Consider the following 134,550-nt stretch of genomic DNA (forward strand, 5'->3'; position numbering starts at 1 on the left):
AAAAAGCTGAATATGTTATTAGTTGAATGGTCTCTGTAGCTGCTTTTAGCTACAGAAACCAAGTAAGTGTGTTGCTGAACTTAGCGGAGAAATACAGAAAAGTGAAATGATTTGAATCAAAATGGTTACAGCTCAAATGCATTGCAATGACTTTGTTGGAAACTTGAAAGTGAAATGTTAAACTGGAAGAGTAGGAAAAATAGTGAAGAAGCTTAATATTTAAAAGAAAAGGTTTAAAAAAGGTATAAACAACAACATGTATAGCCTCAATGTCCTGAAATAGCTGAATAATGTAATAGTTGAATGGTTTCTGTAGCTGAAAGTAGGCTGAAGGAGTTACATATCAGATGTAAGTAGTAGTGAATGAATGTGTATTAAGAAGAGAAAAGAAAGTAAAAAGGCTTGGGAAAGCAGCAGAATATTTTGACTGCAAACTTTTCAACTAAAACCATACGTCACCAATAATGTATAAAATATGTGGAACATGTTGAAGTCAGTATGAAGTCTCCATCAAGAGGCATTTTGTTTAATTTGTTTGCTTATTTTTATTTTATTTTTCAACGTAGGAGAGGTTTTCCTACGTTTGTCATGAAAAATGATGTCCAAGGAGTGTAGGGTTTGGGAGCTATGGCAGGTTTAAAACGTTTTTTTGGGCAAATTTCAAGCTGTCCTCCACTCTGTTTTGAGATCAAAGCACTCCAGACTTAACGAGCTGCTCAATACACACTAATGTTAAAATCTGAAGAAGGCCTCTTTACCAAGCTCCAAACTAAGCTAAATATCTCAAAAAGTGTAAAATATATCAAAAATCGGAATAAGATTCTAATAGCTGAAGGTCTTGTGATCATTTTAAAGTTGGAATGAAGTCTCTAGCTGAAAGCATGTGGAAGGAGAAGCATTTGGCGCACGGTGTAGGTAAAAGAGGATTTGAAGGTTCCTCCCATTGAGTTAAATGTAAAAAAAAGAGTTTAAAAAGCCAAATATTTCAAAAAGTATAAAATATTTTGAAAAAGTTGAAAGTTTCCCATCATGTGCTGAAAAGGCTGAATATTTTTGATATTTGAATGGTTTCTGTAGCTGAAAGTAGGCTGAAGTTATTCGACGGCAAACTTTTGGTTGAAATAAGAAGAAGATGATTAAAGATTTGATGAACTATAGTGGAATACTATTGCACAGCATTCACACTAATTAGTGCGAATGCTGTTTACAACATTCCACTATAGTTCTTCGATTCTTTATTAGTGCGAATGCTGTTTACACCTTATTATTTCAGCCAATACTTTGGCTCTCCATAACTTCAGCATACTTTAAGCTACAGAAACCATTCAAATATTAAACTATTCAGCCTTTTCAGGAATCGATGGGAAACCTTCAACTTTTAAAAATATTTTATACTTTTTGAAATATTCAGCTTTTTAAACTCTTTTTTCAGCTTTTTAAACTCTTTTTTTAACATGGAAGTCAATGGGACGACTCTTCAAATGATGGTGCCTAACGACAGCCAAAGTCTGTTTTAGATGATGAAACCCAAATGAAAAGCCACACTGTGATGATGTCATTGCACAGTGTTTTAACTGGTATATTCCTTAGTGAGAGAAGGTGTACCTCCTGCAGCAGGCTGTGGAGGTCGGCCTGTGTGCGTGTGACCGCGGTGACCTTTGCCCCGCAGCGTGCCAGAGCCAGAGCCGTGGCCCTGCCGATCCCTGAGACAAAACATCCAGAAACACAAAGAGTGATTACAGAGAGGAGCTGTGACACACACACACACACACACACACACACACACACACACACACACACACACACACACACACACACACACACACACACACACACACACACACACACACACACACACACACACACACACACACACACACCACACACACACACACACACACACACACACACACACACACACACACACACACACACACACACACACACACACACACACACACACACACACACACACACACACACACACACACACACACACACACACACACACACACACACACACACACACACACACACACACACACACACACACACACACACACATTCCTCAGGCTTTACCCCTCTGCGCTCCAAACAAAGCTTTGTTATATTCCATTTTCTCTCTCAGACAATGTGCAAATTCATCACACGCCTTCATCAGATCTGAGGATCTCATTATAGAGTTTTAAAGGTTTTTAGCATTTGAACAAAAAGGATGGAGGGCAAACTATCAGGGATTGAAAGTTGACATTGAGTGGCAAGTTCAATTTAGTATATAGCTTTAAATATGACTGCTTGGGGTTGGACACATTTCAAAACCTTTGGATTTTTCCAATTTTTTCACTTTTAAAACATTACAAACAAAGCCCATTAACAAAAGAAAGTGTGCAAAAGAAATACAAATAAAATAGTGCAAGAGAATGATACAGGCGACACAATGGTGCAAGCAACATGCAGAAATAAGTAAACCTGATTAAGCATAACGGCATTTGCCTCCATTCGTTGTACGAGTGGAGGCAGTAGAGTTCACTAGTAAGCTAGAGGGAGTGTCCTGATTTTACTAATTGACTAGTTTAACACACTTTCTAAAACATGTTAACTAGTTATGCAAAATGTAAACTACTTAACATGTTTAGCCCTTTTTACCTTACTAAAAACGAATGAGGCTAAAACATTTCTAGTAGTAATAGTTAATAAAGTAGAACAGAGTTTAACTAGTGAATGTGTCAGCACTTTCCTTGTTGTTCTGAGTTTGAATCCTCATGGTTTATTGCAATTATTGTAAGACGCTTTGGATATAAGCATCAGCCAAATGCAATGTAATGTAGAGTTGAACTAGTGACATTCGTACTCGTCACTAACCTCACACTACTTTTGGTGTCTTTTAACATTGCTGGTTAACTAGTGAAAGCCAAAATGCTCACTATTGTATTTACACTAGTTCAATTAAAAGCTAATGAGTAGGTGGGATGAAATTGAGATATAAGGCTTCCCATTGGCTCTCAAGTTCGAAATAAATATGATTTCCTCATGTCCCACACTGCTTCTAGTTCAGTCCAGAAGGCCACTAGTGTCAACAAGCTGACCAGTCTGGATTTTGGTGCTACTTGTAAGAAACTTAGTCGGAAAATAGTTCCACTGTTTGCTAAAAAACGAGTGACTAACTCGACATAATGCCAAACTAATGTGACCAGATGTCTAACTAGTGCTAACAAAGAGCTAACTAGTGTAGCAACCTGCTCTCATATGAAGGATATGGAGTAAATATGAAAACAGCATGCCATAAAGTGATGCTTAAAGCAGCCTGCTGGTGTCACTGCACGCACTGTAAACGTCTTCTGTGTCTTGTGTGTTGTTTATTCTGTAGCCTATCGTGTATTGTAGTGTTGCGTTCACCTTTTCCTGCTCCGGTCACTAAAGCTCGTTTGCCCGCAAATGAGATGTCCATGGTGGGTGAAGTCCTCCGAGATCAGCTGCAGTGATCAAACACAGGAAACACACATTACAGCCTGAAGAGTCACGTGACTTCATGTGTACTCAGGACGGATCGAACTTTTCTGCAACTTCCTTTATGTTACAACTAAATCAGCCACACGCATTCCCTGCTTCCTGACCTTTGATAACGTGTGTGTTGAGGTTAGAAACAGCGGAGGTGCTCACCGGCGCTGCGGCAGACGGGGCTCTGTGTCCGGCTGCAGGCTGCAGGAAGCTGCCGCTGCTCTGGAGGCTCAAACATTAACAGTAACACAGTTAATATGTTCCAGGTCAGGGCTGCACACTCACTGTGAGCAGGCACAAAACATAAAACATGCAGGCTTAAAACCCACCACAACAACAAATTAATCTAAAAAGAGCTCACAATGTTTTTTCAGTTTGGTTTATTGCACTTATTGTAAGTTATTTTTGATAAAGGCATCAGCTAAATGTAACACAGTATTTGATGTCTTTGATCTGTAAATAAGACAATTTATGAAATATTATCTTGAAAAATATGTATATATTTAATGTGTGTAACAATCCATGCAGGTAAAAGTACTAATACCACATTTTAAACATACTCCATTACAAGTACAAGTCCTGAGTTCAAAATGTTAAGAGAAGTAAATACTATGTGGCAGAATGGCTTTTTAAAAGGGTTGTATTATTAGAATAAAAATATTAGTACATATATGTCATATAAACATAATAGTCGTGGGGTTGAACCTTGTTTCATCTGATAAAGTTTGTTTTCTCTGCTGTTTCTTGTAGCTTGGGGCTACCTCTTCAAAATCCAAGAGGGTGCCCGGTGATATCCCTTGAGCATTTTCGGATATTAACCCCTTTATGCCCAAAATTCCCAAATCCCTGAAAAATATGGATTTATGGGATTTCATGCAAAATTCTCAAATGAAATGCACCAAATGTTGCTTTCTCCAATGTTTATTCGTAAAGGAGGTCATGTGTTCCAAATTAATGAATATTAACCCTTTTACTGTATGCCAAGCCAGCAAAACAGGTCGCTGGATGAACTTTCCTACACCCATTGAGCTTTTGAGATCCAGAACAATGGATTTCGTTATATTTTTTGTATATGCTTTTCATGTCACGTCTAACACATGTTGTAACCATTTCATCTAAAGTGTAATATACCCTGTGAATATGTAATTAAACCATAATTGCAATATTTTGTTGTCATACGTATTCTGCCTCCAGATTGTATTTGGCAAGATAGCCCCTCCAACTGCCAGTGTAGACAGTGCTGTAAAGATTGGAGAGGCAATGTTAGAACAATTTGAAAAGACCTGGCCAGAGGGATTTTACAACACCATCTCAAGCAAAGTGAAGACCACGGCAACAACAACAACCAAATCCATCAAAATTGGTGACTCCAAAATGTATGACCTAAATGTGATCTATTCGAGGACCATTGCACTGTTCTCTAGTGACCGCGATGACGTGAAGGATGTCCTCGCCTATGAGCTGGCACCAGTCCCAACTGCCATGTTCACAGAGGACGGAATGCGAATTTGTAAAGCCAAGTCCACACTGAAGAAGTCACTCCAGGTTGAAGTCTCCAGGAGGAATGCCGGTGATGCAGATGTCACTGTCATTGATGGATCAGCACTTCTTTGGACCATACACTGGCCAGCTGATGGTACTGTCGCTGATTTTATTGATAATGTTAAAACACGGCTGATTTCATACCTGTCAGAGAGTGACGTCTACCTCATCTTTGACAGATACTATGATTACAGTATCAAGTCTGTCACCAGAGATGTCAGGGAGACAGTGGTCAATAGGAAACATCATCTCCTCCTATCAACTAAGCTACCAGCCCAGAAGGTTTTCTTGTCATCCATTGAAAACAAGAAACAGCTCAACCTATTACTATTTAAGGAACTGACCGAAGACAGGCTTTTCCATCTACGGGGCACAACCAAACACAAGTTGGTGGTGACAGGGGAGGACTCATGCCCCATCGAGATCAGGATGGAAGAAAGAAGGAGCCGATATGAGCTAGAAAATCAGCAGGAAGAAGCTGACACCATCATTGTCCAACAAGTCCTGGCGTGTGCTGTAGAAGCCCATCAAATCTCTGTGGTTTCTGATGACACAGATGTGTGTGTGTGTGTGTGTGTGTGTGTGTGTGTGTGTGTGTGTGTGTGTGTGTGTGTGTGTGTGTGTGTGTGTGTGTGTGTGTGTGTATACCACCAATACCATCAGGCAGGACTGGATGTACCACTCATCATGGAATCCCCCCCGCAAGGAAAGAGCAATAGTGGACATCAAGGCGACACTGTCCAAGCATTCAGAAATTGTCGAGAACCTTTTACAGCTCCATATCGGGATGTGACACTGTAGCGTCTTACTATGGGTTGGGAAAAGGCTCTGTCATCAATGTCCTGAAAGCTTGGTACGAACTATCAGCCATTGGCAACATGGATGCACCATTCCAGCAAGTCCTCTACCAAGCCACTGCCTTCATCTCAGCCTGTTATGGCATAAAGGAGAACACAGACATGTCACACACAAGGCTACTTGTCTGGGGGGGAAATAATGGAAAAGGACATATGTCTGCTCCAAACCTTGCTGCTCTACCACCAACAAATGAAGCCTTCATTGAGAATGTTAAGAGGGCCCACTTTCAGGCCATGTTGTGGCGAAATCTCAATGTAAACCTGCTGCCAGCACTGAACCCAGAGGAATTTGGATGGAAAGATACGTGTAACAGGTCACTGATCCCAACCCATCTACCAGAAGATGCCAAACTTGTCCCAGATTACATTTTGGAGATGATCAGGTGTGGCTGCAAGAGTGAGACCCCTTGCAACTCCAAGAAGTGCAGTTGTAAAGTGCATGGTTTGCCATGCACAATGTTCTGTGCATGTTTCAGGGTGGGATGCTCAAGATCCTAAGACTAGATGATCATCAGCAATATTTGTAATGTGTCATTTCTATATGATAATGAGCAACAATCTGCTTGCCTTTCCTTTTGGTTGTTGGCAATAAACGCCATGCAGTTGCGTGAGCAAAAGAGATAAGTTGTTTGCATTGTCTTTGCATAATTCACTGCACTACAAAAGTATGTTTTGCTGGGTCAGCTTGAAAGGGTTAATATTAAATAATTTAGAATACAAGGCACTGTATGAATGTAAACATTGGGGAAGGCAAATGTGATGCATTTGATTTGAATACATTTCAATATTATTGCATGAAATCTCATAAATCCTTGTTTTTCTGGGATTTAGGCGTTTTGGCCATGAAGGGGTCAATATCCGAAAAATGCTCAAGGGATATCACCGATATCACCGGGCACCCTCCTGTATTTTGAAGAGGTACCTCCAAGCTACAAGAAACAGCAGGAAAAAAAACTTCATCAGACGAAACAAGGTTCATCCAAAAATCAGGCTTTGGCTCCCGGACTATAATGCATTACCAAAGTAACTACTGTAAATGTGTCAAATAAAAGTAGTGGAGATTTTATTTAAAATTGTAGTTGAGTAAATGTAGGCCTACTTAGTTTCATGCCACCACTGGTAACAATATATTTTTCAAAAAAGTACACTGTTGACTCGTAGAGGTAAGTCCCATGACTTTTGGACTTGAGTCCCCTTTATTTATTTCCTAAATCAGAAAATGTTCCCAGATCCACTTTGTTTGAACCAATCCAACAGATTTCATTAAGTTGTAGGAGACAATACTACTAATGTTACTGAGCTGCCATTGGAAAAAATTAACCAAAAGATTATTTTGTACAAAAACGATGTGGTGGTTAACAAAAACATAACCGCACACTTTGTTAAACTTACTCGTCAACATTTTTGAAGAGCACTTTATTGTGACTGGTTCAGGAGTCGAAACGCAAAGGGGACTTGAGTGCTAAGACTGAAGACAGAAACAAAGACCTGGGCCCTTTCTCATTTGTCTAATTCCCCTCCTCGACTCCTATCCTCGTGTCTTAGTCCCGCCCACAGGAGATGCGAGCGGAGGAGTCGAGGAGGGGAACCGAGGAGAGAGGAGGGGAAGCAGCAGGCGTTTAGAGAAATGAGAACTCCTCTCCTCTGAGCGGTCATCTCTGTTGCCGGAAATAAATCCGCCGAGGATCCGCGGACTGGCGTGGAGGACCCATCAGTGGGTGTTTCTCAATCGCGAGTAAAGCTGCTGCAGAGCCACTATTTCAAGCATACTACGTCATCGAGTGCCGCCGAAGTACTGTTCCAATCTCCAGCATACTTGGAAATCTACCGAGCCCGGCGCACTCCGTTTGGAGAAATGTCGAGGCTGCACAGGAGTAGACTCCGCGGTCTTAAAATCCCCACAATGCTTTGCGCACGGACCAATTTCCCCAAATCTGTGGCGGAAGATGTAAGGCGGGGCCTATCATATGATGCACACCTGCACACTTGCTAGCCTGTTCCACTCTTTGTTTTCCGAATGGCAGGAAGTATTCTTGCCTCGCTTCTGAAGCAAGATGCTCGGCAGACATGTGCTACCAAGCAAGCGTACTCGCGATTGAGAAACACCCAGTGTATCCTCGGTTATAGCTCCTCGATGCTCGGTCCTCGAAGTGCATTTAGAGAAATGAGATGTCCTTCAACATGGCGCGCTGAAATCCATTTCCGGGTCACTACCGGAGGACCGAGGGTTCGAAATTAGTGAAATGAGAAAGGGCCCTGGTCCCTCCTCTGGGAGCGAGCACACAGAAGATCATCACCAGTAAACACACACACCCTTAGTCTCGTCATCCATATCCACTCAGTTTGTGATATAGGAGTCCCTCAGCACTAAATCATCTTCATGAAATCAGACATGTACTCCAGTGTTTTCCACATTAACTCATCTGCTCTCTAACAGAGGTTTAGGGAGGAACGTCCCAGGAGGTTGTGGGTAATCAGCTCATATAAATCAGCCATTTTATTATTATGTCATTAACTAGAATACTGCCAATCGGTTTGTTCTGTTCAATTATCCAAACTAACCCGATGTATACATACACTCCACAATTCCACAATAACAATTTGACAATGCAGAAAGGTTTTTATTGTTATTGAAACAACACAATACATCAGCAGTAAAGGGTTTATAAAACACTCTCCACCGACCTGCAGTGGAACACATGCTCCGGATTTTGGATTCTAGTCGTGTGTGCAAAAAAGGTAGTCGAGTGTTTTAGAAAAACACTTTTTAAAAGCAGAAATATTGTCTCTGGAGTGGGTGGAGCCAAAGAGTAATTGCAGTTTGCCAAACATACAAACTTGTGAACAGGGCTTTGGGATTTGTTGAGGACTGGAATATCAAAGTTGGGATTCTGGACAATCAGTTTGTCAAAATACAAGTCAGCTAAGAGGAAAAACCTGAAGTCCGAAATGAGTAACAGTGGTCAAAGTCAGAGAGGTGATGTCTGCAAGGACGTATTGTGGAGTAAAGAATGGCTGCGGCTAATAAGGCACTTAACAACTTTTTCACGGGATTCAAAAGAAACATGTATTGTAATGTAAAATGACTATGCATCTACTCTGAGAGCCCGGCTCCACGGGGACGAAAACGGGTTGAATCCGCATATTTCTCATGCGTATAGCCCTCTAAGCTCGACGACGCCGTAAGGGAAACGTAGAAACAGACCCCGCAAACGACAACGGGTCCAAAGGTGGATAGATCTGGGAACGGAGCGCTCTGGGGGGTCCAACGGGGCCGTGGAGTCGCCTATACGGTCATTCGTTTTCATAGCCCCGCCTCTCCCCCGCAGGGTTGCTATCGTGCTCCAGTCGCTACTGACCATGCTACAGTTCTTTGTGCAACATCTACAGGAGCTCCTCCTTGAATTCAGATTATTTATCTTTATCTCGATATGGACATAAACGCGAGTGAAGTCTAATCTGACAGGACGGAGACACGCAGCTCCTGCCGCTGTGATGCAGCGGGAGCAAAACACACACTTCAAGTCAGATCATCACCCTTAGCTATTTTAATTACCTCTCAAACTACCTAAACTAGTTATAAATATGTTCATTTTTACTGTCGGGTCACTCATTACAGGATCAGCTGCTGCATGAGACAGACACTGACGCTGTCAGAAGAGAGGAAAAAGAGACAGCCTCCGTGTATTTGATGATTATATATCATTATATCGTCGTTATTCATTTGTTTTAAAGCTCAATAAATAACAATGAAGACCTTTGACCGGCACTTTTATAATTTTGTCCGGAAGATTTAAACTTTAACACACGCTGACCGGCGAAAAACTCTGCCCGGTTCTGTCGGCCCCCACCGCGGAGAATACACAGAAGTGCAGCCATGACAGCCATTCTTCTTCGCTGCTTTTGTGGAGGAAGTTACAGCGCCACGTACAGGTTCGGCATATGTACTGCAGCTTTTCCAGCGTTTGGATGTAAACTATGGGCTCAGAACAGTCTCATAATACACACATGCACACAGAAGGATTCACACTTGTATTTCATGATCCGCAAAAGGATTCACACTTGTATTTCCGGATCCACACTTGTGTTTGTCAATGCACACACAAATGTTTTCCGTTTCATATACATGTTAATAAAATCCAAATACAGAAAAAAGTTTTACATATGTATTTTTGATCCTCACATATTTGTTTTCCGTTTAAAACCGCTGCACCTACAAACACAAACCGCTTTCTGTGCATGGATCGCTGTGCATTCGTGTGTGGGTTTTTTGAGACTCCCCTGACGGTCACCCGATTCGTACTTGTAATTTTTTCTGTCTATAGCCAATCAGATGTCTCCTCAATTCTAAGCCAATCACATGAGCGCGCCCCCACGAGGGTAGATTTCTTGCGTTCATGACGTAGCGCTTCATGTACGCATTTTGCGCTGTCCGGAGCTGACAGGTCCATGGAGCCTGCCTGCAGGCGCTAATCTCAGGACACCTCCACTCTCAGTACATTGCCACTTTCCGAGCAGGAAATGCACACAAATACAAGCCTTTATATTATTAAGGTACAGTGCCACTTTCCGAACCATTAATGAATGCTTGTGTACACAAAAACGGCAGGCAAAACTGTTTTAAATGTGTGTTTCCTGTATGGCGAATACAGCTGCTTTATTTATGTCTGTATGAAGTTGTTGTGAGTGTGGAGGGAGCAGCTACAGGTTAGCTTAGCCTAATCGATCAGTGCACTACGAAGCCAGTGCTAGACAGTGAACTGTCAACGGGGAGAGCCCCGCCGGTCATTATCGGCCGATATTCACTCTTAATAGTTTGATCGGTGCTCTCTATAAAGGCCGATCAGGAGAGCTGGATCTGATCGATATGGACATAAACGCGAGTGAATTTTAGCGAGCTGCATGAGAAACTGACGGGCTGTCAGGAGAGAGGGAGGGAGAGAGGAAAAGAGATGATCCTTACTCCCGTGTTATTATCCGGTCATAGTCCGGTAATTACCTAACGGAAACGCTGCTACACAATTCTTATAATTATTATTATTGAAACATGACCGGTAAGTTTCAAATTTGTCCGGTAAAATTAAATTCTGTCCGCGGAAACCCTGCTCCGGACTACGCAAAATGCGTATATGAAGTGACATGAATGCAAGAAATCTACCCTCGTGGGGGCGCGCTCATGTGATTGGCTTAGAATTGAGGAGACATCTGATTGGCTATAGATAGAAACAATTACAAGTACGAATCGGGTCACCGTCAGGGGAGTCTCAAAAAACCCACACACGAATGCACAGCGATCCATGCACAGAAAGCGGTTTGTGTTTGTAGGTGCAGGGGATTTAAACGGAAAACAAATATGTGAGGATCAAAAATACATATGTAAAACTTTTTTCTGTATTTGGATTTTATTTACATGTATATGAAACGGAACACATTTGTGTGTGCATTGAAAAACACAAGTGTGGATCCGGAAATACAAGTGTGAATCCTTTTGCGGATCATGAAATACAAGTGTGAATCCTTCTGTGTGCATGTGTGTATTATGAGACTGTTCTGAGCCCATAGTAAACGGAGCCGTCTCGTGGAGCTTGACACAATCCGGTGTATATTGCGTGGGGACGGAAGGTTTTTTGCGGTTGCATTTGCGTTACTCCGATGCGTTTTGCCGTATTTGTCCTCGTGGAGCCGGTCCTTCAGGCTGCATTCAGGGACAACTTGGCTTGAGATGAAAGGCTAACATTCTCAAGTTTAGCAGGTATTTTTCAAATATTCAGACTAAGAGTAACAATTGAACTGTGTCCTTATCTTTGTTTTCACGTCATAATGGATTGTTAACTACATGAAATGATTAGCTGTTTTGTTTTATGTATGACTGTATGTGTGTGGACCCCAGTGACTCAGAAACTTTGACTTGCTGACACTGCACAACAAAAGGTCAGGGGTCAATTAAATCATTAGCAGCACCCACTTTGGACCATGAATGTCCAAACCAAATGTAACAGCTGTAGTAGAAATATCTTTGGCTCCACTAATTCCATCAAACTAATCATCTCTGCCTTAAAGAAGCGCATGCAGAGCTAAAACTACAACCTATGCAAAGACAGAATACATAATGATCATTCATATTTACACTGTAACTACAGACAGTAACAAACAGGAAGTGACAAGGTCAAAGTAGTGCAAAACCATAATGATGGAGCTATTTGGCTGAAAATATCAAGGCATCCAACTGTAACAGTTACAAAAAAAACGTGTGCCTGGCCATGTGGAATATGAAGCTTCTTCAGAGGGCTTCTGTCCTTTCTGTCATATGCAACATCAGTTCAGTTCATGTTTGAGACCAAACCATTATGATAATCTCAATACATCTCAATCAGACTCCTTTAAAAGTACCTCAACAATATTTAATTCTTAAGAAACTAGATTGATTTACATTGACTTTAGGTTCAAATGTCAACAGTATGTGTTAACTCACATTAAAGTCAGTGGTTTGTGGGTGAAGGCCTTTGGTTTCATTGAACACTCCACACCCTCAGATAAAGAGCAGGGGCTCTATATAATACTGCAGAATCCTTCATAGACTGTTACATGAGTTTCAGAACTGTCACATAGATCCAAACATGGCAGAGGGAGGCAGTGGGATACATGTGTAGCAGGAGTCTGTGCTGCAGGATGGAAACACAGAGGCTTTCAGGTTCTGGGGTGATGTTGGAGTTTTGGACACCAGTGAGTATCTGGATACAGAAGGCAGTGCACTGTCTTAAACCTGCAGGAAGAGAAGCAGGGAAAGATTCACTTTTCTCACAAGAGCAAACTTCCAATTAGCACAAAGGCCTTAGTAATATCAGTTTGGGTAAAGGCATTTCTGTGAAGGAAATGAGTATCATTAAGCAATTCACCAGAAATACAAAATATCAAACTGCATTGTGTCTTTTATTCAAATCAGATTTAACAGAAAATAAAAAAATGCATCCAGTAACTCATTAAAGGTGGGGTAGGTAAGTTTGAGAAACCGGCTCGAGATACACTTTTTGTTATATTCCATGGAATGCTCTTAACATCCCGATAGCAATGAATATCTTAAGTGCTTTGACAAAAAATCCATAAAAAAAATGTAATCTGTGGAAGCCGTAGTACTGTAAAAAGCACGACCAATCATTTTAGCCGGCCCGGCTAAAATAACTGGATGGCCTACCTGCCTGTCAGCCTTCCATCTGTGCACAAACTTATCTCGTGCCCTCATTGGTCATGTGCGCGTTCGTGTGTGTTGGAGGAGGGGCTCTGTAAGGAAGTGGCAGATTTTCTCCGGTTGTGTATTTTCAAATTCTAGCGATCTCGAGCCGGTTTCTCAAACTTACCTACCCTACCTTTAAATGAGCTTCCATCCCAATAATAAAATAGTAAGTCATACTAATGAGATAATAAGTCATAATTTTGAATTATGAAATTATTTACAGGATAAACATTTTAATTTTATGTGGCAGAAATGGGCTTCCATACATTAATTCTCCATCTTACACAGAGCGCTGACCTCAGCCTCGTCACACACTCAGACAGGAACTGAAGGCTGGCTGCCATCAGTGACCTCTCTATGCACTGTGGCTGAAATAGAGCAAATCCCCACTGCCAATCTGGTGAAAAGACTTGCCAGGAGAGCAGAGTCTGTTAGAGGAGCTCCTCATAACCACTGTCTCACATGTGACAGGAACATTCAGTCTACATGCTGCAGTTAGGGCTACAATAACCCAAACTAGACAGACTGGTTAGTCATAAACAGCTCTTACAAATATAACAACTGAAGACTGCCTCAGGACAATGCCAGGTCTAACAGTCTAATGAATTAGAACTCATTTTAGTGTATAATAGTATAGTATTGATTATTATTAGTATTTGACCACTACCACTCCCTCATCTCAAAATCAGTTTTTTATAACTTGTTTTTGGTTCGATGCCTGAAATAAGGTCTGTGTTTAACACAAGGTGGAGAGATTTTCATGTTTTGTTCTACGAGTCATAAAATACATCTGCAAAAATCCCACTGTCGATTTGCCCGAAGCTTTTACATTTGATAAAAAAAAGTGTTTGCTAACAAGTGTCTGAAAGGAGACCACTAAACATCATCACGCAGAACATTAGCCGCCTTTAGCTTAGCGGTGTTGATATGCAGCCATGTGACCGTCCTGTAGTTCATTTATAGAACTACTTTCAATATAGCTTTTTTCTTCTGGTGATAGCTTTCAGGCTTCAACAATTATTAAAGTGGTGTAAATATGTAGAGATTATCCTGCTGAACAAACCGTGTAAGTATCTTAAACGTGTGTTTGCCTCAAAGCTTATTTTCTGCAATATTCCAAAACCCAGTGAAAAATCCCATTGCTTTTTGTCGAGGGAGTCCTTGCAATGCTCACCTTCTTGGGTTTGCCTTTAAAAATAGCTAATCTCTGCACCAGTCTATAGAGGTTTAGTTTAAAATGTGCAGTGTGTGGAGGAGCAAAGGGCCATATCATTAATATCAGTCCTTGTTAAAATGCTTACCTTGTGGGGTCTTCCGACAGTGAAAAGCCCCCAACAATGCTGACCACATTCCTTCTGTTCTCAAAGCCTCCGAAGCTAAGAGTCACCTGTTTCAAAACAGAATAAATATACCGTCAACCTAAGTGAAGTGAGCAAACGATAAAAGCTCAGGAAAAACAAGTATTCAATCTTTATATGTCATTCAATAACAATATGTTACAATAAAACATTTTTATTTGATGAAAAGGATGACCGATATTCAGGTGAAGATGCTAGATTTGGCAGAGAAACTTCGATAGAGCGCAGTGTCCACTGACCTGCTCCAGCACGGTGTCGGTGGGCAGCTTCTGCAGGCTCTCCAGGTGTGAGTGGAAGAGGTGTGTGTGTGTCAGCATCACCTCCAGCAGGGCCTCGATGATGTAGCCGATGGTGCAGTCGTCTGGCAGCCGGATCTTCTCTGCTGTGCTGATGAAGTTCCCCAAACTGAAAACGGGACAGAGATCAGTCTGAAACAGTTCACATCACAAGCAGATCATAGAGCATACCTTTTGGCCTTTCATATCCCTGACATGTTTATTTGGGCCAGTGCCGATATGTTCAGAGGTGCTCAGATTATTTACTTAAAGGGGACCTATCTTGCAAAATACACTTTTGTACGTCTTTTATACATGAATATGTGTCCCCGGTGTTCCAGGGAACTCACCAAGTGTCAGAAAACACAACCCTCTCTATTTTCCTCCATACCCAAATCTCTAAAAAAGGGGCTGCAACGGATCTGATAAAAACTGATCCAGATTTGAACACTGTCCTGACGTCAGGACAGTGGCGCTACGGCTATTGGGCCAACTCCACCAATCAGGAGGAGACAGCCACGGCCATTGCCGTTCGAAAGCGCTGGAGACGCTGTAGTACATATGCCAGGCCTGTAGATGGTGCTGATCTCACTGAATCAGCCCTTGCAAAAACAGGGCTACAAAATGTCAAATTGAGCAAAATGAGGCATGGCTAAAATGCATGATCTGTTTGGTATTTTTGAAAAAAAAAAAAGTATAAATATGCCTTATATAGGTATGGTCCTACATTATATTATTCAAATATAGCATGATCGGTCCACTTTAAGGAAAAGTAGCAATACTACGGTGTAAAAAAATACTCAGTTACAAGTACAAGTCCTGCATTTAAAATGTTACTTAAGTATAAGTAAAAAAGTATTAGCAGTGTCGAAAATAAAAGTACTCCTTATGCAAAATGACAATTTTAAGCACAACATTTAAAATAAATATTGGTGCATTCATGTGTTCATCACTTTAATGTTGCACTTGGTATAAGCAGGGTTTATTTGAAATACTTGACGTACTACTGGGTAGCACAACTATAATAACATATAATAATGTGTGTTGATTTAAATATAAAGTAACTGCAAATACATCTGCAAAGTAACTAGTAACTAAATATGTAAAATTAATGTAGTTCAGTAAAAAGTACAACATTTGCTTACAAAATGTGTTAGAGTACAATTATAAAGTAGCAGAATGTGAAAATACTCAAGTAAAGTACCTCCTTTCTTTTGTTAAGTACAGTACTTGTGTAAATGTACTTAGTTACATTACACCACTGGATATGTTACTCTCAACATAACTGTCATTGTTTCTGTCTCCATCAACACCTTCTAGCTTACTGGAGCTCAGGCGAGTCCAGGCACATTCTCTGAGGGTTATCAGAAGAGATTCTTGTAAACATTTTCCTTCTTCAGCTACATGAGAGCTAACACACAGGGCTGTTCATAAACACTCGGTGACTCCATGACCTACCTGGCCCATGGGCTCATTTTCAGTGCCAGGCCTCTGCTGATACAGAAACCTGCTCCACCTGTTGCAAACCAGAACTTAACCGACACCTGAAATGAGACAGAGACAGTCAGCTGTTAGAGGTGGAAGAGGTGGAACAGTTTGAAAGGCAGCATCACACAGTTTTCTCCACATTTTGAAGACTTGATCTGTCTCTTGTGGATCTCCTGATGAAGTGTGAGCAGACTGACCGATCCATCACTCTTGACCCTCTCTGCTGCCTCGATTGGATGGTCCAGACTGGGCCGGCCCAGGTACACATCCTGGCTGTGGTGGTAGGTGGAGAGCAGCTGCAGCAGGCTGGGCAGGATCACGTAGTTATCATCATCCACGTGGCAGAACCACCTGACACACACACACACACACACACACACACACACACACACACACACACACACTTAGATTGGTTAAAATGAAGTGTTATGCTGATTGTCCATATAGGACAAAAGCAACAGTTTATTTTGCAAATCTCTTAACACTGGAAATGGCATTGTAGAACATGGAGAAATGCAAGATAGTGATGCTATCTATCGTACAACAGCAGTTTTTAAGATATTAGAAACAAAAAACCGCTTGTCTGTTCAAATCAGATCACTTTCACTCACTTTTTCTGAGACTCTATGAATTTATCGTACTCCACAGACATCTTGCAGCACAGAGCCTGGCGGGTGTGAGCGGCTGAGCAGTTAGTGTTGATGATGTTCACTCCTGGAGGGGGACAGCAGTTCAGTTACATGCTGCTGTTGACATACAACTGTATATTCCATGTTTGTTTTTTTAATAATTGCCTATGTGTATGTTTTTCATTATTTCAGTACAAGTTGTTGTACACAGTAGACAGACAAAGGTGTTACATGTTGCTCTTATTATTATTATACGAGAACTGTCCGGCTTCCCACCTGTTCTCATGCGGAGCTCCTTGTCTTCACCATCAGTGAAGATGTAGGTCTGAAACACACAAAGACACACCGTTAAACTGATCCATTGTCTTATACTGGGACAATATGAAGTGCTCCATAGTTTGCTTGTAGACACAATAGTGCAAGACACATTCAAAATAAAAGAGAACATTTAATATCACTGGAGTTGTGTCTTTCTGGCTATGGTATCCGTTTCAAAATGTAATACACCCTTCCACAGAGGTTTATGAAAATCGGGGCTGTAGTTTTTCCGTAATCCTGCTGATAAACAAACAAACAGACAATCTCAGCTGAACACATGTGGAAGTTTATTTGTATCTTTTTGTTTTTCTTAAGGTTCTGTTGTGCATAAAACCCAAGTTCAACTAGACAAACATATGACAGAAAGATGAACTGCTACATTGACAGTTTGGACCATTTCATCAATGAGCTTCAATAATGGCGCGTTTCCACTACAGCGCAGAGCCCCCCGGAGAGCTGTGACGTCAGCGGCCCGTCTTTGGTTGCGTTTCCACTTAGCGTAGTACCGGCTAGCGGGTCCTAATTCACAGTTTTTCTGGCCCCATAAAATCGTGGTTCTAGGGCCAGAGACAACGAGGCTGAGTCGGGCTGAGTATGCTAAACTAGAGAGAGCATCGCTGGCAAGGGGGCTACAACTACAACAAGATGGACATATTTGACCGTGATTTAATTGTAATACACGTTTCAAAATGATGCCGAAGTAACAACATACTGATACCGGTTAGTAAAAACCATGAATTAATGCTTTGACAAGTCTGCAGACAGACGGCAGGCGAAAAACCTTTTAAAATGCGTGTTTTCTAAATGGAGATCGGCTAAGCTAACGCAGTATATGCTCCGACCGTCCACACTCACAACAACGGCCTATACAGACATAAATAAACCAGCGACTGTATTCGCCATGACACAGACAGTCTGTGGTTTGTACTTGTTTAACTTTTGTCTAGTTTCTGAACATATATGAGGAGCTGTGAGCTCTGAGTGCTAACAGCTAACGGCTGTGTTGTTTTTCTGGGGTGCTCATTGAAGATGACGTCACGGCTCCGCCTACACTGCGTTACTATAGATCAGGGCTTCTCAAACTCCGGACTAAGGTCCGGATCCGGACCGAACTGCAAATCAATCCGGACCGAACCCTGTGTCCCATTATAAAAAAAAAAAAAAAATTCTGATTCTGATAAATTCATGTACATCATGTACGCGCGCAGGGGCGTCGCCTGGACCTGAAAACATTCGGGGCTTAGCCCACAGTGGCGGCGGCACTACAGTGGCATTTTTTTACTGCAACACTCCCCACACGCACACACACAGTACACCCGCGACTGTTACAATGAAGGCTCGATAATCAGCTCACGGCATATAGGCAGGGGTAAAGTGGTATTTTTTATGAGTGGGGGGCTCACCTCCTCAAGGGTGGTCTGGGGGGCTCACCTCCTCAAGGGTGGTCCGGGGGGATGCTCCCCCGGGAAGATTTTTTTTTAAATATTGAAGTTAAATGCATCAATCTGGCGCACTTTGAGAGCAAAATGAAGAGATCTATGGATACCTCTCTCAACACCCATATGAAGCAGAACTGTAAACAGATGTACTTTTTCTTTATGGATATTTTACTAATCACTCCCCTTTTAAACTCTATTCTTGTTTTACTGCCATATAGTATTTCATAACTGTTTTTCCTTTATTCTCTTATTTTTTTTATAACTATAATGATCATATGAAGGTGTGCCGCGGAAATAATCTTTTGAATAATTTGTGACCAAACCATTTGAGACCCACTGAGATAACTTAGACTAAAGTTAAGTATCTAAACACTCATAGAGTCCTTTAGCTCACCTGAGTCTCTCAGTCTGAGAGGAGAGGACTCTCCTCCAGCTTCTTGTGGAACAAACAGCTCCTTATGTCCGTTAGTGCAGCTAGCTAACCAGATGCTAACAACACGGTCCCTGCTGGCACCGGTCCCTCCCTCCCCCTCTCTCTCTCTCTATCACACTAAATGCGCTATTGCCACACACACACAGAGCCGAGCTTGAATGACACAAGCACACATTTATTTCCATGCAACTCTCTGATTGGTCTGGTGTCATGCCTCTGTTGCATTCACTGAACACGGGAAATTACAGTGCTGCCGTCCTCTCTTGTGTCATGATGAGGTTCACGTAAAGCACGGTTAATGTATTATATTATTGAGGGAGAATTGTCCGGGGCTACAGAAAAAACATTCGGGGCTAAAGCCCCGGAGGCCCAGGCCAGGCGACGCCACTGTACGCGCGTCTTGTGTCTGACGCGTTGTGAGAATGAACGTGCATATATATTTACTTGTGTGCGCGAGCGTGACACGCATAGCAGACAGCAAGTTAACCGCAAGTTTACCTTGACATACTGTATGTACAGTATGTATTGAATGTGTGCGTGTATACAGGGGCGCCGTTTACCGACAGGCAAGTGCTTGGACCAGAAGGGGGCCCCCAAAGAAGGTAGATTAAGAAGGTCCACAGCAACGACAACATGAAACACCCTTTAATTTACTGCAACGACATGTCGGGAAACCCCCTCAAGGGGGCCCCATGCATCGGGCGCCAAGAAACTGCTTCTTAATTTTTGTTTCGGTTCTCCGCTGGGGGGGGGGGGGGGGCGTTGATCCGGACCAGTGACCTTTTATAAAGTTCACAACTGGACCTTTAATAAAAAAGTTTGAGTACCCCTGCTATAGATACTACCCCAGTTTCTAAACTGTAATAGAAATGCGCCATAAAGTGAGCCAGTCCTAACGAGGCCTAACAAAACCGTACTAAGTCGAGCGAGGCCTGCGGTGGAAATGCGCCATAATACCACTCAATAGTGAAATGTAGTACACAGACCTCTGTATGGCTCTGCTCTGCATTGGCTTCCAATATTTGGAAGAAGCTTCCAGAACACCCGAGGTATGCCCCGACCTTTCTGTTTACTGCTGCATTATAATATAATGCTTCTGCACCTCTCCAAGAATCTACTGCTTTCCCAATGTTGACTCCCTTCATTCTGTTTTATGAATTGTATTGCTTAATTTGTTTACGTGTCTTACTCCCTATGTAAAGCCTTTGTGTCTGAAACGTGCTACACCCTTACAGAGTGAGCAGACAGAGAGAGGCCTCTCAGACCGTGCAGACTGGCTTTGACCCCCCCTCACCTTCTAATGACACACTCAAGAGGCTTGTTGAACTTGACCTTGGGCTTCTAATAAATAACCATCATCCATGTCTTTATGTGGTGACATCTTCTGGAAGAGCCACACTAACAGATTTACATTACAGCCGCTTTTAATTTTACAAGCAGCTATAATCACAGGGGGAAGACTTTACTGACCTGAGGGCAGTAAAATAAAAGGGCTACAGGCCCAGCAGTACATGTTAGTTACAGTTGACAGCTAACAGAGAGCAGACTCACAGTGGAGCTGTTCATACTGCAGCACACACTCTTCTCTCTGACATGTATGGGTGAAGTGAGGCAGAGTGCTGCTGAACCTCCTTCCCTCCACACTGAGGCTCTTTGTGCAGGGACTTACTAACTGATTTTAATAGCTCTCAATACAGAGCTGCTCACTGTGCTTTCTGTCATCTGTATGGACCATATAATAGAACCATCCTTTGGGCAGCTGAGCGGAAATGGTGGAAATCCAAACACCCTGATAACCTCCTAACCTATCAGGCTCTCCTCTCCTCTTTCTCTTCTTCGATCTCTCAGGCAAAAATCACTTTCTTTCAAGATAAGATCCATTCTTCCTATTCCAATCCCAAAAAACGATTCTCTATCTTCTCCACCCTCCTTGACCCCCCCCCCCCCATCCCTCCTCCCTCCTCCAAGCGACTTTGTTAACTACTTTGAAAAAAAGGTTGATGATATTCGTTCTTCATTTTCCGACTCACCATTACTCACCACTGGGTCACCTGACCCACCTTTCACCCACACACTAACCTCTTTTTCCCCTCTCTCTCCAAGTGAGGTTCTTACCCTCATTACCTCTGCCCGTCCTACCACCTGTCCTCTGGACCCTATCCCCTCAAACCTCCTTCAGACTATCGCTCCTGATATTCTACCGTTTCTCACCCATTTCATCAACACTTCTCTAACTTCTGGTCACTTTCCAAACAGTCTCAAGGAGGCCAGAGTAAACCTTCTCCTAAAGAAACCCACTCTCAACCCGTCTGATGTTATAAACTACAGGCCTGTCTCTCTCCTCCCGTTCCTGTCTAAAACACTTGAACGCTTACTTTAAACAACTCGCCTGTTATCTCCATCAGAACAACCTTCTGGATCCGCACCAGTCTGGTTTCAAGGCAGGTCACTCCACAGAAACTGCTCTCCTTGCTGTCTCTGAGGAACTACACACTGCTAAGCAGTCTCCCTCTCCTCTGTCATCATCCTTCTGGACCTGTCTGCTGCATTCGACACGGTGAATCATCAGATCCTCCTTCGCACTCTCCAAGAACTTGGAGTTTCAGGCACTGCACTTTCCCTCCTCACCTCATACCTCAAAGACCGCACCTACAGGGTAACTTGGAGAGGGTCAGAGTCCGACCCTTGTCAATTATCTACAGGGGTCCCTCAGGGCTCTGTTCTTGGTCCCCTCCTCTTCTCTCTGTACACAAACTCGCTCTGATCAGTCATTAGCCCGCATGGTTTTTCATACCACTGCTAAGCTGACGACACCCAATTAATTCTGTCCTTTCCCCGCTCAGAGACCCAGGTTGTCGCACGCATCTCTGCTTGTCTAGCTGACATCTCTCAGTGGATGTCTGCTCGCCACCCTCAAGCTCAACCTTGACAAGACTGAACTGCTTTTTTAAACCATACACCCCAGCACGTGCACTCCGCTCTGCATCAGCCAAACGGCCACACATCTTCCGGCGCAGTCTGAAAACTCATCTCTTTCGACTCCACTTCGAGCAATAACAAAAAAAACTCACTAAGCACTTACATACTAATAAAGGACTGGCTTATCTAAAGCCAGTTGAGTAGCACTTGAAATGGTTTGGCTCTATGAAACCTGATGTACTTATATGATTCTGTTTTCTTCAAGTTTGTATCTTCTTGGTCGAATGCACTTATTGTAAGTCGCTTTGGATAAAAGCGTCAGCTAAATGAAATGTAATGTAATGTATGGAGTACTTAGGACTACCAAAGCCAAAAAGTATTTATTCACATTCGACTTAGCGTTTGTTCAGAGACTTGAAGCATTAAAACTAGCCTGTCAATCGTCAGGTTTCCACACAAATATATCGCAAATTTGAATCAAAATTCGAGAAAATCTGCTAAAGAGAATGAATGCTTATCAAATTCCCAAACGTTATGTGGTTATTATGAGTTAGTTATGGACATATAAAGCAGAGGGTGTCAACTCTCCAGTCAGAGAACCAGCAATCCGTTGCAGAAGAAGAGGGCACAACAAGATGACTTCATTTAAACAGCGCCAGTCTACCCTCAAACAACTCAAACTCTATAACTGAGGAAACTGGAATTAAAAATGACATTTGTGTTAGTTTCATGTATTAAAGTGAGGAGTTACATCAGAACTGTGTGGAGTGATGAGGAGAGTATTATTTGTTAAGTCACATGCTTCATGAACGCATCCTTATTCATTTAGTCTGTTTTAATTTCACTGTTGCATTTTGCTTAAATACGATAATACTTGAGTGTCAGATCAAGTCTGAGATTGTTCTTGCATCACTGCAGCTTCATTAGCACATCGACCAGGAATTGCAGAACATTCTGTTGGCACAGCTACTTATAAACAACTTGGTTAAATAGATAGTGATTCTGACCCAAGGCAGATGAGGGTAGAGTAAAGATTTATGGTCTTATAAATGTCCTGTGGTTCCACTAAATATCAAACTAACGACATCACAGATGAATCTCTGAATGTGACAAGGCAACACCCTGAACACCAGCAGACCACAGACACAGGGTGTTCACAGGCCTCCGTCAGATCCATCAGCCCTGACAGCCTGTAAACTGCAGAGCTGCTGATGGTGGTGCTGGAGCCCTGCTGCTCCGTCACCACCATCCACTCTGTGCTGCAGGAATGTGCTTATTTATTCAAAGATGTGTTCAGAATTTGATGCAAGTACTTTAAGTTAAGTAATACGCCAGTGTGAAAATACAAAAGCAACATCTGGCCTCAGTGTTTTCAGGTTGTTTTTATAAAGCTCTCTGAACAGATACATTGATAATGAATCATTATTATTAGTTGCAGCTCTACAAACGTCACCACTTCCCATAAGATCCTATAGTTCTCATGCAAGCATTGTTTTACAGATTGTGAGCTGCATGAATATGTGTCCGAATGTTATGACCTGTTGTCAGTATGCAGCGGACATCTTTAATAAACTCATGAGTTATTGTACAGGGCCCACCCCCGGCAGCCATATTGGATGGTTCAGCTCTTGTGTAACAGGCATTATGGAGAGTGCTTGTATTGCTTAACTACCACAGCAGTTAGCAAATGGATTTGGGGTTTTGGACTCTGAGCTGCATATAAATGAGATTTATTTTGGGAAATGATGCCAAGTTGTATACTTGCAAAGCCCAGTATTCAGGGGGATACACTTCCGTGTCAATCTGTTACGTCATTTAGGCCCAAAGAAACGTTTTCCTATTGGCTTACATTGGGAAAGAGATGTCACTGCGAAAATGGAAGCACGCAAGACTTTGGTACTCATTTCTGAACCACTCTACGGATGTGAAAGACAATTCTGTGTTGATAAGTCGCAGACCAACGTTCATATGAATAAACGAGGCCCCGTCTGCAACGCTGTGTTCAGTTCACTTTATCCATCCATGACTCAGGGCTGCAACTACAGATAGAGGTGTGATTACATCATCACAATGTGTCTCTGTGCCATGTTCTCCAATCAAACACCTAAGTCATGCAATTTGCTTCATTTGAAAACCCTAAAAGAAAAGTCAATCTACTATTTCACAGCGCTGCCAGAAAACGTTATATGTAATAGAATATGCTGGAAGCACCTCAAATCTCAGCACTCATTAAAGAAGTTGACATGCTGATGAAAACAAATTATTAGTCTTTTGTGAAAGTCTGTTTCCACTCCAATAGTGTAACAGCGCTGCACTCCATTGTTGGAATTCAGTAGGGCTGGGAAATAATTCAATATGATCATCATCTTTCAATGGAATCATATTGTGATGAACTGATATATGGAGAAGAATAAAGAAGCCCTCCTCACCTGTTCTTTAGCTCGGGAAACCCAGGTCTGGATCAGCAGCTCCAGTCTGGACTTGTGGTACTTCCTGGTAGTCTTTACTGCAATAAAAATGTCCTTTAACTCCAACAGGTCCCGTGGTCTGGACCCTGAAACTCTACCACCCTTTCCCCCAGGGAGCGCTCCTTTTTTGGAGTCCGTCCCTCTTTTGGGACTGTGGATCTCATGTGTGATCCCTTTAGTCTGGATGGGTCTGCCCCACCCTGCCGAGTCAGTCTCCTCTGAGTGTTCAGACCCTCCTGGAGCCCGGAGGCGGTGGTCCTCCGGAGCGGGGCGGACTTGGGGCCGGGGCTGAGGCAGGTCCAGCTGGCGGGCCTGGGGCTGGAGGGCCGGGATGAGCAGGAGCAGGAGGCCGCAGAACGCCAGGGAGAACAGGAAGCAGAACTTGCTGACACCCACTGAGGCTATATGCATCCTGACTGGCCGATGGAGCGTCTTCATCAGCCTCCAGGGCTGCAGCCACTGCCGACACCACCCTGACCCATCCTCACACCGTCAGGAGGAAGCCTGCACAGGGACAAGGGGAAGATACAAGTATTAAAGAGGCATATTCACACTCTTAAGATTCAATGAGACAAGACTTCAGCAGACACAAGCTGCATTCAGCAGTGGACCGGGTACTCAGAACCTTTGCTGAAGTAAAAGTAGTAATACCACAGTGTAGAGATACAAAAAATGTAATAATTTGAAAATGGGTATAAACTCTGCTTTACAGAGCTATTTTAAACAGCTAGGGTTCAATCAATCAATTACATTACATTTCATTTAGCTGGCGCTTTTATCCAAAGCGACTTACAATTACCAATTACAGGGACATTCTCCCTGGAGTAACTAAGGGCTAAGTGCCTTACTCAAGTGCACACTAGTGGTGGTGTTCCTGGCGGGATTTGTACTCACAACCTTTCGATCTTCAGCCCACCTCACTATCCATTAGACCACCACTATCCCTACATCAATTTAAATACTAATCCAAAGACAGAAAATTGGTATAAAAATAATATACAGATTATTCAAAAAACAATAATATTTGTTAGTTAAAGTTCCACAAACCCCACCACTGTGCATATGATCATAAAAATAAAGCTTGCAGAAGCATTGTTTATGCAGAAATATATATATTTTTGAATTGTAATGTTTTGGTGAAAATGCATGTGTTAAGGGTTTTATTGAGCATATGACTGGATACATGAGATTTACTCGTGAAAATCCTGTTTACTTTAGAAATTCATAAAGAAATCTCAGTTTTGGAGATAATTGCCTAAATGATGAGGAAAAGGTTTTCAAAATGAACATGCATACTGTGGACAAGCTTCAACATTAGTACATTCTAACCAGGACACGTATGGATAGAAACAGCAGATTTAAAATAATCACAGTCAAAGTTTGCCTAAAGGGCAAATGTACCATTGACACCTCTTCATAAAGACTACAAGCTGAAAATGCACAAACAATTATTTCCACCACACCTAACAGGTTTTAAAGGGCACAGTGTAGCCTCCTGCTTCCACTGAGAGTCCAGCAGCAGCCATGCTTTACTCTGGTTAATGCCAACACTGGAGCTAGCTCTGGTAACCTGCGAGTCAAACAGGTTGAAACTATGGCAAAGTGGTTTGAAGAGTCAAAACGACACAAGGTTGAATTCGGCATAAGTATATTTCCCCAACTATTGCTCATGTTTATAACATGTAGCCTACGTTTACATGTGGTGATGCTTTACGTTACACTTGCATTGAAGTATGTTAATACAAAACCATTTTGTAAATACATTCGTTTTTAAATATATATGCCGATTGATGATTAACATATATAATGTCGAAGATTAGTATAGTTCTATTTATATACGGTCAAACCTCTTGTCCCACTGTTCCCAAAAGTCAGCATGTAACCACCGCTCCTTAATGGAAGGATTTTAAAGTGGAGTTCGGCTTGGAAGAAAAAAACAGCTTTAAAAGAAAAACATTCGCACCTCACAGCAGCACTTACCATGAAATATCAGAAGACACATTTGACGTATTTTTCCCTGAATGGCGAGGACGAAAGCATTGGCTTTACTGAAACACAACCAGCTAACTGGAAAAACGGTTGTGAAGATGTTGAATGATAACCTAAATGCAACCGGATCCACTGCTGGGCTCGCTGCTCCTTTTTGTTCCAAAGTGACTTTAAATAAAACTACACCAGTTTAGTAGGTCCTCTTCTGCCTTTTTTGGTGTCAGAAAGTTATAAAGAAGACCTTAGACCAGCACAAAGTTACTTTCTCTGCCAGCCCGTCTACTTCTAGTAAACCAAACATTCCTCAAACCACTAAACTCTTGTCGGAAAACTAAACCAACGATAATAACTATGCGTTTCCGGTTTTTCAAAAATAAAATAAGGCTAAAAAGCGGCGTTTGATTGATTGATTGAAAAGTTTATTAACAGCTTGTATATTGGGTACAGTACAGTACAGCTCAAAACATACAATTGTTAAGGGGATGCAGACCAGAGAAAGACTTTCGTCTTGTTTACATCAGGGTCCCCCATTTCCAATTCATCATACAATTGAGGGAAGGAAGAGGGGTGTTTTGATCAAATATCTGAGTCCGATTAAAACATTTCCATCGTTATTATCGTTGTAAAGGTGTAACTGCATAACAAAAACAATAAGACCGATTGAAATATCTTGTAATTTCAGTCGAAAGCAGTAGTATGCTTTTATTCTGACAATGTCCGGTATTGACTGAGCTAACTGTGGTGAGCTTGACGCAGCTTCCACTCCGCTCTGTGATTGCTGTTTGTTTCTCAGTTGCACTCAGCGCCCTCTGCCGGCCGTGATGACGCAGTGCTTCAGTAGCAGTCCACCCTGTATGTTCACCATGCGATTATGACATACAGCAGGTATCACATAACAATGTTCAGTTCTCTTCACAACTCTTAAAGAAAACCGTTTTTAGATTATTCAAAAAGCTTGCAAGCAGGACCAAATGAATAGCTCAATGAATGAAGCCTGAATTCTGTTTTTGCAGGTCTCAGTGGAGATTGTGTCCAAAATTATTGTTATGTGTGATGCATTGTTGCACTTTTGGAAACTATCAATTTAATACAAACCAAAACAGTTAAGCAGTTGAATTGTACCTCTTTGCCTAGATAGATAGATAAATAAATAAATAAATAAAAAACACAGGACACAAGATGAATCCCCAGGTCTGTTTATTATTGATCACAAACACTTCCACATCACTGTCACTGACCAACATCAGTTGCATGTGTCGTTGCAATGTAAATACATTAAAACATTTAATGTAAACACTTTAAAAGTAATCATAACATAAGGAAAATGGAAAACACTGTCATTAGACTAACTTGATTGCTGCTATGATTCTAATGTGCCTCAGTTTGAACAGAATAGAGATGTTGGCCTTTATATCATTTGTTCAAAGTATTGCACACTGTCCTTTAAAAAAAAGCTCAGATATGTTTGAAAAGTATTGTACATTTAAAAAACAATAGATGAAAGAAGTTGTGTCACAAGTCTTTGATAATATCGTCGTAACGTTTCTAAAGCAACTGGTAGTCATTCCGAATAATTCCCTTTTGTCTAAATGCATGACTTCAGTTCTTCCACTGGTTTACAACACCAATAACACAGAATGAGCAGAGGGACGTGGCAGATCATCAGAGGACACCCTGTCTTCATCTCATCAAAGACATTCCTGATCTTCTGCCAATATAACACTAATGGTAAAAGCAACACATATATCTGATCCATACTATGATTCTATAAAGTTGGGGTTATATGGGTGTCTTTTTACGACATTTCATGGCAAAAACCCCACTTGAGTGTTGAGCTATGTCATCATTTTGGCCACACAACATGGGCAGCACATTATTGAATGATACCAGTTTATAGGACTTGACTGTCATTTGTAGTTATTACTCAGATTAGAAAAACTGCACCTCAAATATGAAGCAAAATGTTGGCTTATAAACTTAATAATGCAGTTTTTATTTCTCTCTCAAATACCTTTCATCTGACCTTTAGTGTTTAGACAGACCTTCCACCTTGTGTTATTCTTATATTCATTGTTATTCCCATGGACTGTCTGATAATTTGTCATTTTTTGGACAGAGCAACACTCAAACTTCAAGTTTACCACTGGATTTTCTACAATGGTGGTAAGTAGATTATCTGAATTCAGATGAGTAAAAGCTGGACTTCCAGTCATTTTCAGAAGATTCATCTTTATAGGGTTTTTCCACTGCCTCACCATCCCAAGCTGTACATGCAGTATGCGTTGGGTACCGTCACAAAACACAGGTTAGAAGTATTTTACCACTCTGAGAAAACCTGCTCCATCAAAACTGTGGTGCAGTTTGACAGGATTTGACAGCAGAGGTTCAGTGGTATAGATGTTGGCAGAGGAGATGTTGTTACTGCGAGGTGAACAGACTGAAAGCTGGGAACAGTGAGGGTACTGTGCCCCAGCAATAGACGCTCCTGTATGGGTACAGCCTGGCACATGTGCGCTGGAAAAACCCTTCACAAGGACCACACTATAGCTCACACACAATAACAGTTTCACAAATGACCACTAGAGTGTGACAGCGGACTGCACTTTGGTTCATGCACACAAAACACATACACAGAGGAGGAGGGGTGGGGGGGATTCTGCTGGCTCATGCTGAGGCCGGTCACTCGTCAAACCGTCCCTCCAGGATGCTCTCGAAGGAGAAGGGAAAAAACTTGAAGCCTTGGCCGCAGTAGAACTTGTTCTGGAACTCCACCCTGAGAAAGGAGGAGAAGATGGGTGGTGAGAATTGGGGTTTAATAAGAGTGATTAAACCATATTTACTATGGCTTATAACCAGAAACAGGTTTACAATATATCATTTTTATCATAAAATATACTGTAAAAAATAAATGTCTCAACTGTGAATTTAAGGAGCATACCATAACCCTTTTTACTATAAAGTTTGACTGTCAATGCACAGAGTTTTTTTACAGTGAGAAGTGAAAAGATATCATGTGTTATTAGACAACTCCCTGCAGTGATCAGGATAGTGGTGTCCCTCACACACCTGTCCATCAAGCATATTACCTATCTGCTAAATATAGTTCAATTGTTCGATGAACTTGTGAAACTATATAAAAATGTGATATGATGGATATATTTGGATGTATCATATTGCTTTGTAGACATATCAATTCCATATTGCCAAATGTTGGATCATGGCCAATGCTCTCGAATGTCAACAACTTCAATCTAAAACCCACAGATTGTTTCTAAATTGCAGAAGCTAGCTTAGCGATCCTACAAGATCTACATTCAAGGAGATGTCAGGATTATTACCAGCCATGACAGCAGCTCTGGTATTGTTTCAGCTCATGAGTCTATGTCAATATGACAAAATGTGCTCCTGGAGACACAGTTCGGAGCACAATGAAGTCCAGATGGAATTGGTCAGACCAATGGATCCTCACTTAATGTAATGTGTGGTGTGCACCAATAATGCCAGCCCTGAACAAATCTGGGAAGGTGCATATACATTCTGATTTCATTGCTTCGAGCAGCTTCTGGCAGTGCTTGCCTTTTGTAGCGCTCTGGAGAATTCCAAAGTAAATTGAAAGAGACACTTAATGGGGGGTCAGTGGTTTACATGGATGATTTGAAGGTATGGCGGAGCACTATATTTGTCTGTAAAAACAGACTCAATCCTCTGGACTAAAGCTTAACAGAGAAAAATGCAGAGACAGAGACAGCTTCACTCCTGGGACAGGTGATCAAAGGAGTGAGGGCTGAGAAGTAAATGTTCGTAGTGTCCAGACGGTGGTGCTCTTAAAGTCATAGAGTTCTTTTTCCTCTCCATTCATTTGACTGAGCAGGGACACTGTGGATTGGAGGCAGGGCTTAATGAAAACACAAGTGCGTATTGTCTATGGACTCAGACTCATAGATGATCCAGTTTCTTTTGTTCTTAAAAATCAGACCGTTATGGCTTCATGCCCAACTTCGCAGCTTTCATAGGAATGAACAGGCCACGCCCCCAATGCTGTATCAGTACTCCAGGTCATCTACAACCTCTCCACTGACTGCCAACCATTTTAAGAACCTCTTAGGTCTAAAACAGTGTGGAGTTGCGCATCAAAGCATTTTTTACAATTATCACCAGTGCTTGTTTCCATGATGTCAACCAACGAACCACAGTCTGTCCATACAGGCCTGGTGGTGTGTGACTGCAGCTGTATGGGGATGAGTAAACGCCAGTGACGTATTGTTATAGAAGGCACATTAAGCCAAATGAGACAAGTGCCTGGCAACTGTTTGGGCATGTGAGAAGAAGAATACCTCAATGTATGGAGAGCTTCAAACTAGTTATCTAAGGCCACTGGTGGACATATGGTCATACTAGAGACTCTAAAGGAAGATGTGATAGAGTACACAAGGGACTGACAAAATGCAGAGAGGGCAAACACCCCAGCTTGGACGCCAGGGGTCTGTACAGATGAAGCAAAAGGAGCCACTGATCTCTACACTTCTCCCTAGCAAACCATGGAGGAGGATATGAGAAACAGATATACTTCATTATTCTAGACTACTACTACAGCTTCATCCATATTACACATGCATACAGCAATCATCACACAAGCTGCCTTGAAAGCAACATGTTTGGGACAGGTTTGGAATACCCGAGGAGGTTGTTAGTGACAACAGGCTTTAGTTTTCATCTACTTACTTCTAAGAATTAGTCAGAGAGCTTGACTTTAAACACACAGCCTCTAGTCCATGCAGTCCTCAGGGAGAACAAGCAGTTCAGACTGTGAGAGAGTACAGCTTGTAAGATAAAGTTGGATATACTGCAATTTATCTTCAATGATATATTATATGTTAAAGAAATCTATAGCACTTTTATTTAGAAATGTCAGTGAGAGAAGGTCCTGTAACTTGGTGCAGTTAATGCACATTTGTAATTATTGACATACTTATAATGTCTTTACAAATGTTTTTGTTTTGGTTCTGTAAATCTTTCTGTACAGCACTATGTGCAGGCTGTTCATTCAAAAGAAAACCATATCTTTTTTGATGTGCCTACAGGACCTTTTTTGTCTTTTTGCGGGGGTGTCCAAAGATGCATTGACTATAGTCTTTGAATTATTATTATTGTATTCAAGTTAAAAATTCTAGTAGCGTGACATTTTTGAGGCTGATGGGAATGCCATTCATTTTGTAAATATTTGGTAGTAAACTAAAGTATTGAACAAATCAAAATGTTGATCCAGATGAAAGGTCAGAAGATCAAAAGTTATAACAATTCATCCTGAGGGGAACCGGGATGTCTAAACCACATTTTTGGTAAGCTATCCAAAAGGCAGACATTTTATTCTGGACCAAATTGGTGGATCGGACCAACACTGCTATCAGGATGATTCCAATAAGACTGCTGTGCACCTTCAGTGATATCAATCTTGTCAGAGTGAAGACATCCAAGGAAGATAAAATGCATTTGGCTTTTATGTCTTTAAGGCAGGGCACATTCCATTAAAGCAAGTCAAAGTCAAATCCTCCCACACAACAACGGAATTACCCTCTGCGCAGCATACAGTAGGTCTCTGTCTTATTAGCATCACATGACACTGACTGGCTGATATATGATTTTAATAAACAGCCATAGTTGGCCTTGCTTCTCAGTGAACTCACACACAGGCTGGAAGTCATTCTACCAAAGCTTTTGTGTGGACATAACAAACTCACAGTAGTACAGGATGTACCACAGAGTACATGGTACACTTCAACATGTGTATTGTTTCCATGTGTTGTCTGAGGTCAGACTCTGAGCCTGTTAGTTATGCTGCTACCATTCAGTAAGACTTGTACTTGCACAAGTTAAAGGGATGATGGGGGTTTATAGGTTGCAAATAATTACTTTTGAAAGGTAAATAAATAATAGATCATGTCCTAAAACTCAATTGATCAGTAAATAACATTAATGAGAACACATGTTTGGTTGCTGGGTGTCGATGCCATTGACTGATTTTGACCATTTGAGACCAAAAAATTGATGGAAAAAAAGAAATGTATCAATGACTTATTGAAATGTTCAACTGCAGATACCACTATTAAATCTCTTGATGGATGCATTATAAATATGTCTAACTGCAGACGGGATGGATTATTAGGAAGTCAGAAACCCATTTGTGAATTAGCAACATGTATTACTCGATAACAACTCAAATAGAGAGGACACACAAGTCAATGAGAGTTGTAACATTGTGTTTGTATGTTGTCTATAAAGTAGTGCAGTTATAGAGTCATTAACCTTTCATAGATGTTCCTTTTTATAAAGTGGTCACTTCAATCACTACACTGGTTTGTTGAATAAAGCTGTAGCTGCAGTGCAGAGCAGCATCGGGGAAATCCAAGTGGAACTCTTTTCACATGCAGGAACATATGTCTGGCTCCATGTTCCACACCAGAGACCAGCGAACACACCAGATGCTTAACTAGTGGAAGCTAACTTTTACAAATCCTTCAACTCCTTTTGTTGCTTGTAGAGAATAAAACCCATGACAGCAGTGAAGAAGCGCTCTGAGAGTCAGTAGATGGGACAAGTTTACAAGCTTAGATTGCTATGTGAACAAATATGGCTGCTGAGAGCCGGAGCAGTCTGCCACTGACCCCCTCATATCTCTTCCATTATTACATGGCTTAGTTATATACTCGATTCTGATTGGTCAATCCGGACATTTCAGAGGTCAATATGACAGTAGTACAGACTACTGTTAAGCAGTATAATGACTGTTGCTAAGGAGGATCAAGATAGAGAAAGGAAAAGATGTTAAAAGACGGAGCTCTGGACATCAGATAAATCAACAGAAGCAGACAGACAGGAAGTAAACACGAACAGGAACACGGTATGGGCTCTGTCGTGTTTAAGGACTTGCTTGTGGAAAATACATTTTGAACCGACTGTACATCAGTCACAGAAAACATCAATCAGAGCTGCCTTGTTGTCAGACTTCCAGCCGTTGGTGTGCCGTGAAACAGAGTTTTATATTCTTTTCAGGTTGATATTATTCAAGCTGTGACTTCCGCATTATCAACAACATCCCTCCGCTTCGCGTCGGGCCGTGATCAACCTGTCGGGTCTTCTTTTTCCAATAATGACCGCCTCGCTGCACATTATCCCTTCCTTAAAACTAATCGGTGATGTGCTGCAGTCTCATTCAGGAAACGTTATATTCAATTCATATGTGATAAAGTTTGTCAGTTTTGAAAATAAATGCAGGTGTCTGGTTCTTTAGATCAAGAAACACAGCACGGGTTCTGTTCATTTTGACTATGAGGTTTCTTAAATAAAGTGGTTATCATATTAAAATGAAGACATCATCCCACAGATGTTTACGTTATTTATAATCCACAATGAAATGATTTTACTAGTTTACATTCTAATACTAGAAATGATCTTTTTTGAGAGCATATCCATTTAAAAATATATATATATATATACCCTAAGAAAGTCAGAGTTAATCAAGCTCAAGCTCAAAGTGATCCGGTTTTATCCAGTTACAGATTGTAGGAAGGTTTTTGTACAGTGAACTGCACTAATGTTTTGATGCATCTGCAGACAAATGTAAAACACTTATCTTCTAGTATCTGTCTGTGTTTTTGCAAAACATTTTTGCTGATATTTCTTTCTGTGGAGTAACGTATCTTCAGATTGTTCCTAAACACACTTAATGTACCTGCATCCACAGTTAGGATACTGTCATTCTTAAACCCTGACTTCTGACGTCTTCATTTAAGAGGAGAAAACATTTTGAGTTCCTGCTGGTTCCTGGCCTGTGAGAGCGAGGGGAGTGCCCAGGAATGTCTCCCAGTTGTGGCAAATATTTGGCCGCCCGAGCTGTGAGAGGTCAGCACTTAAAAGGAGGAAAGAAATGAGAGATCCTCTCATCTGCCTGCGCACACAGCGCTGGAGGTGGAAAAAATGCTCGTACCTACAGTAACACACACTCACTGTTACGACTTACTCCGGTGTGTGTGTGTGCAGATAACTCATCAGCGTGGGTGTGTGAAGAGCAGCCTGCTGTTTACTTTGAACATGACTATTTCCATTCACTCACCTCTGTGAAAAATGCTCCACTACTGTTTTTAACCTTAGCGCAGAGCTGTGGAGCCGACACACTGCTGCTTTATTAACAAAGGGCCCCACTTTCACACAGAGACACACACACTGCCCGGTGTTACCACAGCCTCCTCATGTGGGCCACTGAAGAGTAACCCATTCACTTCTGTGAGAACAGGTCAGATATAATCATTTTGTCTTTGAACTTTAAATTCTACTTTAATTGTGCAGCTGTACATACAGTTGATATGTTACCTGAGTATAAGCACTACACACAACTATTATTACATTTTTAAGTATTTTAGTACAGGGGCCAAAACACTTACAGTAATTTGCAGCGTTTTGTTCATGCAGCCATTTAATAAACTCTGTGCATGTTTCCTCTAGTTGGTAAATGTTGATGTTTCTTCATTTGCATGTGTTTTGGGACATATGTGTTTTTGTAATTGCATTGTTTTTAAACTGCAGCTCGTTCCTTGTGTTTTGTAGCACGGTTACACCTGTCAGCCACCGTATTAAAGAATGAGGTTCTTTCTATTTTCTATTAGTACATTCCATTAACAGACCAGAGCCAACAATGCCTTGATCCACACCCCTCAACATCTTTTGACTTCTCCACGCAGGGCCGGCCCTTGGCATAGGCAGTATAGGCGAATGCTAAGGGCGCATCAACCCATCGGGGGCGCCGGAAATTGGGGAGAAGAAAAAAAAAAAAAAGTTAGAAATTAAAAGAATATTTTTTTTGGAAATATCATAACAACACAATTTCCCGATTTTGGATCAACAAAGTACATCTTATTATCTTATACTAACAGAACTACGCCTATATTGCGTACAGCGCCCATAAACTATGGCACACCCCCCCCCCCAAATCAAGTTGAACTGCCCCAGCCCCAGTAAAAAACAGAGGTTTATGTGAAATTGTTCTTTTTTTGAAATAATGGTTTTAGTGTGCAATTATAGGTTTTAATTTTGTATTTGTGTTCATTTAAAATAAATCAAACTCCCAAAAAACGTATACAGCTTCTGTGTGCTTTTATTAACATTGGAATTTACTATGTAAGCGGCCGCGGGGGGAGCTTTAGAGAGCTCTCTCCTGAAAGACTGAGCGGCTCTGATAACCTCAGCTCAGTGAGGTAAAGGCACACCTTTATATGATCATTATAGTTATAAAAAAATAAGAGAATAGATGAAAAACAGGTATAAAATACTATATGACAGTACAAAAAAGTTGTTATTAATAAACAAGAATACAGTTTGAAAGGGGAGTGATTTGTAAAATATCCATAAAGAAAATCTGTTTACAGTTCTGTTTCAAATGAGTGTTGAGAGATGTATCCATAGATCTCTTCATGTTGCTCTCAAAGTGCACCAGATTGATGATTGATTTAACTTCAACATTAAAAAAAGCTAAAATCTTGCCTAGGGCAGCAAATTGGTCAGGGCCGGCCCTGTCTCCATGGTTTCAACCTGGGCTAACATATTTGAGATCATGAAAATATTGTTGTTGCTGTGTAGTAAAGAAATAAGGAAACATTTTCGATATTTTCTTAGTTTTTCCCTGCACAGCGATTTGTGACCAAATCCTAGCATAACGTACGAGTGCTGAGGATACAAATAGAGGAAGGGTGAACAGTGTACAAGAGTTTTGGAGAACATTGTCATAGAAACCATATCTTTTTTTCTGGTGGTGTGCTAGCATCCCCCAACTCATGACATATTATTCAGATTAGGCAATACACACTAACACATGTTGCCATGGAGCTGAGGGTTTCTAAAAATATCTATATATTTTGTTATGAGAGTTCTTGTTGTTGCCTCCCACATTAGCAGCTGCTGATAATCAGACAGGGGTGTGTTGTTTGGCCTCCAGTCAGTCTTTAGCTTTTTAGTCTAACACATGCATTTATACTGTTTCTGGTTACACTCAGCTACTTCAACACTTTCCTGCAAGAAAGCTTTGTACAACATGGCCTCCAGCCATGTGTGAGGCAGAGAAGGTGGATTATACAACACACTGGAGAATTCTCGGGAGATCAACACAGTGTGGATAAAAGACAGCTGAGCTCATATTTGAAAGGTGGTCACTTTGCGCTCGTTTACAGGAACGACAGACAGACAGAGGACAGACAGACAGGTTCTACTTAACCCTACTTACAGCATTAACACCATCCAACAAAAGCACACAGGATATCTTTCCCTCTCCTTGTTTATCCGTCTCAGAGTCATGACGTGAGGCTCTGTGCTGCGAGCAGGAACCAGACCAGGAGGATTAGAGCAAACACATTTGTTGCTTCCACTTAATAGCTTTAATAAGACGGATCTGTCAAACTGAAATGCAGCAGGGTGCACCTGATCTCAATGCTATTTTGCCACATGCCTGACATGTTCAATGGACTGGATAATATCAGTCCTTTAATTCAGTCCCCAAATATCAACTTGTTGTGTACTGTGATCAACCATACAGTTTTGAATCATCTTTTAAATACACTAGTACCTGCATTTTTGTACCATTTTGTGTTGTAAAAATCTCATGTATTCACTTGATATGTACTGTAGCTGGATGTCAGCTGGGTTAAGCTAGCTTAGCATAAAGGCTGAAAACCAATCCCCCAGGAAGAGAGCCTACCGTTGAGGCAAATTTTCATAGTGGCCAAATGGCGATAGTACACTTACGTTCTGTGACATCATTTGGGCCGAAAAAATACCTTTTTGTAAGTTACATCTGTAACTCAGCGCATCATGTTTTAGCTTAATCTACTACCCAGTTCCAACACTTTTATAGCCCTTATTTAAATCATTAGGGTCTAAAATGCACTAATAGCTGAGATGTTTTCCCTCTCTATTAATTTGACTGAGCCGAGGGCAGGAGATCGAAGGCGAGGCTAAAGGAAAACTCGCACTGTGCACGCTCTATGGGCCCATTTACAGGTGATTTTATTATCTACAATCGCTCCATTTTGGGCATCATATGCCACTGAGCAACTCTTTTTTATTTATTTTATTTTTTTTAATGTGTGCATACTCTAAACTGCATAAACAAATATTTGTGGTTTTAGGGGTTGCAACTATTTATTGCTTCTTACTCCACAAAAATTGTGATACAATGCACCTGTCATAACAAAGACATTATTATATCCTATACATACACAACTTCTGTCTTCTTCTATCTCAGTGCCAAAACCTGTCCATAGACATATGAACTTCAGAGGTAGTTTCCGCTACAGGAGGTATCACACGCACGCACGCACGCACGCACGCACGCACGCACGCACGCACGCACACAAGCTGAAAACACTGTCAGGTGTCTTTTTGCCTCACCTTCAGTAAGGCCTAAGAAATATGATGGTGATATGTATCGTGTCAAAACAATAAAAAAATGTCTCCCTCAGACTATAGCAATACTTTTTTTAATAAAACCATCTCACAGAGAATCTCAGTGCTTGTATAAAACAGTCACTGAGTGCTGATAATTCACTGGATTTATATAATGATGTACTCCGTGCAGAAAGGGATGTTCCCCTCAGGATACTGAACATTTACAACACCTCCTCCTCAGAGTTATCAGCATTACGTCTCATAGCTTGAAACACTGTTAAAAAAGTACTCATTTACATGATTCATGTATACAGCTGCTACCTTCCAACAAGATGAATGCCTTGTAATACCTGTTAATACACATGTTTTATTACTGCATGGCTGAATCAAGCAATAGTAATCCCATACAGTAAGTGTGCCCCTGCTGCAGGGCAGTCCATGACTTCTGCATGTCAGTAGAGTTTACACTAGATCAGCAGGGTGGAGGTGGTGCAAGGAGGCGATGGAGCTGAAGAGTGAGAGGTTATCTGGAGGCCTGTTCTCTCAGTTTGTAACCACTGTGGGTCAGGAATGTTTCTTTTCAAACATACCTCGTGTGCATGTTAAAGTGAAGTGCAGCTTTAGCAGAGATCTTTGGATCAGGAGGTGAACAATGACAGCCTGCTGAGTGTATGTTTCTCTTAATATGGGATTCATTAATGGCATGTGAGAGTTGTGCATGTTATGTGAATACTTTGCAATTAATGGAATGCATGGAGGCTGTGTGGTGGGGTTAAGTCATACTGGAATGTGTCAATGTTGTAATATTTGTGTGTGTTACTAACCAGTGCAGACGCAGGGCGTGCAAGAACGCTGACAGCCCCTCCATGATGAGCAGGATGGCAACAGTGAGCGTGGCAAAGGCCGCAAAGATGATTGACAGGCCGAAGAACCCCGCTCCGCTGCGGGAAGACAGACCCAGGTGCATCACCATGGTCCACAGCACCTCCGACAGCTCTGCACACACACACATTACATTAGATGTTATTCAGCTGACGCTTTTATCTACAGCCACACACACACACACACACACACACACACACACACACACACACACACACACACACACACACACACACACACACACACACACACACACACACACACACACACACACACACACACACAACACACACACACACACACACACACACACACACACACACACACACACACACACACACACACACACACACACACACACACACACACACACACACACACACACACACACACACACACACACACACACACACACACACACACACACACACACACACACACACACACACACACACACACACACACACACACACACACACACACACACACACACACACACACACACACACACACACACACACACACACACACACACACACACACACACACACACACACAGTGATGACACGACAAGGTATACACTCAAATACACAGAACAAGCATCCTTGAATTCACTGTATTAGAACCAATGTACCTACTAAGTCAGCTAATGTATAGAAAGAGTTTTTATCTAGAACTTTTTTAACCACCCCCCCCCCCTGTTGGCATTAATGTTACCGGATCGCTTTTTGAAACTTAGCGACTCATTTAAATAATTTAAGACAAAGTAAGAAATATATATTATATTGTTATTGATTCACTCTGCTGCTCAGAGTAATCAGCACAGTGTCTACTTTACTGTGATCAACACCACCACCAACATACACATGTCCTCTGGCTAGTTTTAGGCTGGAGCCACACGAGAACGGTAACGGTCGTATCTGCTACAGTTCTCTATCAGATAGACGGTTCGGCCACACGAGGCCGACAGGGAAACGCAGATAACGATAACGATAACGGGTCCCAAGGTGGGTAGATCTGTGGACAAAACGCTCTGGGGGGCCAAACGGCTCCGTGTCTACGCCCTATACGATCATTTTCTGATAACGATGACGCAATAGCCCCGCCTCTCCCCACCTCTCCTGCTCACCCCCGTGTCACCCGCGTCATTGCTGATGTGTTTCGCCAACAACAACAACAGTTTTCCGAGTGTTTCGAGCCAGGTCCCGGTATCTCACAGGACAGTGCACCCAGCAGGTGCCTCCAGCAGAGTTTCCGTTAGCCGAAATCTAAAATTCTCCGGTCAAAATGTCGCTTATTGTTTAGGTGTCCTTTAACACTCAGGCAGTCATATCATTAGCTAGAACTAGCTAGATCTGATCGATATGGACATAAACGCGAGTGAAGTCTAATCGGACAGGAGAGAGAGATCAGAGATCAGCTGCTGCTGACGGAGAAAAAGAGCCCTGCCTCTCCCCACCTCTGCTGCTAAATCCACCGCGGAGAATAAACAGAAGGGCAAACATCTTCGCTGCTTTTGGTGTATTTTGTGGCGGAAGTACAGCGCCACTTACAGGCCCGGCATATGTACTACAGCGTCTCCAGCGGGTCGAGCGGTCTCGTGTGGAAGGACACGTTTCTGGTGCCTATTGCGTGTTGACGGAATACTTTTTTGATAACGATTTTGGTTCGTTTGCGTTACCGTTCTCGTGTGGCTCCAGCCTTAGTGACGTTTGGAGCTGGTCCTAGCTACTTCCACTGGAAAAGAGTTGGCAACAGTGCATTTTGTTTTCCACACTTATTGTTCCACTGTTTCCAATTCAGTTACTGAGGAGAGTAACTGGAAATAAGTTACATTGATACTCTTTAGTTACTTGATAGCTTCTTGGGAAAATAAAAGCGCTAAACCTCTTCCTGTTTTGGCTCACAATATCTGACAGACTTCCTATGTGCTGAAAATGGAGCCTTTATTTTCCCTGTAGGTCTTAGCTGATGGCAGACAGAATTCCATTATAGGGAACCAATCTAAACACTGAAGGTGTCATTATTCTACTGTCGTTACATTTGTGAGGTTGTTGTGATAAGTTATAGCAGAAAACATGTCTCTGGCCAATTTAAATTATGTTTTTTTAAATAAAATGTTTCATGCTTGTGTATGTTTTACTCACGTGCATGAGCCAAGCTGAGGGCCCAGAGGCGCAGGTAGGAAGCTGTGTTGGAGATGCATCCCAGACAGTACTCAATGGTGTGGATGGCCTGGTGAACAGCTACATCACCAAAGTCAAACTGTGGTGGAACGACAAGATGGTGAGCACACCCAGCGTAGTTATAGCAACAGACACGTGTTTATTTTTCTACATTTAGTAGCATTGAGCTGATAACTGTTACAGTATTCACTTCAGCCTTGCTCAGGGATATCTCCTTGGTGCTAATGAGGGAAAACACTGCCTGTTTACTTTTCCTTACAGCCCGAAGGTTGAACTGATAACCTTCAGGTCACCACAGCATCAACTGAGTTTCAACTTGAAACCAACTTTAAGGAACTCCTTATATGATCACAACAGGAGCTTTGATTAGGTAGGCTACTGTTGAGATCAAGTATTGCACATACTTAAAGAACGGTGATACATTTTAAGATCATGTCACTGTTTAAATATAAAAATGTGAATAAATGAACACACATCAACACAGTTGTTTTTTTAAGGTACTGACTGCAATAGTAAATATTGCAGAAAAAAGATATAGCTGAACAATTTCCAGTGTGTTATTATACATATGAGTCATCATAGCTTATCAACTGTGGGGTGTCTAAAATAAACACTTTACTCTCTACTTAACACTGATATATGATTATTACCCAGCGGTGCTACTCAGCATGTTGCCAATGACAACAATGAGCTGCCAGCAGTGCATGAACCATGGAAATGAGCGTTATCATCTTAATTAGTTTCAGCTTTGACCTTTGACCCCTGCCTAGGCCTGTTGCACTGATCGGACAGAAGACAAAGACCAAAGGAGCTTGTTTAAGTTTGTTCCTTCTTTTTCCCCCAGCTAGATCACAGCTGAAGGACTTCATAATTATAATAATAAATTATATTTCTATAGCGCTTTTCTTGAACCCAAAGACGCTTTACATTATGAGGGAGGGTAGACAAACAAGGACAGGCAAAAACAAACAAAAACAACAAAACAAAACAAAAAAAACAACTGAAAAAGCGGTCAGGAGGAAGTTGGTTGAGAGGGGACTTGTTTGTGTGTTGTAAAGCCAGCACAGTTCCTCCGTTCTCTGCTTCCTGGAGCAAGCCTTTCCTGTACGAGGCGGGCAGGGGGGGGGAAACATGGGACTCTAATGATCTGAGCGGCTCTTGTTGGCTTTGGCTTTTGCGCTGGTCTGGTTTCCTCTTTCCATGCTTCTCTTTTGTCCTTGGAGCCGTGAAATAAAGTTCATGGAAGCAGCCCTCATTGTTTCCATTCAAAGGGTCTCCGACATAAGTGGCTAATGAAAACAACCCGGGTTAACATGCTGTAATGGCAAAATGCACCGGGGTAAGGGACTCCGATCAGACATTTTGTGAACACAAAGTTCAACTGAACAGTCCCATCATTTAGTCTTTAGACTTGAGTCAGAATGATAAAAAAAAACTCAGTCAAAAGACAGTTTTTTAGCATCCGCAAACTACTTTCAGACTGATTCAGACAGATGCAGAAACAAAAGAAGACTCAGATGCAAAGTTAAATGAGAAAATATTTCACAAGGTGGCTGTATTACTGGAGACAGAATCCTAAATGTGGATATATGTAGAGATACTGTTGTTCTCGTGTCAGACTGAAGGTTGTTTTAACCAACACTTGTCTTGTGAATGATTAAACTCGTCCTTGTTTCGACGGAAACACGCTTAATAATCACCTAAACGGATACACTGACCATCTGAAAAGGTATAAATATTGTAAAACATGATCCCACCATAAGACAACACTATGAATAATATGTAATAGCAACCCTTTTGTTGGTTTTAGACTCGTGTGGATAGAGGACATAGAGGATTTAAAAACGTTTGTCATTTTCTTGATACGAGCAGAGTTATTAAACATATTCTGCCTTGTTTTAACTAATTACATTTAGAGAAATCATCCTACCGATACAAATATGGACTTGTTGCATCGCAGTAGTGTGTTGCACCTTTAAAATATGTTGACAATAAAGACTCCAAGAATGAGCACTGACAGACACAAATATAAATCTTCACAATCAAACACGTAAACATGATGCCTGGTATCGGGAGATGCAGTATAGGAGTAGAAGAGGTTTAGACAGAGCAAACCAGAGGTCAAACACGAACAGATCAGGCAGGACAGCATCCAGACGTGCTACAAAGAAACAAAACACCATTCTTACCGGCTCTTCTTCTGAGGGCTTGAAAGTAAGAAAAGGTCAAAGGTTAGTGGCAGCATTCAGGAACTGTATCAAACTACAAGGTTACATTCAATTTTTGCAGTTTCTTTGACTAGATTTCTCAAGTTTGAGAACCTCATCCAAGTCTAACAGGTAAATAAAGGAATTGACTTCAAAGTCGGGTTTGGGCCATATTGTTGGATAAAGCTTTGGACTCAAGTTGGGCCTCCTTTTGCTTATTTTAAAATGTGATTTAAAAATACTTTTCTCTCTTTCTCCTTCGGATAGTTACTATAATCTGCATCTATTGTGTAAAGTATTGCGATAGGCATGCAAATGGAAGCCAATGAATTGCATTTGCATGGTAAGCTAACAGTGAATTATAGATTAAATAAAGTTATATAAATATGGCATGTTTAAATGTGTTAACTTTAAACACATGAATACTACCGGGTTCAGCTGTCAGTTTTAGGAACACAAACACCTGATTTGAACCAGTGCAACAACAGCTAAATATGTTTAAATTCCCAAATAACCAGCACTGCCACTGATTAGCAGGTCAAGTCAGTTACTCATACAAAGATCTAGAGAAAACACAAAATAAACTATACCTTTCATATACCAGTGTTAACATTTTCTGTAGTATTTAGTGACCGAAAACAACATTCAATATAAACCCCATAACCCTGTTTTTAAGTTAGGGCAACATGGAATATCAAACGCATTCTTATAACATTACAGTTATGTAATATGTTATCGCAACATAAACACTCAGAGATGTATTACGCAGGAGACATGGGAGACACCAAAGCTCTGAGTCACAGATAGAAAAAATATTCTGGGAGGTATTTTCATAAATTCCACTCGCTGGTTCTCATGAAAAGCACCTCTCTGTTTATGTTTCTGAAATGGAAAATCCATGTGTTATCTGCTCCAGTCCATCCCTGCCCTGCCTTTCTCTCTGCACGCTGACTCTGCCCTCACCTATTAGTACTACTCAAGGGAAAAGACCACTCAGTGATATGAAGACACTACAGGGAATAAAGCAAAGAGATGGAGGATGAGCCAGAAGATTTCTATTTAGGATATGTTTTAATAATAGGCTTGATACTTACTTTTAGAAATGAATCTAATATATTTGAATATAAGGCATACTGCATGTTAGTAAGTGAGTCCAATATGAGTCATTACTTTGAAAAATCTAACATTTAGGTCTTTTTGACCACCAGAAAATAAGATAACGTGAAAATCAATCTCACTTCCAATTCGTCAAAAACAGCAGCTTGGCCGTAGGCTTCAAACTATGATGCTATGTACATGGTGTCAGTTTCTACACAGGAAACAACTTGGTTAAGTTTAAGAAAAAGGAAATAGTTTAAGTCAATTACAGTAGTTACGTAGTTAGGTATGTTAAGTACTTACGTTACGTTCCTAATTTAAAACAAGTAAACACTGACTTTTGGTTTCACACAGGAGAGAAAGAATGGTCTTCTGGGTGTAAGTTAAATTAAGAGTCTAAAAGAGGCAGGGGCGTGTCTAAAGGGGGGCTGTTATGGCGCATTTCCACTACACGGCCTCGCTCGGCCTCGCTCGGTATGGCGAGGCCTCGTTAGGACTGGCTCACTTTATGGCGCATTTCCATTACAGTTTAGGAACTGGGGTAGTATCTATAGTAACGCAGTGTAGGCGGAGCCGTGACGTCATCTTCAATGAGAACCCCAGAAAAACAACACAGCCGTTAGCTGTTAGCACTCAGAGCTCACAGCTCCTCATATATGTTCAGAAACTAGACAAAAGTTAAACAAGTACAAACCACAGACTGTCTGTGTCATGGCGAATACAGTCGCTGGTTTATTTATGTCTGTATAGGCCGTTGTTGTGAGTGTGGACGGTCGGAGCATATACTGCGTTAGCTTAGCCAATCTCCATTTAGAAAACACGCATTTTAAAAGGTTTTTCGCCTGCCGTCTGTCTACAGACTTGTCAAAGCATTAATTCATGGTTTTTACTAACCGGTATCAGTATGTTGTTACTTCGGCATCATTTTGAAACGTGTATTACAATTAAATCACGGTCAAATATGTCCATCTTGTTGTAGTTGTAGCCCCCTTGCCAGCGATTCTCTCTCTAGTTTAGCATACTCAGCCCGACTCAGCCTGGTTGTTCCTGGCCCTAGACCCACGATTTTATGAGGCCAGAAAAACTGTGAATTAGGACTCCGCCGGCCGGTACTAGGCCAAGTGGAAACGCAACCAAAAACGGGCCGCTGACGTCACAGCCCTCTTAAACCGTGCTCCGCGCTGTAGTGGAAACGCGCCATTAGACTCCACTGGGCTAGACTAACAGCAATTCCAAGATCAGTGGCACTGTTCAAGGTTGCACAAGAGCATGACAAAGATGGCACTTTTTCTTTTAAGCCAATGATGCTCACTTTAGTTTGAAAAAAAAAAAATTAATTTGCCATTGCCCCTCTATTGGTTTAGTCCTCCCTGAGCCATCTCATTTAAAAACCTAAAATCACCCCTTGGGAAGAAGATGGAACTGGAATCAGTGATTTTTGTGGATATTTCATTGTCTCACCTCATCTCCTTCCTCTGAGTGCTGGGAGAGGTGGTCATGGTCCATAATGCCAGCCTCGTCCTCCGTGGGCCCGTTGCCCACCCGCACCGCTCCGAACTTCTGCGTGCCCTGTTGGGTGAGTCCGGAGCGTGATGAGGAAACGCCTGTTTGCTCTAAAGACTGCTCTAGATTCTCTGCAGGGGTTTCTTCCCTCTTCTTGGACTAGATACAAAAGCCACAAGAGCTGTGTCTAGATTAAAGCAAGCCTTAGGATGAACGCTTTCTTCATTTACTCACATTGATTTAAGAAACAGGGCACCCGGTACAGAGAGAAGGCTTTCATTCCAAAATGAAATACATCCGCCACTTGAAACATGACACTGCTCACAGGCTTCACTGGAGTTAAACCTAAACAAACACAGTCTAAGATAGAATGTTTTAATATATATATATAATATACTTTAAAAGGCACCATGCTGTCAACTCTCCGGGCAATCATACAGCAGCCTGGCAATGAGGCATCGTCTGATTGGTCGGCATGCATGTAAATGAGGTTTATTAGATTGGTGCTTCCAAACGACTCTACATACTCTGCATGTAAGAAGAGGAATAGTGTGATAAGTGTCTACAGTGTATTCATATTTATTCTGTAAACAGTATAGTGTCTATATTGTACTGTTTACACCAGCTCTATAGTGCATTTCATATCTATACACATTTTATGCCGCGTTTATAGTCTTTATAATCCATATAGTTAATACTGTATGTACTTGAGCTTTTCTATACTTGTCATATGTATATTCTTATATTATACTACACATCACAATGCACTTTACTGCTTCTTTTGCACTTCTTGTTAGATGCTAACGGCATTTCATTTTCTTCTTCTAAAACTATAATAAACGTATTAAAATGTAATTAAATATATTTCTTTGTCTAAAGACTAGCTGCTAAAAAACTATATCTGGCACAACTTTAAACGTTTAAATGTAGGACTCTTCATCTTCTCATAAACATGGTAAAATAAATGTGAATGTTTTATAATTGGTATTAATCTTAGTTCTTATGGGACTGCATTTCTTTGAGGTTTAAAACAACAAGTGAAAGCCATGAGAGCATCAGATTGATATATCAGGTATCTCAATAAGTTCATTTTTGTTGCATATGGATTTGTTTGGAATAGAACTGGTCATATAACCAGGTAGAAATCAGTGGCAGTTCATCAGCTGTTAGGGTGCCCTTAGTCTTTCTACCAAAATGTAACACCAAAATATGAGCGTTCCCAAGGCAGGCTTTAAGCATTTTTCACGACAACACCACCAACCACGTTACACAATGTCCATTGAAATGAATGACGGAATAGGAGTGAAAAAAAAAAAAAGGTTATATCAAAGGTCATAAATGTTCAAAGGTGGCAGTAAGGCAATAGGTGGTGTCAGATCCACATACCACTTCGAGTTTCCACAGGTGCTGACGCCGAAGCATCAACGTTTTCACAAACAGCATACCGGGTACACATGAAAGGGCAATCAGCACTAACAAAATCTGGATCGCCATCTACAGATTCAAACAGAGAGGTTAACAGGGAGTTGGTGATGTGTAGCAGTGATCAGAAGAAGCTGATTCCCTGAACAGATCCTGCTGAGGCCTCACACTCCCTCACACTGCTGGGACAGAAAACATACACCACAATCTTTATTTGTCTAGTTCTCCACCATATATAAGCTTTCTCTTGTTATATGTTGCTTTAATCTAACAATAGTAAAAAGCTGATCTGGGGACATAACAGATTTTAAGCGAAACCAAGATTAAAGGCTTAAACTAACTCCAGCTGGTGGAAGGAGAGCATACTCTTCTGCAAGAATGTTCACATTTACAGAAACAAAACTATTTCCAGACAATTATATCAAGAACAGACAGCCTTGGTTGAGTCAGCTGAACACACATATTTTTGTTTTGGTATCCAACGCCACATTGATAAAAGAGATGAGCACATAAGGTGTCAGCAAAGAGAGTCAGCTAAAAAGTTTAAAAAACGTTAAACATTCACCTCGTACTGTTGTCCCAAACTGAAAAATTAACTATTGAGACCAAAACCGTTTTATGAAACAGTCTCTGAACATTTAGATTTGAGCTGTAAAGTCAGGCATTTTAACATGGGTGTCTTAAGGGATGCTTTGGAGCCAGCCATTCATTAAACTGCTGGTTTTTAGCACTTTGGCATTGGCTTCATATTTTAAGCACTGGAGGATGAAGCTTTCTATACACCTAGTAAGTTAGAAAACTTTACTTAACTAGGTGTAGCTGTAGGTTTAGCTAGTAAAGGATACAACAGTAATGAATGACTTCTCTTTAACTGGATGATCTGAGTTCAAGTTGGCAATAATAACTCCTAAAGAACTATTCTACTGCAAGACACAACATCCCTACCAGTTCTGTAAACGAGACAACTCTGACTAGAAGAAAAGGTGAAATATATAATGTCCACCTCTCTACCAATGTTACACCACATTAGTTAGGGAGGGTCATGAAGCTGGGAAAGGCAGAGGGGAGGATGAGGGGGGAGTACCTGCCCCCTGTAGAGGGGTTTGTTAGTGGGGTCATTGTAGTTGAAGAGACACATGTTGATGAAGTGGATGAGCAGGCTGGGCGCGTCCTTGGAGGTGAAGGCATCGTAGGCTGTCCACTTGTAGAACACCAGCAGGGCGAGGTATCCGAACAGGCTGGCCATGAAGACGATCTCAGGGATGAAGCCCAGGAAGATGTTCAGAGGCTTCTTGAAGTACCTGCAGCACAGTGAATCAGTTAACAACACAGACAACGCTAATGGTATGAGCTGCTATGTCGGCGATTGAAAATGTGCTGTAGCATTTATTGAATAGTGTAACTGAGGATATCACTATGTTCCCATAGTACTATGTTCCCAGGCTCCTGTGTTCTTCATCTAAACATTGCAAGAGGGGCGATTTTAGCAGTTTGAATGGGAAAAATCTGTTTAGTAACTGTCGAGATATCAATGTCTTAAGAAAAAGAAAAAAAAAATCAACCAGCCGGTAAACGTGAAGAAATAAGAAAGCACTGGCATTGTCCACCGGAAACCACCAGTTACTAACTTTTTAAAATATTGAAACATTTTCTTCATTAATGAAATTCTGAAAATCCATGTATCTTTATCATTTGCTTGACGGTTTGACTTCCCTGGGTTTGAATTTATAAAACACTGTCCAGAAGTGTGCAACATTATCTTCAAGTATGATTCAAGTATGACGTGATTACATCACGTCCCTTTCATAGGCTTTGTGTTACACCTTTGAGTGTGGCCAATCAGATCAATTACAGACCCTTTAGCTCATAATGATTTTGCTATGAAAACTGAGTAAGACTAATAGTTCAAATGGCAATCTTCAGCCTTGCTGTGGAGTGTAATACTTACAGGTGGTTGAAGAGACTGAGAGACACTCCAAACAGCATGTGGGTGACGCCCACGATCACAGACATCTTCATCTTGAAGGAGTTGAGGAAGGTCAGCTTGTTGGTGGCAAGGTTCCAGATCTGCAGTGATTACATAAAAAGGTAAAATGTTTGAGAACTAACAAAGCTGAGACTGTTCTGATCTTTCTTTACATGAAGAAGGGTGCACTTTCAAAAAACGAAATCAATTTTATAAACTCTATATTATTCTCCTGTGTGTGTGTGTGTGTGTGTGTGTGTGTGTGTGTGTGTGTGTGTGTGTGTGTGTGTGTGTGTGGTGTGTGTGTGTGTGTGTGTGTGTGTGTGTGTGGTAGAGATGTTCAGTGTTTGTGTGTGTGTGTATGTGTGTCCCTGTCTGACTGTGTGTGTGAACATATGTAGTATAGACATCCAGTCTGTCTGTGGGCGTGTCTGCTCTGATTAGATGATGTCACTCAGGTGTGTGGCCCCAATCTGCCCAGCAACACCATGGTAACCAACTGCAGCACTGAGTCCCAATAAGAATGCATTGAGGATTATATCTGACAATTTTGCCACCTGTTCAAAAACTATGGCTCCTATAAAAAAATGACCAGACCGTGAGCATCTGCGAACCCCAATTAACTGATACATGGTTTTTTTGGGGGTTTTGTGTGTAAAATGTGGAGATGGGAGCAGTTTGTTTAGTTTGTCTGGATCTTTCTTCAGACCAGAAAGAAGTACTCTTTCTGGTCTGAAGAAAGATCCAGACAAAATTTTACATGGGAGTCTATTGGGAGCTAGGTGGACTTTTTGACAAGGTTTTGTCTCTTCATGCCCTCAAGAGGCATTTTGTTTAATTTTTTTTCTTTATTTTTTTTTCTTTTTCAACGTAGGATAGGTTTTCCTACGTTTTTCATGAACAATTATGTCTCAGGAGTGTAGGGTTTGGGAATTATGGCAAGTTTAAAAAAAATATATGATGGCGAATTTCAAGCTCTCCTCCACTCTAGCTGTGACATCACGCACTCTAGAGTTAACGAGCTGCGCAATACACACTAATGTTAAAATCTGAAAAAGGCCTCTTTACCAAGCTCCAAACGAAGTTAAATATCTCAAAAAGTGTAAAAGATATCAAAAATCTGAATACGATTTTAATAGTTGAATGTCTTGTGATCATTTTAAAGTTGGAATGAAGTCTCTAGCAGAAAGAATGTGGAAGGAGAAGCATTTTCCACACGGTGTAGGTAAAAGAGGATTTTAAGAGTTGTCCCATAGACACCCATTATAAAATCGAAAACGGCCTGAAAATGTACCAAAACTTAAACGTTGATAAGGGAAAAACTGTAAAAGATATCAAAAATCTGAATAAGATTTTAATAGCTGAAGGTCTTGTGATCATTTTAAAGTTGGAATGAAGTATCTAGCTGTGTGTGTGTGTGTGTGTGTGTTCATGATAATGAAGGAACTGTCAGCCAGAGCAACAGCGTGGCTCAAGGTTTATCTCCAATGCTCAATGGCACAGAGGAGGAAACTGTATCAGCCTTTAAATGCACACACAATACTGCACTGTGATTCAAACAAACTGCAAGCTACTTATTTTTGTTGTTTAAGTGAGTGTAAAGATTTTACCGGGTCAATTCCGAGTGGGTAAGGCCCGTTGAACACACCAGGAACAGCCGGGTCCAACTGCAACACCCGATTTCCATCGAGTGTCTCAAACCTATAGGACAGATCAGGAGGAAATGAATAAATACAAATGTTGACAAAAAGCAGACTGTTTACTTGCTGGTGGCTTTAGAGGAACCAGCAACACATTTTAGAATACCAACACAAACAGCATAGAAGTTAAATAAAATCAATAAATATAATGGTAAGTTATAAGATAGCGGAAGGACTGGTTTAAAACATAATATTTGTTATATTTCATGAAAATATCAGAATATTTAGGTCAGTTTTCTATGGAATCATTTAAGCACAGGTTAGTTGGCAGATCAGTGAGCACAGAAATTAGTAAACGTTTCTGTACAGGCACACAAAACCATGCCGAGCAAGAAGCCCTGCAGCTGTTGTTCAAAAAGTTGTTGTTACAAGTATCATACAATGTGTTAATGAGTAAGCATTAGATGGCGTAAGTTGGTATATTTCTTCACATTAGACAGAAACAAGTTACCTGTTGCCCTCTCTTCTTGTCTTTATGCTAAGCTAGGCTAACTACGTCCTGACTCCAGAACTGTGCTGAAACACAGACATTTCAATTGATATCCATCTTCTCATCTCATTATCAGCAAGAGTATTTCACAAAATGTTACAAATATTCCTTTAACATTTTATGTTCAATTTTCATGCCAAAATGTTACACCAACAAGAGCTAGGCATTGTTGTTGATTTCCTCTTTGATTTGTTGTGTAAACAATTGAAATGAAGGATGTGCTCTTCTCAAACAGAATCAGTATAAGCAGAAAGGATGTATGACTTACGTCCAGTTGGCTCCTTTTGTGCTAAACATTGGCCTGACGCTCCATCCAGAGCCAAACATGTTGAGTGACTTGGAGAAGCAGTCGTTGTAAATGATTCCAGTGTACATGGAGAAGAGCCCCATCAGCAGGATGATGTAGCGACCAGCAAACACCATGTTGAATATCTACAGAGACACACAACAACTTAGAAATCTCATATGTTTACGTTTAATATGTGTACTGTAAGTTTGAACTGCTGAGCTATTCATTACTGGATAAGTCATGTGTTATCGTACCTCGTTGTCACTCTTCTGGGCGACGAGGCGACTCTCTCTGATCACCAGGTAGAGGGCAGCACAGGTCATCAGTGTGCCGTGACCCATGTCCCCAAACATCACAGCAAACAGGAAGGGGAAGGTGATGATGGTGTATGGAGCTGTGACAGGCGACAATCACACACAAGGCTCAATCAAAAGCACTCAAATGGTCAGTCAGTCAAAATAGTATCATTTGATTTGTACTAGGTAAAAGGTATTAATTCCACATAAAAAAAAGTTCATAGCAATCTTAATATTCAATCAATGCAGCATTAAAGCAAGATGTTTAGAGATAGAGAGTTACTGTTACATGTATATTCCAACAAGGCTGTCTCTCTTTCGCCTTCATATTCTTTGCCTGAGGTTTTGAGGAATGCCTCTGCACCTCGTCAGTAAAGCCCTGTAGCTTGCATTATGAACATTTCATTTTTTCTTTTCTCACTGCCATTGTTCTACCTATTGGCCGCATTCAATTATTTGTGAATTCGCTGGTTAGTCTTTTGCCATAGAAAATGATATAATAACAAGAAAAAAATTGCTGCATTTTCTGTATAACCTGGATTGATTTCCCGGTAGTTCCCGATGCCGTAGGCGTCCACGATGTTCTGGAAGCCTGACGTGAACTTGTTGGTCTTGTTGAAGGTGGGCGGGGTTTGCTTGGTCTGCATCCTGTTGAGAATGGACGGCACTGTGGAGCCACTCCTCTCCTATCAAAGAAAGCCCAGGTACATGTTGTAACAGTAAGAACAGATGACAGGGGGGTCCATGCAACCTCATGACATGCCCTACATTTACTAAATTCACTAAATGCATGTCAGAAACAAATCCTGAAGCCTGTTTTCGGTTGGTTTTGGCTTTCCCACTTGTAATTAAATCGTATAAAAAATGTTCATGCACAATATTATTCTCCAATGGGCAAGCTTTTGTACCAGCTAATGATGTTGGTACTGTATTGGTGTGATCCTGTTGCATTTGAGTGGGCGGGAACTAAACTGTATTCATAATCACTTTAGTTCCAACAGCCTAACAGCAAATCCTGAGTACAGTAAAGGTGTGAACCATGGGGGGCCCAATAAAGTAGTCCTTAAGCCAGGGGCGTCGCAGCCATTACATGAGGGTGGGACAAGTCCCCCCCACCTTTTAAAATGATTAGTTTAGACCCCCCGACTTTTACTATGCGGAAAGTCCGTGAATCGGTCTATCCACTCGCCACTCTTTGTAGAGTGCTGTGTCAGTGCTTCATTATCAAATCCATTCCACTTGCTTATTGTGAGAATGCCCAAATCAATGAAATTCCGTACCATGTTTTCAAGGCAGATTCTCAGAGCCGTACACATGAGCCGTACACATGCTGCGTTTTTTGTGTAGCTGTGTCTTTAGTTGTAAAATTATGCGCGCCACAGTTTCCCCGCTGCGAGGCTCCGGCGCTAACAGTTCACGAGCGTGCTCCACTAGCACCCGGATATAAGGCGCTGTTCTTAAAGAGGTGGAGGGAGAGTCCTCTCCTGACAGACTGAGAGGCTGATAACTACAGCTCAGTGAGGTGAAGGACTCTCTGAGGGTTTAGATAGTTCACTTTAGTCTAAGTAGTGGGTCTCAAACGGTTTGGTAATCATTTATGTAAATAAGTATTTCCAAGGCACACCTTTATATGATCATTATAGTTGTAAAAGATAAGAGAATAACAGGTATGAAATAATTCCAACTCATAGGTCTACTATATGACAGTAACACAAAAATACAGAGTGATTTGTAAAATATGCATAAAGAAAAAGTAAATCTGTTTACAGTTCTGTTTCATATGGGTGTTGAGAGATGTATCCATAGATCTCTAATGTTGCTCTCAAAGTGCAGCAGATTGATGCTTTTAACTTCAACATTTAAAAAAAAAATCTTCCCGGGGGAGCATGCCCCCGGACCCCCCTAGAGTAGGTTAGGTCCACCACCTGCCCACACCCCCTGTCAAATTGTCCCACCCACATTGAGGATGCTTCCTACGCCCATGCCTTAAGCCCAGAGTCATCCTTGTTGAACAATGACATGAGTGGCTGCTATAAATGCTCTGTGACCTGCCACAGGTTAAGTGAAGAACAATCTAAATGTTTAGACCCAGATTGCAGCACTTAGTATAATATAGATCACAACAGCAAGAAGCAGAGAGAGCATGGAGAAAATAAAATAAAATAAAGGAATAAGATGGGCAATAATAACTGAATACATTTAAGATTGTAGCTTATGGCTTTATTGATGCAACGTGTGCAGGACATGCAGAGAGAAATATGGGACCCCTACACTACACATAAAACAATATTATGAAGAATTTATGTGAATAAATAAATACACAACCAACTCACCGTCCCTCTGCGGAGAGCGAACTGGATGGAGTCCAGGTCCGAGACGGGACACCACACCTCAGCAATCAGACACTTCTGGGTGACGTCGATGTTGCACAGGTTGAGCGTGTGGTAGATGGCCTTCATCTTCCTCACCTTGATGAACCACACCCGCATGGTCTTGGAGGCGGCCTGCAGCACTCGCTGACGGTGGTCTTCTGTTTGGTTCAGCACCTACAGACGCAGGGTGGAGCCATTTGTTTTAGAGTGTAGATCCTGGTCCAGTCAACACTGGATATTGGGATGTGTGGGCTTGATAGTGTAGAAGATTCAACTAATTTGAGGTGATATAATAATGTAAGTGGTTGCCATGGCACAGGAATCATTAGTTTGGTATGTCATTTATTTAATTATTATTGATTTCCTTTTTTCTTTTTACAATTTAAAGTTATTTCTTCTCTCTCTGTTGGGTTTCATCTCGGTGTTGCATGGCGTCTTGTCATGCAAGCATAATGAGGGCTTAACATCTGAAATGTGCAGTATTTGTATTGTAAATGTTGACGAATGGTAGAAATTGATTGGTTTTACTATACTTCTCTTAGGCTCAGGTCATAATTATATTTGTATGTAAACCTGAGTAAAATGCACTAATTCTGTACAGTTGAATACATTGTATTTGATTGACAGGCTCAGACTAGAGCAGACCTCTCAAGCACAACCAGGCTTTTTCCAGACTCAGTAAGGGCACACTTTAGGAAACCACAACACTGTGAGGCAGAACAAAGCTCTTTCACAGATGAGAACTAATGCACAAGAAAACACCCCTCTGCGTGATGAAGCCTTTTGTTATTTGATTGACAATAAATGTTCTAAAGGAAAACTGAGCCTGAACACTGACATCCTGTTTTGCAAAGTTTCAGAATCATTTCTTGTTGTTAAGTCAGCAGCAGGGTAACAAAGCGTGCAAAGACCCTTTGAAATAATAATTAAATAAACTGACCCTCATTTTGCTCTATTTTTATTTACATTAGTTTATTGAATGTGTATGTAATGTAGTGATGAGTGGTAAAGATCCTTTCTTGTGACAAACGTACCATCTGGAGGTCGTCGATGCGGCTGTTGACTCCGGCCAGCATCTCCTTCCTCTCCTGTGGGGTCTCTGGACACGGGTAGAGAGAGGCACGGAACCTGTACAAATACACAACATATTACACACGCTGCACTTCTGCTTCCACCATGCTCCTTTTTTTACGTTAGTTGATGAAACAAACATGGAAACGTGCAATTATTGCGCAGTGGAGACAACAGACAGCAGGGAGATTATATTTATAAAAAGGTACTCCGGAGAGTTAGTACTGCATTTCAATCAAGTTTAGAACTTGATAGTGACAAATACAAAATAATGGTCAACATTGAAGCAGAAGAGGCAGTTTATATCAATCCCAGAGTCCCGTATATGACTCTCAAACCTTGATTCCAATAAACAATAACAATTATTATGTTTGTTTAACCCTCTCTGCCTGGTAAAAACTCATGTCTTTCAAACTCCGAAGAATTTTGAATATAAATGTAGTTATGAAAAGTTGTAAATGTGGGCAAGATAACCCTGTGTAGAATGTGCCTGCTAATGCCCAGAAATCCTGGATGGTGTTCTGACATCAAGTGTAAACCACAGAAGTACTGTGAGAGCAAATTCCTTTAATGGCCACAATGTTTCAAATGTTGACCAGGTTTGTCCACTACGTACATCCTCTGGTCTATGATGACCTGTTTGCTAGTCTGGATAAACAGCATTCTTATGGATCCCACTGTTATCGTGGCCATGACAGTCCTAACCATATTTCTCCACCTATGGTACCAACATTTATCTCTGAGCTTGACTTTTATTGTAATTTTTACTTTTATATAATACTATCTCGTATAATATTGTGAATGATTCTTAGTTCATAACACCCACCCCTCACAGATCTTCTTCACCCTGTTCTTCAGCTGGTCGCCTTGGAAGAAGATAATGAACACTGATTTGACGACTTGGTCTCCCTGTTGGAAAGAAAACAAGTTTTTTTTAAACGTGCACAACTTAAATATTGGATCCGTTGTATATGTAAATAGAAACGGTTAGAAATGCGTATGACTGATTTTTGTATGCTTCTTTGTACTTTTTCTTCTTAATATGTATTTCTACTTGTCTCTATGATGTATGTTAAGTGTGCTGACCGTGGCGGGGTCCTCCAGAGGATCCTCAATCTCTGCCTTCCTTAAGAAGACGTTTCCCCGGCACACCCTCCACAGCATCCTCTCAAAGGTTGGAATCCTCTCCCTGCTGATCACTCCGGCCACAAACCTGAACAGACAAAACAAACAAGCAATCAGAGCAGATAACATAAAAGAAAACAAACCACAGAATTGACCTAGTCAGTCTTTTGTTTTTAAGCAGGACCATGTTTCTGTTCATTACCCAAATCAAATCATCCTTGGTCAGGTGTGGCTGATTGCTTTTTGTAAAGCTACCAGGTATTTTAATAAGCAACATAAAAAAAAAACACATCATAAAGCACAATTATATCATAAAAAATGGGAGGTTTTGTTTGTATAATGCAAAAGGACACAGATGTAACCGGAATTTTCTTTAAAATGATGATCAGTTTATATTACTATTCCAATATTTGCCAAGACAAGTGGTGGATGTGTATGAGAGAATATGATGCAGTCAATATGCTTACCCAAGTCTGAGTGGGGCCCCTCGACCCCCCTCATTGCCCTCCATCAGGGAGGAAGACTCCTCCAGCAGGTTGGGATCCTCCATCTATCAGTTACAAGTTACTTTATTTAGCACATTAATTATCTGTTGTGGTGTGAACGTCTGAGAAGGTGAAGAAGCAAACCTCATCAAAGAACTGCTGCGTTCGGCGGAGGATGTGTTTGAGCTCCGTCAGCTCCAGGAAGTTCTTCTTCAGGGCCTCCTGGTTGGTGTTGATTTCCTTCAGTTCGTTCTCAAGCTTTTCAAAGGTGGCCTGCCAGTCACAATGAGCAGCGTAAATACAACATAAACACTGTGCTCTTAACAAATGTGCATCATTACTGTGGAAAAAAATCCTGCACATTGTTTATTCTGTATATAAAAATGTAAATGCATGAACCTTAAATAACTAACCACTTCATCATGCTTTAATGAATGTAGTCTCTGTCTGTGTGTCCAACCATTAGACTGATATAATTCATGTTTGTGGTGTGTGTTGCTGAGGATCAGAGGCTGACCATAGAGCTATTTGGATCAGCAGTTCTGTAGAAAACACCTCTGACAGTTCTATAGAAAACACCTCTGTCAAGAGCCATATAAGCAGAACTCTTTACAACACAGAGCCACAAGAGGAGAACGTGTCTTTTCATATTGTAGGCGATGCTGACTTTGTGTTTGTTTTGGAATGTGACAGTTTAAAATGCTTTTTTGGGGTAAAATCAAAGCCATATGAAGTGTGTTTTTATCATCCCTACTATTGAACGTTAATGAATGTATTAATGCGTCTCATAATGACTGCAGATGGCCGGCTGCTTACCTCCAGGTCGATCATGTCCCTGGGAAAGGGCACCTCTGGATTCTCTCCAGTGTCCACAGTTGGGATTGCAGCTTTCTTGATCTCTTTCTCCACAAACCCTGTTCAGAGAGAATCCACGATTCAATATCTTACCAATGAAAAACAATGTTCTTTATGTTTTTCCAGAGGAGTTTTCCTCACTGACACAACTGCAATTTTGAAAAGTGTTCAGAATCTCATGACTTACTCAGTTTCCTGTCCATCTCCTCACATCTCCTCACTTCATTCACAAACTTGCGCTGGAACACGTTGACATCAGGATTCAGCTGTGGGTGGACAAAAATATGGGAATATTAATTAGGATATCATGACACAATAGTTATGGATATGTATCTAAAACTTAGTGACTTATAATGACAGAATTTGTTTTTTTAAGTCATTATACATAATTGAATTAGATCATTTCTGCCTCCAGAGGAGCTGAAAGATGGCATAGCATGGATTATTTATACTCACATCTCTGAACTGGACCATGCCCAGTTCTCCCAGCTCACTGACGCAGCAGTAGGCTGCCTCTGATTGGAGGAAGAGCTGGGCCAGTGTCATCTCCTCACTCCTGAACAGTTCCCCCATGATGACAAGCTCACTCCACCACCACTAGAACAAAGAAGTACTGGACCTGGGGTCGAAGGTAATGTAAAATAAAGAAAGATTATTAAAATATATTTAATATTATTTTTGAAAAAGGTTGAGTCAAAAAACAAAGAAACAATACTTTTTTTCAACTAATTTTTCATCGTATAGTAATACAAATTGGTACTGTACAGAACAACAACTTTCTCATACAGTAATATATTGTTATACTATATTTACTATACAACATTGTTTTGCGAAGTAATCAAGGCATGATTAACAACGGGACAAAGTGGGCAAACATATGGCTGCAACTAATGATTCTTTTCATAATAGTATAATCATACATTTCCTGATTCCTCCGATCTCTATTTATTAAAATATCCCAAAACAATGAGGCAAAGGTCACGTCTTCAAATGTCATGTTTTGGCCAACTTTTGACCAATATCAGAAAGATATTCAGCAAACTGTAAACTAGAATTTGTGATTTTTTTAACAGAGATTGAATAATAAATGGTGGTCAATGAAGTACATAAGTAGTACAGTTTAAGCATTGTTATTACTATACAACATTCTGATGTATGTTTGCATAACTCATAGTAGAAAGCCTATAAACAGGAAGATGCTAAAGCTAAAAACGAAAGGGAATGGCGCTTATAGGCCAAGGATGGATAACGTTATAATAACAGCTCACACACAATGCAATGACGTAGCCAAATGAACAGAATAGCCGAATTGCAAGTAATGATTTTCACTATAAATACCGCTGGGCTTCTTTCTTTTTTTAAATAGGAGCTTAATGTTAGCCCTATAGTTAGCATGCAGAGACTCTGTGGTGTCGCAGCATCATGATGCTGTGCTCTGCCCTTCACTGAAGGACGCCATCATGATGCTGCTGCTGCATCCGGAGAGCATCTGTCAACCGCTCTCATCCCTCCTTTCACAAATAACACCCAATTCATAACATATAATAACCAATATTTTAACGTTTATGCTTTTTTCTACTACACATACATGTCACACCCGGTATAGTCCCAACGCTAGAATATGATTTAGGTTCTTAACAGGTTAAGAATAACGTTCGGACGCTGTAGTAGCCTAACATTTCAGAACGAGAACCACTCGGTTAATTTAACAAACACACATTTGTGTAAACGTAAAAATATAACATTTGCGAGCATTAGGCTCGAGGAAAAAACGACGAAGAAGAGGAAGAAAGCAGTTGGCGGTGACATATTATCACCGTCCTGCCAACCCAAACGTCAAAAAAAAATTCGAACTATAATTAATAATTCTCCTACTGAAACGAAGTCTGAAACGCAAACATAACCTTATTTTACATTAGAGACGTTTAAATATCAATGTAATCACCTGTGTAGGATGCAGCTGGATGCTGAGGTCCAGGGCGATACGTCAAGCTAGATACAGTCGGCCGGAAATACACCCCAATGTGGAAGATTTCAAAAATAAAATCATGACATATTTATCCTACTTTATGAACTTTACAAAAAAAGTATGATATGCATTTCAAATGCATATCATACCTTTGCCATAGTAAATATCACCCAACGTGGGGCATTCTGTTGCTCCATTCTATCTATCTTGATAGTCAAATTATTGTCATGGTTATTTTATTTTGAATATCCAAACCAGAAGCACATTCTGAAATCCGTGACTTTGATTGAGTGATGAGGGATTTATGATTACCAGCAATGATGGACCATGTCAATGACTCATTCACACTGTACACATATATTGTTACGTGCCGTGTTGTGTTTGTGTGTGTCTCTCTCCCCCTGATTCTCTCCCTGCAGGTGCAGCCTCTCCCTCAGGTGCTCCCAATCCCCAAGCATGTGTGGAGCATGTGTGCAGCATGTGTGGTGTCTCTGTCTCTGTGTGAGGCCTGGTTTAACCTGTGTTTTGTTTATTGTCAGGAGATGTGCTCCAGTTTACCTTTGTGTATTGTTTAATTTAGTCACTTTCTTTTAGGAGAAAGTTGTTATTAGTTTACCTTAAATTTACTTTGCAAATTGGCTGGTGAGCCCTTTTTTTTCTTTTGATTATTAAACATCACCTTGTGGCTTCAGCAATCAGTTTCCTCTCTTTTTTCTCTCTCCCGGTTATTTTATATTTTTGTTACTTCCCTTTGTACCCCTAGTCCAGGAGGGAACGTAACAATATACATCAAAAAAGGCCTTTATGAGAAGAAATACATATAAGGACAACCTAAAGGTAACATATTGTTTATTGAATACATGCTTCAAATCTATTGTATGCCTGTCCTAATCTTGAACCTCTTTTTTCTTGCTGTTATTGCTCATGGAGATTATGTGATATGATCGAAGCCCCTGAACAACTAGGCCAAGTCAGTGTACCTTGTTGTAAGATTGTTTTCCTGACCTGATTATTTGATTGAATGTATCGTTATATGGAGCTACAGTGAAGGTTTATTAAGATCTAGATGATCCCTCACACTTCAAGATTCAAGATTCAAGGCTTGTATTGTCATATGTAGCTACATATAGTGTAGTTATGACAATTACATTCTTAGGTCACAGGCTCCTCCAACAGTGCAACACAATACAACAGATAATAGTGCAAGTAAATAAAATAAAATATAATATAATAGAAATTGTGCAGAATAGTCTATATACAAGTTGGAATATTGGAATATTGATATATATAAGTATAAGTTACAACCAGATGAATGTTATGGATGTTCTTAGTTCAGGTGTTTAGCAGTCTTCTGGCCTGTGGGATGAAACTGTCCCTGAGTCTGGTGGTTTTAGTCCTGATGCTGCGGTACCGCCTGCCAGACGGCAGCAGACAGAACAGTTTGTGGCTGGGGTGATGGGGGTCTTTTATAATCCTGAGGGCTTTCTTCCTGAGCCGCTGGGAGTAAAGATCCTCCATGGACGGCAGCTGGTGACAGTGGCGGACTGGTCATCGGGACGTTACCGAAGTGGGCCGGTCGGATAAGTCACTAGCACCCCCCCATGACCTGCACCTCCTCCTGAGATCTCACTATAACAGTAAATATATCAAACTTTATTCGCCTGGTATGTGTGCATGGACTGTGTAAAGGTGAACATACAAGGTATTTGACTCATGTAACACACATGGATGTACTGTACATGTAAAAACAAATAACACAAAGCTAGACTTTTCATCTCACTTTAGTAGCCATCTGGGTAAATCTCAAAAGCTAGACTCGTGATTAATCCAAGAAAGTGATTGATACACAGAAAATATTGAAAGCAAATGCTTCTGCTGGGCCTTCTTTATGATTGATATAAATACGGTCTGCATTTTACATGTAATGTATAAGGAATGGTTGTTTTGCACGTTTTGTTTTGTCGACTGGCCACAGCAGTGCCTTGATGGATGTTAATGCGTTGCGTTCCGGCATAAGTTGAGATGACTTTTTGATTGTTGACCCTGCCTTTTTTACCAGAACCTTCCGCTATAACACCTCAGCTCTGTCAAAAGGTGGTTTCATACAAATGAATGAGGTGGCCGGAATTATTTAATCTTACTCTGAACATTGGCAAAAACAATGATATTAGAGTTTACAAGAAACTGATCAAAAACAAGGATCATGTGGGCCACTAAACCAAAAAAAACTAGGCTCAAAGGACATGAGGGGGCCTACAGAACTAGGGCGCATTACTAATATTAACACCTTTCACATCACACATAGTCCGGCAGTGGCTCAGTCAGTAGGGGCTTGGACTGGGAGCCGTAGGGTCGCTGGTCCAAGTCCCCGACCAGACCTAAATATGGAGTGTGGACTTCTACTTGGAGAGGTCCCAGTTCACCTCCTGCCCTGCCGTGGTGCCCTTGAGCAAGGCACCGGACACCCCCCTTCCCCCCCACTCCCATTGCTCCCCGGGCGCTGTACAATAGCTGCCCACTGCTCCTAGTACTAGACTCCTGGTACTAGGATGGGTTAAAAGCAGAGGCCAAATTTCACTGTGTGTGCTGTGTGCTCTGCATGTGTGACCATTAAAGAGGGTTTCATCCCTCCCTATTCTATTCTATTCTCATTGGATCCTGTGTTATTAAAAGAATATTGATCATATGCAGCCTTTATTTTCCACCATAATCAGTCATGCTATAGAGATTTATTGCCCCCTTCATTTTTTTTATAGTCTGTACTATATCAAACTCTGATTATATGATCATCCTTGTTCCAACTTGTGTCTCTAAGATGCTTATGATTGTTATTACCTTGAATAAAGTGCTACCAAAACCACTCCTCGGGGTCCTGAGAATAAAGTCTACCAGATGTGGTGGAATACTGCACAACTGGCCAAGCGTTGAGTCAGTACTAACAAGATCCTGTAGAATGCTCCCCTTACAAACAGCCACAGCAGCGTTTTACCCCCTTTCATTACACATGGAGCAGGGTTTAAACCAGGACACTGGCTGGTTGCCAGCAGGCAGTTTTGGAAACATGCAACTCCCATAATGTACATCAATTACTGGGGCAGACCTCAACAGCTTTTATAGCTTTCTGACTCGTTCTGGGGTGTCCTGTGTATGCAGTAGAATGTTTTTTCCAAATGTTTGCTTGTGTGTAGAAGAGAGCAAAGCATTCCACATAGACTTATATGGACTAAAAATCTAGGTTCTGAATGGAAGTTGCTCTTGAATTCCACATAAGAGATTGACTCTCTATAAATGTGTTCACGAGCAGTTGTGGAAAGATCAGACCACCACACCCAATGAAACAAGTCTTTCTTCAAAGATGAAGCATGATGGGGCCACAGTCTCTACTCTCCTTAAGATGCTGAGTTATCTATTTTGACAAAGTGGCGACCTCTTCTTTCTTCTTCAATGTTCATTTTGTACCATTGAGAGTAAAATGGCTGATAAAGTAGCCGCTTTAGTGCATGGCTACCTTGTGATTGACAATTAGCGACACTAAAAGATAAGATAAGATATACTTTATTGATCCCAATTTAGTAATTGTTTTTGTTGAGGCAGCATGTAAAACCAAGTATTGCACATGAATAGAAAAACAGTGTTGTTCAGGCTTTGAACATTGCATCAAGTCTATTTGAAAGAATTTCACACGTGCCCAATGTGAAATGTAGATGATACTGCAACCATAACAGATTTGTGTGGAAACAATTACATTTTATGCAATTGACTTATGAAAAAAAATAGGAGTATTTTCTTAATGACAAAACAGTGCTCAATGAAGAATTTAAGATTAAAGTTATTTACATTTTTACATTGGAAATATTAGTTTGACAAAACAATTTTAACTCAAGGTCTACTGAAAACCTTTTTCGGAACTATCAACCACATGCCACAGCCTTCATCAGTGAATGGCGTTGTCATGGCGCCAGCCTCATGACCAACATATTTGAGAGAAAAAGTGATTATTTGTGTGTGAAATGGTAGTAATCTTTTAGCAGCAAAGTACATAAATACTTTGTGTGTTGGAGAAAGGGGCACATGAAATGTTAGCTTCAACAGCAATTCTTCCAGAAGGCATCACAAGATGATCGTGTTGCCAATTAGCTTCTTTATGACCTTTTCCTTCCTGTTGACTTTCATCCATCATAAATCCATCCCACCTTCCATCAACTGAATATGCTCTGCATAGAAATGTTGAAAGGAGTGGAAACAGGAAGAGATCATGCAGACATTCCTCTTTCTGCTATGCCTGAGCTTGTATACATGCGGATCAGTGCAGCTCCACTCTAACTATTCCAACCACGCTGATGGGACGAGGCTACACCAAAGGGGTGTGTTGTTGAATCACTGACGGGCTGGACCTACAGCTAGAGGTAGAGTCTAACCGATGTGTGTGTGTGTGTGTATTTAGGGAGGGGAGGAGTTTGAAGAGAGGAGGAGAGTCCAATGGAAAATAAGGGGGGTGGAGAGAAAAAAACCCAGCCAGCTGTAGCTTGACTGGAGGGTTTCTCTGCCTGGTGTGGCATTCACATCCCAACGCTCATGTGGTAACATCCAGTATCTCTTGGCTGCCCCTGCACACTGGACTGATTCCAGGGATTTGAAGTAGACAGGACAGACAGATAGAGAGACAGAGTGCTTATATGCTGGAGAGAGATAAGTCAGTTACGAAGTAGGAGGAGAAAATAGTAGAGATCAAGAGAAGAAAGGGAGAAGCAGGTGAGAAAGTGGAAAAAGGCATCTAGAAGAAGCAGAAAGGTAGCTTAGCTGTCTGTACACTTCAAATCCACCGACATGGCTACTATGGAAGCACTGGAATCCACAAGTGCCCTGATGGAGCCTCAAACCCTGACTGAGATCTCAGACGATGAGGTCAACCTCCCCCCCTCAGATGACGAAGACGATGCCCTCGCCGCAGTCAAGAAAGAGCTGTCCATCATGGGTACAGAGGGGGATTCCGCCGAAGACAAGGACGAAGCTGGAAAGCAAGACACCCAGGTGAACGGGGTGATGGTTCTGACTTTGCTCGACAAGATCATCGGGGCGGTGGACCAGATCCAGCAGACCCAGAGCGGGTTGGAGGCCAGGCAGCAGGATATGGAGCGCTCGGTGAACAGCATTCAGGGCGAGCTGACCAAACTGTCGAAGAGCCACAGCACTACGTCCAACTCCGTGAACAAGATGATGGAGAAAGTGCGCAAGGTCAGCGTCAACGTCAAGACCGTGCACGCCACCCTGGAGAAGCAAGGAGGCCAGATCAAGAAGCTGGAGAACAACGAGTCCGAGCTGCTCAAGAGACGCAACTTCAAAGTCATGATCTACCAGGTAAGAGTGTGTGAAGATGTATCAGTGTGTGGTTGTGGTTTTTCTGAAAAGTTGTGTATGTAAATGATGTGCCACCTTATTGGTTTAGGGAAGGGTGTGGCCCATTGCTGAGCCCTACAAATGTTTGCGCTCTTGAATGTGAATGAAAGTTATGACACTGACACGCCACTTGGAAAAAAAGAATGCTGTAAGTGGTCATGGTGGTTTAAACTATTTGTTCCTGAGGTGCAGAGGATTTCAGGGAGTGGTTGAAGGTTTCATATCGCTGGCATGCGACCAGGTGACAGGCTGTGCTATCTCTCACCACTGAGCCTGCAATAGCACAAACATGCCACTCACTAATGCTTTTCCCAGGATAGATAATATTTAACAAATAGGATGGTACCTTTCATTTATTTTCCCACACATTTATAAGAATATTTAATCTATTAAGTGATGCTTGGACACTTGTGTGACACCTTTATGAGAAATATACTCTAACCCTAACCTTTAATAAATCAAAGGCCTCAAGGGAAGAGTTTCTTTGTAGTTATAAGCTGACATGACCTGAATGTGTGTATGCCAACCATCAACCGAACCACATCCCTTCAAATTCTGCATGAATGGAAAATGGATTCCTGTGATCATAATCAAAGGCAGAAATTAATTATAAGATTTATTATAAGATTAATTTTAAGATTGATTCACACCGCTTCCTTAGAAACAATTACCGGAGACATTACTCACACTCATTTACAAAAAAACACAGCTTCCTGTGTTTTTCCTGTTTGCTATCTGCTACATTTTCCTTATGAGTGACCCTTTATATGATTTTTTTTTAATACATCATCTCTTTGAGGCCCTATGATCCCTTTAAAAGCACTTTTTTTAGCCATTACTCAATTTAGCGCATTCTACTTTAAGCTCAGATTCAATACATTATATTCTTAAACAACAAACAGTAGCAGTGGTCATGTGTATCATTCTGAGATTTAAACCCTCCCAGATGTTGCTCTACACCCCCCTGCCCGACCCCAGATCTACTGTACATAGTCAAATACCCAGTATCCACTGCAGGTGGCTTCCAGATATTTTTCTTCCGTAGCACACTATACTATATATAGGACTAACGAATACAAGGCAGGCTCGCTGGCTGCGTATTCCTTACGGAATCCATTCGTAACGTCATTTCACTCTTTCCCTTTTTTTTTAAAAACAAAGATGGAAAATACCACAAGCACGCTCAAGGTCCTGTTCAAGGCAGAGGAGTGGAGGAAAGAGAGCTCTGAAGGGCAGATGTTTCATTTAAAAAGACAGAGAGCAGAGCACGTTTTTTTCACTTGAGGGGAGTTGAGGGGAGCCCTGTTTCTTTTTTTAGCCTGTGAGGCTGCTGTGTGATGTGTAATAGCTTGTAGCTTTTTGCAGTGGCGCGAGAACATTCAGAGTTTCCACCCTTGACTCACAGCTTGGACCAACCTCACTCTCTCTCTCTCTCTCAGTCTCTATCCAACAGCGGGGCAGAAGTCAAATTAGAGCTCCATCTTGAGCAACCCAGACAGTCTGACTGTGAATGCTTATAAATTAAAATCTATTCCAACAGGCTTACACACTATATTTGGCTTCATTTTCCTGGTATACCAGCCCAAAGTTGTGTACATAATGATCAGCAGATGAGCATGTCACACCTCTGAGCTGATAAACACATCTGAAGGAATTTGATGAGTGAATTGTTTCGAAATCGGAAAGAAGCATAAATCAACGTTTTAATTAATATCTAATAAAGCTGAGGGCTGCAAGTTTCCAATACAATCTGCTTGGAATACCACACAGAGAAAAACAAAAGGGGTTGGGATATTGCTAGTGTTAGCCAACACCATGGGCCCTGTGGCAAGAGAAACTCCCCCTGAAATGCCTATCTCTGGCTCACCCACTAACTCAAAACACTGGCTTAGTTAACGGTTGCCAACCATGACATAACGTCAGATGTATCTTCATTAAAAAAGCTAAGCACAATGTGTTGTTCTGTTTTCAATTTTCTGTGCTCCCCTGTTGCCCTTCAAGAGCACATTCTTTCAAAATCAGCAGACTGAGAGAGATTCCACCTACACCCCCCAACACTGTCACACTGTTTATTTGGCTACTTGCACAGAGTGTCAACACATAAATTGTTGGTCTTTGTGACGACTCATTAGTACTGTTGAATACCACAGAAAACTCACAGCAACACATTGAACACTGTTAAGCTAATCGTCCTTATGGCTGTCGAAAAGATGTCCTTTTGAATGCACAGTGGAAGTATAAAGTAGGAAAACAGTATAGTCTGCACACTGGACTATAGCCCCCATAAAGCTTTTAGAGTAAAACAGGTGTGGTGTGTCATTTTTACCCCCATTCATTTAAAAATGTGCCTTTAAAACAAAGTCGCCATCTAAGGTCGAAGCTGGTCTTTCCATTGGACTTTGGAGTTATTTCAATATAATAGATTTGAGTGACAAAACAACAATTTAGAAAAATCTACAGTTATAGGATTAATAGCTGTATGTTCTTCCTTACGCCAGGCAAACTAGTTTTAGTCTGGGATTAAATGGTTTTAATGTACATTTTCTTATTCAAGAATTCACAAAAATACTTATGTATATGTTTTCTTTCCTACAGCTAGTTTTCTCTTATTTTGGGCATTGAATTGAGAAGCCCTGCCCTGGTGCTCGGGGGATCATAAAAACACATTGTTACTGAGCTGTGTGTTCTGTTACTGTACATAGGGTCAGCTCACACAGGGAGGACACAGCACGGGGGGTTGTAGTGGAGCATATGGATGTTTAATATCTGCTTTAATAGCAGCTGTTGAGCCACCAGTCTTCCCTCCACTCCCTCCTGGGCCCCCATCACAAGTGAGGTCCTAACAAGCTGACTGACAGAAGCTATGACTTTGTCCATCTTGGTTTCTCATGTAAAACAAATGTCATCAACATCTGACACCATAAATATGTATTTGTGATTTCAATGCATATATATTAGAGTTTCCTTGTGGTCTCATTTCATTTCAAACCTTTATTTAACCAGATTGTCCCTTGAGATCATAGATCTCTTTTTCAAGGGAGACCTGCTGGTCTATAGGAAGTGTTCCACATAATCATGCAAGCTTGTTTTCTATTTTAGGGTAGGGCATGAAAAAAGTTGGATTGCATTAGATCTCATTGTGGCATAATTAATTGCGATCACAAAAAATAAAATCACTCCCCTGCAAAACAACACCACCTGTTATTAAAGCCAATGATATCCCATAACTGGAATGCCGGACTAACTCAGACTACTGTATGATGTGTGAATCAGCAGCTGATCTGTCATCACATCAGTGCAAGTGTCTCCCTGTTAGCATCAGCAGCTGTCCTTCTGTTTGGGGGAGTGCGTGGGTGTGTGTGTGTTCGCAGTGGCGTGTGTGTTTTTGGCTCATTTTGGCCTGAATATCCACTAAGCCATGAGATTTACTCCCTTACATCTGTGTGGAGTTTCTTGACAGCTGAGGCCATATGGAGCCAGAAAAAAGAGCTTACACTAACTGAGGATCCAACCTGGAATGTGACAACCGTACCCCACAGTGTGTGTGCGAGGGAGTGAAGCAGAGTGATGAAAACATTAGTTAATTCAAGCTGTACTATCCAGTTATATGAACGATAGATCAAATTGTCAAAGTGTAATGCTATGAATGTCTTCAAGGAGACACAGGCTTTACCAAAAGTGTCCCGCTGCACAGCGCTAAGCTTCAAACCATCTCCATCGCAATGACCCATGATACAAAATAACATGTGAAAAAAATCATGTGCATGTATCGCGCATCCTTTTTAATAAAAAACAATATCATTCCTGTTTTTATATTGCATAGTGTATTGTTACCTACATACGCTAATATTAGATATACGTTAAAGTCAGGGAAAAACTTAGCTCATTGCATAATTTTTCGATAACAATAATGATAGTTTAGCTTCGCTTAGCTTAGCTAGTTTACGTTAGCAAAAGTATAAGGTTTATACAGCAGCAAAAGGTATTTGCTGCTTAACGCAACCTAACTATGAGCTACAGTTCTATTGAAAAAGTCGTATTGCTTACCTTGGTGTTATTGGTGAATATCTTGTGGCTCAGGCTTTAGAAGCTAATGAATGCATGCTATATATGCCATATTTTGATAATCGATTCTGGCGTAGGCCTAGCCTACACCATTTCAGACGTCACTTATTTCTCCATATTTGGGGCCCAAAATGGTCTGACTAAGAAGATGAGTCCGAGCCTGGAGCTTTGGAGCTGGACCCTTCTCGGCTCTAACCCAGCATTCAATGCGACCACTTGGAACAGCTGTAAACACTTTGCCCTAAACTTGGTTTAAAGACACACTCTGTGATTGTGTCCATTCGAAGCATACTTAAACGCCCCGGCTATCGTGATGGTCAGGTGTTAAGTGTGAAGACATGTTTGTTACCCTGCCCCCAAATGTGTGTGCATGCCACTATCTACTATAGTAGTTGCTGTTGGCTGAAAAAAAGCATTCAGTTTAGTGAGAATATGTGACCGATTGACCCGGGGAGATTCCTCCATCACTGTAATGTGGTTGGAACAATATATGTGGGTGAGTGAGAGCGAAAGATAAACAAGAAGAAGAGAGGTCCGTCCACTTTGCACGGGGAGCGGAAGGGTGTGTGGAGATGAAAAGCAGGGACCATATTTAGACAGCTGATTCATAACGCAGGCATCCTCAGCTCTCCATGCTAACCTCCTCCTGCCTCCTCCTCCACAATCACCACCCTGTTCCTCCCTCTCCCTTGCTCCTCCACCCACCAGGATCATTCTCTCCACATCATGTCCTCCTCACCCCACCACGCCCTAAAGACCATCCCTTCTCCCTCACCCCTGCATTTTTCGATCTCTTCCCTCGTTTTCTTCTTTGTCCAAATCTATCAGATTGTCCTCTTGATGAATCATTCACAGATAAGCATGTTCAGATTGCCTTAGTATACGAGTGGTTATAGCCATTCCATATCATTTCAACATCATTCATTTCATTAAAAAAAGCTGCAATCAACGATCCAGTGGCAGAGCAAAGTGCACAGTACTTTAGTCCTGGTTGCCTGGAGATGAATTTAGAATCTGTTTATTGGCAGCAGACAAAAAATATGTCCCTTGTTTACTTCTGTTTCGGGTTAGCAAAGAAGCTAGCTAGTTGCTAACTGGTAGAAATTGCAAATGTTGCTTTTCAATTACAATTTGGATAGAAGACACCATGTCATAGAGTAACGTATAAAGTCATTATAATAATTCACAAATGGGGCTAGTTACAACTTGCCAGCCAAGTTGGCCTGCATGTAGACGCTAAGCCACTTCACACTTTCCCTCTTTGTGGTTTTACTGGAGCCTTAAGAAAGAGCTTTTACATATTTTTTCCTCTTTGAATCAAAGCTTTGTTCTTTTGTCTACTTTTCTTGACATTCAATGGAATCAGGAACTTGGACTGCAGAAATATCACAAACAATCTGTCAGAACAAATCCTGCTCATCTTTCTTATACCTTCCACAGAAACCAACCAAAACACCTGTTGCCACTACTATTTCAATCAATAGCACCTTGTCAAACTGCTCCTTTATTCCACTGTGATCATAGTTTCATCCAAATGATTTACAAATGAAGCACTCGGAACATTCTTCTCACAAACTAGAACCAGATCTGCAACACTGTAAAGTACACATTTCACAAACAGCCTTGGAGCAAAAGATGTCTGAGTAGTGAATTGCATGGAAATTAATCAGTCAACCCATTCTTTTCATGCAGGTCGATCCAGGTCCATATAAGGACATGTGAGGCAGAAATGCTCCTAGCTCCGTTCACAGGCTGATTGTGTGTAACATTGTTTCAGCTGGGAGCACAGCTTTTTGGTGGAGTGTTTTTGGCTTTGGTTCAGTAGGTAGGGGTGGTGTGAATGCCAGGCAAGATGGTCAGGGCATTGACAAGAGAGTGTTAACAAAATTCTGAGAAAGGGGTAAGAGAGAAGGAGAGGAGGGATAGAGGATAGAGGAGACAGAAGGGGGAGGTAACATAGGGCTTATGGAGACAGAGAATGAGAAGGGGAGAGCCATCTAAAAATAGCAACTATCACATACTTGTTTGATTGTGAGAAGGAAAGGGCCTTTAGAAAAGTGTTCCTGTTTGGTTTTGCGGATCAGAGGCCGGGCCTAGACAAGTTGTTCCGACATTCAGGACACAACAACAGCTTGATTGTTAATTCTTGACATTGAACATTTGTCTTCCGATCACAATGTTATGCTAGTAGAGGCTAATGTAGCCTGTTGCTCTGTCCCGTTCCTCTTTAATTGCATGTGTCCTAATCTGCACTATCCAATAGATGTTTTCTCCATGGACACTAGGGCATGTTTGCTTGACAGACAGGCATCTTATTCGAACATGTTTGTGGTGGTGGTTGCAGCTAGCTATGACTAAACTTGAATGTTCTGGCAGCAGTTACTTGGTAAGATCAAAGACACTATCCTCATGTTTGTTTGTTTTTTATGTCCCTGGTCACAAGCCAGTCATGCCAAATGTCCATTGCATAGTCGCTCATGTTTTGTTTACCATTAGCAAAAGTTGTGGATTATACCTGGACTTTATATTAGTACCCCAATGGTCAAGGTCAAAGTGGCAGATAGATGCCTCCAACTGAAGTCTTTTTCTGAGAGAAAAGTCACTGTTTCTGGTGCACTACACAAGGTTGGTGAGAGTTGCAGTTGTAGTGTGTGTTTCCACCCATTGGCCACTTGGGGCAGCAATGAGACAATTCTGCACTCACAAAATGTACATTTCACTTACATAAATGGAGCTAGGGCAGATGTTTGTATGTGTGTGTATGTTAATAGCCAAGTTTCAATCCAAATATATTGCACATTTTAACCAATTTTCCTAAAAATAAGCAAATGAAAATGCAGAGGTTCTTCATGTATTATCCTCCACACACTAAATCAGTTTCTATTGCACTTTGTCCCATTTTGCTTTTGCTTTAATAGATCCACACACTTGTGAAATAAAACATGTGCATAACAACAGGTTGATGGAAACGTGTATCACTAAAATGTCCAATAGTGTACTCTTTACTGGCAGAAAAATCAATTAAAATGGGTGGAGACAATGTTCTGACACTGTTCATGTTGTTTGAACTATTTTCTACTTATCGTAATAGTATACATTAAAGAACAGGGAGCAGTCTCCCTGCCATTCACTTCCAGGTTTCACTCACACTGCACTACTTTCACATCTTAACATATTCAATATCTTGTATAAAACTCAGCTCTTCAAAAATACCCTAATCATCTTTCAGCTGTGGTAAATTGCATGACTTATCTGCTACTCAGTAGACATCAATAGAGAATATTGTCTCTCAGATCCTTGTCTTTCCCCAAATTATGTTTTATTTGTAAGTAAAAGCTTTTCCACATGAGTCAGACGTGGCTGACTCATAGTCAAGAGTGGTGCTTATTGAAAACATTAGTTTGTTCCTCATGATTCCTTCCATCATGTGTTTCCTGCTCTGAATCTAGTTGGCCTGAACAGAAGTTTGTTTGTGATAAGTCACTTAACTATCAAGCTCTGTATTAAATGTAATATGAGGACGCCTTTCTCAAACTTCTTTCTCTAAAATATTTCTACAGTTTATGGTGCTTTCAGGGAAGCCAAGAGCCATCATTTCTGTACAATTCTGAGATATTACTTCCAACAGGCTCATTTTATTACATTTATTTTTGTTTTATTAAGTTCATTACGTGATTAAATCCCCTTAGAATGTTGATTGAATTAAAAAAGTGAAACTACCAAAATCCAATCCACTCGACTTGAACGTCTGGAGACGAGTCAGATGTCATGATTCTCTTTAAGCCTCTGCTATTTGGACCACTTTTATTTCAATCTATTTCTCGCTCATTCTCTTTATGAAAGTGCAATAAAAAATCACTTTAACCCTTTTAACATGAGTACTTCAATAGACTGTATATGCTTATGCCCATCAGTAGCCTTACGTTTCTATTAGCTCGAAGCAGAGGACACATTTCACAGAGCAGGACAGGAGCAAACAGGAGAGGAAGAAACCACTTCTTCTGCAGCTCCATAAATCTCTCCATAAACACCAACCTCCTCCATTGTTATTGGAAAGAGTAACACAGGGTTGCCATGGGAACAACCACTGTCATCCCCGGCTGTCCAAGTTACTGTTAGCCAAGCATGGGGAACTGTACATAGAACCAGAGAGGGCACGTAAGGAGTGGGGGGGGGATGCCAAGCTTCACCTGCTGGTCCCATCATAATAAAATCACTTTTTGAGAGTGAAGCTAAAACTTCAAAGATTACATTCAAATGTTAAATCATCTTGTGTTTACAGTTACCATTGGGTATGGCATTGCAATTATACATCGTGTGTGTTATCACTCAGGTGGAATTATTAATGACTGGGTTCCTTGTGTACTCACTACCAAGGATTGTGTGTATGTGTGTGTGTTTATTGGGCTGCATTTGCATGTGTGTGTTTCTGTGTGCCCCTACATGAAAGTACATGATCAGAATCCCAGTGAACCAAAGTATGTTGTAAACCTCCAGTGATAGTCGACAATGGCAAGCTGTGTCTTGCAGTGAGAGAGGAGAGGGGTGAGAACGAGCTGCCTCAAACACATGTGTCTGGAACCTTGGAAACACTTCAATAAATCCTTATTTGTGAAAGATTGATGCGTTCATCCTTACAAAGCTCCTCTGTTTGAGTAGAGAAGAGGTTCATGCAAACTGTTGTGGCTCCTGAATACACTGGCAAACATGCTGTGATGCATTTGAGCACTGTAGGAAATCAGATGTTGACTACAAAATAACATAAGGAGACATATCCTGCCTAGAGATAAGAGTATAGGGGTGAGGAAAACATGACCAATGTCATGGAACTGACTTTAAGAAACGCTTCAACATTGCAGAAAACATGCTAACTTAAATCCCTTTTTTAAATTCTCCTTTCTATGTGTTAGGTAGTAAGAGTGTTAGCCTAGCTTAGCATAAAGACTTTGGACAGTGGGAAATGACTAACCTGGCTCTTTCCAAAGTATACCCTTTCCAATACATGAATCTCAATCATTTACAGATTTGTTTTTCTTTTGGCATCATGCCTTTAATAGATAGAGAGATGACAAGGGAGAGAGATGATAGGTCCCCAACAGAACTCAAATCAGGGATTTTGCAGGTCATGGGGGGCGTCCTATCCCCTAAAGTAGAATTTACTTCAAAGTGCAGCAAAATGTGGCAAAGTGCGGCAGACTGCAGCAAATTGTGGCAAAGTGCGGCAGACTGCAGCAAATTGTGGCAAAGTGCGGCAGACTGCAGCAAATTGTGGATAAGTGTGGCCAAGTTTGGAAAAGTGCGGCAAAGTGTGTAAAAGTGTAGCAAAGTTCGAAAAGGGCGGCTTGCTCAGAGCTGCATGCTATTTCTATTCAAATCTGTGAGAGTGTGCTGATTTTAGTTATTATAATTTATTTAAAATGACATCCAACTTCCCCGACTTTCCCTTAGTAAGAACTTGGAAACTCTAGGCTAAGTGTTGATACTGGGACCTTGAGAATTAGCTGCTTCCCTTTAATTAAGAAAAACGATTATGAAGCTGTGCAAATAAAAAGTATGCTCAAATGGATACGGCTTGTTGTCAACAACCTATGCCGTTTTCAAAGACCACCTAACAAGCCTACTGCATGTGTTGTTTTCTCACAAATAAAACTACAGTAAAGAACAATTTCCTGCCCATTTCTAAAGAATATATTGCATATCTTCATGTAAAGCAACAATGTGTGCAAATGGGTCAGCAGTCTATAATATAATTTTACTAATTGTAATGCAAATCAGCTTCATTCAATTATCAATACTATTCGAGCGATCTTCCTGAACTGGATAAAATGAGAATGAAGTTATCTCGTTCACAGCTGGCACAGGAATATTTTGGTTTCTCAATGTTTGGTTGCCATGGAGCTGTGACTGTGATGCTGATCTGTCTCATTCCACAGTCATTTGAGAATCTTAGTCTACTCTCTTAACACTGTAAGGAAACCACAAAACCAAGGAAGGTAAAAGGAAACAAAGTAAGGGGTCAGGAATGAGGGCTGGAAGGAATTTAGGGATGTGAAAGAGAGCTGCTGAGCTCCAGCGCAAAACAACAGGCCTGGTGACTCATCCGTCTCTCTCTCTCCCCTCAGGGACCTGTGGCATGCCATCACTTTATATAGAAATCTCTCTCTCTCTCTCCCTCTCTCTCTCTTGTCCCATGTCTCTGATTAAAGGGGACGAGTGGAAAATAGGAGGAGAGTAGGGAGTTCTCTCCCCAGAGTTTTATGCTGTGTGTGACCATCACACTCTTTCCCATGGCACTCACATGAGAAATGAAATGCGCTGAACACACACACACACACACACACACACACACACACACACACACACACACACACACACACACACACACACACACACACACACACACACACACACACACACACACACACACACACACACACACACACACACACACACACACACACACACACAGTCCCTTGGCTGGTTGGAGCAATGTATGCATATGCATCCATCACCTGAGGAGCCAGGCTGACAGAGAGCATCAAGGTTCAAATGATATCCCAGCATGCTTGTCTTGGCTTTAGTTAGAAAACAGTAAGTAATGTAAAACATATATACTGTATGAGATATCTGTTATCTTAAAGCCATGCACATTTTGAACTTTGTTGTTAAAGTCCACATTTTGTCAAATGTTGTCTCAGTGTTCTAGCTCTGCACCTTTTCTGGGTTTTCTATGATGCTTTGGGGGGAGTACTTGCAAGCCCAAACAAAAGTCACACCCACAAAGTTTGCATAAAGACACTAATGTATACCTGAAGTTTGTGTCTAGCTACTAACTTGGTCAATGTCCAAGTAGAGGAAGCAGGATTATCTCAGCGAAGCCTTTATCAGTGGCATTGATGTAGTAGATGAAGAGTTGAGCTTTACTCACACATTGTTTTAGCATGTTACATATTTATTAGTTTTTTTACAAAAGTGGAAAAAAACACGTATTAGGAGAAAATGTTCCTACTTGTGGTTCCATTCAATCTGCTCTTAAACATGTGTCATGCTTCCTGCTAACGGCTGGTCATTCACACTGATGCTGGTGGACGGGCTCAAGGGTTGGACCTCTGCTGCTGTTGGACAAGTCAACTTTTTTTGAAACAGATTAACAGCTGCTTTGAGCCAATCATTGCAATCATTGTTCCAACATTTTGGAGATTCATGACTCAGCACTCAGACCCTCCAAGCTGCAATTAGCCTTCTGCTCTGGGCAGACTGCACAAACCCCATGAGGTTTACTAATATTTCTTGACTTGGTAGAAAATCATAAGAAATGTCGTTGTCATTTATACCCAATCTTGATATCATGCATTTTTTGGGGGGAGTTGAAGCTGTTAGTAAATGAAATGCCCATTAATAAAGACACAGGTGGTGATGGTGATGAGATGAAGAAAAGGCTGAAGATCTGGATTTGATGAGGAGTGGATATTTAATGAGCTCAACCTGGGCACTGGATGTTCTGACTGGAGGTTAGAGAGGGGGTCGCAACTATATCGCCTGAAATGACAGCAGCAGAGAGGAAAACAGATTTACATGTTTACAGTTATTTCACAGATCAGCAGTTTACTGTTTTGGTGATGCTTCTGACTTTGGCCAGAAATAAACCCCTTTAATCTGTCTTGTATGCAAATAGTTTTGTTTGAACTATCCAGGTTTTAACATATCTCAGATATGTAAGCTTCAAATCCTATAACAATCAAGGTTAAACTCTTGAGGGGGAATTATTCCTGCTGCCTCAAACATTACACTCCAGTATGAATGATTCAGCCACATAAATGCCCCTCTACCATCTGTCCCTGGTCCAAAATGTTCCATGAGTAATTCCATGGCGCTCGCCTGCTCTTGGCTTAGCTTGTGTAGTCTTTGTTATAAAAAGATTTACAACGTGCTGTGTATAGAAATGCTCTTTTATCTAAAATGAAAATGAAGTGTTCCAGAGCCTCCAGAAGATGTTTAATTACCCTTTTTACTTTCTTTGTGTGGCTTATGGAGCCATAAAGGGTATTTGTTAAGTGAGTTAAAGGTCAAAATGAATTCCTAACCTTAAAAACAGCAGTTAAGAAACTGATCTCACCACAAGGCCCATGTAATATCAGTTTAGTGGAGCCTTTACTTAATATCACATCACCTGATCTAAATGATATCAACATTTCCATGACAACTTGGTAAAGGCCATCAGCTGAATGAACATCATGAGATTGTTAGATTGTGATTCCAGAGCTCCAGAAGAAGAAAGACAATGTCCTCATTTGATTCTTTGACTGCCCACATTCCTCTGTACGTCAGTATTATGAGGATTCCCCATCTTCCTGGATTTACTGGAAAATCCCCTTTTTGCGCGAGTGTGTGTTTGAGTGTTTCCTGCATCTATGCTAGCAACTGTACATGTGCTGCGTGAGTGCACAATTTATTGCAGCCACACATACACACACACACTCTTTCCACAGCAGTAGGGGAGTTCTTTGTGGTTTAAGTTTAAACAGGAAAGCAGAAACAGAGAGGGGTGTGTTGCACTGGGATTCCTGTCTCTCACTCTACATAAGGCTGATGAGTGGTTGCAGTGTGGGCTTGGAGTGGAAAGCTTCCATGGTGCGCTCACATACACACACAAACACACACACGTTCAGGCACAGTCAAAGCTTGTGCACACACATACAAAGACCTTCATTACACAAACAAACAACTTCTGTCTGCTTTCCAATCCTTCCCTTCATCTGGAAACATTATAGTTCAAGCTCACCACTGTTACCATGGAGACACAAGTACAACAACATATTTTTGAATGCCACGAGAGGCAAAAAAATCTAAAATGGTTAGTTCTGGCATGATCTTTACGAGTTCACTTTATGCAAAACATGTTGTAATAGTGGCACGAGGCACAGAAGCACAGATGTAGCTGTAAGGCATATCAAAATGTGTCCTATGCACACACTTGGCTGAGGTATGGCTCTGGCATTGTTGTTGCTGCCATGGTTCCTCTGAGCTGGTTGATCGTCAGCGTGTGGCTCACCAATTGGCAACGCCCAGAAAATCCAACTATGCCCACATGAAACTTCCCTAAAACTGTAAAATGTGACTTTCAGGAAACACAAAGGAACAAACAGGAAAGCGTGCTTTCAGTGATATGTTAATGATAATATACAACACACACTAGGTAATCCTTTGGTTTGCTTAATAGTTTAAGATTTGACAAAATGTTTTTACTTCTGTGAAGGGCAGCCATTTCCTTTTTTTGTTTTTTGTTTAGTAATGAAAGTTCACGAAAGATTGTAATCCATTTGTGAACTCCAAGGGTGCATTCATTTGTTCTGTTGTTGCAGTAGTGTTACTTAGTTATGCAGTTATAGTGCAGATTGAATTGAAAAGTCTACAAAGCAGCCTCCTAGAAGAATGAAACTTGGACAAAAATGAATACAGTGTTGATAAACTTTGATAAATTACAAGACTAAGACATTTCATACAGTACTATGCATAACATGGACTAAAATACATTTAATTGATTTGATCCATGCTGCATGCTTTGCAAAATGAACAGCTGTAAGTCATACATAATGTAAACATGCAGAACCACTTGTACCAGCCCTTTAAATCTACTTTTACTAGAATTTGAACATTTCCGACTTTGACCACTCAATAGCAGTATAATGTAACACAGTGGCACATTGATTTGAATGGCCTCCTGCCAACTTACGGCAAACAGGTATAGAATTTATACTTGTAAACTGAAATATATATATATATAAATATCTTATAACTTAGAGTGAAACTAACTAAATAAACTTTAGGGGTTCAGGTCAAAACACTTGTGCTGGGCTGTTCAGAGGCAGAGTGGGACAGAAGCCCCCCCACACACTCATCATGAAAGAGAAACACTGCATTATGCTGACAACACAGAGCATCAGGCAGCTGATCTCAGCATCTGACACACACTCACACACACACACACACACACACACACACACACACACACACACACACACACACACACACACACACACACACTCACACACACACACACACACACACACACACACACACACACACACACACACACACACACACACACACACACACACACACACACACACACACACAAATCCACATGAAGGCATAACAGGAGATAAAGAGCGCAGCCCCATATTGTGCTGTAGCAAATCACGAGATGAAAACTCCCATCGCTCCAACACACAGTGACTTTCTCTGCCTCTTATACACGCACACAGATTGTGGTTTAGTGTGTTTTGCAACTAAATTCCCTCCTGATCATTTAGTAATGAAAGTACAAACCAGATATGGAAATTATCTCCTTTTGCAAGAGCTAAAGGCAAAATGTAGTCTCACTGCCACGCCCCAGACAGACACACACTCGTCAACAAGCACACACACAGAGCCATTACATACCTCATTTCTCTATTTTCCATGGCTCTGAGTGTACCTTCCTGTGTTTTGTTCAGAAGCGTCATAGAGAACAATGCCCCATTAAATTAGGAGGGTCAGGATGTCAACACATTAAGGTGAATGCCTGAACTTCCCTCTCTTTCCATGTACTTGGACACACACACACACACACACACACACACACACACACACACAAACACACACACACACACACACACACACACACACACACACACACACACACACACACACACACACACACACACACACACACACACACACACACACACATGCACTGCAGCACAGACCCCCCTGATGAATTCGGTCTATGCAAACACATTAGTGACCTCCAACACTGTAGCTGACAGACGGGGCTTCCCCGGGCACACACTGTTCACACTGTACGTCTCCAGAGATAAAGTAACAGTCCAGCTAAAGCTCAAAAAGCTTATGAGATTCAGCTAGTTTAACCTTTTCATGGGTGTGACAGTTTATTAATCAACAAAGCCTAAAATGACTCCAGAATATTTGTGTAGTTATATTAATGTGTTTGTCAAAGTGAAATGTGCGGCTAGTTTGAATTACTTTGTAAACTGCAGGGTAGCTTGTAAATGTACTCCAGGTGGAACTAAACTAAGTGTTGATTATAATTCACATCATTATTCCATACACTGAAAAAACTGAAACGTTGACTTTAATTAAATGTATTATGTCAACAGATTTCACATAACTGTATTAGGTTAGTTGAAAGCAGTAATATTAAGAAACTAATATTCATTTATGTATATGAAACTTCATATTATTGCTTTCAACTAACCTTATACAGTTATGTGAAATCTGTTGACATAATACATTTAATTAAAGTCAAAAGTGTTGTCTATGTTTGAATTGTCTATGATATATCAGGAAACTCCATTGTCATTCAAACATGTATTCCCATAAGAGAAAGCTGCACGTAAACATTCAACCCTAACGTGGACCTTAATCAGAACTCCTGTGACAGTGTGTGTGGCCGTGTCAGAGAATCGGTCTACACGTTGCTTAAGCGATTTACAACACCCAGCGCATTGTTCTTGGGATCCAAACATGATGTGATGAATATTAGCAGGTCAGGTATTTTCCAGCACCGCGCCTGTCAACACAGCTGTTCAGGAAAGCCAAGATCCCACATCCAGGGTCAAGTTTACCCAAGATACCGCAGTACAATACCTTCATAAAACCACCATCACACTGCTGAACAGAACACAATAGACATGAGCCCCCCCCTCAGTCCCCGTCAGCTCCCATACCTCCACCTTCCAGCCAAACTTTGATGCTATCATCTTCCTGCTGAGCAGATGGTTTTCCAAGACTCAGAAGCATCATCCCACATGTGCTATTACTCGAGTCATACAACAGCACAGAAGTGTCTTCCCTTTCCACACCTTAGGCCCCCCCCCCCCCCCCCCCCCCCCTCCCTGTGATCCTTTGTGTCTGTGTTCCTGTTTTGAACATAGAGGCAGTGTAGAGGGACAGGAAAAGACAATACAGTACGTACAACAAGTATTGGCCCTCACACAGACATTCAGGATCCTAATTGGACGAGGATTTGCTGTGATGGAAAGAGGAAGAGCCGCTTCCCTCACCCCTCCTTACATGGCTTCATTTACAGGCCGGAGCATTGTGTTTATGAGGTGAGGGAGGCACAAAGAAAGGCTCCCTAACTGCAAGGCAAACAGAGGAAAGTGAAAAAGGTTAATAGGATATGGAGGAGGGGGGGAAATGGAGGGTTGTATGATGGCAGAAGGAGGTGAGCATGGTGCTGTGCAGGAATGCTTTATCTGGGCGGGCCGGGTCAGGTTGTCCTATACTTGCAGTACAGTGTATCGTGGTAATCTGTACAGGAGGTGTCAAAACTGTGCTGAGCAAGACTTTTATGTTGCAACAAACACCTAGTGGGTCCTAAATCTGAAGGGTTCATAACACACAGCACAGAATGACGAAGCGTCTCATCTTAGAGCCTGGATGGTAGTAGGGCTACTTTGTCCTGAGGGGATGCTGGAAATGCCATATTGATCAATAAAATCAACATTTCTCAACCAATGAGCAAGTTGCATGGCAATCTCATGTTTTTGTATTAGGTCATGGAGTGACGGAAATGTAATGGGTCCATATTTTTGGGTGTGGAAACGTTATGTTATATGACTCAGTTAAATGAATTCTGAGTACAAGTGAACATTTGTTATGATGACCCTTTAGGAAAGACTGCCCATATTAAGTGTAATATTACCAAGCTTAACCTTACACCATATGTCACCAGTCTAGACTTGACTATACTGTAAATACTATGGTCATAGTCTGATAATTAGTTTTAGTTCACCATTTTAGCCTCATACTGTATCATGTTGGCTAATTTCCTAATGTTGTGTCTTTATTCTTTATTTGCCCTAATCAATCAGCAGCATGTCCTCTGAAATTGTTTCAGTTGGAACTGAAGTTACTGAAGAGTACTTTTTCTAGAAGCAGTTATTTTTGAATTTCCGTTATAACATTCATTGACATTTTGTTTATTTAATGGTTGTTATTTACAAATGTCAAGATGTATACAATACAGACTAACTGTTTCTCTGTCTCCAAACTCAAAATGCCATTGCATTTGGTGAAGGGGGCATAATAACTAATTTAGGCCTTTTACACAAAGTTTTGGACTTGGTCTTGACTTTGGACATTTTGGACATTTCTGTCTTGAATTGAGACCTAACATGGGACAGCAGAGCACTTGTCTGTCTCTGGACAAAGCAATAATATTAAGTTTAGATAAAAAATGTAATATTATTGCTTTCAACTAACTTAATACAGTTATGTGACATTTATTGACGTAATACATTTAATTAAAGTCAACTATTCAGTTTTTTCAGTGTACTGACTTGAACTTGTACACAAAATGCATGCCCATAGGCTGATGAACTCACACACTCTCAATATGCTGTGTGTGTGTGTGTGTGTGTGTGTGTGTGTGTGTGTGTGTGTGTGTGTGTGTGTGTGTGTGTGTGTGTGTGTGTGTGTGTGTGTGTGTGTGTGTGTGTGTGTGTGTGTGTGTGTGTGTGTGTGTGGAAAGGTATGTGCAGCTTTGTACTCAAACTGTGGTTTTGTTGCATAACTCTTTAACACATTGCTCCCGGCTCCCAGGAAACCCCCCCAACCTATTTCCATTTCCATTTTTCCATCCCTTGGTCTTACATTCTTCCTTGTCATTTCTCCCTCTGGCATGACATAATGAAGTGAACCCTGGAGTCTTGTTACTGATTCCCCTAGATCTTGGTCCCAAACTGTATCAGTCCACATCTCTAATGCCTCTATTGTGTTGCAAACTCTGACTGGTGAGTCACTACAGTGAGCCTGTGTGTACCTGTGCAGAAAGAGAATGGGAAATTGCACAAATAGAAATGAATACATGCAAAAATATTATATTATGAAAATGTTTACAATCTCATCCACTAAACAATCCAAATCTGCAGTAATTTGACTATACAGTAATTATACTGTTGGAGTTGCTGCAGATTAATATCTCAAGATGTATTATTCTCAGTGGTTTTCCAGTTCCTTCAACCTTTTATACTCGTTTTTTATGTTATTGGGACTTCCAAAATGTTTAAGCCTGTCCTGAACCGTCATTTCCTGTTTAAACGTTTTTTCTGGTTTTGCTAAATTACATTAACAGTACTTTCATAAACAAAATGATGTTCTTTTCTCCACAGGATGAAGTGAAGGTTCCCTCAAAACTCAGCATCTCCAAATCCTTGAGGGTTTCTGAGTCTGTGTCAGGAAGCAGAGGAGGCAGCATGCTGGAGCTGAAGGAAGTTGTGGAAGGGGAGGAGGCAGGGGAAGCAGAGAAGGCAGACAAACCCCATGTAGACCTCTCGTCAGATGAGGAGGGGTTGGAGATCGAGGAGACCATCGAGGAGTCCCGCGCCGAGCGCATCAAGCGAAGCAGCCTGCAGCGTGTACAAACCCTGAAGACGGTCTTCTCAAAGGAGAAGATGGATAAGAACAGAGCAAAGACCAAAGAGAACCTGGAGAGGACCAAACAGAAAACCAAGGAAAACATTGAGAAGACAAAGCAGAAGACAAAAGATAACCTGGAGAAGACCAAGCAGAAAACCAAGGATACTTTGGAGAAGACCAAACAGAAGACCAAGGACAATCTGGAGAAGACACGTCACAACATCGAGAAGAAGATGGGGAAGCTCGGAACACGGATGAGTGTCAACCCTGATCGCAAGCAGAAGATCGTGACATCCCGTGAGAAGGTGAAGAAGTCCTTCACACCGGACCATGTGGTTTACGCCCGCTCACAGACTGCTGTGTACAAGGTGCCCCCCTTCACCTTCCACGTCAAGAAAATCCGTGAGGGTGCCGAAGAGGTGATCCAGGGAACCGAGATGGTGGAGGTGTCCCAGGATGCTGATGCCTTCAGTGGAGTGGATGGGGAGGTGGAGGAGGGCGCAGTGGAGCTTGAGATGGAGATGATGAATGGAGGAGGGGATGAGGAGGAAGCTGACGAGGATGAAGAGGAAGACAGCCAAGAGGCTCTGCAGGAGAATGAAGACAGAGATAGAGACAGCGACTAGATAAAGAATAAGGAATTGGCCAAGATCTTTACATAATCCCTGAGATTGTTTTGTGAAAGCAAAATTGGGGATTGCTAAAGAAAAAAATATGGTTCATGACAACTTGGGTCTATTTTTGTTATTGTTTCAGCCATTATTAGTGTCAGTTATGATAACTTTGTACCTCCAAGTAATTGCTGAGATCTGGGAACACGTGAAAAGATAGGTCAGTCAGATGGTTAGACAGCTGAGTTAGGGTTAGGGTTATGTAAAGTACAAACCACTTTATATATGGAGTACACATAAACTGTCAGTGGATCACCTTACAGAAAAACGTGTGGACAAGCACTACTATCATAAGGACAGTACTGTTCATCTTTGTTTCTCCACCGTATAAGTTTGGCAAGCCTACAAACCATCCTTTCTGATTGTCCGACTGTTTGCATCTCTTGACTTGAATGTTAATGTTGCTAAAACATTACCAAAGAGCAAAGCTAGTGCCAGGAAGTTTACCAGTATAGAACAACTGTATTGGTGCAAAAAGAGTAGGGACTAGAAGGTAATCTGACGTTGGGTTGCAGCATTCCCAGATAGAGACAGTTAATTTTTCAAGACAATGTTATTATCACCATTACGAATAATGGCATTAACTACAAAATAGGGACCCAAGTTGTGCAAACAAAATAATAAATCACCAGAAAGGGCTTCTTTTTCAAGGGATAATACAAATCTTCCCATATCCCATATATTCCCAAGTGCACAAGCACTTCAAGGGTAATGTAGCTAGCTGCTACAGTGTTTAGAGTCCATATTTGTTTGAGTGAAGTTGATGATCGTGAAATTGGAAAGAAGAAAAAGAAGAAGAAGAAGAAGAAGAAAATGTGAAGAGGAAACCGAAAATAACTTTGTTCTTGGCTGGGGAAGGGAGGTGGGGCCATTGTGGAACTGACATAGTCAAGAAACAATAAGGAAGACACCATCATCGCATTGTAACGTATTTTTACCATGTCCTCCTATTTAAAAAAAACCCAAGCAAGCATATGGAAAGGAATAATCTCCTGTCCTGAATTATAGTATTAATGTCCAATGGAAAGTTGAACAGTGAAATCCTAATTTCCAAATTGTTCATAAACAAACTGAGTACATATTGGTGCTTAAAATGCTTAAACACATGTCCTATTACATAACACACACACACACACACACACACACACACACACACACACACACACACACACACACACACACACACACACACACACACACACACACACACACACACACACACACACACACACAAAAGTATTCCTTCCACCCCTGTGTCGTTCATCTGTTTAAATACTGAAGTGTTATCTTACCCTGCTTAATGTACTCATTACTTAGTTACCATGTTGTCATTTCTAGATTTTGATGAGTTCACAGTTAGATATTTGTACATGCATTTGTATGTGAACACAATGTACACATGGCTGCCATCAATGCCTATGCAATATTGACAGCCTAATATTTGTATCACACCTTGTTGCAGGACTCTAATGCGACATTGTCCTGCCAAATGATAACTAGTTCCCATGAAAATGAAGGTCTGCAAATCAAAGGCAGAGACAGATTATCTTCTGAAAATCTTCATATACATCGTGTTATGTGCCTTTTTTAAGATGTGTTTCGTAAATAAACTGAGATAAGGACCAATACTCTCAGCAAGAACCAGTTCACAGTCTTATCAACTGTGTACTATTGGGACCTGTCCATTCACAGGACAAAAGGAGAGTGTGTACTAGCTAGGTCTGACACTGACCCCTAGTGTCCAGTCATTTCATTTCCTCTGCTCCATATTAAAGGTGCCTTTCACTAGATCTCTAAAGTGTTCTCTTCACAAATGACCATTTTATTTAGATATTACAACACATTTTTCATCTCTTGTCCACATTTACTTATTTGTAATAAGGTTTATATATGTTTTATATATTTACAACTACTGTGTTCAAGAATTAATTAATACATTTTCTAGCATTTTCAAGATACATTTCCATTCACCTATGCACTTATCCTTAACAGGTCGCAGACGCTAATGCATAGGTGAATCGAAAGTATGAGTAAAAATGTTTTTTTATATATAACCCTTGCCAAAGTTTAACACATTGCCACAGCATTTGTTCTGTCAGCGTTCAGTTTGTAGCTTAGACACATCACAGCTTTATTAGTGTTTTTTGTATATAATGTGAATCACTGCAAATGCAGATAATATGCAGTTTTTTTTACAAGAGAGCCTCTTGCCTTCTGCTGCTTGCACTTCTTTTGCATTTAATAAAGCTTCTCAGGCCAAATCATTTTGATGGTTGCACAGATTTCACAGGGCAACAAATGACATTGACACTCTAACATGTAAGCAAGGTTTAATGTCCTAGCTTTTTTAAATACAATTGAGTTAGAGAATTATATCAGTCGTTTAAGGCTAAGCCTTTCAAAGTGGATTAACAATGCCATGTCTGCCAGAGCAATAACAACACGCAGGTGTGCGCAGGCTGATGTCAATGGAACATCAAATGTAGTTCACACTTAACTGTTTCCTTGCTTTTGTTTTGTTGGTAACTGATTCTAGTATAATGTTGCATTGCTTAACCACTAATGATTTGATTAATAAAAGCTGTTTGGTTCACAGTTTCTGTGTTTTCATTCAATTTTAGCAGAAAAAGGAAAGGACTGGACCCAAAAAACCTGTTGAGATTACAATTGATGGTTACAGTATGTAGTATGATCTAGTTTTGTTTTTCTAATTGAAGAAACATTTATCTCATGTTATTATTGTTGCTCATATTAAAGTCCAACACACTCAATGTCACCAGAAACATTGTTACATTGATCAAACTAAAGATAAAGTAAGTCTAATAAAGGAATTGGTGAAAAGGCAGAATTAATCTGTAGAATCTGCAATTTGAAAGCAAAGCAATGCATATCAAAAAGTGTATCTAGTCAGAACATATACATAAATGAAATCTATTAAAAAACGGTAAAACTAAAAGATTTACAAAATTAATAATTCAATTAAAAAAACATTTATATATTTCCTCATTATTCAGTACTTTAACTTGTTGCCAACCCTCATTCATCATCACAAAGGTGGGGCTGTTAGCGGAAGTAGCTATCTGAGGGTAGCACAAATACGACAGGAAATAAATGCTTTATGTACCTAACTTTAAACTTGAAAATGATTATTGTAACCTACAAATTCCCTATTATTTACGTATTCTGTTGAATAAAGAGTAAACAACGATAGTAAAAAAAATGTATATTAGAGATAAGGTGGTTTTAAATTTATTTTGAAATGTTCAGCCGGAAGCTGCGTTTGACATTCACTTTGACTTGATGCAGGTCAACAACAGCTGCTTTTGCCAGTAGTTGGCGATGTGACATGTACGTCAACCAACCTGTGTGAGGTTTAAAAGTTGTGTGTGTGTGCGCTATTCGCCGTTTATCCATGGTGTTGCTGTGAGGTGAACTGCACACTCTGACAAGGTAAGTTAAAGACGTAACTACATGTTCCCTTACTGAAAACTCATGGGAGAGAAGTTTTCTATGGTCGCTGTATCGTTACTTCACCAGTGAGCTTTCCTACTATGCTAGGTGGTAGAATAGCTTACCTTCGCTAGCTAGCTAACGTTAGACTGTCTTGTCCCAGAAACAAACGTAACGTAAAGTCACCGACTTCCCACTCAGCATGTGGCAACATCTATTTAGCAATAATCGCCATTTGCAAGTTTGCTGCTTCGAATGGTAGCCAACGAATCAATCCCAATGTGCAGGAGTGTTAGCATGCTAAGCTATGTCAAAAACTTTTGGGAGTGCAGCCTGAGAAGAGGACTGTGTAATACATGCGTTACTGCTCTCCTTTTAATATGACTTTTCTCAGCTATGCTAAGTGAGGATTTATGGCCACATTTAGCATACCATTTCAAACACCAAGCAATTTCTTATTGTTTTGATGTATCTCTAATGTAGTTATACTTTCATGCCATATGACAGTTGCCATAACTTTACTGGTAGTAAGGAGGTGGTTGCTCAGTTAACCACCGAGACAGATCATGGTAGTACGAATATGTTTATGTTAAAATAGTATGCTAAGTAATAAGCTGAGAATTGACTTGTCTTAATGTGGGTTGGTTTGTTTTTTGTTATTGTATTACTGTGACACGTAATTCAGGTGCAGTTTTTAAAGCTCTTTTGTCAGCATTGTGTGTGTTTTGACACTTCCTTATCTGGGAAACATCCAGCATTCAGTAACATTGGTTTGTGTTATTTACTGGTTCCCTGCTTTTTATTCAAATAAAGGCATTTCTTTCATGAGGAATGTCCATCTCTCTGAATGTATTTTGCACATTTCTATATATCCCTTCCTCTCTAAAACTCTGCACAGCCCTCCACTTTCAAATACAATATACTGCGGTTGTCATATATTCATTGTACTACGTTTTTTAGTTTATTTTGTATATTTATATTTGGTGTAAATACATGTCTTTATTCTTTTTTTAATATTTTCTTTATGTAACAATATATTTTGTACCTTCTCTTACAACTTATTTTCTTATCTTTTTTATGTTTGCACCACCATACACCAAAGCAAATTCCTGGCAATAAACTAGATTCTGATTCTGATTCTTTAAAACATAACATTGTGATAACAATTTCCTAAACTCCTTCTCCTTCCCCATCAACTTCCTTCACTATCCTTAACTCCTCTCCCTCTCACCATCGTCTTTGTTCCCCCTCTTGCTTGCTGTTCCTCCCGTCTCCCTCCTCCTCTCCCTGGCCTCTACTCCTGCTCTCCTCCTGCTTCCACAGGAGCACCATGGCGATGTGGATCCAGGCCCAGCAGCTGCAGGGGGAGGCGCTGCATCAGATGCAGGCGCTGTACGGCCAGCACTTTCCCATCGAGGTGCGACACTACCTGGCCCAGTGGATAGAATGCCAGCTCTGGTATGTAATAGACTTTGATCTTTGCTTTTATTCAGATTTCATATAAACAATATTGTTCTTTCTTCAGATTGGAGCTACATGTTGCTGGATTTGAAAGAAACATTACATCCAAAATATATTATGATTTAAGATTCAATGGCTTTTTTGTACGCAGAATAGCTGCAGCATAGTTTTGGCATGGAGAATCTGTAGTCTCAGGCTCCTCCAACAATGCAACATACAATCAAAGAATTGTTATAGTGCAAGCAGAAATAGAAACTAAATCGTGCAAGAGAATAAGATAAGATGTACTTTATTGATCCCAAATTGGGAAATGTTTTCGTTACAGCAGCATGTTAAAACAAGGCCTTGCACATCATTTGAAAATAAAAAAGGGTATAAAATAAATAGAAATATCTCAAAATAAAGTAAAATACAAAATAACTAAAAAGTAAAATATAAATGATGGTAACAGGTAACTGTGCAAGTGTAATACAATCACAATATAATATATAATCTGGCATGATAGAAAAAATACCTTTTAACGATTGCCCTTAAAATGCAATTTGAATAATAACAATCTAATGTGCTAATAGCTACATTTGGGAACCACCAAAGGCAGCTTCACTACTGTCTTTTTCCACAAGAATATGTTTTTGTATACTGTAGCAGTATTCATGAGGTTTTTACATTGACCATTAATGTTCAGCACATATGTAATTGGCTTGTCATTTAAATATAAAGTACATTTGGAAAAAAATAAAAATGTGATCTCACAGGGATTCAGTGGAATTGGACAACCCAGTGGAGGAAGCCAAAGCGAAGCATCTGCTGGACAACCTGGTGTCTGAGCTGCAGAGGAAAGCCCAGCTGCAGGGAGGAGAGGACGGCTTCCTGCTCAAGATCAAGCTGGGCCACTACGCCAACCAGCTCAAGGTACAAGCCTGCCCTGAAACATTGTTTTACCCCTCACTAGGTCAGGTGAAACACGCTGGTGCTATTAACATAAAAGCTGAAGTGCTATACCATCAACTGGTTTGGGTTAGGGTTACGGTTAGGGTTACTTGGTCTGTCAAACCAAACTGTAGCCTGGTTTCTAAACAAGGGGACATTGTAGTTTTGTCAGAAGTTGGTGCCATTGGCTGTAAGCCGTATGTAAACAGGTTAGAGTAAGTAAAGGTTACAAACTGGAAACAAAATAAGTCACCTTGGCCATCTCACCCATCTACTGTAAGAGAGAATAACAAGGAGAGAGCTCTTCAGGATATATTGTTTTAATTGGGCAAGTTTGAATTGTCCTACATTGTACTAGTATTAGCCATGATTGCAATTGTAAGTACATAATATATGTCTACATTGTTTAGTTTGTGTTTCATTGTGGTGAGATCAGAGACAAAAAGGCAGACCTCTCCGTGACAGGTCAGTGTTAGATGTCAGGTTAGGTTAGGTCATCTGTCCTTACAAAGATACCATGTGATGCTGAATAATGAAAGTGATGACCTGGCTGGCTTGTTATTTGCAAACTGGTGACCTACATTAGTTCAAAATCAGTATATTGTTGGGGGTATGACAGAGAGTGGTTAAGAGAAATGCATGACAGGTTAGGCCAATTTCATGGTATTTATTAGCCTGTATGAGTCTATAACGTTTTTGGAACCTCTGCTATAGGTAATAAGGAATTACCGATATTAAAAATGTTCTTTAAAACTGTATTGCATTAAAGGTTATCAAGAAATAATTCAGAGCACTCACATATCAGCAAAACAATTTGAATTGAAAGAGCTGAGCCATAGAAGTGAGCACGACAGAAAGTGCACTGGCTCTAAATTGATGGTATGGTATTTGATCTAACTAATCTTAATCATCTGCGGTGTCATGTGTGTGTGTGTTTTGCAGAGCACTTATGACCGCTGTCCTCTGGAGCTTGTGCGCTGCATCAAACACATCCTACACTCAGAGCAGAGGCTGGTTCAAGAAGCCACAAATGTAAGTGTTAAAGGAGAAGTGAATGTGTGTTGTCATTGCAGAACTCCTGTAAACTCACGGTACCTTCCCCAAATTGTGGCTGGGTTAAGATTGACATCTGGGAAAGGATATCTATGAACAATAAATGACATGTACTAGTAGTAGTAATAGAGTCATGATATTGGTAGAAGCAAACAAAAAACATCTGCACTTTTTAAATGTTGTGTGGATAGGCCAGCTCTGGGGGTGGGGGGCAGGCCATGGACAGCCTGTCGCAGCGCCATCAGCAGATCAACCAGTCCTTCGAGGAGCTGCGCCTGGCCACACAGGAGACGGAGAACGAGCTGAGGAAGCTGCAGCACAGCCAGGAGTACTTCATCATCCAGTACCAGGAGAACATGCGCATCCAGGGTGAGGCTGAGGGACACACACACACAGAGACGTGTTAGGATCAAATAGAACTATAACAACTATAACTATATGTTTTGGAATAAGTTCAATACAAAGTTATTTACGTTTCTTATTTACTATTGTCTTATTGGATTTTCCACATTGAAACACTTACAAAAACAACAACACTAAACGTATATGACAACACTAAAATATATAATGAAATACAAAAGACATTGACTGATAAGACATAACTACATAGACATAATGGTTATGATAATAAAAACAAGAATACATAAACATTAAAGTATTAGCTAAAAATAGTTATAAATGTATAGAAACAAAAACATGTAAATACAATTAAGATGAAGATGACTTTTCCTCGCTGTTCAATGATTCATACTAATTCATTCTAATTGTTGAATACAATTAGCATAAAAGGCTCCCTGATATTAATAAAGGCCTCCTGAGATTCATTATTAACAAGCTTCAAAACGTACAAAAACAATCAAATCTGATTTGAAGTCTCAAGGTAGGAGTACAACAAAGTCACAGACAAGTGTCAAAAGAACAACATGATACCAAAAATAAAAAATACGAATAAAATGTCTCACACGTACATATACAGATCACAATAATGTGAAATATAATTTTTTGTTAATTCATTCATTCGTGGAAAGTTCCATTCCATATTTTAACACAGATTATCGAGAAAAGATGTTCATCATGTTCAACATCACCAGCCCATTTGACTAATCTGTTAGTTTGAAAACGCACTGCAGCCCGGTCCTGATGAAAAGATAGCAGATTCACTTTCTTTCCCAGAAGTGAACAGTGTTTTGTGGTATGTGTTGTTTGTAATGTTTCCTGCTACTCGTCCTGTTAGCCCAGCTGAGCAGCCTGTCCACGCTGCCTCCAGCTGAGCGCACCCAGAGAGAGACCGCCCTGCAGAGCAAGAGGACCACTGTGGAGACCTGGCTCACCAGAGAGGCCAGCACACTGCAGAAATACAGGCTTGTATGGAGACAACACTCACACACACTACATTAACACAGGCTAGCAAGGAACGTTTCTACTCCATTTATTCTTTTCGGTCTCATGATTATTCCAACAACTTTTTGAATCCAATATTTTACCCTCATGACTTATTAGGACATGATCAAATGTCCTTCTGCACATAATATTATCACATTGTAGTTTTGTGATAATAAATATGCTCATTCATCATGTTCAGAATCAGATATACTTCAAGTTGATCTCTCTGGTGAAAAACAAATGGGTGCATGGGAAAATAATGTGTTATAGATTATATTTTTTCCAAGAGGACCTGAACAAGGACAGATTTGAGCACTCGTGATTGAGCAGATATTGTTAGTTTGGGCTACATCAGGATCATTCATTTCAGCCCACCTAAGAACAAAAAAAAGCATATTAACCCAATCAGTAATAGCTTTTTCATCCTGGTTCTCTGTCATTCTCACCTTCTTGCAGGTATATTCAATTTATTTCATAAATCAAATGACTATTTTTCATTTATGTAACTTACTTAATGGAATGTAAATTGGAAAGCCAGTTTCAAAATGGTTCTTTCTGAACATCCACAGTGAGGAAGAGAATGGTGTCTGGCCATACTGTGTGTATGTGCTCTTGTGCATGGGTTATGTTTGTGGCTTTCTTCAGTAATCTGATTTCTGATTCTTCTGAATTTCTTGGTTTCTATCATTATCATTATCATTATATGTATTTTAGTCATCACTGCAGCAGAAGATTTTCATCAGTCATTTCACATCCGATAAAAGCAGGTCTAAAATCTGCTGCACATTGTTTTATTAACAGACAGATGGTGAGACATTAGGTTACCTCACAGTAGCTATTTGGTGCATCACAGCAACACTAACTAAACTTCCCTGATGTTTTGAATGGCTTACAGCAGCTCCAGTCAATTGTAATAGGATTGAGGCCTTTTTTTCTTGAAAAACTCTAATAATCTACTCAAAGAGGTTTAAAGGCTATACCAATGTTGATATTTCTTAACACCACTGGTCTCTTAGTTGAGCTGTTTATTTTGGCAAACCATTCCTCACATACAGCCTTCCTCTTTCTGGATGAGCGCACCCATGGTATTTAACTAGTTTTGAACCTATACTCTATTTTTTTTTTAAAAACACTTTCATTTGTGCTTCATTACTTTCCAGACTTGTGCAACACGAGTTCCTCACAAGAGTGAACTGCAGTCGTAGGAGATATCCCCTTTTAACTCTAAATCAGTTGTAAACAGCGGAACAGTAAACGCATGCTACATGGATTTTACAGCAATTAAGTTGCATAATGATGCTGTCTAAGATTCTGCTCATCCTATTTCTCTGTGTGTTTCTATTGTGTGTGTTAACATGCTGAGTGTCCCATGTGTGCAGGACCTGTCCGAGCAGCACCAGAAGACGCTGGCCCTGCTGAGGAAGCAGCAGACCCTGATCCTGGATGAGGAGCTGATCCAGTGGAAGAGGAGGCAGCAGCTGTCCGGCAACGGGGGTCCTCATGAGGGGGGGCTGGACGTCCTCCAGTCCTGGTATCAACTATTCTTACTTGTATTTTATATTATAGAATGCAGAGTTTATGGAATGGTTTTAACCATTGCATTTTTATTTCTGATGTAGAGGAGAATTTGAGTATTTCATTCAAGTTGTTGAGTTTGATACATTATAAATCTTATAAAGGCATAAATCAGAATCAGAAATCCTTTTTATTTGTCCCACAGCTAGGAAATGTACATTCTTATAAGCAAATAGTACAGGGCAGATAAAGACAAAAATAAAATAGACTATCACATCAAGCACACTTTAATAAAGGACGAATCAAATAATAGCTGCATTCTAAAAGTAAGTGAGCAAATTAACGTAATGCAGTGGCAGCCAGTAATACATATTAAAAAGTAAATATTGTAAGGTGTTATTTTACAACACTGTTGTTACAGTATTAAGTAGTGCGAAAAAGTAACATACTTTAATAACAATTGTAAAATATTGCAGTTTTAAATGTACTTGCATAGAACAACCCAGCCTAATGTTCTCCGCTCCCCCTGTGCTCTGCCCCTCCCTCCCTCCCTCCCTCCCTCTGCCCCAGGTGTGAGAAGCTGGCTGACCTGATCTGGCAGAACCGGCAGCAGATCCGGCGCTGTGAACATCTCACTCAGCAGCTCCCCCTGCCGGGCCCCATGGAGGAGCTGCTGAGCAAACTCAACTCTGACATCACAGACATCATCTCCGCCCTGGTTACCAGGTGAGAACCAGCTTCACTTAACCTCAGTGAAAAACATTAAGGAATGATGTTAAGAAGAACTCATTAATACTTAAGGACAGAGAGCTGCTGCTGTATGATTAGCAGCAGATGTTATTCATACTGTATGCGTCTGTTTTTTTTGGTACACTTATTGTGTTTACCCCTCTCATACAAGATACACACAAGGTCAGTTATAACCAGTTTGTTAATGTCTGGCTATCACCTTTTATCAGAGACTCAGTCTGTTCTATATTTATACTGCTGCTTAGCCACAGAATTACAACGCACAATTCATGCATTTAGTTTCACTTTTGAATTCATGTTTTTTCTCTTTCTCTCTCATACAATATTTCCAAATTATTGTGCAAATAATGACAATTACAACATGCACCTATACACATATACATTTTGAAAATATCATTGTGTTTAAATACATTTTCAACAAAAGCAAAATTCACGTAGTTTTCTTTACAAGGAAAACAATGTATTTTTTGTTATCATGAACAAACTAAGAACATAACTGTACCACACTTCCCATTTCTTATCCCCATAAAGTAACAAATAAGAAAAGCGACTTGCGAATTAATGATTACTTTGCTGGAAAGGAAGAGATGTCTCTTTCTCTCAAAACTTTCTCTCAAACTTTATCAATAACAAGATCACTGCCTTTGAATTCCTCTTCTGTGAGAAAATGTCAAGCAGCCCATCATGTTGTTGTCATCTCTTCTCTTCAGCACCTTCATCATAGAGAAGCAGCCCCCCCAAGTGTTAAAGACCCAGACCAAGTTTGCAGCCACAGTGCGCCTCCTGGTGGGGGGGAAGCTCAACGTCCACATGAACCCCCCTCAGGTCAAAGCAGTCATCGTCAGCGAGCAGCAGGCCAAAGCTCTGCTGAAGAATGAGAGCACACACAGGTGAGGGCCATAGGGCCATGATGATGAAGGTACCAGTAAAACACATGGATAATGTTGAGCTGAAATGATTTGTTGTTATTCTCTGTAGGCCGACCCAAACATTAGCAACGCAACGGCTCCTTTCGACAAAAACATTAGGGTTCCATTGGATTTTGAAATATTGCAGAAAATAAGATCTGTGGTAAACACACTTTTATGATACTTACACACTTTATTATTTACAACACTTTGTATATTGTTAAAGTGAAAAGGCAATCGGCAGACGTAAAAGTCCAACGTGAGGATATAAACAACTACATAAAGGTCACATGGCTGCACATTACCTCCGCTAATCTAAAGGTGGCTAATGTTCGTAGTGATAAAGTTTAGTAGACTCATTTAGTCACTTGATACATAGAATCTTTGGACATTCACCAGTGGGGTAGAACAAAATGTGATCATCTCTTCAGCTTGTGTTAACCATAGATCCTATTTGAAGCATCTAACCAATAACAGGTTAAAAAAACAGTTGACTTTGGGACGAGGGAACCAGAACTGATACACTGCTAACTCATTTCTGTGCTGTTGGACTTATTCCTGCACCACTCCTTAGGCAGTCACAAAATATATATACTAAGTTGACATCGCCATTTGTTGAAGGTTTTTCCTGCTACAGATGAGCTTTGTTCAATCCTTTCTAACAGCTTTATTTGCCTTGGCAGTGAAAGCAGTGGAGAAATCCTCAACAACAACTGTGTGATGGAGTATCACCAGGCCACCGGCACCCTCAGTGCACACTTCAGAAATATGGTATGCTCTGCTAGCTAAGTGTATGAATAACATTATATAACATTTTGTATTTATGTAATTGTTGAAATTGCATGCAACAATACCTTCATATATTTTGGTTTGTAATCCCTTTCAGTTGACAGCTATAGTATAGGGATAGTAGTCCGTATTGCGATTTCGATTGATTGTGCTGCCTTTTTGACAACGACCTAAAAAACTATTTCAGATTTGAAAATTTCAGAAAATAGAATTATATTGCTTACATGTCAGGGTATATTTGCAAGACAAATACTAGTTGTTCAAAAACTGGCCTGATGCACAGTTCCTCGCCAGAGAATGGAGATGATGCTGCTTAGAGTGCACTATATGGGCTGTGTTTGTTGTTATGAAGGTGTATGTGTGAAATCTCCTCTCTTGTCTTGGTACAGTCCCTGAAGAGGATCAAGCGTTCAGACCGCCGCGGTGCAGAGTCGGTGACGGAGGAGAAGTTCACGGTTCTGTTCGAATCGCAGTTCAGCGTCGGAGGCAACGAGCTGGTCTTCCATGTCAAAGTAATTGGATATTTTACCCTTTATTTACTTGTGAACAGCACTCGGTATCTTGCTAAGTAATTAAATGATCTGCCTTCTTCACTGCCTCTGTCTATTTTAGACTATTCTCTAAGCCCTGTATTTAAAATGAAACATTTCACATTGATTAATAGTTATAGTAGGGATTCACCAATTGCACATGTCTAAGCCGATGCCAACACGTTTGTTTTTTCTCTTTATTTGTTTTGGTTGTTATTTATTCCCCTTTATTGCCAGTGAGACAAAACATTTTTATTATAGCACTACAGCCAACTCATTTCTGTCATAATATATTATTACCTGTCTTTTCTTTTAATAATAATACATATTTAATAGCATGATATTGCCTTCACTTCAATTGAATTGTTAAATATCTAATACACAGAACAGGCTTTTAGTTCATGCATGTATAAGGGCATGGGGAATAGTGATGAACAGAGACTGAGCCCACTTTTCGTGTCAACAAAAGGAGCAGATGAAAGATGTTTCTAACCCTAACCCTGCATTGAGAGCAGAGGCTGCATTGAGCCTAAACACCCAAATATGAACAATGCCATTTTCCATAGTTAGACAGTGACCAGTACTAAGTCACATCGCCCTGCAAATCAGATAAACATCAGCTTGTGTGTGTGTGTGTGTGTGTGTGTGTGTGTGTGTGTGTGTGTGTGTGTGTGTGTGTGTGTGTGTGTGTGTGTGTGTGTGTGTGTGTGTGTGTGTGTGTGTGTGTGGTGTGTGTGTGTGTGTGTGTGTGTGTGTGTGTGTGTGGTGTGTGTGTGTGTGTGTGTGTGTGTGTGTGTGTGTGTGTGTGTGTGTGTGTGTGTGTGTGTGTGTGTGTGTGTGTGTGTGTGTGTGTGTGTGTGTGTGTGTGTGTGGTGTGTGTGTGTGTGTGTGTGTGTGTGTGTGTGTGTGTGTGTGTGTGTGTGTGTGTGTGTGTGTGTGTGTGTGTGTGTGTGTGTGTGTGTGTGTGTGTGTGTGTGTGTGTGTGTGTGTGTGTGTGTGTGTGTGTGTGTGTGTGTGGCAGACCTTATCACTGCCTGTGGTTGTGATTGTCCATGGGAGTCAGGACAACAACGCCACAGCCACCGTCCTGTGGGACAACGCCTTCGCTGAGCCAGTAAGTTAATGCTGTCTCATCAACTAATCAGAAGTTTTATTATATTTTGAACAGACCCAAACATACAGAGCAAAACTAACAATGAATGTATCTACATACTCGTCCTCTACCCTGATTGTTTAACCTCCATGTTTCCACCTCAGGGCAGGGTGCCGTTCATCGTGCCAGACAAGGTGATGTGGCCCCAGCTGTGTGAGGCCCTAGATATGAAGTACAAGGCAGAGATGCACAGTGGGCGGGGCCTGTCGGAAGATAACATGGTCTTCCTGGCGCAGAAAGCTTTTACAAGCAGCAGCAACAACCCTGAGGACTTCCGCAACGTGAGCATATCCTGGGCCCAGTTCAACAGGGTGAGCATCTTCCAGCGTATTTCTCCATGATCTACCTACTGATAGTCTGATGTGGCAACCTGTGTATGTATTGATAACAACACGGTATATAAATAAAAAAGAAGCAGAAGCATCTGCTGCTGTTAAAATGACCAATGAAAGCACACAACAAAAACCTGGTTTAGCTTTGTGTGCCTGTAAACGTACTGATGGTGTGTTTGGTTTGTTTAGGAGAGCTTACCCGGACGCAACTTCACCTTCTGGCAGTGGTTTGATGGAGTTGTGGAGCTCATGAAGAAACATCTCAAGCCTCACTGGAATGATGGGTAATGGCTCATTTTTTACAAGAGACGGTTTTATGTCGGTAGCTAAAAGAGCAACTTAAGATCAAAGTAAGTTGAAAAAGTAGTACTGGAAAAACGTGTGAGGAGCAAAGATATTGTCATAGTACAGCTCCAGGATACTTCTGGTGGTCCTCCAAAAGAAAAGGCTGTTTTTATTTTTTTTTTAGGGCAGACTTTAAAGAGGCTTTTTAACTTCCCCCCCCCCCCCCCCCCCCCCCCCCCCCCCCCCTAGCTTTAACCCTTTAATGATTGGTTAGGTTTTGGAGAACACATTTTGAGTCACTATCTTATTTTCATACTATAGCTTAAAATATGTTAAAATTCAGTCAAATGAAATGAGCCATCTTGTTCTTGGTTTAGGTATATTATGCTCCAAAAGTCCACTAGGTATCACTGTTTCTTTAAATAATAGTGCTTTTCTAAAAACATGCTCTATCTAACAGCGTGTTTGTAATTTTTATAGTTTTAAAAAAAAATGTTTAGCACTCAATTTTAATTAAAATCAACTATTTGCGTCTAAAAGACAAGAACGCTCATTCATTGTTGTAGATATGATACATCTAATATTATTCCTTTATCTGTATTGTGAAAACAATGAATGAGTATGTTTTTTATTACCGTCTCAAAAGCATGCTCAACCAATCGGTTCAATTGTCATTTGGTTATTAAGGTCGCGATGCTAAGACCATTTTTGCAGTACCTCTTTAAATGATATAAAATAAATCGTTAATGAAAAAAGCAATAGTTTGAACGATTCGAGTTGATGTTCTTCAGGTTAAAGAACAGCAATGGGTTTGCTTTCTTTTCTGAGTGTGTTTGTGTGTTTATAGGGCCATCCTGGGCTTTGTTAACAAGCAGCAGGCCCAGGACATGCTGCTCTCCAAACCCAACGGCACGTTCCTGCTGCGATTCAGTGACTCAGAGATTGGAGGCATCACCATCGCCTGGGTGGCTGAGAACCCCAACAAGCAAGGTACCAAACCGCCCTGCTGTCATGCCTCTTACAATAAGTGTGAATCTCAATGAATCATTCATTAACACAACATTTAACTGAATGAAATGCATGCAAGATGAATTTTTCCCTCTCAGTAACATCTCTAATTCCACTTGTTGGTGTATTTTCATTTGTGCATTACACAGGTCGTGCACCATAATCCCCGCAAATATATTATTTTACATCTTGATGAATACAGTGAATGAACTCCTGCTTTTATCGATCTTCGGCTAGGTGAGAGGCTGGTCTGGAATCTGTTGCCTTATACAACAAAGGACTTTTCCATCCGTTCCCTGGCGGACCGCATCAGTGACCTCAACCATCTTCTGTTCCTGTACCCGGACCGGCCCAAAGACGAGGTCTTCGCCAAGTACTACACCCCTCCCCTCTGTAAGTTCCAGCATCTTTTCTATTCACATCAACAGTAAAGTGAAGAACTCTTTATTTTTATATAACTCGGTTATGAGGTGTAAGTGGATGGCATTATAAAGTTGAAATGACTAAACAATGTAAGGCGATATGTCTTTCTTGCAGCAAAAGCAGTGGATGGATACGTAAAACCACAGATCAAACAAGTTGTGCCAGAGTAAGTTGTGTTTTCTCTCTTTTGTTAAACTGCCACGGCAAACACAAATCACTTCAAATGGACACAAATGAATAAGAAGCAAGTTACTTAAGTTTAATGTAGACATGGTATTTGAATCCCTAAACACGATGCTGCCCTCCTCTATCAACATAAAAATGGAAATCTTTCAAATATCTTTCCTGTAGCTTTGCCGCTCCTTCTTGGGTTTCTAAGTGAGTCTATGCATAGGTTTATGGTGGTAACTCTCATAAGTACAAAAGCTTCATCAAATGTATCTGCCCCAGGTCAAAGCACCACTGAACTTCCTCAGGTCTTCGACAGCACGCACGCACGCACGCACGCACACACAGAGCGTAAAGTAAATCCTTACAAATGTTGGCAAGATAATCAAAACTGGGACACACACACAAACACATACGTCTGCCATTATAGTATGAAGTTGTATTTAAAGCATCCTAATACAGGCTTGACCGACACTTGCTAGCCATTCAGAAATTAGTTTTTTATTATTATTACAGTATTAGTTACTAAAATATGTGTTTAGTTATTGGGCTTGGTGCAGACACGTGATCATGGTCAGATTAGTTGATGAAATAATGCTTGTTATATGTCTCTGTTAGATTCACCACCCCAAAATCTGAACCCAGTGGAGGAACTCCTTCGTTCATGGACCAAACAGCTTCCCCGCCAGTCAGCCACCCCAGCAGCTTTGGAGTCTACCCTTCGATGTAAGCACACTCCTTTACATTTCATTCTTGGGACATCACCCTGTAAAATGAAAGGGAGTACATTTAGCTTTCATACTTGAAGTACACCTTGATGATAAAGTGTACATATTCTTACTGGAGTCAAATTCCCAGTGCTTGTACTTGTTGGCACTTTATTTTGTTTTGCAATGGTATTGCAGCCTCTACTAAAAGTGACTTTAATCAATAAACAATACATGACCGCAGATTCCCTCAGCTTTTCTGAGCTTTAGTGAGTTTCAGCTTATTGTTCAGCTGTCTGGCTTTAATTTCTTTTGGGGTTACTTAATGCTGTCTGTTCGGCAGCAGCTGGTAGCTGTTTTCAGAGAAAATGCCAGGAAACAGCAGACAGACAAAGTAAGGAAAACGCTGTTGAAAATAGTGACGCATTTAGCAGCTTATGAGCCAGATATTTTCCTCAGGAGATGGTGGAGACCAACACTGAGCGAAAAGAGAGACAATGCTGGAGTCTTTGTGTTTTTTCAACTGATGGATTTGAGTAATGCATGCTTTTGATGCTCTAACTGCTGGACGTGTATATTAGCATTAGCATTGTTTGTTAACAGGTTCGTAATCTTAATAGATGACAATATGATGTGTGTGTTTCATGGCAGCTTACATACAGACATGTGGGTATGTGTATATATATATGTATGTTTATTTATATATACATATACATGCATATAAAATCCCCTTCTTAACTAGTTTTCTAAAGATACAGAGATATATTTGACTCTGTTGCGTTGTCTGGGTTTCATTTTAAGTGTTTCTTTGATTAATTACTTACGATATGTTCTACCTGATAATTCACAATTACACTGTAGAAAATCCAACAGAAAAAAACCCAATTATTGTCCAATGAACCTCCTTCATGACAATGTGGCCTGCGTCTCTACTGTCGTCCTGTCAGGAGTGACACCATGTTGGATGCAGAGGGAGACTTCGACCTGGAGGACACGATGGACGTGGCGCGCCATGTGGAGGAGCTGCTCCGCAGGCCAATGGCCAACCAGTGGAGCAGTCAGCAGTCCTGAACCTGCGCACACCTTCAGGTCTTCTCCATCTTATCTTACAGAAACACCCGCAACTGCAGCCACAGAGAAACGTCTCCTGTGTTCATCGGCTGCTCTGGCAGATCCACATCACAATGTATTTCAGTTTCAGCTCCCCACAGGGGTTTAGTGTGAGAAGAAGGTCTGGTCATATATCCGTCCACTTGCTTAAGTGTCTCTGTTGAGAAAGAAAACCTACTATCAGAAATCAATGTTACAGACATTTGATGGTCTTAATGTCCTCTCCCACTTACCGTAGTTTCTCAGGGTTGATGTGTTTTTCCGGTCTGGATTTATTCAACACGAAATACAGTCAGTTTTTACGTAAGCTTTGCATTCATATGTGCCTGTTTAGCTTTTAGCTGGCAAAAGGAGAAGTCTGCTTAGAAATGTACAGCAGTCATACCAGCTTTTTTTTCATTCTGAAGGTTTGTTTCATCTACACATTTAACATTGGTGACAAAATGCTGAAACATTCTACATCTTCTCCATTACTGAGATTATTTGTCGCTAATTCTTATCAGTATTCAGTCAATCCAGAATAAATCAAATACGTCACTTTTGCTGGATCTCAGCCTCTGTGACCAAAAGTATTTACAGGATGATGGCAAATGTACGTTTTCCAAGATTATTTTAAGTCTGTTATTTTAAAGAGGGGCTCATAAAGGGAGCAGACTGAGAGTGAGATGAATAGAACAACAAGCAGGAAACAACCAATGTGTTTCCTAGTTAGGTTGCTACGTCATTGGCTTAGTTGTGGCTTGGACATTGAGAATTTTTTTAAGACACATGTGTTTTCAGAAACTAAATAAGGTGGTTTAAGTTTAAACCCAGATGCTGATGTATAAAGAGACTGGCTGCAGAGTTAGAGGCAGGGCCCCTGTTATTAATACGAAAGTTGATCAGTGGCGCATACAGCCAAATTGGTATGAATGCAAAATCAATTGAATCTTCCGCATCCATGGGGCCCTTTTTACGACTAATAGGACATATTTTGAAATAAGGGCTGTATACATTTTTGAGTGGGAAGTTTATTTCCCTTCAGAAAAGAATGATCCCCTGATTTACAGAGTTATCTTTCCCTATGTAAGTCTACAGTGAAAACTATTTTAAGACTGAAGTGCATCAAATCACAGATCCGGAAGGTGTAATTCCTTATTTTACCACTAGGAAAATTGCAGACAAAGCTGTTTCTGCCAATAGCTTGACCCATCGCCTCTGGAGCTCACTGATCCTTAGGATGAATTCAAACCTGCAGCGCACATGAAGATTACCTTCTTGACCACCTAGCACTAATGATTCAATAACTGGGTCCCCGTTTTGTTGGTTGTCTTGCATAGCATGAGCGTGCCAGTAACGCAAAGACACCATGCTGAATCTGTCAATGTTGCACGCTATTCAACTGAACCAGAAAAAGCACTTATGTGCCAGCAAAGGCAAGAAACAACAAGCATTAGTGCTAGCATGTTAGCAAGTAAACATGATTATAAAACAATCCAAGTGTCAATATGTTAAAATACATATTTTATAAGGAAATAGATTGAACAAAAAGTTAGGTTTCAAATATACACACATTTTGATATCGACGAGTTTCGCTGAATGTGAAAAACAACTTATATTAACAGTGCACACTGATGCATCGTTTTGTGACAATCAACTGTATACTGTTTCAGTTCTGAAAAGTGTTCTCAGCAGTAGGAGGAATAAATTAACAGTTCATCTGTAAAATCGCATCTAAAACCATCCCCACCATTTTTCACAGCAATTTGGCTGAACCTGTTGTAAACCACAGCTAAGCTAGGCAGATGCTAAGTGACACAGCAGCAGCCGCAGGGAGTTGATGAGTTTAAATCTGACATTTACTTTGGTAGTAAAACCACCAATATGTCTTTGTAACATGCTAAAACATGGTGTTACAATAGTACAGGTGTAGAGGGATCAGCCAACACATTTGGTATTGTGAGCTACACAGCAATATTTATCTAAGCTAACATTAGCGTACATTAGCGTACATTAGCTACCGGTCACACACGTTTTGAACTAAACAAGGGGGAGTTCATTACTTATGAGTTCCTTTGGAGAAAGATTTGATTAATGAGGTCTCAGGTTGCATAGTCTGGTTTCAAACTATCTTTTGGTGCTTTTTGTATAATATTTTATATTATAGCCATTTTATGAATTTCCTGTACTATACCTTAAAGCAAAAATGTTGTATTAGTCATAGATGCCATAATTTCTTATAAAGTCAATAAGTGCTTGTTGATTTAAAGACTTAACTCATAAGTCATATTTTTTTACTTTTGTCAGATGGAGTTTTAAATACAATGGGTGATATAACACGATAATTTAGAGGGATATTTATTGATTACAATTTTTTATATAAAGACAATATCCATGAGCATATAGTTGGGGTTTACCAAATTAGAATTCAATTTACCAACGTGCAATTAGCTACATTTTACTGTGCCTGAATCTGTTATAGTCGAGTTAATGCTCGTTGCCTTGGTGAATGTTTATACAACATTTACATTTTAAATCTGGAGATATGGAAAGGAATTCCCAACAATCACCAGTTAGAGTCTTTCTAAACTCTTAACTGCCATTTGTTTACCCAAAGTACTGATTAATAGTTTTTATGTTTTTATTATTTTCCTTTAATGAAGTTGGCAGAGATGGATAATTGTTTTTAAAGTGGTGAAATGCAACTGTGGCCTCTCCCTCCCCATCTTTTCACAACCCCACACCTCCAGTCATTTATAAATGTGATCTCTAAAATCAACATAAAGTCACTTGGGTTATTTTCTCTGACTTGACCAAGCTCCTGTAGAGCCACAGAAAACGGAATACTGTCCTCACAAAACAGATGTTTACTAGTTGGGGAAAATATTTGGAGCGGTTCTCAGTCAAGTTGCATTCATTGCAACATTACCACCTCTTACTTAAAATGGCTGGATGTATGGTAGTGTTAAAGTAACGTCATGTGTTTTTTAAACCCTATGTAGATTAATAATGCGTCAGAAAAATATAATGCTACAGTATTACACCTGCCCTCACATTTGTGCTGCACATAAATAATTAGCCAATCATAGCAGAGTATTTTTTCAGAAAACTGAGTTTATATAATGTATCATTGATATGTGATAAAGTGCAGGTCATGGGATATTAGTGTTAAACAATCAAATAGGATTTGTATAATGGCCTATCATGCTGGGTCTCATTTGTTTTAGCACCTGAAGCTACCACAGAATGCAGGATATTGAACTGTTGTGATTGTTCTTGGATAATTATTTCCCCACCTATTATGATTGTTAGTTGCATCTTCTGGTTGTTTTTTAGTCAACATTTACATTAATGAGCATAAAATGGATTATCTTTACATGTGGACAGTTTCGATGTTACAGTCAGTGCTCTTGGATTTTGGCACCAATATATTTTCTACTTAATGATCTCTTTCATATAGCTCAGTTTTCTGCCCTAGAAACCGTGGATGTCCCTCTTGAATAGTTGGTCAGAGCCATGTTCATATGAAATGCATCTTGTTTTGGAAGCCAGGAGCACTGTTTACAGGACTGCCCTCTCACTGTACATCATTTATTATCAATCATGGTGTAACAGATTAAATTGAAGTGACCTTTGTGTTGTTTTGCTCCTCTAATGCAATCAGCTTAACGTTTGTGTTAACCCAAAGTAAGCTTGTCATTTAACCTGAGCCTAAACTTGACTAAAAAAACTGTAAATGTTCAACAATACATGCATTAATACAATATTGGAATCAGTTAGTGGATACATTAAACTGGCTCAAACAAAAATGACAAACTACAACATGTTATATTGATTTGAAAAGTCTCAATGTGACAGTTTCAGTGAATGTTTATGACATAGAGAATCTTAAACATATTCCGTGTATGAATATATGTTGTGAAATGTTACTTTGAGGTGTGTGCTGTCTTACAGCTTTGTCATCTGTCAGTGGATTCCTTTGGGAGAATGCTCATACCTCATACTGTGTAATAGTTATTTCAGTCAGAAGTGTTTGTCGATCATTTATCCTCACAGCTTCTGAAAGTGCCAGAGTCCAATCATTGAGCAGGTCTGCGCCCTCATGGTGGAAGAATTCATGCTCTGCATAATAAGCTTTTTCTAAATTCTCACTTCAGTAGTCTTTTAGTTTTGACGTACAGAGGCTCTGTAGATCTGTCTGTGCCTTGTGGATTGTGAAGGGACAGCACGGTCCATACAGGACATTTTAAAGCCATTGTCTTTACTCTGCACTACTAACAGCCTTAACTAAGGCATGTCTAATCACCTTGAGGAACAAAACTCACCCAGAATGGAAGTAAACACCATAAACCTCAAGAAAACTCACTGTGAAATAAGTTTAGAAGTTTAGTCCAAATCAACCAAATAAAACCTGATGACTTGAGTGTATACCTTTCTGCGTCTTATGCTTTTTGCTTGATAGGTAAATAAAACACAAACTTTGATGGTGTTTGAACTCGACAAAAGCGAACAAGCACTGTGATGTTTACACCAGCAGTTATTTCATGTGTTTGTGCTCATCAGTTCTTCTCCTGCTTGTCTTTAAATCAATTTAATTTATGTTTGTCCTCAGTGTAATTTACTTTTCTAGCCTGGTATCTTTGCTTGCTTATGTGCAGCCAGTGGCCTGTTTGGGTACTTTGTATTTACATCCTTATTGTGCCACTTTCTGCTGGAAGTTAAATGTAGGGTTTGGGGATTTGAAAATAAACGTTTTTTTTTATAATGAATTATATCCCACTGTGGTTTGTTGAACCAGGTACTGTATTGATGAGTCTACTTTTTTTTGCTAAATAACACATTTAGCCACTTGGCAAGTATTCTGAATTATGATGTGAAGCTTGGAGCTAGTAACTTAAAAAAAACGAGAAATACATTAAAACTGTACTTCAGTATTGGAGGTAGGTTATTGCTTTCCATAATAGGTTAACCATTAACATCGCCATGTAAATAAATACAGGTGTTTGACCTCATAAAGATTTTGATTTGGTTGTTTGATCAGTAGCCATTGCACAGAGTTTGCTGTTTTCATTCTGTAATCTTCTGCTGTTTAGAGGCATCACTGTGCTTATTGTGCAGAAAGTGTATGCATGTGCACTATTGATTAAGACATCATGACATGTCTTGACTGATGGCTATGTCAGCAGTAATCAGAAGTGCCTGATTCTAATTTGTACCAAAGTAGACTACTAAATGCTAGTAACCCTTTACAAGCAAACATGAGAACCATTTGTCCTTGATTTATTTCAAACTTGTTTTAACTGTTTCGGAAGTAAGCAGTCAATGATTTTTTTTTAACAAGGTTTTACATTGTGCTTTTATGACATGATCATATATTACATCAAGCTTGCTCCTGAAATTAGGCCACTTTTGTAATATTCCCATCATATGACAGAATGATCACATGACAAACAGTGGTTTGTAATGCGAACTGCATCCTCCGATTGGCTGTAAATTATACACGGCAACAGCTCTCTCTTTGATTGGCCCGCAGCATTTCAGTCACCCAAAGCTTCCTGGTTAAAATAAAGTTGTTTTTAAACCTGTGCTTCGGTGGGAAACTGGATTCATTGGTCAGGGGTTCAAAATGTCACACAGAAGCGGATACATTCTCACGCTGGTTGTCCTGTTTTGTCTTTTTGTAACTGCCTTTTGTAAGTTCCCAACTCTAGACCACTTAAAACCGAAAGCCAGCGACAAAAGCCAGGGCAGAGCGGTGGTGGAGCTGCTGAAGCGGCTGCTGGGGAACAGGTCCACGGAGTTCATAGTGTCAGTCAACCGGAGCCTTTCCAACGACAGCCTGGATGTGTGTGAGCTCAGGTCCACCAGGAACAATAAGATATACGCTACAGGCAGCAACGGAGTGGCCGTGGCTACTGGCATTTACAACTATTTGAAATATTTCTGCAACTGCCATGTTTCGTGGTCCGGTGACCAGCTGGATGTGCCCCGTCCTCTTCCGAGGGTCACCGGCGTCCTGCGCATCAACACCCAGCACAGGTCAGTGAACACAGCACACTGTTAGCTTACTGACACAGCTTTAAAGAAGCATTAGCAGGAGGTTTTTCATTCGGCATATATCCAATACACTAAACCACTTTTATTTCACAAAAATTCTGTTTACATTATTCACTTTTCACATAACCAAATTAAGTGTTTTCCGCACGGGATACGGTGAGGCAGTTGAGCGCGAGCGGTATTTGTTACTACTCTCTCTCTGACTGTCTGTCATTCCGCTAGTTATAACTGTGGGAATGCTGATTCAGCAGCTCACACTGTCCACATCTTTATTCTTACATTTATAATTTCTACTTTTCAATTCAATAAAAAAAAAATATTGGGGAGGTAAGCAGTAGTAGTCCTGTACTTGTTGTACATTTTTGAGATAATTAGTATTTCCATCAAATTATGCTTTCGTGCTTTTTTCTTTTTTTTTGTGTCACACTACAGTAAACAAAGACCTGTGATGTGTTAAAGATTAAACTATAGAATATAATAGAATATCTTTATTGTCATCACACATCAGTGTAACGAAATTCAGTTGGCATCTCTCACTGCAGTACATACATAAGAACACATCCATAAAGGCAGAGATAGTAGCAATAATCAGTCATCACTTAAATGCACTTTACCAAAATGTTAAAATACATTTTTAAAGATTATTTAATAAAAGAAAGGCTACAATGTTTAAATATAAATAGTTACTAAAAAATATCTGTTTGATACTTAATAAATAGGTAAAAATTACCTTGGTTGGTGATTGGCTAATGGTTACACAAGCCAAAAAATCGTTATGACATAAAGTGGCCAAAATCTGATCAGCTCGTTTTCAGACAGGTTTTTACTTTTTATATAAATGGATCAGGACAAAAAGTGAGAGAATCTTTTTACCTGACACTTTCAGAGTCTCTTTCCACAGAGGGGACACATGTTGATGTAGAAAAGACATGAAAAAGATTTTGCATAATGGGTGACCTTTTAATAAAAACATATTTCTTATAGAGTAGGCTTATGTGTCTATAGTAATTGAATGATTTAAAAATAAACAAATAATAAAACAATACCCTTATGATTTAGTACTTTCACATTTAAGTTTTGTAGATGTAATATGCCTTTATGTGTGTTACTGACTGGATGACATGGAGACTAATGAAGTATCCGTAGACATTGCTTTAATTTCAGATAAGGCGACTTTATTGACTTAATACGTCTTCAGCCATGGTAATACAGTACATCTATGCATCCAGACACACACCACTACGTATCACTCCGCGCCAACAGTATGCTACAATAGATAGATAGATTAGATAGAAAAAACAATTATAGTTGCATGTGCTGTAAAAACAAATAACTTTATGTAACATTATTAAAAAGTATCCTCATTATAGTTATGTTTGTTTATATGCTTTATGTAGTCAAAAGCCAAACAATGGTGTGGCTGTTGCATTTGTAAATACTTCTCCTATTGTATAACCTGTGTACGCTCTTATTGCAAATGTACTGACGTCAGCAAAAAACTTTGTTGCAAAAGTTGTTTTCCCACCAGATCCACTCACACTGCTGCCCTCCGATGTGTGCCATGTGATGTCTATGTGTTGAACTCTATGATGGCAGTGTTTGGGTGCCCCCTCCTCTGCAACGCAGCAAATCCCAACCCATGAGTGCATGACAAATGGAGCGTTGTCACACATTACTTTTCATTGTTTACTGTGAGCACTATGGACACTTGTGCTGCGGCCGAGCCCTTTAAAGTACCCTTCCTTTCAATTATCGGTTGTGCATTAGAGCCGCATCAGTTCACACCAGTAATGTCATGTGCACAGTCGTTAGATTGAAGAAGCCATGCAGGCATGGCACACTTTACTTTCCCATGAGTATAACTTGATGGCGAAGAGCCAGTTGGAAGCTTGGCTTATTTAGCAGCTGCCGGAAACTGAGGCTTAAAAACAACAGTGCCTGTTTGATTTAACTGAACATTGTTTTAGCAACAAAATCAATAGAAATTGACAATTAAAATATCTGTTACACAATTATGTAACAAAGAGATGTAGTATGAACACTCAGCAGTGTTGGTGTGAGAAATGGCCATGGTCAAAAGGAATCTGTTTAAGAATGTATTTGGACACTTTTCTATTGTGTTGTCTTTTCTATTGTCTCTGTTCCCATCACATTAGTGTTGTAATGAAACAGTGTCAATAAAGGGCATGAGATTTCAACATTAAACCTGTCTGAGAATATCTGAAGTCAGCACAGTTGCACTGTACTGTAGGTTATGGTTTTATTTTCAGTCCAAAGGGAAGCATTTAACTGTCCAAACACTGACTGCTAGTCATTATTCTTCCACAATGTAATAAAGTTGGAGGACATGTGAGGGACAATTTAAACAAAGGTCACAGTTGAATAAGAGGTCAGCATACTGGATTGTTAGTCCACAATATGGCTCAAGCTCTAAAAAGTTTAGGATGATTACTATTTCTATTTTTTCATACCTGTTCAGTATTTATCCCATGTGGGCCTATTTAAGACAGTTTTAAAATAACTGTTTTTTGTGTGTTTGTATCTAGATTCCGGTATTACCAGAACGTGTGCACGTTCAGCTACTCCTCTGTGTGGTGGGACTGGCCCAGATGGGAGAGAGAGATCGACTGGATGGCTCTCAATGGGATCAACCTGCCGCTGGCCTTCACTGGCCAGGAGGCCCTGTGGCAAGAGGTGAGGGCTCAGAGTGACTCCCTACAGAAACTACATCAGACACTGGTTAAAAACACTCCTTAGGGTCAATGTACTGTAAGCGTTAATATTTATTTGAATATCTATATTTTGTCTAACGTGCTTCCTCGAAAAGGGCTAAATATTGATAAGGGATTAAATAGATTCAATCAGTAGATCCATTATTCTGAGAGCAAAAACAGTGGTGCAGGAATGAGTCGAAAAATTAGTTGGCATTTTTAGCACTTTCCGGTTCACTCAAAGTCAATATAATTCGTTTTTGGTTAGATTTCCAAAATAAGGTCTGTGGTTAACACAAACAGAACAGATGTTCATGTTTTGTTGCACGACATAAAATGTATTTCAGTAAATACCCCACTGGTGAACATCTGAAGCCTCAATGTGTCTTAGGAAAGTGACTAAATGAGACCACTAAAGGTCATCAAGCAGGACATTAGCCGCCTTTAGCTGAGCAATGGTGATGCTCAGCCAAGCGAATGACATAGTTTGTTTATAGCCTAACGTTATTTTTTTTACTTCTGGTAATTGCATTTACACTTTCAAAAAATCATTAAAATGTTGTTAATATGTGGACATTATCCTACTAAACAAAACATGTAAGCATCATAAACAAATGTTTGCCACAGACCTTGTTTTCTGCTATAATCGAAAATCCAATTTAAAACTCTCCTTGCTTTCTGTGGAGGAAGTCCTTGTGATGTTCCTCCTTCAACAACACGTCATCACTGCCCCACTGTAAAGCCAGTCATTAACAGGATCGGGAAGATAAATTGTAATTTAATTTGACCTTTGCTACCATAGAAGCACGATACATTTATTGATATGTGAACATGAACTTATTACCTTGTTGTGTCCTTCAGGTTTACAGGGCTCTCGGGTTGAACCAGTCAGAGATCGAGGAGTTCTTCTCCGGCCCCGCGTTCCTGGCCTGGAACCGAATGGGGAACCTTTTCAAGTTTGGAGGGCCCCTGCCTCAGTCCTGGCACGTGAACCAGCTCTTCCTCCAAGTACTGAACCGTCCATTCCTGTCAACACAGATGAAGCCACTATGTGTAGAATCATGTTTTTATAACTCTGGCACCACCAAGTGGTAGTGACAAACACATGAGTGAGATTGAGTGAATGTGCTGAAAGCAGACTGCACCAGTTACAAACTGCAGTATGTCTTATTTTTTTAAAACACAAACTATTAACACATCACTATTTTACATAATAGTGGCTTCAGAGGTATTTTCTCTTTTTATGATACCATTGCACTCACAAACGGTTTTGTGAAGATTTCAAACAGTGACAACAAACTCATTTATCTAATCCACTTTATGAGAAGGTAGAGTTGAATTGAACTGTTCACATTAGTTAGTGGATTAAACCTTTTTTTTATATGTTTTTCTCTCTTTTTGCAGTTTAAAATCTTGGAGCGGATGAGATCCTTCGGCATGATTCCCGTGCTGCCGGCCTTCTCTGGGAACATTCCCGCTGGAATCCTCAGGTGACTCATGCTGGTTTAGGTTTCAACCTTATAGAAATAAACTGCTGATTTTTTTTAGGCTCGTACTAACAGGGATATCTAAAGTAATTTAATATAAGTCACCTGCTGAGAACAATCCCATACTTAGTTTTCCTAAATGTTGATATGAATATTAATCTGATCGCTGGAATAACAGCTGTTAACTGTGAATTGTTCACAAGCTTCAATTCAATAATCTTAATTCATTGATCTTATATGAATATACATTACATTACATGTCACTTGTTAGACGCTTTTATCCAAAGCGACTTACATACATTCATTACTGTGGGCAATCCCCACAGGAGCAATTTGGGGTGAAGTGTCTTGCCCAGGGACACAACGACATAATGACTGCAGTGGGACTCGAACTTGCTAACCCCTGATTCGAAGTTCAGCGCACAGCGCTACCCACTGAGCCACAGCCTCCCACAAGATACAAGATAACAACTCCAGAACTTGATGAACGTGATCAGCTTAAAGATTTCTCACAAACTCAACTTCATTATTATAGTATTATCTGTCTATCATGCAGACCAAATGCTTCACATTCACTGTTCGAGGGACATTTATGCTGTTACAGTTGAGGTCTGCACATTCAATCGCAATTCTATGAGAATCACCGCATGGACTAGCCCAATATCCAAATCCAAGGAAGCCCAATATTTGTAAACAAACGCTGTGTTAAAATTAAATTTGAAAGGAAGTGTTGTGTTGCTGCAGATATAACCCAGCATACAAAATGTTTACATATTTGTTTGAAACAGATGTGTTTCAATGATAATGAGAAATTGATCAATCCCTCTAAAACTATAAATCATATCGCAATTGCAAAGTCTGTCAAATTAATCACACTCCGTTTTCAGATCGTGCAGCCCTAATACTGATACTTCTGTGAAGATAATATGGCTGGGCCCAGTGAGGTGCAGATTCAGCTCTAACCTCTGAGGTGTTTCCTGTGTTTCAGGCTGTTCCCAGAAGCCAATGTGACCAGGCTGGGCCCCTGGGCTCACTTCAACTGCAGCTACTCGTGCTCCTACGTCTTAGACCCCCGGGACCCTCTGTTCCTGCAGATCGGCTCCCTCTACCTGTCCCAGGTGGTGAAGCAGTTTGGAACAGATCACATCTACAACACTGACACCTTCAACGAGATGACCCCCCCCTCCTCTGACCCCGCCTACCTGTCAGCAGTCAGCCGCTCCGTCTTTGCCTCCATGACCGCAGGTGAGCGTCTTGACCACCAATGTCCTGATCGAAAGCTTCCTGCCAGAATGCTGATGTTCTGATGTGACAAGTGAAACAACTGATGACCCGATTATGACCTGTTGTCAGGCTTAGGGAGTAACGGATTACATGTAAGGCAAGGCAAGGCAAGGCAAGGCAAGGCAAGGCAAGGCAAGGCAAGGCAAGGCAAGGCAAGGCAAGGCAAGGCAAGGCAAGGCAAGGCAAGGCAAGGCAAGGCAAGGCAAGGCAAGGCAAGGCAAGGCAAGGCAAGGCAAGGCAAGGCAAGGCAAGGCAAGGCAAGGCAAGGCAAGGCAAGGCAAGGCAAGGCAAGGCAAGGCAAGGCAAGGCAAGGCAAGGCAAGGCAAGGCAAGGCAAGGCAAGGCAAGGCAAGGCAAGGCAAGGCAAGGCAAGGCAAGGCAAGGCAAGGCAAGGCAAGGCAAGGCAAGGCAAGGCAAGGCAAGGCAAGGCAAGGCAAGGCAGGCAAGGCAAGGCAAGGCAAGGCAAGGCAAGGCAAGGCAAGGCAAGGCAAGGCAAGGCAAGCAAGGCAAGGCAAGGCAAGGCAAGGCAAGGCAAGGCAAGGCAAGGCAAGGCAAGGCAAGGCAAGGCAAGGCAGGCAAGGCAAGGCAAGGCAAGGCAAGGCAAGGCAAGCAAGGCAAGGCAAGGCAAGGCAAGGCAAGGCAAGGCAAGGCAAGGCAAGGCAAGGCAAGGCAAGGCAAGGCAAGGCAAGGCAAGGCAAGGCAAGGCAAGGCAAGGCAAGGCAAGGCAAGGCAAGGCAAGGCAAGGCAAGGCAAGGCAAGGCAAGGCAAGGCAAGGCAAGGCAAGGCAAGGCAAGGCAAGGCAAGGCAAGGCAAGGCAAGGCAAGGCAAGGCAAGGCAAGGCAAGGCAAGGCAAGGCAAGGCAAGGCAAGGCAAGGCAAGGCAAGGCAAGGCAAGGCAAGGCAGGCAAGGCAAGGCAAGGCAAGGCAAGGCAAGGCAAGGCAAGGCAAGGCAAGGCAAGGCAAGGCAAGGCAAGGCAAGGCAAGGCAAGGCAAGGCAGGGCAAGGCAAGGCAAGGCAAGGCAAGGCAAGGCAAGGCAAGGCAAGGCAAGGCAGGCAAGGCAAGGCAAGGCAAGGCAAGGCAAGCAAGGCAAGGCAAGGCAAGGCAAGGCAAGGCAAGGCAAGGCAAGGCAAGGCAAGGCAAGGCAAGGCAAGGCAAGGCAAGGCAAGGCAAGGCAAGGCAAGGCAAGGCAAGGCAAGGCAAGGCAAGGCAAGGCAAGGCAAGGCAAGGCAAGGCAAGGCAAGGCAAGGCAAGGCAAGGCAAGGCAAGGCAAGGCAAGGCAAGGCAAGGCAAGGCAAGGCAAGGCAAGGCAAGGCAAGGCAGGCAAGGCAAGGCAAGGCAAGGCAAGGCAAGGCAAGGCAAGGCAAGGCAAGGCAGGCACAAGGCAGGCAAAGGCAAGGACAAGGCAAGGCAAGCAAGGCAAGGCAAGGCAAGCAGCAAGGCAAGGCAAGGCAATGGCAAGGCAAGGCAGGCAAATGACAAGGCAAGGCAAGGCAATGGCAAGGCAAGGCAAGGCAACGGCAAGGCAAGGCAGAAGGCACGGCAAGGCACGGCAATGGCAAGGCCAATGCAAGGCAAGGCAAGGCAATGAAGGCAAGGCAAGCAAGGCAAGGCAAGGCAAGGCCAGGCAAGAGCAAGGCAAGGCAAGGCAAGGCAAGGCAAGGCAAGGCAAGGCAAGGCAAGGCAAGGCAAGGCAAGGCAAGTTCCAGGCAAGCAAGCAAGGCAAGGCAAGGCCAAGGCAAGGCCACAAGGCAAGGCAAGGCAAGGCAAGGCAAGGCAAGGCAAGGCAAGGCAAGGCAATTTATATAGCACCTTTCAACACAAGGCAATTCAAAGTGCTTTACAAAAATGGAAGACATTATGAAAATGGCATTTAAAATCAGTCATTAAAAAGAAAAGATAATAAAATAAACATTAAAAGAAAAAATACATGGATAAAAGTTACAGTGCAGTTTAAGATGTGAATAGTTCAATTAAAAGCAGCGGCAAAAAGAAAAGTCTTCAGCCTGGATTTAAAAGTAGTAAGAGTTGCAGCGGACCTGCAGGTTTCTGGGAGTTTGTTCCAGATATTTGGAGCATAATAACTGAATGCTGCTTTACCATGTTTAGTTCTGACTCTGGGGACAGAAAGCTGACCAGTCCCTGAAGACCTGAGAGATCTGGATGGTTCATAATTTAGCAGTAGGTTAGACATGTATTTTGGGCCTAAACCATTCAAAGCTTTATAACCCAGCAGCAGTATTTTGAAATCAATTCTTTGACACACAGGAAGCCAGTGTAAGGACTTCAGAACAGGAGTGATGTGATCCACTTTCTTAGTGTTAGTGAGGACTCGAGCAGCGGCGTTCTGAATTAGCTGCAGCTTTCTAATAGATTTTTTAGTGAGACCTGTAAAGACACCATTACAGTAGTCGAGTCTACTGAAGATAAAAGCATGGACAAGTTTTTCCAAATCCTGCTGTGACATTAGTCTTTTAATCCTAGATATATTCTTTAGGTGATAGTAGGCTGATTTAGTAACTGTTTTAATGTGACTGTTGAAACTCAGGTCAGAGTCCATGACTACACCTAGATTTCTGGCTTTATCTGTTGCTTTGAACATTGCAGACTGAAGCTCAGCGCTAACTTTTATACGTTCTGCCTTGGCTCCAAAAACCATTACCTCAGTTTTATCTTTGTTTAATTGGAGAAAGTTCTGACACATCCAGTCATTGATTTGTTCAATGCACTTACTCAGTGTTTGAATTGGAGCATAATCTCCTGGTGAAATTGTTACGTAAATGTGTGTGTCATCCGCATAGCTATGGTAACTTATTTTGTTGTTTTTCATTATCTGAGCCAGTGGTAGCATGTAGATGTTAAAGAGAAGAGGCCCCAAGATGGAGCCTTGAGGTACCCCACATGTCATATTTGTCAACTCAGATGTGTATTTACCTATGTAACAGGATTACGTAACCAGGACACAAAAAATACTGTCTTCACTACATAAACAGTACTTTACTACTTTACTGATACATTGTATGTAGGCCTTGCCTCTAATTTAAGGTGACATATTTTTGATAGAAAATATCCAGTTTTCTTCTTTTCATATTATTTTATTGCTTTACATAATACCTCTAAGTGGAACACATCTTATTGTTATTCCTTTCTCTCTTATGTATTTGCATTTAATTTAAGGTAGGTGAAAGTAATCAGGTTACATTACTTTGTACCTGTGGTATTAGCTTACTGATTACATTGTTGAAAATATGACTAGTAGTTGTAACGGATTACATTTATAGTAACTATCTCAACCCTGCCTGTTGTTCAATTCTTCTAGACAGAAAGCCCCCTTGAGTTTCTTGCTGACTTTTCAGCCATGCTGGAGAACTGTCCCCTTCTTGCCCCTGGTCTAAATCTCATGTTTTGTCCCCAGTTGATCCTCAGGCGATCTGGCTGATGCAGGGCTGGCTGTTCTTCAGTGACACAGCGTTCTGGAAGCCGGCCCAGATTCAGGCTCTACTACACGGAGTGCCTCTGGGCAGAATGATCGTGCTGGACCTGTTTGCAGAGACGGAGCCAATTTTCTCCTACACAGAGTCTTTCTACGGGCAGCCCTTCATCTGGTGCATGCTGCAGAACTTTGGGGGCAACAGCGGATTCTTTGGCACGGTGGAGAGCATGAACTCGGGGCCCTTCAAAGCCTTACAGTTCCCAAACTCCACCCTGGTTGGCATAGGCATGACGCCCGAGGGCATTGAGCAGAATCCGGTGATGTACGAGCTGATGAGCGAGCTGGCGTGGCGTAAGGAGCCGGTCAACCTGTCCAAGTGGGTCTCGCTGTACGCTATGCGTCGCTACGGCAGCACGCAGGACAGCCTGGCGGCGGCGTGGAGGCTCCTGTTCGCCAGCGTCTACAACTGCACCGTGCCACACTACAAAAACCACAACCACAGCCCCCTGGTGCACAGACCCTCTCTCCACATGAACGCTGACCGGTGGTACGACCCGGCTGATTTGTACAAAGCCTGGAAACTGATCATCGAGGCGGCTCCGTCCCTCATGTCCAAGGAGACTTTCCACTGCGATCTCGTGGACGTGACTCGGCAGGTCCTACAAGTCCTGACAACAAGCTTCTACCAGGATATCGCAGATGCTTTCAAGAACCAGAAGCTGCCGGAGCTGCTGACTGCGGGGGGGGTGCTGGTGTACGACCTCCTGCCTGAACTCAACCGTCTGCTGAACAGCGACCGCAACTTCCTGTTGGGGACATGGCTGGAGAGGGCCCGCTCCTTCGCCCTGGATGAGAAGGAGGCTCAGCTGTACGACATGAATGCCAGGAACCAGCTCACTCTGTGGGGTCCCAGCGGTGAGATCCTGGACTACGCCAGCAAAGAGTGGGGGGGCCTCATGGAGGACTACTACGCCCAGAGATGGGGTCTTTTCGTTGAAACCCTGGTAGAGTGTCTGCACACTGGACGGCCATACAAGCAGGACACCTTTAACCAGGCCGTGTTCCAGGTGGAGAAGGGGTTCATTTACAACGCCCGAAAATATCCGACCAAGCCTCAGGGCGACACGTACGAGATCGCCCGCAGGATCTTCCTCAAGTACTACCCCCAGGCCTTGAAGAGACTATAGTGAGCAGAGGATTCATTTTGGAAAAACTTGTCTCAAGTCACAGCAAGAAGAATGTCTCCACCTCCAGTTTTCCATGGCTGTCCCAAAACATTTTGAAATGGAAACTCTAACACCTGGATTTGCAGAAACAATCTGTTTTGCACACATAGCAACATCAGTGGATAGCTGAGAATGATGAAGGGAACAAATACTTTTACTTTACATTCACACTTTAGGAATATTCAATCAAGCCTTATCAAACACAAGTTCAGCAAAATAAATGTGTTATGAGTGGTGCAGTGATGATAAATGTATGTAGGCCAACCAGGAAGTTAGCATTGCATGAGCTCCCTCAATGGGATTTTCACATAAAACATTTAAATTGGAATATTTCAGAAAATAAGATCTGTGGCAGTCACACTTTTTTGATACTTCCATGTTTTTTCAGCTGGATAATCTCCATATATTAACACAACTTTTATAATAGTTGAGGCATAAATGCAATCGGCAGAAGTAAAAAGCTAACATTAGGCAATAAACTAACAACATGGCTGCATATCACCACCGCTAAGCTAAAGACGGCTAATGTTTCGCGTGATGATGTTTAGTCGTCTCATTTAGTCACACTTCAGACATTCACCAGTGAGGTATTTACTGACATATGTAATGTCATTCAAATAAGTATCTTAAGCTTGTGATAACCACAGATTTTACTTCAGGCATCTAACAAAAAATACATTCCGAAAACAGTTGTCTTCAAGACGAGGATACTTGTTACTGGTAAAATGCGGACTTGTTTCCAGGTTTGAGGACTCATTCCTGCACCACTCTTACATAAGACTGTTTCAAATTGATCCCTTTGTTTGGCATTTCATGTGTGCGTCCCTTGGAACTGTTTTTAATTCCACTGCTCTGGTTAGCTTAGCTTAGCTTAGCATAAAGACTGCAAGCAGGGGAAAATAGCTAGCTTAGCTCTGTCCAAAGTATTATGTTAATTACACAGTGTATTTTCTTTAACATGTACCCCAAGAGAAGACAACATTTTGGGTTCAGGAAGAGTTGGGATGTGGAACTAGTTCCCAACGGTTTGCTCTGCACTGCATCTCCAACCCAGTCTCACGGCATTTCGTGTTATTAGTCACGAAATTAATTTAATCTATTGATTCGTGTTCACCAACACGATTTTCACATTTTTTTCGTGTCACACAGAACGATATAAATGCAATGTATTTCTATTGGTAGTATGTTTCGTGCCTGCAACACGTCTTTTTGTCCGGTCGGGTCTTGGAAGACCAGAAGCTGTGTGGTTCATAAAAACATGTTCTTATCTTACCCTAAGCCTAACCCTATCCCTTTTATTTTAAATTGTATAATGTCTGAGTTTTTTTGCCGTCAGTGAGGAAAAGAAATGGGGCTCAGAGCCTCAGAATACTGAAATCTGTATTTTATGTCATCTTTTTTTCCTTCTAATTTGTTATTATTTGGTGCAGGCACGAAACATACTACCAATATAAATACAATGCTTCTAAAATCGTTCTGTGTCAGAATACTTAAATCTGTATTTTTTTTTTAAATGTCTTTTTCTTTCTAATTTGTTATTATTTACATTGCTTTTAAAATCGTTCTGTGTGACACGAAAAAAATGGCGAAATCGTGTTGGTGAACACGAATCAATAGATTAATTTCGTGACTATAACACGAAATGCCGTGAGACTGGTTCTCCAGATAGTCACTTGGCCCAGGTTTTTGTCTCTGTACACTGTACAGGAACAATGACTCAAAACATGGCACTGTAATGACTTCAGGAATCTGGAGGATGATTCAAAGTAGGTTCAGAGTTAAAGAAATGTTTTTTTACATTTCAGAACAGGTTTCAGAATCAGACTAGCTGTTCCCTGTTTCGAGTCTTAATGCTAAGCTAGGCTAAACTCCCCTGCACCTGATCAACTCATTTCCTCTTTTCTTTCTACATGATGTAGAGTTGTTCTTTTAATCCGAGGCACTACATTAAGGTGGAATATGGGGATTGAGTTGTTTGACCCACAGGAAATCTTTAGCCAATCAAAAAAACCTCATTTTCAGACACTACCATGCACATCAGTTCAAAGTAGATTTTAATATATCATTCTTAGCAAACTGAGCGGACTGAGTGCAGCACAGACATCATAGTTCATGTGGTTCTATTTCGTCCCTACTGACCTGAGGCGGTGCTTTAGCACTGGATATGTCCATCGCGCGCGTGTGCCGTACGAGTACCAATAACAACAAAGTCACCTGTGACCCACGTGACACCGGCTATATCAGCCAGTGTCATCAGAGGATCTGTTCCTTTCATCCTCTCGCTGCGCGAGAGTACCGTGGCTACACTATTGTAGCCTACAGCGTTCAGTTGGAACGTTTGATTTAAGGATTTCTCTGCATCCAGCTGGCTGCGTGCAGCTTCGCGACTGATCCAGTCGGAGCTGCAGGGTTACCCGTCCTCCAGGAGCTGTGGCCGGCTGCGCAGAAAACTTCAACTGCAGCGTTTCCGACCCCTCTCCCAGGAGTTGCCCTTGTTGCGCTCTCTGTACTTTTCTGATCAAGCTATCATCAGCATCTTGAGTTCCAGCTTTTGTTGTGTCCTCTTGTTTAGCTAGTTAGCAGTAGCGCTGCTCAGCCTAACTGTGTCCTGCCCGGTCAGCCACTTTGGCTGACGCTTGAGGTAAGCACCGGATTACCGGTGCTGTTTTTTCTTTAGAAGCCAGTTTCCTTAGCTTGTGTTTCGCTATTTTACTCAACCAGTGAAGGCAGTATTTTCACCCCCGCTCCTGGTAAGAGTGTTCCTTGACTGTGAGCAGCAGCCGACTGGCTAGCTGCCCTGTTAAGCTTCCTTATTTTGGTAGCTCTGTGCTTCGTTTACTTACAGTAGCTAGGTGAAGGCAGTGCTCTCGCTCCCCGCTCCCTCTGCTGGTAGCTCCGTGCTTCGTTTACTCAGCTAGGTGAAGGCAGTGCTCTCGCTCCCCGCTCCCTCTGCTAGTAGCCTTGCACTTTCATTTACTTAGCTAGGTGAAGGCAGTGCTCTCGCTCCCCGCTCCCTCTGCTGGTAGCTCCGTGCTTCGTTTACTCAGCTAGGTGAAGGCAGTGCTCTCGCTCCCCGCTCCCTCTGCTAGTAGCCTTGCACTTTCATTTACTTAGCTAGGTGAAGGCAGTGCTCTCGCTCCCCGCTCCCTCTGCTAGTAACGCGGGTGTAGGACATTACACCCCTCTCGTGTTCGGCGAGTAGGAGCAGGGCTCTACTCCTTCCGTTCAGCAGGTAACTGGTGAAGGCTGTGTTCTCGCACCCCGCTCCCGGTTACGCTGCATCCGGCTACCTACATGATGGATCATCCATGTAGCGCCTGTATGGCTTCTCTCGAGCCCGAGGATGGCCACGACCGCTGCCCCTCTTGCCTTGGTCTCGAGCATTTGAGGGAGGGTCTCACGCAGGACGCCTGCATGAACTGTAGCTGCATGCCTTGGGCGCTTAGAGCGGCCAGAGTCGCAGAGGTGAAGCGTCTGGCAGCAGCCAACGGACACCTCTCCTTGTCGCATCTTCCCCCAGGTAAGTTCGGCCGTTCCCGGCGACCCGAGGGAGCGATGGCTACGGGTTCGCCCCCCAACAGGAGGACTAGAAACAGGCTGTCCTCTAAGGTGGATCGGTTAGCCGCCGACATGGACATGATGAAGTCGCTCCTCTTAGCCCTTCAACCAGGGGCCGGTATAGGGACTGCTGGCTTGCCGCCTGACCCTCCTTCGGTTGCCGCACCTCTGCATGAGGATGCCATGTCACTAGCGGCCTCGGCTAACCTCTTCAATGAAGAGGTGGAGGACGAGGCCCCGCTCACTCCCGGGGAGGCTTCCCACTCCTCTGCTCAGGGCTCTCTGCAGGGCGTGGAGGACGACTCCATGGCGGCCATTATTCGTGCGGCCCTGGCACACTTGCAGCTTCCGGTTACGCAGGCCGACGCGGCTCAGGCTAGCGCCTTCTTCAGGCGTAGCCCTACCCCTGTCCCCCTCACCGTTCCTCCTTCGGAGGAGTACCTGAGGGAGCTCCATGCATGCTGGAGAGACACCAAGGCCCTCTCCCGCTTCAGCTCTGATGCCCGGCCCCTGGCTGCCATGCAGGATCCGGCGAGGGTTGTGCTGGGTCGCATGCCACCCATCGAGCCTGCCATCGCCTCCCTGATTCTGGCTCCTGATGAGGCCCTGATGCCAGGTGCCCTCGGCCTCAGTGCAGGGTCACTGACGAACTGCTCTGTAAGGCCTACGACGCAGCGGCACGCATGGGTCGTATCGAGAACTCTCTCTCCCATCTAATGCTGGCCGCCTCTCTGCAGCAGGCTCCGGCTGAGCCTTCTTTGCTGGGCCTCAGTGATGCATCACTGCAGGCCTTTGCCCTAATGACTAGGGAATTGGGACGAGTTATGTCCCTACTGGTGCAGACTCGACGCCAGGTTTGGCTGGCTCAGTCACCACTAACGGAGACATGTAGGAGTGTCCTCCGCGGCGTGCCAGTCGAACAAGGGGAACTGTTTGGAGCAGCTGCCCTGGCGGCACTAGAGTGTGCTGCCCAAGCTAAGCAGACCAGGCAGCAGCTCTCGGGTCTGCGTAGGCATGTGCCTACTCCCAGCGGGCCCAGGGGCCCCTCTAGCAGCCGCACTCTGCCACTGGCTTTCAGTGGTGGTCTACGGAGGTCCCAGCGGTCTACTCAACCGCCTCCTAATGACTTTCGTGCCCCCGGTCGCCGGCCCTCTAGGCAGCCCTGTGCCCCAGAGCCTTACCGCCGCCCCCCAAGGGGTCGGGGGGCTAGGCCCTGAAGTCCCGGGGCCGGTCGTCTGCTGCTTTTCCCAGCAGCAGCTCAGCTACTGGGCTTCCTGTACTTCCGACCCTTGGGTGGTTTCCACCCTAACCCAGGGATACGAATTGCAGTTCCGACACCGGCCCCTAGCCTTCGGGCGGGTCAAGATGACAGTTGTCAGCGACCCGGCGAAGGCCTTAGCTCTGGCCCAAGAGCTGTCCGTCCTCTTGGCCAAGGGCGCAATCGAGCCAGTAGACCCCCTGCTTCAGTCCGGGGGGTTCTACTCTGCGTACTTTCTGGTGAGCAAGAAAGTCGGCGGATTTCGTCCAGTACTGGACCTCAGAGGAATCAACAGATTCCTGAAGGTGCTGCCCTTCCACATGCTGACCACAGCAGACACCCTCCGTGTTGTCACACAGGGGGAGTGGTTCACAACCGTGGACTTGAGGGACGCCTACTTCCACGTGCCGATTGCGTCCCACCACCGGAAGTTCCTGAGGTTTGCCTTTCAGGACCAGCATTATCAGTTCCGGGTACTTCCCTTCAGTCTCTCCCTCTCTCCAAGGGTGTTTACCAGGGTCGTGGCGGCAGCTCTCGCACCCCTGCAGGCACAGGGCATGAAGGTCCTGCCGTACCTAGACGACTGGCTGGTTTGTGCGCCGTCCCGGTCCCAAGTGGCCCAGGATACGGCGCGCCTCTTATGTCACGTAGCCCGGTTGGGCCTGACAGTAAACACCGGGAAGAGCTGCCTGGTCAACGGGTCACTTACCTGGGGTTGGTCCTAGATTCGGTCGCCACCACTTTTAAGGTATATATGGCTGCTATCTCTGCCCAACATGTCAGGGTCGACGGCGCCACGGTGGGGCGCCACAGGTCGGTGTCCCTCTTCCTGAGAGGGGCCTTACGGCAGCGTCCCCCTAGTACCCCGAGGGCTCCGGCTTGGGACCTGCCCCTAGTGCTAGATGCCCTATCATCTCCTCCCTTCGAGCGCCTGGCCCAGGTGGGGCTTAAGTGGCTGTCCTTGAAGGCAGCATTTCTGCTTGCCATAACCTCAGGGAAGCGAGTTGGGGAGTTGCATGCCCTCTCCGTGAGCGATACATGACTGAGGTGGAACTCCGATGGCTCGGGTGTTGCCCTCTGGCCGAATGTGGCGTTCCTGCCCAAGGTGCTTCCACTTGCCCACTCCAATCGGCCCATCCAGCTGGCACGCTTTAACGTCCGACAGGAGAGCCGCACGCCCGAGTTGCTGTCCCCTGTGCGTGCCCTAGGAGCGTATGTCGATGCTACGGCCTGTATACGGCAGTCAGAGCAGCTCTTCGTTTGCCATGGCGGCACTAGGAAGGCTTGTGCTCTCTCCAAGCAGCGGCTGTCCCACTGGGTTGTTGATACAATCGCACATGCCTATGGGGCCAGTGGCCGCCCCCTGCCATCAGGGGTGAGATGCCACTCAAGGAGCGTCTCAACGTCTTGGGCCGCCCTGAGAGGAGTGCCCCTGGAGACCATCTGCGCCGCGGCGTCTTGGGCGTCTTCTGGCACATTCTCCAGGTTCTACCGGGTCAATGTCGCCACTCCCCATCCTTTGGGCGTGGTCCTGTTGCCAAGCTCCGCTGCTTCCAGCTAGGTGAGTATTTGGTTTCTTCATGACATGGTTGGTATAAGTCATCCAGTGCTAAAGCACCGCCTCTGGCGGTCAGTAGGGACGAAATAGAACGATAGTTACGTCTGTAACTACGGTTCTATGAGTCCCGGATGACCGCCAGAGTTTCCTGTCACTCAGAATTCTTGTGTGCTCGCGAGAAGATTCTGGGAACAGATCCTCTGATGACACTGGCTGATATAGCCGGTATCACGTGGGTCACAGGTGACTTTGTTGTTATTGGTACTCGTACGGCGCATATCCAGTGCTAAAGCACTGCCTCTGGCGGTCATCCGGGACTCATAGAACCTTAGTTACAGACGTAACTATCGATGTCTTTGATCATGCACAACAATTGTATACTTAATTTACCATTACATGCTTGTATTGGCGTGAGGTCGGACCATTACACGATACGTTTCTGTAGTTTTATAAACAGGGATTGTTTATTTCTGAGTAATTGCTATAACAACTTGGCACTTGGTGCCTTTTTCTTTTTAAATATATTTTTATATGATGTTTACCTGAGACATTCCACATGTACAACAATCATAAAAATGTTCTATTTCTATGAGTCAGGTTAGACTCGGATGTGATTTGTCTTTTTGATAATTTCTTTTTCTTTTAGAATGATTGGTTTAGTATTTTAGCTGTCATTACATGAGCACAGTTTACATTCATTTGCGAACAAACGCTACATGTAGAATAGATTATTTATTGTATGAATGCTATTTTTGTATTTTGATAAATTACTGTTGTGATTATTCAACTCAGGCATGTCATAAAGTCTACAGCAGGGCTCTCCAACACGTCGATCGCGAGCTACCGGTAGCTCGCGGGCAGCTTTTCAGTAGCTCGCCGCTCGATTATCGATTATAGCGTAGTAAGGTTGCTTATTGATTTTTCGGCCGCGGCTGGACCATAACGTTTTTTTATTTTAGAATTTTTTCTGTCACATGAATATCAAATGGTCGGTGACGCAGAGATCAAGGAACAGACGTGACAGCAGCACAGCGACATCACACACGGAGCAGTCTGCTTTCTCCACCAACACCAGTCCAGAACCAACAGCAGAATGACCCGCTCTGAATCAGGCCCTGTCGCTGCGCCTCAGAGACACACAGGGAGGGATTTGTGTTTTTTGAAAAACACTCGTTATCGTCATGTCAGGTTTTTGGTGGATTTAATCAAGTCTTGGATTGCAGAGTATGAATGTCCTCTTGCTATTTTCAGTTGATAAATACTTGTGTAAAGTTTGTGAAGGCAGGAGGAAAGCTTCCGCGATCACCGTCTCCTCTCCGTTCCTCCAAACCCCGCCCCCTCCCTGAAAATAATGAGTGACAGGCTGATAGTGACCCGATAGAAACTTTATTATTCACTTAATCACTGATTGAGATATGATGAAGCTAACTTAATCTCATACATTCATGGGATTTATGTAACAGTAAGACAGATAATGTAAGTGTGCACCCACATGCACTATTTTTGTTTTTATAATGCTATTGTAAATACTCCTGCTGTTTTCAGACTCAAGTCATGTGTGTGATGCCACATTCAAGACATTCAGTGTCTTTTTTTTAACAGAAGACCGTAGCTAGAAGCTGCAGCTAGACTGCAGAGCAGAAGTATTAGTTTTTTGTTTTTGAGAATGGAACCATTTTCACACACAGATATACGGAGGCTAGACCTATACAATTGATTTATTATGGTTTATAATTTAATGTCAAGACGAAGAAGAAGAAGAAAAAGATGGCTGAACAACTGTTCAGTGTCAATCCTGTGGAGATCTCCAAAATAATGTTCAGCTTAAGTCTCAGCAAAACTCACAACATTTCTGGAGCCTTGTAGACCCAGAAAACTATAAGAACATTCACCAAGCAGCACTGAAAATGTCTGCTTTATTTGGTTCTGTTCTACATACCTTTGTGAAGCAGCTTTTTCTGACATGAATGAAATCTAAATACAGAACAAGACCGACTGATGAACATTTAAATGACTCTATTAGTGAACCTAAGTGGGTCCAGCATACACCTCTATGGTGGACTGCATGCAGTGCCATTCATCTCACTAAAAAAAGAGTGAAATGCTTGTAAGGTGGTGATTAAGGACACTTATGTGAATGTTCAGTGATGTACTTATTATGTGGGCCATAATAATATGTGAGAAATCTTCGTTTTCTTGGACCTTATTTTTGATAAGCTTTAGGTATTGCAATTTCACACGTGTACAAAGGTATAGCTTAATTCAACTGATGAGGGCTATGTGAATAAATGTAAGCGATGTGATGCAAGTAGCTCTTGGCCACTTTCATTTTTTGAAAGTAGCTCTCAGATGAAGAAAGGTTGGAGACCCCTGGTCTACAGGCTGTGACTAATAATACAATGTTTTAATTCTCCACCTCTGTCTAGTGTGTGTGTGTGGTCAGTGGTAATATAACACACACACACACACACACACAGAACATGCTCCACAGAAAGGCTCTCGCTGCTCAACATTAAAAACCATGAAACGTCTGGACATGATGTGAAATCATAAATGAATACTTAAATTCCTTTAAAATATGGGTAATGATTTTATATCAATAACGATGATATTCTGTGGCGCAAGAACTACTCGGAGTGGTCAATCAGTCAATTAGTCAATGACTAATACCACACTGTAAAAAAGCTAATTTCAGTCCATCATTTCAAATTCGAGTGTAGAAAGCTCTAAAGTATTATTACCATTTTCTTCTTAAAATATCACGTAACAGTAATCACAAAATGAGGAGTATCTGAGGAAAACGAGAAAATAAAAATATCTTTATCTTTTCAGATTGACATCGATAAAGTCTCATATACTTTAAAACAGTTAATAATACAAATAAAAGTATATAAAAAGTCAGCCAAAATTGCAATGGCATAGTGACATCTCTCATCACTTTCTGCCCTCTCCTCTGATGTTAATACAGACAGGTTTGCAACTTCAGAAAGACGAATGATAAGTGAAGACATTCTGAATATCATTCATTTTTTCTAAGATTAAATATGACATTTCAAGACTTTTAGCCACCCAGGTTGTGTTAGTGATCAGGGGGATCTCCAGGATTACAGATCCTATGGCAGGTCAGATTTTTGAGAACACCATGAATAAGCAGCATTTTACTGTTGTAGCTGCTCTAGTTTGGGCTACTTTATACACAGTCAGCGAGTTTAGATCAGTGCATTCCAAACACCAAAGGAAAACCAGATGAATTTGAAGGCCTGTGGGATGATTAAAGCTGGAGTAGGCATCTAGTAAACTAGATTTTGAAAGTACTTAACCAAAAGTAATCCCAGAGTCGCATGTGAGTAATTGACTGCTGTTGCAAATATAAAACAATTAAAAAAGCGCTGTGAGAAAGCAGATACATGATGAATCACATTTTTTGTTAAAAACACTAATACAAAGGGGACTCCAGAAACGAGACATCATCAAACAGTTTGATTAATATTTTTATTGTTGAAAAAATAACGAGTATCAGGTTTATAGTTGTGGAGGGACTTCAACAGGAGTTCCTCTCTTTATGTACACTGATGAGATTTCCTGCTCAGGCTCATTTGTAAGACATTTTAAACCCAGTATATCAAAATTCAAACACTCCAATATCCACAATAAAGGAGTTAAAGAGATAAATGTCCATTACAGGGTCAGTCCCTTTAACTTCCAATAACAGGTTCTATGTTTTAATGCTGGCAGTCCAACGACACCATGCCACATCATTCACACTGATCAGCTCCGACACCCCAATGACCTACTGACTGCGTTTACACCTGAATGCTCCATCAGGCCTCATGAAGACACTTAAGTGGATCAGAAGTCGTCGCCCAGAAGAAAAGAGTTGGAGGCAGCTCAGCCAATCAGAAACAGAGATTGTGTGCACTCGGATAATGCTGCATTTATGTCTAATGGAAAAATATGTATTTAAAAAATGCAGTTCACCTCAGCTTTGAAATGATGAATTCAAACCCTCTGATAAATGTAGAGAAAGATATGGTTCCTTCCCATATGACATAAATGCAGCATTACCTACTACAGACACTCGTCTTCCATTACTCTGCCTCACACACTGGACCCCATTAAGGAAGCATATGGCTGTTTTTTCATTTTCACTGATTTGTCCAGTACTGCTGTCCATTTTTCAAAGCACCCCGTCAGTTCTGAAGACTGATTTTCACTCTTCTTTACGGTGGCTGAGAGGTGCAATCGACAATTACAAAGTGTGAAACACTTAAACAAAACTTGAGACAAATTTACATTTTATAAAACAAATTTACATTAGCAAAACACTTTTACCAAAGAAAAAACTATTTAACATTAACAAAAACAAATTAACAAGATGCGAAACACTTTTACAAAGCTAGAGACAAATTTACAAGTGTCGAAACACTTTAACATTTCCCGAAACACTTTAACATTTGCCGAAACACTTTAACAAACTAGAGAATCAAACCGGAAAGGGAATGCCCATCATACCAGAAGTGACTGCAAGTGATTGACACAAACTAATGTTTGTTTTGGCGGATAGACTGCCGGTACCTATGGACGGTACGAGTGTGTTTATGGTCGTTAAACATGTTTTGTCCGTTCTGTGGAAACCACCTGGGCCAAGTGACATGGTTTTGCTCATCACGATATACTTTGCGCAAGAGATACGTTATCGTGCACACAAGAAAGTTACAGGTTCGCCAAGTAGGAAGTGAAGCTGTGCCTTTTACCTTCATTAGACAGCTAATGTGTGTGTGTTCGGTGTGTTTGTGAATGTCCGACACCGGCATTTTGTTTCAAATTACCATGAACAGTAATTTACACACATCTGGCCAACTCCATAGGTATATGTGTGTGTTCCCAAATGAAATAAATGTGTTTAATCTTAATCTCGATGTAGTGCTCAGTGCTGTGCAGGGGAACACCGCGGTCAACTCAGCCGTCTTTCGCGTTTGCTTGGTCAAATCAGCAGCTCTTCATTTTTGAGTGCGCGATTAATCGCGCCTTTGCGGTAATCGACCGAGAAGCGGCCCTGACGCTAGTACAAGAGTAAAATAATGCATGTTTTTGTGCTATATTTGCAATAAAAATATGTTTTACCATAAGTTCTTAATAAAGCTGACACTGTTGGACTTAGTACTAGTACTGTCAAACTCCCCTCCTGAGAACAAATTCAAGCCACTTCTGCTATATTTGATGAGGGATAAAATGATTTGTTACCATAAGTTCTACATGAAATTGATACTGTTGGACTCAGTACTACTTGGACTACTACCATAAGTGCAATCAAGTATTTTTACTCTGTACTTTTTGAGTAATACTTGGTTAAACTCCTGTCCTGAGTACAATAATTCATTGTTCATATACAGTATAATACAGTATATTGTACTCAGGACGGGAGTTTGACCAAGTATTAATCAAAAAGTACACAGTAAAAGTAGTTGATTGTATAGTCCAAGTAGTACTTAGTACTGACTGAGTCCAACAGTATCAATTTCATGTAGAACTTTTTGCAAAAAATCATTTTATCTCTCATCAAACATAGCAGAAGTGGCATGATTTTGTTCTCAGGAGGGGACTTTGAGAGACTATTACCCAAAAAGTACACGTTAAAAGTACAGTACTTCATTTTATTGTTGATAGCAGTCAAACTAGGACTGAGTCAAACAGTGTCAGTTTTATTAAGAACTTATGGTACAAATTATTTGTATCGCAAATAAAGCAGAAAAAACATGCATTATTTTACTCTTGTAGCCTATTACTAGCGTCAGTTTCGCTTCTCGGTGATTACCGCAAAGGCCCGATTAATTGCGCACTCAAAAATGAAGAGCTGCTGATTGATTTGACCAAGCAAACGCGAGAGACGGCCGAGTTGACCGCAGGACCGGAGCGGACGACAGTATCTTAATATCTTCTGAAAACAAATGCAAGTGTCACACACACACGCCCTGGTGACCGGACATCTCCTTCATAAATAGAATAATAAGGCGTAATAATCGGGCAGTTCGATGTGTGTAGAGGTGTGTGTGTGTGTGTAGAGGTGTGTGTGGCTATAACGAAGCAGCCTGCAGTCGCTCTTTAGCTGTCTAATGAAGGTAAACACAGCGTAGGCTGTGTGTAAAAGGCACAGCTCCACTTCCTACTTGGCGAACCTGTAACTTTCTTGTGTGCACAAGAACGTATCTCTTGCGCAAGATAAAGTATATCGTGATGAGCAAAACCATGTCACTTGGCCCAGGTGGTTTCCACAGAACGGACAAAACATGTTTAACGACCATAAACACACTTGTACCGTCCATAGGTACCGGCGGTCTATCCGCCAAAACAAACATCACTTGCACGTCACTTCTGGTATGATGGGCATTCCCTTTCCGGTTTGATTCTCTAGTTTGTTAAAGGGTTTCGGCAAATGTTAAAGTGTTTCGACACTTGTAAATGTGTCTCTAGCTTTGTTAAAGTGTTTCACACTTTGTAATTGTCGATTGCACCTCTCAGCCACCGTACTTCTTGCCAGCTGCTGTTAAGTCTGATCACAGCACCCACTATTTACATTTCAAAATGATAAAAAGCACCTTCTTTGCTATTTTGAAGCCAATAAAAGGCAGAAAGTAAACACTGTAAGCTTGCAATGTCCATGCACGATCATCAATACATGTATTATACTACTTGAATCAGTTGGAGTGAACTCACTCTAAGATCTGAAGAAAGTGATTACTTCATGATTTAACTGAAAATGTATTAAGTTACAGGAATCGTGCAAGAAGAGTGGATGAAATATAGTTGTATGGGATTTACAGAGTGCAGGGTGCTTTGAAATCGGCTGGCAGTAACGTACAGTATTTGTGGCCAATGATCTAAAACACGTTAAACCAGCTTCGTGATTCTTTAATGGAGACTGGTTCGGCATTTTGTTCACAGGAGAACGAAAAGTCACAAACTATTCCATCAGCATGATAGACAAATAAAAAGAACAGGAATAAAGTCACTAACAACCTGGAGTTAAAAAAAAAGAAAAGTTGTGGCAGTTGAGATGTAAACAGAGTAAAGCATAGCAGCATGAAGTCTGTCTAATCACTATCAGTTTCCAGTATGGCTAAATGTGCATTTAAACAATTTGAGGCGGAGAAGGTGAGCAGTGTAACTCTTCATTGACTCCAAGAAAATCCGATATACATTCCAAACATCCACATTATGCAAGATGTTTGGTTTGTTTGGCTTCAAAGGTTACAGGATAGCATGGGACATGTCTCAGGCAGATGTCACTAAATGTCTGTATGACCATATTCATATGTATGCATGTTTGAACAAATAGCATGTACTTTATAAAAGAACTGTCCCCTAGTACCCTGAAGGCAGCCTGGATGTGCCACTGAAATAATGAATGACCTTTACAGGGTTTTATTATAACCAAATCAATCATATATGATTCAAAAATACAATACATTGATTTGTATTTTAATGATAAATTGACTCAATAAAATAGAGTAAAACACTAATAAAAAATTGCCAAAAATTATATTTCTTTATTCCATATTTCAATTATACTCGTTTTCTGTTCACCTTGTTGGCGTACCATATTCCACATTATACTTTCTTCTTGCTGTCATTTTTGCATTTGTATCACTGTACAATGAATGAGGCAGAAGCAGGAGCTCTGATTGGTCAGATTCAGAACAACCAGCCAATCAGAGCTCTCCGTGCTGCTCAGTGAGTTTCAATAGTCGAAACATTAAATAAAAACTGCCAATAGAGTGAATATGATAGGCAGACAAATAAATAAATGGCTTGAGATATAAAAAGTAAATGTAAAAAAGAAACAATTTAATTTTCATTCAAACGATTATCACATTTAAATACAGAATAAAGCAAAAATGATTCAAATGCAAATGTTTTTACTGTTTTGTAAAATGTGTTTAATCATTTGATATCATTTGACATACACTGTAAAAGCCTTTAGTGGCACACTCCAGGCAGATTTTGCTTTGTTTCTGATGATTAAGAGATTCACACTTTTTTAATCTAAATTTAAAAAGTCTTAATGTGGAATGGAAAATCATTTTCAGAAAACAAACAGAACCGTTCTATATTCTGCTTCAGCTGTAATGCGAAGAAGGAATGATAAGTATAATAAACCTGCTGTGGTCCTTAGTTAATGTGCCCACCTACACTGAGATCCATGTTAGCTGATTTGGGATTCTTCTGCAGAAAATCAAACGTTGCATCACTATAATTCAGTTTATCATTAAACTCATTCCATTAACAATGCCCAGTATACAAATGCATGATATGTTATTTGTTATTTAGCCATGACGACACAGCCGAAACACAGAGGAGATTCACAAAGCTGCCGGAATGATACAAATAAATCATATTCAACACAAAGAGGAGACATCAACAGAAAAAAGGCAGTGATTCAAATCTCTATCTCCTGTAAACATCCTTTCAAAGATTTGATTACTTCAAACATCAATTTATTATAAAAGGAAAAAAAACCTTAGAGAAAATATTATATTCTAATAGTTTGCAGTCTCTTTTGGTATAGAATAAAATCATGATTCGAGTTCATTTACAAAATATCAGCATTTTCATTCTATTCACATATAACAAGCTACATAAACTGAAGAGACAAGTAGATGGGTTAAAATCAAAGAGAGGCTGAGGGGAGGGGGGGGGGGGGGGGGGGGGGGTCAAGTTTACATCAGCTCCATGTTAGTGTAGAGAACAGACAGGGCAAAGCAACTGCTCACGAAGAGAAAACAATATATAGTAAATGACATGTACGGTAAATGATCCTAAAAACACCAGGATGCCTGTCTTAAGGAAATCAAACCGTTACAAGTCTGTCCTATTAAAGTAGGGCTGGACTCTAAAGGTGTGACTGCAGCTCTACATGTATTCAACATCTCTCCTGCAGTCTCACTTTCAGATTCTAAAGAGTGGTGCAGTGATGAGCGGCGCGCAGTTAGCATCGCAATGGGCTTCCTCCACAAAACGAATGGGATTGTTCAAGAGGAATGTGGATAATTACAATAAATCAACTCTGTGTTCAGGAGGATCATCTCCACATATTATCTCCACTTTCAGGATTTTCAAATGCAATTTCCAGCAGTAAAAAGCTAACCTCCTTAGCTAGCAGCTTCAGCTAGCAGCTTCAGCTAGCAGCTTTAGCTAGCAGCTTTAGCTAGCGGATAACGGTCAGCGTGATGACGTTTAGTTGTCTCATTTAGCCACTTGTTAGCAACCGCTGTTTTTAATGAGATGTAGAAGCTTTGAATATTTACCAGTGGGGTATTTACTAACATATTTGATGTCATAAAACAAAACGTAAAAAGTCTCTTCAGGTGGTGTTACCCACAGACCTTATTTCAGGCATCTAATCACAAACATGTCACAACAACTCTCCGAGACGAGGGATCCAGAAGCAGTAACATGCCAACTCATTTCTGGGTTTTAAGGACTCATTCCTGCACCACTCCTTTGTAATTTAGTGGTGGATATTTCCAAACATATTTGGACTCTAATCCAATCCCTCTGCCTTATATTCTCATTTTGAGTGCGTTTCATCATGGAGTCAATTCAGATTGTAAACAAATCATGTCAATCTCAGGATAAAAAAAATAAAGTTTAAGCTTTAAGCTTTATATATAGAAAATGGAAACAGCTGCTTATAATAATTT

The 134,550-nt window shown here is 41.3% G+C and overlaps 6 protein-coding genes across 13 annotated transcripts in view; 3 read left to right on the forward strand and 3 right to left on the reverse strand.

The window, feature by feature from the left end:
• Positions 1-3,759, reverse strand: part of dcxr (dicarbonyl/L-xylulose reductase) — a 10,495-nt gene extending 6,736 nt beyond the window's left edge. Inside the window, exons 1-3 of one of the 2 annotated variants that reach the window (XM_034119294.1) lie at positions 3,661-3,759; positions 3,397-3,473; positions 1,606-1,703 (exon numbers count right to left, since the gene is read on the reverse strand). In XM_034119294.1, the coding sequence (XP_033975185.1) occupies positions 1,606-1,703; positions 3,397-3,448 (150 nt within the window). In that variant the 5' untranslated portion in view covers positions 3,449-3,473; positions 3,661-3,759. Of the gene's footprint in view, positions 1-1,605; positions 1,704-3,396; positions 3,474-3,614 lie in introns of both variants that reach the window. The other variant, XM_034119293.1, reaches the window with a different exon arrangement.
• An 8,201-nt stretch (positions 3,760-11,960) lies between these two features.
• Positions 11,961-26,768, reverse strand: rfng (RFNG O-fucosylpeptide 3-beta-N-acetylglucosaminyltransferase). Its single transcript, XM_034120113.1, has 9 exons — positions 26,436-26,768; positions 24,417-24,959; positions 17,155-17,203; positions 16,861-16,963; positions 16,447-16,600; positions 16,220-16,305; positions 14,726-14,891; positions 14,430-14,515; positions 11,961-12,660 (listed from the first exon to the last, which is right to left on the reverse strand). Exons 2-9 carry the CDS (start codon positions 24,891-24,893, stop codon positions 12,585-12,587), a joined length of 1,197 nt encoding a protein of 398 aa, XP_033976004.1. The 5' UTR covers positions 24,894-24,959; positions 26,436-26,768; the 3' UTR covers positions 11,961-12,584.
• An 856-nt stretch (positions 26,769-27,624) lies between these two features.
• LOC117473353 (V-type proton ATPase 116 kDa subunit a-like) lies at positions 27,625-81,059 on the reverse strand. Of its 5 annotated transcripts, none has more exons than XM_034118910.1 (22): positions 80,982-81,059; positions 58,278-58,440; positions 58,009-58,087; positions 57,783-57,880; positions 57,111-57,239; positions 56,949-57,031; positions 56,443-56,569; positions 56,183-56,265; positions 55,320-55,413; positions 54,247-54,459; positions 52,449-52,599; positions 51,872-52,011; positions 51,597-51,760; positions 50,749-50,839; positions 49,121-49,239; positions 48,257-48,473; positions 47,137-47,244; positions 45,709-45,909; positions 43,132-43,149; positions 40,904-41,021; positions 38,699-38,870; positions 27,625-29,217 (listed from the first exon to the last, which is right to left on the reverse strand). In XM_034118910.1, the coding sequence occupies exons 2-22, from the start codon at positions 58,392-58,394 to the stop codon at positions 29,124-29,126; spliced, it is 2,616 nt and encodes an 871-aa protein (XP_033974801.1). In that variant the 5' UTR covers positions 58,395-58,440; positions 80,982-81,059; the 3' UTR covers positions 27,625-29,123. The 5 variants fall into 5 exon arrangements, with proteins under 5 accessions (XP_033974801.1, XP_033974803.1, XP_033974799.1 ...); XM_034118912.1 differs by lacking the exon at positions 80,982-81,059 and adding an exon at positions 59,767-59,844 and having other exon boundaries at positions 45,709-45,816; XM_034118908.1 differs by lacking the exon at positions 80,982-81,059 and adding an exon at positions 59,767-59,844.
• On the forward strand, positions 64,337-86,942 carry LOC117473354 (caveolae-associated protein 1-like). The gene is made up of 2 exons (XM_034118914.1): positions 64,337-65,148; positions 83,430-86,942. The coding sequence occupies exons 1-2, from the start codon at positions 64,618-64,620 to the stop codon at positions 84,300-84,302; spliced, it is 1,404 nt and encodes a 467-aa protein (XP_033974805.1). The 5' UTR covers positions 64,337-64,617; the 3' UTR covers positions 84,303-86,942.
• A 714-nt stretch (positions 86,943-87,656) lies between these two features.
• LOC117473486 (signal transducer and activator of transcription 5B-like) lies at positions 87,657-107,050 on the forward strand. Of its 2 annotated transcripts, none has more exons than XM_034119073.1 (19): positions 87,657-87,797; positions 89,121-89,255; positions 90,014-90,170; positions 91,131-91,220; positions 91,433-91,610; positions 92,476-92,606; positions 94,004-94,155; positions 94,710-94,865; positions 95,600-95,779; positions 96,463-96,568; positions 96,976-97,098; positions 98,138-98,230; positions 98,374-98,580; positions 98,791-98,885; positions 99,734-99,876; positions 100,132-100,287; positions 100,432-100,483; positions 101,104-101,211; positions 102,140-107,050. In XM_034119073.1, exons 2-19 carry the CDS (start codon positions 89,128-89,130, stop codon positions 102,261-102,263), a joined length of 2,379 nt encoding a protein of 792 aa, XP_033974964.1. In that variant the 5' UTR covers positions 87,657-87,797; positions 89,121-89,127; the 3' UTR covers positions 102,264-107,050. The 2 variants fall into 2 exon arrangements, with proteins under 2 accessions (XP_033974964.1, XP_033974965.1); XM_034119074.1 differs by having other exon boundaries at positions 96,481-96,568.
• An 857-nt stretch (positions 107,051-107,907) lies between these two features.
• On the forward strand, positions 107,908-119,581 carry naglu (N-acetylglucosaminidase, alpha). 2 transcript variants are annotated; one of them, XM_034119076.1, is made up of 6 exons: positions 107,908-108,320; positions 110,885-111,032; positions 111,911-112,057; positions 112,454-112,539; positions 113,525-113,781; positions 117,232-119,581. In XM_034119076.1, the coding sequence occupies exons 1-6, from the start codon at positions 107,908-107,910 to the stop codon at positions 118,434-118,436; spliced, it is 2,256 nt and encodes a 751-aa protein (XP_033974967.1). In that variant the 3' UTR covers positions 118,437-119,581. The 2 variants fall into 2 exon arrangements, with proteins under 2 accessions (XP_033974967.1, XP_033974968.1); XM_034119077.1 differs by lacking the exon at positions 107,908-108,320 and adding an exon at positions 109,659-110,029.
• Positions 119,582-134,550: the final 14,969 nt, after the last annotated feature.

This window comes from Trematomus bernacchii, unplaced genomic scaffold (assembly GCF_902827165.1).
Source record: "Trematomus bernacchii unplaced genomic scaffold, fTreBer1.1, whole genome shotgun sequence".
Classification (NCBI taxonomy): Eukaryota; Metazoa; Chordata; class Actinopteri; order Perciformes; family Nototheniidae; genus Trematomus; species Trematomus bernacchii.

Coding starts and splice junctions, on each gene's coding strand:
- rfng (XM_034120113.1), bottom strand. CDS start 24,893: ATGAAGACGCTCCATCGGCCAGTCAGGATGCATATAGCCTCAGTGGGT. Junction 16,964..17,154: donor GGAGCTCCGCATGAGAACAG/GTGGGAAGCCGG, acceptor GTCCCCCTCCAG/GAGTGAACATCATCAACACT. Junction 12,661..14,429: donor CTGTCGGAAGACCCCACAAG/GTAAGCATTTTA, acceptor CTCTTCCTGCAG/GTTTAAGACAGTGCACTGCC.
- LOC117473353 (XM_034118910.1), bottom strand. CDS start 58,394: ATGGGGGAACTGTTCAGGAGTGAGGAGATGACACTGGCCCAGCTCTTC. Junction 57,032..57,110: donor CGCAGCAGTTCTTTGATGAG/GTTTGCTTCTTC, acceptor TGTAACTGATAG/ATGGAGGATCCCAACCTGCT. Junction 51,761..51,871: donor CCCAGAAGAGTGACAACGAG/GTACGATAACAC, acceptor GTGTCTCTGTAG/ATATTCAACATGGTGTTTGC.
- naglu (XM_034119076.1), top strand. CDS start 107,908: ATGTCACACAGAAGCGGATACATTCTCACGCTGGTTGTCCTGTTTTGT. Junction 108,321..110,884: donor CGCATCAACACCCAGCACAG/GTCAGTGAACAC, acceptor GTTTGTATCTAG/ATTCCGGTATTACCAGAACG. Junction 112,540..113,524: donor ATTCCCGCTGGAATCCTCAG/GTGACTCATGCT, acceptor CCTGTGTTTCAG/GCTGTTCCCAGAAGCCAATG.
- LOC117473354 (XM_034118914.1), top strand. CDS start 64,618: ATGGCTACTATGGAAGCACTGGAATCCACAAGTGCCCTGATGGAGCCT. Junction 65,149..83,429: donor TCAAAGTCATGATCTACCAG/GTAAGAGTGTGT, acceptor TTTTCTCCACAG/GATGAAGTGAAGGTTCCCTC.
- LOC117473486 (XM_034119073.1), top strand. CDS start 89,128: ATGGCGATGTGGATCCAGGCCCAGCAGCTGCAGGGGGAGGCGCTGCAT. Junction 98,581..98,790: donor CCTGGGCCCAGTTCAACAGG/GTGAGCATCTTC, acceptor TGGTTTGTTTAG/GAGAGCTTACCCGGACGCAA. Junction 100,288..100,431: donor GTACTACACCCCTCCCCTCT/GTAAGTTCCAGC, acceptor TCTTTCTTGCAG/CAAAAGCAGTGGATGGATAC.